We start from the raw sequence: 121,896 nt of genomic DNA on the forward strand, positions 1-121,896 counted from the left end.
AAGGCTATTATACGTATCTGTACTATCTACATAATAATATTAACATAAGACCTCGAACTTAGTCACCCATGTGGCAAATAGCAATTTAGTTTGCATAAAATCAGACTAATTAAAAGTATTGCACAATCATATTAAATATCTTCATAACAAGACATGTTTTATAACTCGTATTTCATCAAGAGGTGGCCATATCATAGAGGTGCCATAATTATGTGTTATTTATTTTAGTAATTACATATTTATTAAAATTAAATATAACTTTTCACTCCATGTAGCTACGGACTACCTAGGGGGTTTACAGGGGCTCCGGTTCGAAAAGCAGGAGTAGGAACGGGGTGGTTTTTAGTCAGTAAGAGTCTGACACTCCTTCCCGCCTCGCCCAAGGCGGGAGAAGTCATTGGATGATTTCCCCCCTCAAAAAAAGGGACATAAAATAGATACAAAACCTTTACACATTGCTTCTGCCTACTCGAGAATCAAATCAGAGTACCATGTGGAAAAACACGAGCAACTATTAGACTTACAAGTTATATTTTCGAATACAAGTTAGATATACAATACTTCTAGGCTGCAGCAACCTTATCTGGCAATAAATTAGCAAATAATAAATGTATCTTACGACTTTTAACCCGCGTGGGAAAAAACAACGGATATTTTATATAGCAACAAAGATTAGCATAGAATTCATAAATTATAATGAGCTATTAATACCAAAAACGACACTAAACTATAATAAACATCGACAAAAATGACGACAAATTATATTTACGATTTTTAATAATTATAAATATGATATATTCTCGTCTGGTTTGTTCAATGCAGTCGTTTTCGCATCCGCTGTGTGCACACACGACCTAACCTTGTCATAACGGCTTCCAAAAGTGATTTTTATATCATATTACTCAATCGTAACATTAATTTACAATCCAGCTACCGTACCGGCCTTCTCAGAGAAAAATATAAGCAGACTAATTAGATGTAATGAAAGAAACCGAGATGCTTTCGGAAGCGATCGTTATCTCAGTTGCCTTGTTGGGTAAGGATTACATCGCCATAAAATATTAAAATTAATCATTCATATAGAGACTTATGTTTTATACCGGGGGACTAATTAGGAGAATTTTGTCATAAAATAATAGACACGTAATTGAGGTTTTAGAACCCGTTTTCGTTAGAGCCGACGGAATTAGTGGATTTAATGGACATTGCTGCATGTTATAATGTCTATAGGAACTGTTGTTATCGTAAGATGGTCATGTTATAGGTGATTTTCTGTAATAATCTTGTATTTGGTTTGATAATTGACTTGTTTCTGTTTGAGTATTGAATAGGCCGTGTATGTAGTTGGTACGATCAAAGTTGGCTGGTTAATTACCGCCGTTAATTAGGAGTCATTTAATGGTTGCTTAACCCAGTCCTTAGCAATTGTTTTCGATACAAAATCGTTACTAAGGAATATTTTAAGAAATCATTAGATTTCTTTGAGTGTGATAGTTAGTGTGGCTTGTCTTACAGTAGCTTAAGCTAATCTAGACACACGGCAGTGTGTCCGCCAAGTTCGAGCAAATAAACCGACACACCGGCCGTGGGTTATATTACACGAACCATTTGGGCGATACTCAAATGTATTGTACTCTTTTACGTACTTATGCAATAGTTCATTTTTTATCACTGAATAACTATCGTGGTATGTACTAAATTAACTAAAAATCACTGTTTAGAGAAGAGCTCTACTAGTTTCATAGTCACAGAGGGACTTATCATCATGAGCAGCGTGCGCACGACGTTCACGCAGCCTACTAGTAGTCTATCTACTAGAAGTTTATAACAAAGCTTTTCTCCATTAATTTAAATGACTATTACCGGACTTTTTAGTTATTGACATACAGTTGTTAGCATAATTACCTTTTATTTTAATTATGAACCGCATGTAACAAGATGGCAATCGAACGCATCATCACATACAATCTTGCCAATCAAATACATCATTAGGTATGTTTCATTTTAAAGCACTGATCGAGTATTTTAAGTTAAAATTATATAAAAAAAACTTTCCATATCCCGAGCATCGTATCCAAGACCGTTTACTCTGCATTCATGCTTACGGAAACTCGACCATCGAGGCACTAAAGTGTGCTTGACCTTAACCATTGTCTAAAACCTGTTTATCGAAAAAAATACGTCTATTTATAACAACAACGCTAAAATATTGAACTAAATCAAGGCTTCTATATTCTAAATACCAAACGTGTAAAAACTATATCTAATCATAACCAATCTAACGTACCATAAATGATAGCACCATCCAAAAAAAAGCGTGAATACGTCCAAGTTGGATACTATTGGAGCTTCCTAAAGCGAAGTAGTAAATCTGTTCCATACACAGACCTCTAGTTTAAAATATGTCTTGTTTGGTGAGTTTTGACTGATTATCTATACACTTGAATAAATTGTTTACGAAAAAATAAACATGGCGTTGAATATGCTTTGACAAACTTGTTATATTTTTTTAAAGGTTGTGTATGGACTCGTTATTTGATCTCAGTGTTTTTAGGTGAAGCATTCCAACAATTATCGTAAATTACAGTTTTTTTTAATTTATTTTGCAAGTGTTATACATCAAAATAAACTAGAAGATTTGTGCTTCAAACGATGATGTACTAAATTTCACAGTTTTAGCTGATAATATTTAGTCTTATTTTAACTTAAACCGATGTTTAAAAAGATGGCAATCGAATGGTGTTGGCCACATTTAGTCTTGCCAATACATATTTTACATCATTAGGCATTACAATTATATAAAGCACTGATCGAATACATTTCGTTAAAATAAGCAAAATAATACTTTCCATTCCCGAGAAATATACCAAATTTATTGAAGATTCCATAATACGGAAATGTCGACAATGAGGTTAAAGTGTTTTTTGATGTGTAAAATTACGAGTAAAAAATTTCTTTCGATTATAATTACAATACTTAGAACTAAATTAACCGAATATATTCATATATACGTCAAAAGAAAGGGTAATGAGTACTAGTTTGGGGTAAAACCCAATTTTATTGCATAAAATATGCACTCAATAAGTTGTGCCGTATATTCTAAGGTTTTCAAATAATTCTGTTTTCCACACTGTATAAATAAATGTTTAACCCGTATTTTTTGGTATTATTAAAGAAAAACTAAAGATTTAAAAAATTGATCGTTAAGATTTGTACAAGTATTTTTCTATGCTTTTTTTTTCTGTATTCTTTTCTTTGATCGCCGTCTAGGTATTACGGTTTACATTTTATAGCTATATAGGTTTTTTACAAATTTAATATTGACGAACTTGCGAGTCGCGCGCGGTTCTGATATGTGCGCGGCTGGACGTTAGAGAGATAAACGGATGCGCGGGCCGAAGACGTTAGAGTGGATATGAGATATTATATTATGTAAATTAGTATCGGTGCACTGATGTCGATCTTTGATTATATAGTTGCAGTCATTCACAGTGAAGTAGTTGAGTGTATTGTGTTACTGTTCAAAAATTGTGAAATAAAATTTAGTTTTTTATAAAGTACGTACAAACTGTTTACCGGCAAAGAATTTATTTTCTTTGTAAAAATTTATACGGCATTATTTTCTCAAATTTTAAATTTTAATTGGACTTCTACAAATAATTCATGCTGATAAATTAGTTTCCCAAATCAGTCTATTCATCAATCTTCTTATTTAGCGAGACTAACGAAGAGCTATTTATTTTTAAATACTCGTATTATTTTTTGTTTTATTAGAGATTATTAGCAGAGATTTTGTAAAGTGTGAAACAAGCTAGAAAGTGAAGATAACTATGAAATATTGGATTGTGGTAATGTGTTTCTTGGAAGGCAAGAAGTGTTCATTTCACATAGAAGGATTTTGACGGAGTTGTTCATACTTATTTTGCAGTAAGTACGTATACTTATGCTTATACACATTATAAAAGCTTAAAATACAGATTGTAATACAAATTGAAATACAGCACACTCCCGCGCACGATATACTACCTTACACGGTACGGTATGTTGCCTATAGATATGAGTTCCGATGTGACTTGAAATTAGTAGAGATTTTCTTCAACAGTTCAAGTGAGTTGCGCAGTATATTTCAATTCAATGTATAATACAGATAATTATTATACAAAATTTTAAAGGTATTACACACACATTTATCTATTACTAGCGATCCGCCCCAGCTTCGCATGGTGCTATATTATGCATGTATTATATACTTATAAACGTTCCTATTGAATCATTTTATCTATTAAAAAAACCGCATCAAAATCCGTTGCGTAGTTTTAAAGATTTAAGCATACATAGAGACATAGGGACAGAAAAAGCGATCCCATCAAAAACATCCTGTAAAAAACCCAAGTCTCGCAGCTCAGTCTTTCTACCGTCAAAAGTTGTGAGATCCATGTAATACCAAGTCGGTTAATCTATTTAGTGTCTACTTGAAGGACCTTCTGTCTTAAGTTATTACATAAGTTATTATCATGCCAATATTAAAAATATTTAACGTTTTAAACAAATAGATCGACTTGGACATCGCTTGATTTGATTATTAGTATGTATCACACTACACAGCACGACGGGCCAGCGACCAACAGGAGAGTTTCAATCGCGTGAGGCGCGAGAGACTAAAGAATCTAATATAATATTGTAATATTCATTTTGTTTTTATGCGATGTCCAAGTCGATCTATTTGTTTAAAACGTTAAATATTTTTAATATTGGCATGATAATAACTTATGTAATAACTTAAGACAGAAGGTCCTTCAAGTAGACACTAAATAGATTAACCGACTTGGTATTACATGGATCTCACAACTTTTGACGGTAGAAAGATAGTGAGCTGCGAGACTTGGGTTTTTTACAGGATGTTTTTGATGGGATCTCACTTCTTTTTGTAGAGCCTTTCTTTTTGATACCATCTACTTCTAACGAATTTTGTTAAAGGTCTTATGATATTTTCTTATTTTTATATGTAGTCTTCCTCTTTTTCTTTTCCGGTACTACTTCTTGAGCTTCAGCCACAGTTTTTCTCAAAGCCCACTCCCTGTCTCTATGGGCTTTTCTCGGAGGCTTTGATGTCTCAATTTTTGACAAGTCTGGACGGTAAATACTTCTTAATCTGTTGTATTCACAAATTGATGATTCCTGCGCTTTAATACTTCCAAAGTCGACATTAATGAGATGTAAACCGCCCAGACTTGTAACTCTCGAAAGTGCCACGTAAGCTTGACCGGATGTGAACACTGCAGAACCTATATCCATCAGCGCATTACTTAGGCTTAGGCCCTGACTTTTATGTATAGTTATAGCATAGGCTATACATATGGGAAATTGTTCGCGATGAACATAACCAACTGCATCAATAACTTTGTAATCCCATATAAATATATGGGATTACAAAGTTATTTATGCAGTTGGTGTATTTGGAAAACTGGACCGAAATTACAAAATATTTAAGTTTTCCCATGATTAAGACACTAAACTCTATATGTATTCCAAATATGAAGCTTCTAAGTCTGCTAGAAGTACCTTGGACTTTTGATGATCGGTGAGTCAGTGAGTGACAAAATTTAGAAACTTTAACAAGTTGTCATTCTTAAACTACTGGTTCAAATTGACTGAAATTTTAAATATTCCGTGTTTATACAATGCCGGATTAGTTACTGAAGATTCAGGTTTCTTGCTTTATCCACAACCGAATTATAGGGGGTCGAAAAAGGCCCGAATTGCTTCGAGAAAAGGATGGTACGGCCGTGCCGTTTTTTTGCTCGACTTGGCGGGGGCACTGCCGTGCCCCCAGACTTTGTTTTATACTATGTAGTGATAAAGTTAAAGTCAAAACTAAATTGAATAAACCAACGACCGTTTATACCACACAAAATAGATATACAATAATATAATTTGCGTCCATGAACCGCCCCTAAGTTTATCACCCACCATGGCAAATCATTGATGGTCCGCGTCTAATCTCAGACCCTAAACACAGTCGTAATTCGCGTTTTATTGGCATTACGTAATTTATAACCAGAAATATGGCCGATTATGCAAAATTAAGTTGAGGAAACCGATTTTAAAGTGTGCTAGTTCGACCTTGCGTACGAAATTGTGGTAATTACTCCAAATAAACAGTTATAAGTGTCTATTAAGCTAGATTTATTATTTTATGTGCTTTTGTACGCTAGTGTTGGGTTAGAATTATATATTTTTGTTTCTAAGCTTTTTTTACTTTTGATGGGTCAATGTTTTGCTCCTATCTCGGCTGATGGTCAGTGATGATGTGAACTGCATGCAACACGTCTGCGCATAAGCAACCTATTCACTCGGGCTTTGAAGATACCCAGGTTACCCAGGTTTTACCTATCAGGAAAGGCAAGCACAGATTCCGGCAAAGAATACCACTCCCTAGCCGTTCGTACAAGGAAGCAATATAATAATAATATAGCTAGCTACCGATAATTAATTAGCACTCACACAACATCGTTAAAAGGAGTTCAAAATCTTCAATCAATACTTACAGGTAAACAAAGCCAGTCTGGTATCTTTATAGATTCGCATAAAATTAAGTTTATTCAGATTATCTGACTTTAACAAAACCGTATGATATTAAAATATCTGTAGGTAATCAGTGCTCTCTCATCAGTCAAAAATCATAGGTCAGGTCCGTCTTTACTATTCATGAGTTTTTAGACATAATAAATGACGAATAACAAAGTAAATTTTATTCTAATTCTTAAAAAAAGAATCCGTGTAACAACCTTAACTTTAATCAACGACCTCAATAACTGACCTCAGTCTGGTTTAACTAAAAAACAAATTAGTTAAAGCCACATTCATTAAAGAATCAAACAAACAAAGTAATATAAAAAGCTATAAATGATAAGTATGCAAAAATCTTTCTCATCTACATAGTAAGACAAGTCTATAAGAAATTCATGAAAATCAACGGTTTATGGCAAGGAGTGGAGATAAGTGTCGTAAAATGTATTTGGATCAAAGTACCCAGTGATAAAAAGATAGATAGAGTGACGGTAATAGTGTTAGGTTATGTTTTCATATATAGTTATTGTTTCTATGACCTTTAGGTATTCTTTTTTTCTAGTAGGGATTATACGTACTAGGAAAGAATCTTTGTATGATCTTGCATATAAGAAAATAACTGGCCATGCCTTTTTTATAGCGGCTAAAATTTACTTAAATTTGAGGCGTTTTTTTATGAGGGGGGAAAGACATCCAATGACTTGACCGTCTCACCCAAGGCGGGAAAAGTCATTGAATGATTTTCCTTGAATTGAATGATTGGCCTCAGGGAGTGTCAGATTCTTACTGACTAAAACTACCCCGTTCCTTGCCCTGCTTTGAGCCGGAGCCCTGTTACGTTGTCCGCAGCTCCGGATAAATCTGTGGCCTTGAAGATTGCACCTACGAGTTTTTTTTCAAAAATAAACATAAATAACGTCTATTTTAAACGAAAACAAATATCATAATTTATATCTATCTTTAATCTCCTAATTTTACCATTTATGTAAATTTTATCAGATAAAATACGATATCTAAAGATTTTGATGATAAATCTTATTATAATATAAATAATATTTGTACGCCTAGACGGCATAACATATAGCTCATGAGCTGCGGATTGCCTAGCGGGTTTACCGGGCCTTCGGATTGAAACGCATGAGTAGGAACGGGGTGGTTTTTAGGCAGTAAGAGTCTGACACTCCCTCTCGCATCGCCTAAGGCGAGAGAAGTCATTGGATGATTTTCATGTAGCTCATGTACCTATCTTAACACATGCAAAATAATTCATGTTAATTCAAATAAAAAATATCTTTCTATTTATCTTTATCTTAAATCATTGAACTCTGCCACGATACGAGTCCAAACAGTAAGTATCACATATTCTTCGCAAATTAATTTTACAGCAAAATAATTTGTAACTTTCTCACAATTAAACGACACATAAAATAGATATCGCGACGCGAGCAACACGCCCGAACGATTACAGAGTTGAGCAATCTTTGTCAGCGTATTAAAGTCTGACCGAATTATCTTCTTATTCAGGGGTAATGTTGTGTTGTTCACATCGTTAATTCTAATATTGCAATAAATATGTCTGTTTGGAAACAAGGCGGGCCATGGCGAATGCTATTAGGTCTAATAGAGCGTGCAATCGTGGGGTTTGAGGCGAGCCCAACCCGTGACGTGAATCGTCCCGGTGGTCGGTTTTTTTTTCTTTTTTTTATTTTTTTTCCAGCCAGTGTATATTGTTCCAAGTTCCTAGTTTACATTTTGATTTATTGCCGTCTTGTTTGAGTTTCAACTCGAGATAATGTTTCGTGCAAATATTTGGGATCGCTAACATAGTTGTCACTTTTCGCGTGCGAATGTTTTTGTTGTGCATTTGGTTCGTTGAGCAATTTTAATTACTTTGTACTAAGTAAAGTTTTGCGATGTTTTCGGTTGCAATTTATTTGTTGTTTTATAAATGAACTGTGTTTTTGTGATGAAGCTAGTTACAGCAGTGGGATTATTTGCATGATATTATTGATAATAATAAAAACATGGTATTCGACATATAATTTCGGGTTGTTCTCATTTAGCTAACGGAGAGTACTTGCACAGACACAATCTTGTAGCCAGGATTATTCATCAACAACTTGCTTTAAAATACAAACTTGTTGAATCTGAAGTGCCGTATTATAAGTATCTGCCTGACCCAGTTCTTGAAAATGGAGATGTCACACTGTATTGGGATCGAACTATCATCACAGACAGGACAATTGTTGCTAACAAACCTGACATTGTGGTGATAGATCGACCAAGCCGTCGCACAATGATAATTGATATAACAATCCCACATGACGAGAATCTTGTGAAAGCTGAAAAAGATAAAGCCAGTAAATATCTTGATTTAGCTCATGAGGTTGTCGACATGTGGGATGTAGATTCAGCAATCATTGTGCCGATAGTCGTATCTGCCAATGGCCTTATAGCCAAAAGCCTCGACCAACACCTGAGTAGGCTAACGTTAAATGGTTGGATCAAGAGCCTGATGCAGAAGGCAGTACTTCTGGACACGGCGCGTATTGTCCGGAAATTCCTCTCTCTTGAGCCCTGACCACCGGTAGCTTGGATTTATCCCGTTACTGGTGGGCTACTGCTTTTTATATTTTTAAATGTTTTATTTTTTTTTTAATTTAATATTTAAAAATGTAACAACCAAGTAAAAGAAATAAATGAATGATCGAAAACATGGTATTATGTTTGTTTTTTAGTAATCTACAAAAGAGTATAGTTAGAGTTATGTACACGAATAACACTCAGTTTTCTCTCGATTCGAATATTGTTCTCAAAAATCAAATCAATCAACGAGGCAGTATAAAATTAAATAAAGTCTTAATTATATTTTAATTATAAAAATATGAACAACTCGGTATGTAAACACGTATAATACGATAAAAAATATTTTTTCTACACAATAGGCAAACTGGCAAACATGCACAGATTATAACAATTTCACCTAAAAACTCATTTCAAAGTGCCATAAAGTAAAAACATAGCTAAGTATAATCTCCTCGAATCCTTTGTTATGTGATGGTTAACAGAGCATTTAACGGGTCTCGTCTGAGGTAGCGAAACAAAGGCATCAAACCAAGCGACAGATAAAGGCTAGCTGCCTGGCTGTATGGTTTTTGCACACTTGCATTAAAAAAAATAAGTGAGAGCTCTTTGGATTTGTGAAAAAAATGCGACGTAAGCATAGACGTAAATAGTTGTTGAGTAAAGAGGTTGATATGCTTAATAAATGTTTTTATTTAAAATAGATTATTGTGATTATTTAGTTTATTATAATGCATGCGAATATATGAATAAGTAGTTTATGAAACCAAAATAGGTGACCTCATATGGGTAGATGAACTTTATAGAGATAAGTAGATTTTAGTCAAAAATACATCTTTATGCAAATTAAGTGTTAAGTCACAGTTACCAAGTTAAATAATATTTAGAATAATTCCGTGATCTTATAATATAATCAAATGAGGGAAATCGGTCCGGATACATCAGCTAGTAAATATTGGTAATTGGATATCAAATTGTTATAAAACACTGCAACGCTGTATTTCGCAATCATCTATAACCGGACCTCAAACATATCTATTTTATAACTTACTATTAACATAATCACTCACATAATGTGTAAATTAAAAACATTTGGCTCATTTATTTAAATTCAGATAAGATAACTTGAATATATTTTCAATTATTTTTCGGTGTCACTGTCAATATCAATATTTTTTTATCTATGCCAGACCTATGTGGAAGGCTACTGGTTCTAACTTTTTGAATATGGAATCAATACTGGCATAAAAAGGTTAAGTGCGTGGCTTTCAACTTTTTTTTTAAACCATAGTGTAGTACGCTACTCTCTTAAGTGTTCACTACAGGAGCGAGGGAAATCATTTGTACAGCCATTGAACCGACAACAAAACATCAACATTGTATCGGAACAAAATAAATAAATAATCTTCTCTACACAAATAAATATCGGCATTATCGGGCTGTGTTGCCAACCGCGACCCACTGGGCTGGGTGTTGCTAACAAAAGAAAATAATAAATTCTAATACAATGCTGTGTCACCGCATTCGTTATGCAATTATTTAAAATTGGATAGTGTATGTGAATGGGCGTGATGATTGTGTGATTGAGTATCGATGTGTATTACAGAGTCGTTAAAATAAGCTTTATTGCTTTCAGGCTCGTTGCTTGATGTCTTGGGTTTGATTTCCAAGACGTGCAAAACAGTATTGAGATTATTTCGAACAGTATAGAATCTAGTTTTGGTTTAATAAATATTTTAACTCAAACTAACGACATTATAAGACAAACCACCCTACTCAGAATAATTTAATGGTTACTTAATCCAGTCCTAAGCGATTGTTTTCTATAATAAATTGTTACTATAGTAGAATAGTTTAAGTAAATGTCTCTGAGTGCGACAGATAGCATAGAGAAAAGATCTATCTATAGGTGACAACTAATTAAACATTACTTTGAAGTTATTGTTAGATGGCACAGAGGTTTAACACTAGAAGTACCGCAACTAAATGATATAAATCTAAAGTGACACTAACATAACAACAATATACGCATACACGTATACGTAGTACGTATCTATATATCTATGTAAATACATCTGTATTTCACTCCTGATAACTACAACACCCAAAAATACAATGATTAATAGCCACATTTATACAAGTAATTGCATTAAAAGTACGCTGTAATTACTAATTAGCTTCTGACATACTATGCACGCCTAAATATGAATCAAAGAAATTCGTGCCTATTAAATTTCTAACAGTCATCCCTTCTGTATCCATTAATATTAATTAATATAAACTTAGGAATTAACAAAACAAGTTTATGTACGCATTACGAATGTCAAGCACGAAAGTCCAATATAACTTGGTACACGGTAAAAACTAGAACTGAATTTTCAAGTGTATGTTTTGACAGTTTTGTTTACGTGTAGCGCCGTCGTAGCGGGTCAAGTTATATCGGTCCATTCCTGAGAGCGGTGTGTCGAGATTAAAATGCTCGATTTTTAAGATCGTATGAGATGATACGTAAAGGAATTTACTAACGAATGTAGCTGCTGTTATGTTATAATATATACTTAATACGTGGAATAATTAGGTTGTATATTCTTTGACTTAGATAGATACATAAAAACAATGGTTTTTGGACGAAAGAATGTTGCATAGCTATGTGTTTGGTGTATGAACAAGATAACTCTGAAATTACTTGAGAATTTTTAGCTTTTTATAAAGATATTTGTTTATAAAAACTCAGTTAGATATGTTCTTGGAATTTATTTGCATTTGTTTGTAGATATAAAGGGTATTGTGATAAGAAATGTACTAGAACTAAGCAATCCCTACATTAGAATTGTAAACCTGAATATTTTTTTATCTAGAGCTACCTAACTTGACCAAAATCAGCGAATCAGCGGTCAGAAAAAATGATTTGAATTTTATATTTTTATATAGTCTACTTATAAGGAATGCGAATGAAATCTTACACCTCGGAATCTAGGTATACCTATCATATATCAAATCAGATTCTAAAGCATTTTAATGCGATTCTAGAAATGGAAATCAAACGTCACTCTCAGTTTCATCTTGGCAACAACAGAAATATGCATCAATTTTTTTCCTTAACGTGGAATTTCGTCCACACTTAGATAACTATTAAGCGATCATTAGCCAGTCACCAGCCGATACCTGCTCATACATTATGTTGTCAAAATATTTCTTCCAAATTTTGAGAAGGTTATACATTTTTTTTCTCGATATTTCGTGAATTCGTTTGTTGTGGTACAATGCGCCGTGACAACTCAATTCGATACAAAGGGAATCATTTGTCATTGTCCATTAAACTATATTGTTGGGTAACTTTATAAAATATTAGCTTAAGTATTGCTTAGTTGGCTTAAGGGAGCCATTTTGAGTACTTATGTTTACACGAGTACAAACAAGCCCGTTTTACTTTCTATGAAAAGTATGCGAATGCCCTTTCCATTTTCAGTGACATTGTTATTGTTGGGTTATAAAAGTATTGAATGTTTCTTTCGTTTGTAGCGGTCATAAATATGATTGCCCAGTATGGGGTCAAAGGACGATGTAAAGTCAACAATGTAACTCCATTGTAGACTTTAGGGCACACATATAGCGTAGTTAGTTCTTTTTCAGATTAAACTTAGAAGCACTGATTCACTTGAAGTAAATCTAGGTATTGTTGTCAAGTGTAGAGAAAACAGCTTCTATAACAAAACATAAACGTTTTCAATAAACAATTTCAGCGGAAAATCTAAATCTTCACACCCTAAAAGATAACTAAAGTAAGATCTAAAAAAAATCCCGTCCAATATTTTCGTATCGCGAAAAACGAAAACAAATTCCACATAGGTAACATAAATAACTTACATAAAGACAACGTAAGTAGGTTGGAAGTACCAACGAATATAGCATGAAATAAAAATCACATTGTAATCCGGTATTGGCTATAGATAAGGAGAGCTTGTGACAAGGCAAGAATTATGTGCTCCAGAGGGCAATTTTTCTTTCCCGGGATTTATTCCCGTAATTTATAGAGGATCGGTCTGTATCTGGGCTAACCCGCCCGCCCCGGCGCGCGGCCCGCAATTAAGACTAACCTCCTCCCCTAATTAAGATGCTATAATCTATAATATTATAATTTATCAACAGTCTCTGCTAAGAAATGAACATGATGTTTGTTTTGGTTTAAGTGATTCTAATGTGTCATATTTTGATGGCCTTCGTACTTAAACTGTTTGCTTGAAACTGATCGTATAAAAAGTTCAGGTTAATGCGAATGCCACAGACGTAGTTTGCTATCATCGTTACGAGTCTAACAACAAAATTACTTAAGTAAACGTCAATTTATTTGGCACAAAAGAATCTTTTATGCCATCATTTACATAAGTAATAACCGTAAAATGAAGTACGTTTCATAACGACACTCGTATTGCCTAATCTCGTCATCAATCGACTGTTCGCTGCGTTGTAATTTGACACGCAAAATTTTTGCCGAACGTGCTTCAGCCATGAATTGTTGGTGACAAAAGTGTCTGTCGCAGCGAAGCGACGAGAGTCGGCTTAATACAGCCCCCACCCCTCGCCGCAGTCGTAAATTTAGGGTTTCATAAAACCAGATCCGAGATAAGACACAGTGTGGAGTGAGTCCCGGATCAAATGCGATCCTCCGAACCCGCAGCTCTCGCGCAGACAATAAAAATAACACGGCCACATCTGCGGCTACTATTTTACATCACGAAATTTGTCGTGTTTACATAAAATACGCCCCGTAGATAGTGATCGATTCGCTAGAAATCGTGAACGTCACTTTCGCGAGGCGCTGGCCGGCAATACGAAACCACTATTGAAAAAACCGAGCTGTCAAGAGCACAACAAAAGCGCATTATGAGTTTAACAGTTTCTGAATTGCTTCACTATTATGAGGCGTGTATTATGCTTTTCTTCCAGTGTAAGGGTATTTGGACGCCTTTGTGGCTCGGTATTGACAAATAAGTAAGATTTACTCGTGTAGTAAGAATGAAGGATTAGGACGGCGCATTGCTTTTTTTGAAGCATTCTCTTTTAAACGCATGGCGCCATTGGTCCAATATTGCATTATTGTACAGCCGGGCCGATGCTCCCATACAGTGTTAGCTGCAATATTCTAAACAAATCAAGTGGAAACTTCGCTGCAATTGAGACCTAAGGAAAGTGAAGCTTGCGTAACTATCCACTAGAATAAACAAAGTCGATACAAAGGAATGAATAGGCTTAATTCAAATAGATTTTGTACTTACGCAGCAATACATAGGGAGTGAGTAGTTTATTCAATTGTTCGCTTTCTTTTATTTATTTTCACATTTACTCGAATGTTTGGGTCCGTAATCGCACAAAGGCAATTCTTTATGTGGAACATCTTATAAAATTTACATCAAAGCATCGTATCCAGCGTAGGAACGGGTTGTAGGCATAACTACGTGTCGGGGACATATATTTAAAGCTTCAGTAGATAGGGGTGCAATAATTTTGACAATGACTAGCAGCCTTACCCTGGCGAGGCGTAGGCGCGGGGCGGGCGGGGCGCGGGGGGCAATCTGCGCACTAAATCACGCTACGAATAAAATTTATGGCGCCGAGATAAAAACTCGCAGCTTTTCTCTTTTACGTTCCTTCCCCCCTCCCCGCGCGCCGCCGGTCGCCCTCGTCACCCCGCGCGGAAAATCCATAGGGATTTTTCCAAGTGTTCGGGCGACGGCGTGTGTGGGGTCGAAACGATTTTGTTTTATGCTTATTGCCGGTTGCGATGTTTTGTTTGCTAAGTTGCACAGATAAGGGATAGGTACGGAGATTGTCTGCTCGACGGCCCGGCCGGACGACGTGTGCCGCCGTATTTTGTCAACTACCCACCGACGTACTCTTGTTTGTATATCCGTCGACATTGTTTTATTACGTGTTGCGGCGACGTAGCTTTGTGAGAAATGAAATTAATTATTCATTAACAAACAATCCATCACGTGTAAGTCTGCGGCACGTGAGGAAAGTCATGAAACCTTTAAATGACCAACCGTGGAACTGAACCTAGAATTACGTATAAGTCAGACGGTTATCGCACTTTCACTTAGCACTAGTTCATGCAATGCTCCTTTTTACGTTCATTTAAATACCGCTGGTTTTATATACGAGTCCGAGGTGGTATTAATTCTAATCCGAATGTCTTACGTTCAAACACATTAAATGCAACGCGACCAACAAAGAAAAACGAGTGGGTAATGTGAAATATTTGTGATACGGTCGCTTTAAATTCTGCTTACGTAGTCGTATTACCGAAAAATGTGAGTACAAAATATGTGAATAATAATAAAGAACGAAACTGTTTTAAAAAACACATGATTAAATTGACATAATTTCACCGAGCTAACGAACTTTGACGTGAAATTAAAACTTTATCAGATTTACACGAAGTGAATTTATAAATGAGTAACGAGTGCTGTCGACGTATCGAGTACCTACGTCTTTTTTGCGTCTATTTAGTCTTTAAAGTAAAAATATGGAAATTATTGTTGAACAATTGTATATAGGCAAATAGTACTTATTTAGAGAGTCATATCTATCTTTTGAAAATTTTATTTCCCTGAAGCTTTTTTAAACATAATATTACGAGCATGCTATACTATACCTACTTAGATTATTTAGACACCACGGTGAAGGAACAAACATCGTGACGAAACATAGGCTCATAATTTTCAATACATTTGAAATCGCGAACCTGTAACCAAGCGTGGTGATTAATGCACAAACCTTCTCCGTGTGAGAAGAAGCTTTGGTCAGCAGTGGCTATTAATAGGCTGTTGATGATGATGATGATATTATACATAGAGGCAGAAAGATACGAATATTTGGCAACAAATTACGCTAACCATTATCAAAACTATCTAACGTATCAATTGCTTCATAGTGAATCGAAGTTGACATCTTACACATTACAGTAGCATGATATGTACATTGTACACCAAGACAAAGAGACAGACAGTTTGAATAATAAAAACTTAGTAATTAATTGCTTAACACAAGCTGTGATGTTCTCAGTACGGGCTCTGCGAAGGAATTCAATTCATTAGCAAACTAGAGAACATTTTTAATTAAAATTGTGAGAGTACATTGATATATTAAACGTGTTTATGTTATGCTGTCTTCAATTAACTATCTCTTAAACAGTACTACACACGTACTACATGTAATTAGTAATTACTCGCGTAGGTACCTTGTTGTAAAGTATAATGATGCTCATATGTTTCGCGAACTCGTCTCATTAAGAAATGTTTTACAAATTGTCTGCATAATAACTTCTATCTGTTAAACTTAAAGCTACCAGCGAACAGCGGACATTGTGTTTCTGATTAAGATGGCCACGTTTTTTCCATACGGACCTAACAAGGACATCTCTTGTATCTACAGACATAAATGTTCTCCTCATTTTCCTGTTTGCTTCTACCCTAAGTTTGACCATAAAATCTCAAAATTCGGGCTCTAGCCCCAAGGTTGACAAACAAATAAAAACATACGTGTCTTATTACGATTCTAGTAAAGATAGTAGGTTTAATGTACTTAACACCGCACTTACTTATGTGTGCACATAGAAGGCATGGAGGCATGGTGTACACCGTACAGGTACAGCTGCTCAACATCAAACCATTTCAATCTAAGGCTTAAATTCGCGTCACCACAAAAACTCTACGAGCAAGGACAAAACATCCGATTGTCTTACTTATCTATACTCAATCAGTGTTTACAATATTACAGCGGCGTGCTTCACGTCAAAATAATGTCCCTATTAGAGCACAAAGCGAGATTTTCAAAGAATCACAAGCAAAAAAATGTCAAAAATATCTACGTCGGGAACAGAGATTACTCCAGCAAGGCCATCTGTGGATATTGAGACCGTCTCACACGAGATAGCTTATCGGCCGATCTCGACTGAGATTCTCTGAAGAAAAAGCGAGAGAAAAAGCTCCTATTTATAGATGAATAGCAATAGACTCACTCACGCCACAATCGCATTAGTGCGCCGCAGCCCGCTGCAACGATGATTTGAATTTCCATTGTTTATGGTGGCAGACATGTGTCAAAGTTCGATTGGAATTTAAATTCGGCTCCTTTGTTATTATTTTTTTTGTCGAGTTGTAAACACGGCGCAGTGATGTTCCAATTTGGTTACCAGTCTCCACTGATGGGTGGTTGTATCTATGACTCCTCGTGTATGTCGGATGATGTTTTTGACGTCGGTATGCGGTTTGAATAATTACGAATCATGTTCCGAATGATCCCAAACGTACCGACGACTTACCGAAAATATTTCTCAGAAACTGCTACGTGTATACTAACTACGTAGTCGAATAAACAAACGTTGAAAGTCCATTTTCTTTAGTCGAAGCTGCAGTCGACTTCAAAGGTAGTCGGGGCTCTCTGAACATCTGCTAAATTACCAAACTCGAGTCAGGAGCGGGGGCACTATACAAAGCGACTACCATTTTGTTCCGACACTTTTCAAAATTGGAACGTGACGGTTGCAAGCGCTCTCGGCCAGAGACAATGACATGAAAAGGAAAAATGTAAACGGACCTATTTTAAATAGGCGTATTGCGACGACTAATATTTTATATCATGTTTTTCGGGCATGCGATTATGGCGTGTAAGATAAGCTTGATGGTGACAATAAGGCTGAAAATTGGTTGTAGAACGTGTTTGATATACGTCGTTTCGGAATTCATGGTGGTTAATTTAAAAGTGCGTTCTTGAACCCTTTCAGAGGCATTGTATCTTTGTGCTCTTTGTACGGGAGATGGTTTATCTGAGTCGCGGGGTACATAAGTGCTGTTTTTTCATTCCGTAATGCTTTTACATTTCAAAGGGGTTAAATGTTATTCAGACTAGCTGCCCGCTTAGAAAATGTGTGGGTGTCGTGGGGCCTTCGTACCCGCACTGTTTTCGGTGAACCTAAGTACGTATTTGTTTTATTCTCGTCTTTGTTATAATCCTACATAAACATTTGGGAGGTTTATCTTGTTTTGTAAATAGTATTAAAAGGATTTGTTGTTACCGAGGTGTTTTTTGGAATACTTTATATTCGAGAAGACAGTGTAATAAGTCCTAGTGTAATAAGTCGAAGTGTGGTTTCAGATTCGATTTCTGGGTTATGAAAATTGTTATTGAGATTTTACCGGCATTCTGATCGGTACCAACTTTTAACGTAGTAACTTTCTACAATCGTAAAAAGTACCTACTTAACTAACATTCCTATTTGTACCTATTTTTAGGGAAAATCCAATGCAACCTTTATTAACATACATAGGTAGGTACTCGTCAATATCTTACTTAGAAGACACCTACTTATACATACGTATTTATACTATACTCCCATCAAATTAAGGTCGAATTCTCCTTCGAATATTGATTAGCCACCTCAGGCAGCTATCCAGCGCTAACTAGACACGTCTAAATAATAACCTTCATGACTCATGTACACACATGTACTAAGGTACATAGTATGTGTATAGATAGTACATTATGTTGCTCTGCGATCGACCGTCCGTCATTACCGAGATTGGTTATACCATGGCATTGTATTGTAGTTAGACAATACTTGGTTTGTGTGTTTGCTTGTGGAAAGCGATGTGTATGTGTAAGTACCTACGATATTAGAGGAGATGATTAGTGTATGGAGAAAAAATATTTAAAAAGACAGCGTTTGGGGAGCAAGTGTATGAATGGGCCAGCTCGACCGTAGTGGTATCACGGCCTCACAGAAAACCAACGTGAAACACTGCTTGCGTTGTATAAGTGAGGTTACTGGACGTGCCCCAATTTTCCCAATCCCCTGATTTCCCAACAACCCTTAAATTCCTAAAAGGCTGGCAACGCACTTGTAACGTCTCTGGTGTTTCGGGTGTCCATGAGCGGCGGCGATTGTTTACCATCAGGTGATCTGTCTGCTTGTTTACCAGCTTATACCACAAAAAAGAAAAAAGGTTTTTATGCATTTCTTGAAACTTGTCTTAAACAGTCTGATTGTATTGTATGTACTTATCTAGTTGTAATCAAGCTAAGATTCGATCATTTCAGGCTTAGATAACTAAGCACTAACTAATCCTGAATACACTAATGAGTACTAAATACATAAGAGATATATAAAGCTCATCAGTCGCAGTCATATAGGTACATATAGTAGGTATACCTACATTACATTAAACAGTATATACATAGGTAGTAGTTTCAGACTTGGCTAGTAATTCAGAGACGTGCTCTCACTGATTAACTGACACAAGTAGGTACCGACGTATGGTAGGGCCAAGTACGTCTCTACAGTTCTAATTGTCTATCTACATAATGTACATGTGTATTTACACAGATGTGGTGGTAAATGAGTAGGTAAGTACGATATAGTCACATTGTTATATGGTAAATGAGTAAGTAAGTACTATATACTCACATTGTTATAACTATAAGTTTCTTCAGTAATTATTATATGGTTATGATTCAGGTCCTGAAAAAAGCTCAGTATATACTTAATCTTACGTCAACGACCACGTCACGCCTTTTATCCCCGAAGGGGTTGGCAGAGGTGCACTTGAGCATTAATGAAATATAATCTAAATTGACGCATCTGTTTGATAGGCAGGCAAAAGTAAGGAAAATATTAATTGTGATTGTAAAGAAAATGTAGAAACCAAATAAATACTTATTTCTTAAAGATTTTCTAAATTAACTATTACTTGTATCACGAAGTTGGGATAAAGTGCTAATGCTTGTGAAAAGTATATTTCACATTATTTACCTTTGCGAAAATAAAAGCTCTGCCTTCCTTTTTCTATTAATTAAAAGCAAAAAAGCCTATATAAGACATAAAATTATTGAAATAACGTCATACGATTCTTATCACAAAGCATGTAGTTGAGTATAATTTGATGTGATATCATATAAATTGTTATGTGCAACAATATGTGTGAACCTCACACGTTGTGCGTAGGTTCCTACTAGCTTGTTGTTACCTATAGTTTGTGCGGAACTAGTTGGCTGCTCAGGTTATTTTTTTAAAAGTCAATAATGACACAATTATTTGCAACGTTACGCCTTTTATCCTCTAATGGTAGGCAGATGCACACATTACAGCACGTAACACCACTGTACAATGTACACCCACTGCTCACCAATTGTTTTATAAGTTCCATGTATTAGGGGGTAAGTCTATACTGGGCAGTAATAGGGGTGAGCCTATTGCCACATACTGAGCAGAAATCCAGACTCCATGCTTCTACTGAGAAATTTATGAAAAACCGCAAAAAGAATTATTATTCATGATACATATTTTGGGATTGGTCATCATTGTCACATCTCATATGGCTTGCAAGTAGTAGGTAAATCGTCGTAGCACCCCTGTCGCCATCTGAGGAACGGCCAACTAGTTCCGCGCGCACTATAGTAGCTGTCTAAGTAACAGTATCTAACTGTTATTTAATTTTATACCATGGGTAGGTAACAAGGAGTTAAACATCAGAAAAATGTCTGAGGTCGATTCTTTATAACATTTTTATTGTTGTAATTTTATGGTCTATAAATTAAAAACATACATAAATAGAAACATACAAATTACCGATACCGTAAATGTTAGTTCGATACAGTATTCTTATAATAAGAACATCTATTTCAATAATATATGTATTTGTATACCAAGATAAACAACCTTAACATCAATACAACCAATACTAGACATTAAAATACTCATACATAAAGCTACATAATATCAACCACGACATATTTCCACCGTTAAACATGCGAATAACACGATTAAGAAGCCATTTTTAGCGTGAACCCTGGCAAGAGGGTGTTATGTCATTAGCCATTACGGCGCACCACTACCGATAGTGTTGTGCTCGACAGATTTATAGCGAGGCTATGTAGAATAAATCACCGGTTAGAAGGCTAGTCTTAGATGTTCTAGAGGACCTATTGTCTACCTTTTTCTTTTGGATTTTTGATGGATTGTCAGTTTTTGGGAGTATAGGTAAGTATTTTGTGAGTCACGTTCTTCGTAGGTATCGACTTTTTAAATGAAACGTCGAGTATGTATTAAATGTTTATAACTAACTATCTAGCTACAATATTTTTTTTTATATTTATTACCGACTAATGGTAAAAGGTAAACCTAAGTATAAAAATGGTTAAAGGTAACATTAATAAGTAACCTAAATCGTATATTTCAAACTTAAGTAAATCCATTCAAACTGTGTTGTTCATGGTAGTGTTTTAGAAATGACCTATCCTAAACTTATCCTTAAATCAAACAACTTACTATTATTATCACAAAGCTTCCCAAACTATGGCTACTGACTAAAAACTGGGAACTTTCTAAAAACCAAACACCCATTCTTACAAAGCTATTTCTGTTCTATTTTTAAATACATATTAAATTTAAAAATAATATTTATGGAGCATTTAAAAATAGCGTAGGAATTTATGAACCGTTTACAACTTTAAATATTTATTAATTTTGCATTGTATCCTGTCCTTTTTCTATCAAATAACTAAATAAATATACCAACTACGTATCCAACCTACTTATAATTTTATACTACATTTTCAGTCACTGAAATCTATTTTCAGACTTTCAGAGCTTTGAAAACCTATAATGCAATCGTAAATATTTGTATGAAAACCGGGACCGACGGATTAACGAGATCTTCGCAGTACGGAGTAGTCTCGAAGGAAGAGTGATTACCCATCTGTAAATCAGCCTCGGTAAGTGTTGCTTTACACAATAGAAGTTTGTGTGGATGTAAATTAAATAAGAGATTCTGAGTTTAAACTAGTATTCAATGAATGTAAAATAGATTTAGGTAGAGATTATAACCTAGTACAAAATATAAGCCTTTAAGGAATTGTTTAATGCTTTTAGAACATATAGGACTTAATTAAGACAAGCAGATCTTATAGTTAACTTATAAAGTAGAAAGACTCCTAATGTTTTTGTTTTTATTACAGTAAATTTATTTACATTTAATATTGAATTTTAAAATGAAAAATGATAGGTATCTAGATACTAAAATGCCTCTTTACCTATATTTCCTATTCATATAATATATATATATCTAGTCAGGTATGTACATATTTTTATCTTCTTTTAAAGTTACTAGTCGTTAAGTTACAAATCTCCATCGTTAACAACTAAGACCTAATCTTCAAACTAAGATTAAGTTTTTATTATAGCGTGAGTACAATACTTATAATTACCATATTTTATTATTTAACTAAAAAAATTGGTTATCAATGAACAGAACCCATCAATAAAACGCAACCATAGTCTGGGCGCCAATTCCTAAATACATACTTCAGGAAAAAATACTGAATCTGTTGTATTTTATTGTTTAAATAAAAGTACAAAATATAGATAGTGGTCAAACGATTTCGTTTATTTACAGTCTAGCAACTGAAGTAATTAAAAATATATACAGTGAATGTTTTTATCAACAAACTCACAAATAAGGCTTAGTCATAGATTCTAATAAATAAATAACGTGACCGCTATTGTTTAAAGGGGTGTCGTTTCTCTGAAAATACCACTAATTTTGGGTAATTAATCTTTTTAGTCCGTCGGCCATCCGGCATAACAGAGTACAAGCGAACCGCGGCAAGCCATCCATTACCCGCGGCGCGCGCGCCTCGACTAACGCACACCACCACACTACCGCCCAAAAAGAGAAAAAAGAAAATTTTAAAAAGAGAACACTCCCATTGGCTTTAGCCCCGCCCACACCCACCGCCTGGGTTCAGAACAAGCCAATGAAAGTCGCGCGGCAGCCGAACAGCGGTCGGACGGGCCGAGCACAGCCGAGGGCGGCCGATTGCGCGCGTTCACAACAAAAAGTCTCACGACTGGTTTAGTGTCGGGTTGCGTCCCATCGACGCCGCATCACGTGTCGCACGCCTCCACGACGCACTTGCGCTTGCGCTCTTAATATGGACTGTTTTTGTAATCCTAAAACAATATAATACGCGATCTACTAAAACTTCTCTATTCTGTATAAATCTATTTCTATAGTAAATTCTGTGACCTGTGATATAAAGAATTTTTCCAATTTTCCAATGAAAATGAACACGCAAACGGAATGGAGCTCATGATTTCAGTGTGTTTTTGCATCTGCACAGTATTTACAGTGATACATAGTGATAGTGAACTATATTGTGATAAGCACCTGATAAGGACATTTGAGGTATTTAATCATTTTTATCATTTTACTTTCGTTATAAACAATGTAGACCAACAATTTCTTGTGTATGGAAATATAGAGCAAATGTTTTCATATTTTCTCGGTGAATATCGAGTGTTTTTATTTATTAACAAACAGTAACACAATTGAAAACATATACTGGAAGGTAGTGGTGTGAAAAAACAGTAGCCTGACTCCTGTGTTTTGATGCAAAACATTGATACAGTTTTTGCAAAATAACTGTAAACAAAAATGCTATAAAATGGAACAATTTACTTCTCATACATTTATAGTTGACTCTAGTCCACCATTTAATCATCACAACTATCTTAAAACTTTAAACAAAACTGTTGTTTATCACACAACAAATAACCGCGGACTCTCTTTCCGACGGACAACAGTGCAAATATGAAACAACGATTTGCTACATAAAAAAACAATAAATGCAACATAAAAAATGTTTTACAAGAAAAAATATTATCAAAAAAATTTATTGGACAATTTATTATTCATTCGTTTATCACAAATGTACCTACACGATTCTTATCAGTATGATGACAAATTATTTAAAATCAGACAAATTATGTCAAATCAAATGCAGTATTTATGTTCGATTTACATTTAAAATGACTTATTTTAAGGTATAAAATGTTTCATTTAAAATTTCGTTTTGCTCTAATAAAAGACATAAACGGGTTTCCTATAATTGTGTTACTGGAATCAATTTCATGAATCATGTTTTATTTCACAAAAATGTATTAATTATCTTTAAATATAAGGTGACTTTTTATTTTTATCTTTTTACAACATCTTTATGGGGAAGATTAGATATCTAGTATTTAATCTTTAAACAGAAAAACCTTATGTTTAGTTGCCATTAAGTTACTGCAAAATACTTTTTGACTTATAATGGGAATAATATTATATTTTATATTCAAATTTACACTTATAGGTATCTTATTTAGTTTGAATATAACTTTCTGTGTAATTCAACTATCTATTCAACCATCATTCGCCTAGCCATTCATCCATTATTTATATAACATCTTATTCTATTTATATTGTCATTTTAATAAATCAAAAAGAGGTATAGTTCATCAAATACCTACAGATATAAGTCACATTCCTAGATATGACATCACATGCAAACTAAACGGATTTAAATTGACATCATGGCGTGTGTGTGCAATATAATTTGAATTTAAAAATATTTATATGCCTGAGCGTACCTGGACTGAATCTATGTACCCTTTGTTTGAAGACTGAACAACCAATCAATGTCAATGCCACTTCGCTTCGTTTTCATATCGGTTGTTCGGCTGTTTTCGGCCAATCGAGCCGCCATGACAGTTCGCGATCGAAATTTGAATGCGCTCCGAGATGCGCAAACGCAAATCGATTAGCTGCCGATAAGCCGTCACATTTTGTGTGTGTGAGTGTGTATGAAGTAAGCGTTTCCGCTAATGTCTGTATGTAGTGTTATATCCTGCTTATTTGAGCTATAAATTACGAAATAAACTTTATTTAAATTATTTATGAGATTAATTTCAAATATAGAAGACAAGTAACGAATGAATTTTCCATTCATGAATATTATTCGGCACCCTGATGTTTGACAAAAAAAAAATTGCCGATGTATCCATTAGCATTTGATGTTGTACCAAATAAAGCCTAGATTTTCCAAGTAGATAGATGTATTAAGGCTGTAGATCATTATCTATGAATATATGTTATACAAGTAAATACATTTTATTGATATTCGCGGATTGTGTTACATGTTAACAAGGTTTTTGATTTTGAATTACAAATGTGATGATAAATTATAATATTTAAATATATTAGGCGACATAAATATGGTGAAACATTTGCTTTATGAAATATGCGTTTTCTTTAGATTTAAAACATTCATGCTACGACAGAAAACCTTAGCTATTAGTAAAGCAATTTTTCAACAAAGTTAAAGGTAAAATTATGTAAAGTAATTTACAAATATAATAAAGCTAGTGTTGAAATCAAACATCAAATTATGTATTTTATGTCGACAAGGTGTAAACATGCAAACACTTCTCATCGATTGACAGACTTAATCGATACAGCTATTTATTAGTCATTCAATTAGCACAATCATCTACAAATTGTTCAGCTAATCGATTCAAACACCTATCGACATTCGATTATTAAGTTTTCAATGAAAATTTTGTCTGATCAATAAATTATTCGATGTGGTTGTTTTAAAAACGCATCGATCAATCTGTGTGATCGAGCGCAGGTAATCGATTTGACTGTTGTACAGTTTGGTTTTATTCACAATTTGTTGGGTCTATAAATTGTGGTTTCGGCTGTAAATTAAAGGTACACGGACTGTCGTATTGTGTACAAATTATAGGTGCGGTACCTGTAATTTTGACGATTTAGTTTACAAAGCAGGTCGACTTAATACACAGTCCTTCAAATGCGACAGCTTACAATTTCTTGTCTATCGTTTGGGACGGACTTCCAACACTATTTATAGTGTGTTTACTTGATAGAACCTTTTTATATCAACGCCTTTGTATGAAGCTATTAAATCCGTTGACATGTCCCGGTTAATGTACAACCGTTTTGTTTGTTTTAAAATGATTGTTGGTTAGTTTTGTAAGCAGGCCAGACCTTTTTAACAGGTTTTCATCTTTTGTGCCGTAGAACTAAAGAGAATTAGACAATTTTGGGTATTAAAGGCTGTATATTGAGGCCGAATGTTTGATCAAATTCATTTACAAAATATAACTAAAAAAACAATTTGTAAATATGTAAATTTTAGTGGTTCAGAAGGAATGTTTTAATAGCAACAAACTGGGCCTAAAGCAAACAACGTTTAAAACTACAAACAACATTTTTAATGAGTGCTAAAAAGATCAGTATCTTACATCTGAGCCTAAAGCGACAAAACGCACGTGGGCAGGAGATTTCAACAGTGTGGTTTTCATCGAAATCTTCTATCATAATAATCTATAAATAAAAAGGTTTACTCTAAATGTTTTATAGTAAAAGTCTTGATCGATTTAGTATCGAAGCGAGTCGATAACGCTTGGAGATAATACTGGTTTTTTCTTTTTAAGTTTTAGGCCACGGACCTCGGCCGGGAGGTCCATAGGGGAATCAATTATCTTAATTGGACCTTCGCCTAATCTTAATAAGACTGATAGGAGTGTGTAAACGCTTGTACAAGTTCAGATGATGACTATTAAATTAATTTGTTTATCTTCAAATTGATTGGCATCTGTGTGTTTAGTTTTTGATAGTTTGAATGGAATTTTGCAGTGGTTTTGTATTTTATTTTGGGTTTTTAATGACTTGTCCTTCGTTTTTGATGTTTTGTCCTTTAGAGGACGTTGAACCTTTTTAATTGTATTTATTTGTTATAGTTGTTATGTGTTGTGTTGTAGTTACTTAAAAATCTGATAAGTTAATACCGATTAAATCTTACTAAACAAAGATACAGTGATGATTAAAATTTGTACCTTTTAGTCCATATAACTACTTTCAAAAGTGCAATAGCTAAACTGGAACAAAGAAGGTATAATGATTTGAAAAAATCTATGAATAATATTTATGTAGCTTTTTTAAAAACGGAATCAGTATATTAAATGGACTTTACCGATAACTCTCCACTTGATGATATTTTTATGATAATACTAACCTAAGTATCAAAAGTACTTACTTAGAGCCGTAGCAGTATTTTAGACATTTATTGAAAATACTATGGAACTTTAATGTTAGTGATGTTTACTTTTTATTTTCACTATACTACGGCACACACTGCAACTATGTTTCATGTTAATATGATTGCTAATTCCAAAATGGTCAAGTAATAATTGAATATAGTTCTGGGTTCTTTCCAGTTTTCAGAAGACTTTTGTTGTTATTCTTGTTGTAAACAGTACTTAGATAGCTATTAATGGTTCATTTTAAAGTATGTTATGTTCAGTAAATGGGTTAGTTTATTTCCAGTTATTAAACTGATGATTGTTTTTTGATATTTGTTTAAGAGCGGGAGCTATGATGAAAATAAAGAGATCTACCTACAAAAAGGTATCGTTTTTTAGATGTATTAAGTATTAACTTAAAACTATGGTTTATTCGCGGTAATATAGTGAGAAAAGCTCTACTAGTTTCAAGTCATAGAGGGACAGGGAAATAAAATAAAAGTATTTTGTATTATTATGTTGAGGGATAATGGATATTTTATTTTCATTTTTAAAGATAATGCTGTGTTAAATCCTTGTGTACACCAATTGGGTCTGTGAACAAAATACAATCACAAAACGTACTCATTTCACTCCAAACTTCACTCTAATTATACCAAATTGAAACTTTATTAACCACGAAATATAATTGAATTTTCAGCATCAACCGCACTGGACCCTAATAATATTCATGAAGTTATAATTTAAACCGTTGGACGGGTGTAAAATCACAATGTTTATCATTGGTACCGAGTTATAGGCAATCAGCGATGATTTATAACTCGAATGTGCTACCGCTCGCGATCGCTTCGATCCCAACCGCGATAGGCCTACGTATCGTATAGATAAGTAACTTGCGCGGGCGCATCGATCACTTGCGTTTGCCGGATCAATTGTGGGACCAGTTTATGCAGGGCTACGAGAATAAAACGAGAACAGCGCCATCCGATATATTTAATTAATATCCATACTATTTTAGGCTTAAACTACTTAATTACAATATATTAATATAAGTACAAAATTCTTGTAATAAAAAGTGTTATTCACAGGTATTTACTGTCTACATAGTTAAAAATGAGTCCGTTAATATTTTTTGATAAATATCAATATATAAATGTATGAGAGGCAATTTCACAGCAGGCGTTCTGTATGTCTGCTGCCTATCGAGACTTATGATTTGTGAAAAATATTGTCAAATATCAAATTATGATAATCTATTACTATTATGATGTCTGTATGAATAATGATTCAACAGTATTGGGTGTGAATTTATGTTTGTATTAACGATCATTTCTTTGGGCGTGTTCAACAGGACTGTTGAGAAATGTTAAGTTGGTCTAATCGTATTATTCATAAGTCCTCTTGGTTCTACTAATATACCAACGAATAATATTTTTTTTTATGTATTTCGGCACAGTATAACAGGCTTGTAATTAAGATATCTACTGAATACTTAAATCACTTCACCCAGATTAAGTCGACTTGACATGCGAATTTACTAATTGGCACTTACAATTTTAAGATAATTATAAATAAAAAAAAACATAATTAGCGTTCGTTAAATCAAATCGTTATATTATATTGATAAAAGTTTAAAATCGTTGAATTAGTGAAAAATAGTGATTACAGAGCAATGGTGCCGCCCGATAAGTTCCCTTATCACCTGATATTACGAGGAAATCACATAAAATCGACGTAATTTGCGATAAAAACGTGAGATTTCTTTTTTTTATCGGCAAATCCATTTTTCAGTCGATGCTCAGATAGCGGTCTCGTCGGTTGTGATAGATCATTACTTATATACCACCTATATCTTGTGTACTTATATTCTTTGGAAATTATCAAGACTCGCTGGAGATTTTCATCTTATCAAGTAAGAGATTTGGCTACTTAAACATTTGATTTATTATTTGTATATGTGAATGTCAAGTACATTTTTGGATCGTGTATTAATAAAGGCAATCGTTTTGAAATAGATATCCGTTTGCCCATATAAGTACCTAATACTTATGTACTATATTTATTTTACAAGGTCGTAAAACTGAAGGTATTTAAAAAGATCGTGTTGACCGTTTTAGTTTTTATGTTTAACATATTTTAAAGGCGAGATATGTATGTATGTATGTTAAAGACATAAAAGTCGGCCCATTTGAATACTTAGAAAAGATACAAAACATTCTACACATATTATAGGCTCGCTAATTTATTTAATTATAAATAAATGGCAATTTTATTTACTAGAAGAAAAAAAAACATAGAAAATAATTTTCCTAACACGCTATCGCCAATAAATTAAAGCGGATTTCGTGTTGATTTTCTAAACCGTAATTTGATACTTTTAGCACTAAAATGCGGGTATTAAATTTTATTAGTGGATTAAGAAAAAGTTGGAGGATATATAGGAAATCATAAATTTCTTTTGAGTTTACATTTAGTAATGAATTAATTTAATTTAGGATTAGATACTAGTTTCCTTGGCGGAAAAGACATACCTACCTATACATACATAGTTGTAAAATATAGCCACATAACACAGGTCTTATTAAAACTCCCATACATGGGCCGAGTCCACTGCCGATCTATGAATAGGAAGAATTTAGAATCTAAGTTATTTTCTGACACTATTTGGAATCTTGCTTAAATTTTTCTTCACTCGTTAATGATTTTAAGGCTTTATTTTTCCATGAGTTTTCCTGCTTATACATGTAGTATAAAGTTTTTTTAGTTCTCTACCACAGCCTTATTGAAACTTGTGAAGGGCTAAGAAATATTTGAAACAAATAATTATGACTTTGACAAATTAGCTATAAGAAATTAAATAACTGCTTTACACTCAAAGAATAATAAATGAGTATAGATAAAGTAGTTGCAAATGTAATTGTTTCCAAAATTAATTGTGTAAAAATAAGTAAAGTCGTTTTTTATGGTAGACGTAAGTTTTTAAATTGTAGACGCATGTTTATACATATTTTTTTTATTTTACATTGTCAGATAATATTATACGTACTTAAATAAAATAAAATTAATACTTACCCGAATAATGTTAAGTATACTTTAAATAGTTTTTTTTAAAACTCATTGTGTCGTTACAAGAGTTTAACCAGCTTTTTAGGCGGCAGACGATAAAATTCTAGTGTGGTTTGTTAAACTGAAAAATCAAGACTTACCGCATCATAGTTTACCTAAATATAATTAGAAAATAATTAATATTATTTTACGTTGCTTGTTTAAAATCATTATGCAAATATAAATATTTTAACTAATAACAGGTTGCATTAATAAAAACAATTTTAAAAATTCTTCAGTAGGTAAGTTTAGTACATCCTTGTAATGTAGAAAAAAGTGCACTAAACGTTACTATATAACCATTCAAAGTAGACCTCTAATCCTAAAAGAACTTTACATAATGCCAGGTCTTTTTATAATGGAAATATTCTATACATAGCATAGCAATGCTATGTTTTTATACATGAGAAGCAAAAACAAGTAGTACCTCATTCTTATCTTCGAGACAGCATCTGAGTAGAACCATTTGACTTTTACTCATTTTATCAGCCAAATACCCTTTTTTGTTTAACTGAATTTATTTTGTCTGTCATTGGAATTTTATATTATATGTCCTTTAAATTATGATTATATATTATGTCTGAAGCGACTGGTTCGTCCGTCTCTAGTTTAGATTTGTAACTATGAAGAAATGAGCAATCAACAATATTATTTTTATACAAATAATTAGATAGGTTAGATAGGTTCAAGTAAATTACTATATTTCTGGAAACTGAAACACCAGAGGCGTTACAAGTGCGTTGCCGGCCTTTTGGGGGTTAGGAATTTAAAGGTTGTTGGGGAATTGGGGATTAGGAAGGGGGATAATTGGGCCTCCGGTAACCTCACTCACACAACGAAACACAACGCGTTGTTTCACGTCGGTTTTCTGTGAGGCCGTGGTATCACTCCGGTCGAGCCGACCCATTCGTGCCGAAGCATGGCTCTCTCACACTTATTTATTACTTATTTAAAGAATGTAATGAATATCAATCTAATGTAATGTATAATAATATGTATAGATAATCTACTACTTTTTTGCAGACATCTAAGTACTAAATAAATTAAATGTCTTTTTCTATCTAACAATTAGATTTTAATCAGTCTCTACGAGGTAGGAAATTAGGTAAAAATATATAAAATAATTTTATCAAATAATAAGTTTGATAAGTGAAGCTAAGTGTTCGAATTTGCTTTTAATGAAATAATTCTATATGTTTGATGATAATAGAAATCGATTACTATCGTGACGTTCCTTATCACAATGATAATTGATTGCTCACAAACGATTTTTCTTTACCTAAGTATCAAGAACGTATATAAGTCCTTGTTGAAAGTAAAGCCTTGAGTTATTATAAAATGTTTAAAATAAAAGATTAGATTTGTTAGTCGATTTCTGTTTAGAAACTATTACATATGAAAGAAGTTAGAATATATAATGTTATACGGAACGTCTAGGTAGGTTGAAAATTAATTTTACTTTTTAATACATTAAATTCCATGGGGGGCAAAAGTGACCGGCGCTAGGGATATGCCTTCAACAGATTTTTATTGGCAGTCAAAGTCTTAAGGCAAAAAACTTTGAACCACATTAAGGGCTAACTTTATCCGTAATTCAACCAGGAAAAGCTCATGAAATGTTTATATACTGAAATCGTAATAAAAATGTAAGTAATGGTTTCTTGTTTAATTTGAAAAAGGCACTTCCCTAAGTATCCAAATGTTTAAGGTGTAGGTAAAGGTTTGTTATGTATTTTGAATACTTCGAACATAATTGTACTTACTTAACTAGTATGTAGGAATTACAACAATAGTTTTATGTTATATATAATATATAATTGTTGAATACAGAAATAGAGTATTTCACGTTGAATGCGAACATTAAAAAGTAGAAAAACAGAAGAAACACATTGCTTTAGCAATATGCTTTATCTATCAATTTATTCAATTGATCAGTATCTAATAAAAACATATTTTATTTTATAACTAAAATAAAAAAGTGAAAATTTTAATTAGAGCAAGCGTAGTTAATTTAATTAAAATAATTTATTATAGAATAAAAGTAACTAACTTGGCAAGCAGACTTTTATAAAAAAATATACAACTTTTTTTTTAAACTTGTAACGTTTTTGTAATTTTTGAGCTACAGTATTTAGAAGGCTTCATTATTTTGTACATTAGATCTAGTCAGTTAGGTACCTAGCATGTATGAGCCTAATTAGGTACAGAAAAAATTAACACACGCAGGTAATAAGCAAGTGCTTACAAACACTTTAAGCTGCTAATAATACATTTTATATGAAACTATAAATTTATTTTTGTAAATAAGCTACAAAAGAAGGCATTTACACGACAAAATTATTATATAAATTTTTTTTGATGAGGTCTGTATAATGCCGGCGGCCAGGACAGCAGAAAAGTATTATAGACTATGCTCAAATATAAGGCTTTTTAAGGTTTTAACACTTCTTGAACAGTTAGTTAAAGAGTATTACTATTTCTAGGTACTTTATCATTTGTAATACACAATATAATACATATTTGCATATAGTGACAATAAATTGAATTAAATTTTGTAATGAATCATTGAAATAGTATGTAGGCGGACAATTGTTATACATTGTTGACAGCTAAAAATTATGCTATTTTAATAAAATCTAGGCTCATTTAAACATTTTATTTAAGCTTACATAGGAACACTATGACATTAAACCTATTTTCTATTCCTAGTATTCAAAATGCCCATAAAGTTATTCAATTATTAACATTCAAAGTATGAAACTCTAATGTGATACTACGGGTGCGGCAGCTTATCAAGTATCATATTTGTTTGAATAGAATTAAATGTCAACAATTTCCATACTTTATGAGCTTGTGAAATGTCAGATGCGAAATGAGAGTTTGTGATGAGGATAGATAGGTTTGAATTGGTATTTGTCAATGTGTTTTAAACCCATAAAATAAATAATTCAATTTATTGGGTAGAATAAAGTTAATTTAAACAGCATAGATTTACCACTAATAACATAATGATTATAATATGTATTATGCATATTGCATATATTCAGTTAATAGTCCTAAATCCTAACCTATCCTAACAGAAAACCTTGTAATTATACTATGAATAGAAAATTAATTGATCTTTTTATTTCAACACTGCATATTGATTTATAATCTTGTAAATAAATGAATTAATGATACTGCATACAAATTGTTGACAATTTCTTGAATATTTACAAACACTCTCGTGTTTACATTGGCTAATGCAAGGTGGTGGACTACAGGAGTGTTAGGTAAACGTGCCAAAAGCAGATAAAGATATCGATGAGCAGGTTTTAGTAGTAATAAAAATCACAGTTCGGTTGGCCATAACAACGCTTAATACCCGGTCATCGCTTATCGTGGCGGTTCGAGTGTTGTTCGCACCTTATCAGTTAATCAAATTGGGAGCGTATCGGTATCGCAGACGTATTTGATAGCACACCACTACTATCTTAATTGATTGTCTATTTTTTGACAAAACACCAGGCCGGATTTATCGTTAGTGTTTCTTTGATGTCAAAAAATTCCCTCATGACATCCGTGTGTTCGTAACATGCTGCCTAATTGGTTTTCCCAGATTTGAACGCTTCAGTCATTTCAGTTTTATATTGTTTTTCTCTTTTATTTCACACAATTATTACATTTATCGCATTCTAAACATACTTCTATCTTCCACAGATACGTGCAATATGAACTGGTCGTCAACCGCTGCGTCAAGTTGAGGCATACAAATGCAAAGACTGAACCCGACCACACTCTAGTTCGGGTTCATCATACACCAAGCTGACTTTAGGAATGTTGATAGGGGAGTGGACTTTTAGTGCGTGTGTATAAAAGCGATGCATGGTGTGTGAGGTCGGATCGGCCATGGACATGAGTGGAGAGGGCGCGGGGTCGGGGGCGAGCGCGCTGCAGCAGCGGTGGTACGAGGGCCGCGTCAACGGCAGCCCCGCCGCCGGCGACGTCAACGCCGACGCCAATGGCGACGGCTTCTTCCACTCCCCGCTGGAAGGCGGCCATCACAGCCGCGCCCGCTACTACCATCAACAAATGCACGCCCCCTACTCCGCCGCTGTCGGCTCGCACGGTAAGTTCATTTATAATCTATATCATCAGTCATCATTTAAGTCATAGTCGGCAGATTAAAGTTACACTTCACTGTACAATCAGGTCGGTAGCAACTCTGATGTAATTCCAATTCGCACTACGTAGAATGGCGAGTCAGCCATCTAGATGGCTGTCGGGGCCAGGTTCACAGTAACTGTTTAATTGATAGCACCGCCTAATCTCTAAATCACTCGCATTACATACAATTTACGAACATTGGCTCTCAGAACTGGACGTCGTAACAATTAAGCACGTTAAGCGGACCTCTAATTCCGCGACCGAAACTGTCAGAATTAAGCAAATTGCTCCCACCGACAGTAGGCAGCTCGTCCATCGGACGTTATCGCACATCAGACGATATCTCTCCAAAACTCCACAATTAATTCAACGGACCCAACCAGTCAAAATCGCCATTCTGTAAGGTGACAGCTTAGGTAAACACGAACTAAAATGGGCCCCGCTCGTAAAAGAAAAAAATGAATCCATACTTTTTGTTTTTTCTTTTGAGGTTTAAATTTTATGGCGGCTATAAAGATTTTCGTGGGGACAGGTGGCTCTTCTTTATATTGTAACTACTCGGCTGGATGGTACAAAAGGTCACCTATAGCGTGGTGTTAGGGACTAGATTGGCATGTGGACGATATGGGGACGATTAGAATTTATTTAGCGGTCCGTCGGTAGTGATGCGACACTTAAGAAACTGTGTCACTTCTCGGAATCGGAACTGGGAATTGATTTCGTCGCGTTCACAGCAGTTATGTGTGTTAGTTTATGTGTGTCGCAGGCTGGACGCGGGCTGGGCCCGGCCACCCGCCGCCCGGCCACAGTCCTGTTTGTAAACCCACTCTGTTATCGTGTTAGTGTCGAGCTCCGATGCGGCTTCTTGTCGCTCTGATTACATCTGAATCTGGTAAATTCGTCCGTCGACACACACCGGCTCTCGATTAGGTTACTTACATTTAAAATTATGTGAAACATTGATATCCGCCGACAGATAAAGTAAATTGTAAAATATTAACAGTATGTCGCTGCTCACTTTTGTTATCTCTCGTATTAAAGTAACACAGGTTTCTTCTTTTATATTTTACATGCAAATAAATAGTCGGTTTTGAAATGTTTCTCTTTGTAGAATGGGTGCTTGGTTTCTGGAGTTATAAAAAGCGTATTTAACCGTGTTGGGGCGGATATAAAGTTAGTACGATGACAACTCGGATCGTATTCACTTGGTCACTAACTTTATTACCGAGTTTATGCTTCTCGCGTCACCGGCATATCTCGCATTATTATAGTTATTTTATTTACGAATTAAACTGCACAAACGTGTCTTGCATCTATATAAAAGTGTTTATGAACATTAAGTATCTTAGAGCCAGAATATCTGGAGTTGACGAAAACAATTTATGTTAATTTGTTGTGGAATTCGTTGGGACGTGGTGGTGAGCTAATGAAACGTTTTTTTAATGACAGCTCGGTTGCCATGGTGACGGGTGTGTCGCTGTAACGCGATACGGCCGCGTGTTTGACGCGCACTCCCAATTTATGGTTTAGTGAAGCGATTGATGACATAGTGGAAATTATTTATTCCACTGAGAGAGTTTCACTTTTATTGTTGTTTTTATTCGGTCTAACTTCTGAAATGTTACACCTATTGCGCGATGCCTACTTAACGGCCGGCCGGCCGGTTTATATTACATTTGATTTGTTGACTGACGACACATAAAAAATATAAAATGTCCGATTCTGAGTATTTTAGTTTGTAAATTAAATGGCTTTAGACGTCCTGTGTTTGCCGAAATACCTATTTAACATACAAATATTTACGGCTGCTTGAACTTAATTTTCTTAAGAAACTGTTTAAATATTTTTATTACGAAATAAATTGTAAAGTTATTATTGTGCATTGTATGTTAAACGTACCGAATTTTCTCAAAATTTTTCGGTAGGTAAAATTAGGCACCAATTAAATTTGGTTTTTATCTCAACGAAGTTTTTCTTTGCCAGTGGCCCGGGTAGTATAGAAACAGTAGGAAAGACAAGAACACAAACAGACAAACAAAACGAGCACATTATTCAATCCACCGTTCTGTATCGACTCATCGCCAATTTCACACCTATTGAACAATGACAAACATCGGACCACTCGTAATCTCTACGACGATAATCGAAACGTAGCCTTATCTTGACTACATAGAGTCTAATTTTAAATGTACTATTTCAATGAAAAAACAGTAATTGTTATGATACGTTGTTTTAAATTATTGGCTTGTGTGCACTTACGTAACTCCATACTCCATATGTAAGATAAGTGGATTGAAATTACTACTGAAGTGACCTGTTGTAATCATGGCTCCGTGAATAAACGAGGACGTCGGTACTCGGTCTGTTTCTTTTAAAAAGTCCATGAACTGGGGTATGTAAATGAATCCCATAAAATCCCCTGTAGTAAGTCCTAACACTTACAGTTTCGCTTCGCTGGATAATGTGGTTGAGTGAAAACGTTACCTATAGTAAAACATGAGCAAACAAGTAGCCGGCCGCACGCCGATGCCGGCAGGACCGACCGCCAGACGTTCATTTGTTTTTTATTATTCCTTTAACACAAGTTTACATCACTAGACGGGAGAAAATGAGATTTTTTCAATTACCGCGTTCTGTTGGTTAAATAAATGAACGTAGTAACGAGTGCGTCAGCCCCGGCCGCCTGTCTGTCGTCAGACCGGCCCCCTCAACATCTACCTACCCCACCTTTTAATTGATTAAACATTCTTTTTGCAATTTCGACTTGTCCACATGTATCATTTTTCATTGAAGCTCATTCTACATGTACGCAGTGTAAACCCTTGCAGCAAGTAATTGTGCGAGACCTGCTATAATTAAAAATAATTGAATGTCTCCGGCATAAAAATAAAACACGAACAATTCCCACTAAAATGATGGGTATACCTTTGTGTGAGCTGCGCAGTGCTCCCGTATAATGACTGCTGTTGTTTCCTCGTGCTCCTCACTACATTTTCATTTACATACACTAGTAACGTACATACATTTGGCGAATGCAGCGTTTGTCACCGCGTGGCCGGTGTGTGCGTGCGTCGCGCGTGTGTGCGTGCGGCTCGCCCCGCAGATTGGCGCAATTAGCGGCGCGGGGGTGGGGCCTGCGCCCGCGCACGCCGCGACATCTCCTCCCAGACGCACACTGCTACGTTCCCCGTAATCATGCCACAAAATAATGTTGCCATCAACGTTTAATTATTTTCCCCCTGTACTTTGCAACCAGACCCATGGATGGCGACATGCATAGTTAAGCCGCATGAATTAAATATTTGCTAGAAAAAACAACGGCGCGGACTTGAGAACCACACAGGCGTCTATATTAGCACTTTTTTGCATTCATTTTCACACCTAAGGTTTGTTTACCTATTATGCTATTAGCCTTGATGGCTAAACTATGCAGACCATGTCCTGGAAACTATTTTCGTAGTAGGTACAACTTTCTTCGCTCGTTGGAATGTTACGTGCAAGATCAAGAAGACATTTTAATTTTATATACCTAAATGTTTTTTGATCACCATGTTTTTGAGACTTAATCGCTCTTAAAAAACCTCGTAGAAAGTCTATAGAATCGATTTCGGCTTGTGAGCATTTGTTATTTTTTAATAAATTTACATTTAGAAACTAAGACATAAAATGTTATGTAGAACCTATTTCTATAAAAATCCGATTGATAAAATATTCATCAGGCAATTAAGTAATAAAAAAGATGTTTTGCGAAAAAACTTTTGTTATTGATTGTACTTTCTACATCTAGGGCTGCCACACAATAGGAACGCGTCGGATAGTCGACTGTGATAGGCGTAGAATGGAATAGCCATCAGTTAGTGGACATAGCCGACATAGAATAGACACACCATAGGTATACTTGTGATAATAAGATTTATTTCTTGATATAATTTTACGATTAAAAATATATATGACCGCCATTTTTGTAATATTCATTTTAATTTGAATTAAATCTCAACCTAATTTAATTATTAAACCCAAATTACTTTAATTATGAATCTTGTATACAAAAATTAACTGTTTGTTAGGTAAATTCTTATAGGTAGGTATAATAACCTTGCAAAATAATGTTTTTCTTAGCTGCCTTTGTTTGAAATGCATCGCTGAATTTAAACAAAAATATCTCTAAGTACAGTTCTGATGTGAAGATAAATAAAAATCGAAAGTCCAAGCACCCTGCGCAGACGCATATCACCATTAATTAAGTCAAACTGTCTGTTACTGGCCACTTATATTATTAGCCGTCACAATACATTTAACGGCAGCCATTTTGAGTTACGTTTGAATTAAGAAGCGTGGCGCAATCTACTTATGTACTGGCTGGAAGACAATTAGTAAATTCTACATATGTACAAACATGCTTATGTGTGCACGTGTCTAAATATCACCGCCTTACTGTTTTTGATTGCGAAGGAATGATAGCCATTGAATATAACAGTGTTTGGCAATAACTATAGACATATCTTATGAAAATAAGTTCTCTGGACGATTTTTCACCCAGAGAGTTCCAATGCGGTATATAAACAAAGATTAAGTATATTGTAACGAGATTAAAGACCAGTAGTAGCATTTTGGTAGGCATTCAAATGCATGTGCGGACATGCAACACAATTGATATTACATTAGAACATTACAAACATCAAATAGTCTATTATTTTACATAAAAGCTAACAAGAGTTTTTCTAACATCAATTTTATTAAAAACAAGAAAAACTAAACGTTCACAAAACCTGCTTCAAAAGGGTACTTAACACTGAAATAATCTTTAGTCAAGTGTAGAAGTTATATGGCCTTTTTTCCTACTATGCATACTTAATAACTTAATGGTGCTTAAAAGACAATAACAGCGTTTATTGGCGCAAACAATTAAGATAGTCATGTGCCATAGGGGAATTTATAGTGCAAAAAGAAGATTAAGCACCTGTGGTAAACAGTGTTACAGACTGATACAGGTGTTCGAAACTTAAATAGAATACTGGCTGGAAACAATGTAGTCTAATATGAAAGATTTTTTTTAAAGAATTTGGTTCGAAATTCAAATTGCAACATGGTTGGCGGTTAGTGCAGCTATAAGTAGCTTCCAATGTGTAAAAAGTATTTGTTCCTTTAAAAAATATCTACATTAGAACTCCATAGTTTATAATCTTACGTCGAGATCCGACGTCGCCCGACATCGCCTGATGTCTCTGGGGACACATGTCGCTTGACAAATGTTCCTAAAGGAGACGAGGCTTTGGTATTAAACTTTAACTTATACAATACCTACGAAATTATCAAATACTAAAGCTGTAAGCATTTCATCTACCAATGCATCAACAAATCCTTTCTCAGTCACTAGAAAATTCAAACTAATTTCTAATCAAATTCCACCCACTCGACAACCCTAAACGAGTAACATTAGCACAAAACTTAAACAAAAGTATTAAACAAGAAACAAATACGGCAATCTAGCGGCAACGCTCACAAATATCGATTGGCAGCGCTCCGGCCGGCAAACAACTAGAAAACACCGTTTTATTGACGTTTGCCGTAGTTAAAACTTTGGCGTGCTTCCACAACATCGATCGAACGCGGGACCAGTTGACCTAATTACTTAAGTTTTTAAATTACCACACATTTGTTCTTTGTCTAGAACTTTAGTTCTTAATGCCCGCTTTATTTAAGCTTCGTTGTTACGGAAACTAATAGTGCAGTCCGCGGACTTTTGTAATGTGCTGGCGAAATTGGCAGAGGAACAATTATGCTTGTTCGGGTTTTTGTTTCATTTTTGGTACTAATATTTTGTTAAAAGCATATACACCTTATGATTATACATGTGTTGGTCATTTATTTTATTAAAATTATGTCTCCCATGGGGTTAGGTAGAGACAATGGACCGCCAATTGCTACGAATATTACATACCTCTTTTTATTAAATTTTATTAAACTTAGTCTATTTTTAACTAACTTCATTAAACGTGTACGTACGTAACAAATGTATATAAATACAACACTTTAAATAGGTAGGTACAACAGCAATAAATTAACAGGTCAATGTACAAAAAGTCTAACCAGCCAATAAACATAAGCTTAGACTGTATATATATACGAAGTAATTTACATATAAAGGAGACGAGTCGGTTTGAGAACCACTGGAGCCATTTGATTACCTCTAGCTTACCATTCTAATCTAAGCTAATTAATATTTAAATGTGCTTACGTCATGACAATGTATTTAATACAATGGCCAATGTGTTCCCAGCGTATTTTTTTTCCTAATCGGTCATTATTAGGCCTCGGATAAAAAATAATGCCGGTAGAGCTCGCTCGAATGCACCCGACGCCGTTCTCTAAAGAACTTAATGTATTCATTTTGCTTTTATATCTTTCGCGTGATTAACTTTGATTGATTGCATCCAAATATTGATATTTGATATTAAATTCTGGCGACCGGCCCCGACAAGGATAGCAATACACGGTAACATGTAACAAAAAAGGACGGAATACTATTTTCCATGTCGTTCGCATGATAATGAATAATAATCGCGTATGGGACATGTTAGGAAGCGTTTTTCTGAAGCCGACAAAAAATGTACCCGCTGATGAAAATGATATCTGTCGTTTGAAATTAAAAGTAATTAGTTTTTTTATGTATAACGTTGTTTTAAGCTTTGTTTTTTATACTACCTATAAAGTGAATATCATAAATGCTCTTGAACATAAAATTTATGATAGCGCCAACTTCTATACGTTAATATCTAAATGTCATAGTCTCGTTATCAATCAAGTAGATTTACACCGGGCATGTGGCAAAAAGTGAACATGCTGCACTAAACTTTATAGGTACAATGTTCATTATAGTACAAAGAAAAACTATTATTAAAGTAGATAAGCGTCTCTCTTTGGACTTGGTATTTAATGGCAAGCCTTCGCATTAGGTAGAAAAGCTGTTTAATTACGTGGTCTGTCCAAGTCAGAGGCTGGCAGGGTATGTTTCCGGTCGATTGCCACGCTGAAGGTGATGCGCGCCGAGCTTGATGGATGAAGGCAGCGCAGGCGCAGGCATGCGGCTCAGCCACATGAATTCGTGTACACAAATGCCAAGTTTATTTTTCTCCTCGCAACGATACACTTCTAGCTTATCACTCTCTTATATCAAGTAGATAAGGTCGAGAATTGCTCGGCGTAATTATTAGATACCGTCGAAGCACTAACTAGGGTAGATGAGTCGGTGGTTTTGTCACTATTTGTCATACATCGATATGCGGTTACGGACGTCCCTAGGAATGGTTACAGCACAAAATTTAAGCAGAAGTTATGACAAAAATGTCGTGGGAACGGCCAACGAACTGTGGCTTGTACTCTTTTTAATTGATTGGGCTCGAATGTCCGACTAATGGCGATCGTGCCACAACAAAATAACTTGTTAACAGAGCGACTACAATAAACTGAGACTTAATTATTAATTCACGATTTATATATACTTTGTTTTATAGACAGTGTATCTAACAATAAAAGATAAGAGGATCGTTAGTTACAATGATGAGATAAGGAATATAAATAAAGTACAAAGCGGTTACCTCGGGAGTTGGGCCGTTCTGCTCTCCATCGTCGCGAACACAGTTAGCTGTGTCCGCTCAACTTTATTTTTGTTTTGGGCGAAGAGAATTACAAGTGTATCAGGTTCACGACCGAGTATAAATAGTAATCAATTGGTAGCCTTTCATTAAACTTTACCTTCTAAAGTAATATAGTATTTCTATTTAATTACTCCACTCAATGCGCTATTGTTCTTCTTGTTATTTTCTTTTATTGCAATCAAAATCGTTATCTACGAATGAGGATCAGGTGTTTTTATAGTAAATAATTAGAGCATTGGCGTGGGTTGTTCATGTTAAAAAAACGGCTGTAGTGTAAATTGCTCGAGAATTTTAGATTTATATTTTCATTTACGTCGTACGTTTTTACTTTATTTTATAAAACATTTAGGGCGCGGGGCGTGAGCGTCGCGGCGCCGTTTCGAGTGGAAGCCTATTTTCGCAGCACATTACCGAGGATGAATGATTTCCTGACTCGCCATGATTTATGCCCCTCTGTACTACACCGGCTACCAAGGGCCAGCGACATAGACTCATTACCGCAACGCCGGTAAAGAATGGACACTCCTTTGTGCAAGGAAAGTGTGGCATTTGTCTTTCTTTGTTACTTTTGAATGAAGATAGTGATCGCATGGATACACGAGCTTCATTTACTGATTTTTATCTGCCACTGAAAGTTGCTACATTGATTACAACTATCATGATGCTACCTTGGATTTATGAGCTCAAAGTGGTATTCAGACCTACTAAAATACATTTTACGAGTTTTTGTGAATGTTCATTCCAATCTGTTTTGTTTCGCTACGCGTTTTTACATAAGTTAAAAATTTTAATTACTTATAATAACAAAAAGAAGTGAACAATCAATGTTTGTAATCTCGTATTTAAATTCGGGTAATTGTAATGACGCGTCTGAATTATACGGTCGTTAATCTTTGTCAGAAATGCAAATGCTTAGGTTACCCAAAGATGTTTAATAAAATAAACTAATTCTAACTCCCTATTCTCTACACATATCTACACTTATTAAATAATTCCGTAAAAAGTAAATACCTATACCTAGTTTATATGGAACGTTTAATATAGGTAATTATTTCAATGAATGCAATTGAATTAATCTACATTTCTTATTGGTTATGCTCAATAATTGAATAAGAGCACCGTATTTATTTATGTTTAAGGAAACGAATGTTTTTCATTCGTTTACAGCTCATTACATATGTATCCACAATTAATGGTGAGTGCGTTTATTCTAATTTAATTAATTGAAGCGGCTACTTTAATTAATGGTTGTAGTGTGGACTGGACTGACGTACTAGTCAGCTTTAAAACTACCCTTTTAACGACTGTGCCACTTCTAGAAGCTAGTGCAAATTGTTGATAGATAATTAAACTTAAGAAAAACTTTTACACCCTAAGAAAAACTGTAAAAAAGGATTTGATTAAGTAGGATTTGGTCTGAAATCGGACTTTTGGCTTTTCCATTTTAATGAACATCTACTTATCTTTTACTTAAATCATACCTAATAACAGCTCTTGTGCACTATATAATATTTTTGTCAATTTCCCCTTACTGTATAAGAAAATGTATTCTAATCTCCCTTATCAACATTAGTTGCTCACTGCAACTAACTCAACACAACCTTAGTTGCACTGTAGTCATCAAACCATTGACCCCGCTGTGCCTGACAAGGCAACAATTCGCCAAGTCTGTGTGCACTGGTAATAGGAGCACAGTTTGCGCGCAATAACCGTCATCAGTGAACGGGCGCCTGCGCAGGTGTGCTGTTACGTGCTTATGGCAACTTGTCCAGACTTTGTTGCTGTATAGACCAGATTTTTTATATTATCATGTTTTTTATAAGTACTAAAATGGTAATGGTGTCTTTAAATTTGTTGAGGAGTTAATTACGACGTCTTTTGCGAGACATTTTTATATTTGGTGCCTAGTCCAGATGATGCTAGATATTTTAATAGGTACTGTAATATTTAAAACGAATCTAGTCAGACTTCAAAACACTTGGTACTTTGTAGTCTGATATGTAGACAATTAAGCACCCAATCTGCAATGAAATTGCAGGCATAGAGTTCTGAGCTAGAACAAAACACAAACACTAATTACAAAACCAAGGCCCTTTCTAAAATAGAATCCTATAGGTATCTACGCAAATGAAGACTTGTACTAAGGTAACTTCCAACGATTGTGACGTCATCACCCTATATATATATCTTATTAATATTGTTCAGTAAGTATGGCCAGTATTCGTGACTAGTTGAGGCTATATATTGATCAGGTTGGCTATACGTCCGATCGTAGCGATCTGTCATCGGAATAACATTGATTAAAATGTCCACTAAGTAAGTAATAATGTTTCTATTGATTTATTATATTTGATTGCAATGTAACGCCGATGTTGTGTATCGTGGTTGATGATAATAAATTAGTGTACGATGAAATTTGATCAGGTCACTTTTGAACTTTCGATTTTGTTGCGAAATTGTTTCGGAGAATAGTAATGCGTTCGAAGTTCTTTCATTGCTGCGTCTATTTAAGTTAGCTGATTGGTTTTTAATGGACTAATTATACTAGAGAACAATAATCTACATTAACCATTTCAATAAAGAGGTTTGATCATATGCATATCAATAAAAAATCCATTTGAAATGAACCCTAACAGTACCTAAGTACAGAAATAAAAGTAGAGTGCATTAAAAGTTATCTGTTTGATCGATTTGTAGCATAATATAGATAACTCTTATGGCCATTGGTCTTATTAACATTATGATCGATACTTCTATGAAATCGCCGCAAACTTATAATTGAACTCGTATAAACCTAGTGATAAGCTCTTGAAGGGTATCTTGAAAGTAAATTTATGAAAGGAGCAAATATAACTGTCTGACCTTATGAGTCAAAGATCAATAGAGGTGTCTTTCACGTTTTAAAGACAAATTAATTTTAAACTAACTGACGTGAAATGTGCTGACAGATTGCAGTAGAAATATTAATCAATTCAACTCACTGCCATTATAGTGTTAGTACTTATACTTATACTGAACTGTAGTTTGCTGTGACGTGTCATTAAAATTATTGTATGCATTTGCATTATCCAATTATTTCCCTATTAATGAATTGAGAGGCTATAAACTTTAATGACATTTTTTTCTGTAAAATAGTATTTTTTTTCTAAGTCCATATAAAGAAATTTATTAGAAATGACTTGCAGTGTTCATAGGGTAGGGGGAAAAAAGCAATTATTAAAAAAATAGATATACAGACTGAAGTAAATTATACGTACGTGTTGATGACTAAAATCATAAACCGCACGGCGTGATCATGAATCATACGAAAGGTCAATCGAACTTATCTAGTAGGATTAAGTTATAGCTCGTTGACGACCTACGAACGAGTTCCTGCGTCCACAGGGGCGGACTACGAACCATGATAAATAAAAACCTACAAAGAAACGTATTGACTCATTAATGCGCCGACCAATAAATTAGAACTCAATTTAACATTTTCTTGCTCACGATCAAAGTATTAGACCGATCGCGTGTTAGAAATTATTTTTACATACAGCTGGCTCTAATACTATCCCAGTAATTTATAGTTCGGTCATTATTTTAGAAACACACTATTTGCTGTGCCATTTAAATAGAAAAGTTCAAGCTTAATTAAAGTTAAATAAAATATTAAAAATAACTTTTACCTACGAGACGTTCTCGTAAAGATGCTTGATAACTATAGTAATAACTGTGGATGTTCAGTAGTGCGCCTCTGGCGACCGTAATGTTGTGGCAATTGTTAGGGGGTCCGTTAGCAACACTTAGCTAATGAATAGGAATAAAAGATGAACTTTAATGTTTAAAGAAATTGTTCATAGTGGTTGTGCAATGTGACATGTACGAGATTATTTACCGGATAATCGATGGAATATCGATAGTGTATCGACGTGAGATGCGTGCCTGTGTGCTGTGGACTCGTATTTTTCTCCCGATACCGTAATGCGCAAGTCACGAACGGTTATGTAAGCATGCTGCTGGCCGGCGCCGTCATTATAGGCATTATTACAGGAACACTCGGTCTCTCGCCCGGCCATTGTCAAGATTGTGGGGTCAGAGAGACCCCGGCCGATGTTAGCCAACTTGTAATTTCGCAACAATTCCTATAACCCAATAAATCGTAGCTTGTAAAACAATTTGTTCGTGTTCGCTGATGAAAATTCAGAGAAGCTGTTGCTTCTTAGATCACGCTCCGCGATAGACATCGTGACTTGTGTACGGTTATTAATTATGAAAATGATTATGACGACTCATATTGTTCTTGCGTCGTGTCTAGTCCTAGTGTGTGTTGTCATTATTCGCCATATTTTACGACTGTTGCCAACAACACAAGTTGCTAACTTAATTTATTTTTTACGTGATTGTTGATCCTTGTTTTGTTTTTCTCTATGTGTATTGAGATTTATAGTTAACAAACAAATACAAGTTTGCCACAATATTCATGAGAAAAAAAATTCAATACTAACCACTAAACTAGAGCAAACCGGATCAAAAGTTTGTATGAATGATAATATTGTACTCATTGTCACGAACATAAATCAGATAGTAAGACAATCAACTGACTGCCTATACTTATAGATAGATCACCTGCGTTTATTTACGTCTGTTTCGAATCACATGCTCAATGTTCCCTCTTTTCTTATATACACGACACTTTGTTCAAATACATGACTACTATGTGTAATCTAATCAGTTTTTACGTACATTTGTTCACATTTACGCACACATATATCAGGGATGCGCATGAGTTTCTTTGGTTGTTACTGTCAATGTTATCTTTGAAACGAAGGCTGTTTGTTATTGGTGACAGTTTTTGTTGGTTCGGTTCAGTAGTGTTCAAGGTACATGCTGTAAATGATATAACAAGTACTTATATCATACAGATATAGGTATGTGTACTAACTAACTTCTGCCAGTGGCTTCGCCTCGGTTACCGTGGAATAAAAACTCAGCTCCTTACTATACCAAATTTCATAGGTCAATAAGGTTTGACGTGATTCACGGACAAATAGCCAAACATCCAAATTTCATTTAGGTATAATAATAATTAGTGTGATATAATGAAGAACAAACATTAATTCAACAAAAGATACGCATACAAATACAAAGATTATATATATAAAAAAATACATAAATACTAACAAAAAACAATAATAAAAATCCATGAAGTATGTTTGTTCGTAAAATCTGAGTCAATTTCGAATTTTGAAGCAAGTTTGTTCTACTGTCTGTCCGTTCTACGTTTAAGTATCCTATGCTAGTACAAGTGAAATCAAGGGGCAAAGCTAGTGTTATAAGTAGGAAACGCTGACCTCATATTACGAAGGCTTTGCCTATTGTAGTTAGGTTATATACAAGTTGTATATGGAAATGAATAATGCTTGATGCACTATTGTCTGTCTGCATCTAGGTTTATTGAAGAAACAAAGCTCGTTAGATTTTAATGAAATTAATAATACAGTATTTATATTTAATAGGGATGATGACGGGATATAAAAATTAAGAATCTATTTAGTCCGTCAATTAGGTAATGAAAAATTATTATTCACGTATTTTTTGTTGTCATTTAAGATAACGATACTTAGATAAAACGATTCAAGGTTTAGGAGTGTTAGCAAATACTATACTCATTTCTACGTATAAAATGTACCGAGAAATGACAGCACTGCCTTTATTTTATGGTACGCTATGACTACAGTATGAGTAGAAGTGAAATATTACCTCGTTCTAATTAGTAAATCCAAATAGCTTTATTTCTGATTAAGTACACTCTATATTATATATAACATATAACATATATGAGTATATATGTGGCTGTATTAAAAGATTAAAAACCATTGTATCGTTACCAAATATTGTGCTCTTGCGCAAACCATAACGTGTTTTCGATAGCAATGGATTTAAACACTTGAGATAAGATACCGATTTCGTTGAGACGTGGATTATCAGATTATTTTTATATTGTCTTAGTGAAGTGCACTGATTTTTGTATAAATCCTATTTTTTTATATTTGGTTTAACAATCTTACATTTTGACAAAGAAATGTAATAATCGGGAATTTTTATTACGACATCGGAATTCAATTAATTATCTTTTAGATTAAAAAGATAATAAGAACTGTTTTGGTCGCAGTGAAAATTGAGTTCTCAGTGTGAAGAAATACAGTTGGTTTTGCATCATCATAGGAGAGATTCAAATTCTAGTACGAAAATCGAAGTGACATCAAAACATATATCGTTTCCATAGCAACGCAAAATTACAAAGAGGTTATAAAGACTTAGGAATATCCAGTCTTCTTAATGTATTAATATATGTTTACCTACTTAGGTATTGTCATAATATAAAATAAAGTAATGAACATACAAATGATAAATCGTTTTATGTTCTAACCGTGTCATTAAGTGCCTTCATATATAATTCATGGGTAAAGGCTCGGTTAATCTTATTGGATTTACTGAGCTATTAACTACCATATATATTATATGGTGTATGTGTAAACACACACACACACAAACACATTGTTATGTTTGATTCTCTTAGAAGAAAAGGGAGGTAATCGCCCAATAAGTAGATATGTACATGTCTAAACAGGTTCTATAGTACTATGTATAATATACTTTGATTGTATCTATAAACAGCAAACGTCACTATATAAAACGAAAAACAAAAACAATCTAATTTACCGCCACATTCTCAAAAAAAACAATTAAACCTTTCAACATAATATAACATATTTAATTTCGCAACAAATTCGAAAACAAAATCCCCACTTAAATCGGAATTCTTGACTTCACAGCACACTGGTTTAAAATGAAGATGTGTTTGAGAATTCGGCCGTTATTCGTGTGAGTACGTCAAGTGAAACGTAGCGGAAAGTGGTCAGTATGTGAGAGTACAGTACGGCACGTTTGATCATTTTATATTTGAAGCTGTGTGTACCGTGACATACTGTGCCGCCGGTGGCCCTGCGGTCAGCCTGCTTACGGATCTATGAACGCTTTTAAAAGTACCGACAATAAAGTTTAATGCAGAAGGTTTAGCTTAAATTGTGAAATAGTTAAGTGAAACTTTACTATTAGGATTAAAATAATCGCAATTTATTGAATATGACATCGCTAAAAATCACGTTGTAATACCATTAAGATATATTTAGATATGTTTAAACATTAATAAATAAATTAGTTGCAAAATATTCACATTTTTCTATTACATCGACTTTATTTTTGATCACATTGGCTACACAGTCGTAGCGTTTATACTACGCTAAACGACTACGCAAATTGTAGCTGATCGACTATGCCTTACGTAGGCGCCTACCTACTGCTACTTCGTAGCGTATTGACTACGCTAATCGACTACGCAAGTTGTAGCAGACGATCGACTACGCCGTTCGTAGCCGATGGGTATGTCTACGATACGTATTGCGCGTAGCCGCGCAGCGTAGGTCTTGATTGCAATTGGACTTCTGTATTTTTCTTTTTATATTATGTGGCTTGCATTGCAGTCAGCGTATTTCTTACGGATCCGTGAACGCTTTCAAGAGTACCGATGTCTCACTACTGGCATATCGATATCTGTCGGTTAGGTATCGAGTTGAATCGGATTCGGGTTTCTAACTCGTGATAGATTGGGCTCGGTTATTGCAATAACTGGCCGTAATGCGATTGACTTAAACATCCGTTTTGCGCAGCTTTTGATGTCGAATTACAAAAAAGAAATAATACTTAAAAGTCGTATAATGATACGGTAATATTGGCTTCAATATTTATATTGATTTATCTTGCTCTAGTGTCATAGAGTTACGTAATCCATTATTCAAATTCAATAAACGATTTTAAATCTCTTCAATAAACAATAACAAAGGTAGGTTTCCTTCCTAAATACTCGGAAACATATCAAGAGACCCATTGACAAGTTGGAACAATGAAAATTTATTAAAATGCAATAACAATAAAATTCGTGTCCGGACATTAGTGATGTTAAGTTATTCTCCAAACGCCACTTAATGAGAAGTGATGGGTTCGTAAGAAAATAAAATAAAAATACAATGTACCCACCCCGGTTTCCAACGAGGCGGGCGCATTCGGTATGCAGGGCGCATGCGCTTGAAATTACATGTCCTGTATGCAAGGCATTCCTTCTACCGTGTCTCTGCAACCGAGAAGAAATTCTACTATCATCTCGTAAGCTCAACTACCGTATTATGTCAAACCTATAAGTGTGCTTGAGTATGATTAATTGTAGGAACCTTCGTATTTACATTAACTTTAAAATCAACTCTAACTCTACCACATAGAGACTACAATCACAAGATGATACGCCTCTTAATCGATTAACAAGATCGAGAATCGATTGATGCAAGACCTAAACGAAGCGTTAAAGTACTTCTGACCAACAATTATTTGTAGTCTCCGATTTTATCTGGCGTAGATAATGTCTAGATGCCCAGATGTATGTTGAGAATCATAAGTTAGATTCCTAAGCGATGTTCATTTGTTTATTGCAATTGAATTCCCAGAGATTTGGCAACAAGTAAGAAACAGGCAGCTTTATGCTGGGTCAGTAATAAATATAAACCGTGAACTCTTAGGAATTTATAACGTATAAATAATACAGTTAAGGTTATACAAGAGTAAGTTACCGTTCGTTAATTAGTTATGTTTACCACGAGACAAGAGTATTTTAGTGGTATTTATTATATAGAAAGTCCATAACCGTCGCGTAGTGAGGAGTTATAAATCAGTGAGACACCCACGATGCGACGACATTCGACTACTCGAACTCTAATCCGAGTGGGCTTAACCGATCGTGTCGACGAATATCGACAGTAATGTAGCTAGCGAACATTTTGTTAACGCGATTGTTAAACTATGGAATAATTTCTGCTGTTTATATCATTTGTCTTAATCTTGAACTTAGTTTTGTAACATTTCAACGAAAATGTGACATTATGTATGTAAAGCTTACATATATCAATCTTTAAGATATTATTATAAATACCTACAGCAAAATATGAACACAAACATAGATTTTAATTTGCAAAATGTCAAGCCGGATATTAAACTACGATTGTTTCGAATCTGTCCAAGTTGCGTCGGTTGTCGGTTCGACAACTTCGACAAGACAGCTTTTCCGTCCGCCTTCGACACTAGTTGTTATTCCCTACGTCACTTGTCACACGCCACTCGGTAGCACCCATCCGTAATAATAAGAATTGTAATATAAAAGCATTATAATCCAATCAGGAGGTAACGTGAGGTGTGACCGCCCGTGAGCACGATTTACCATTCGGGACGCGGCTACGTCGATCATAAAATAATTTTGGACTGAGAATTAGAAGTAAATAGCTCGTACAAGACACACACAGCGCTATAGGAGTATATGAGCGTATGACAGCGAACACTCGCGTTGGAACACTTTCGACTTCAGCCGCGGATTGCGTTCCCCGAATTCTCGAATAAGTTCATTGACGTTCTCGAACTTGAAGTCAATCACTATTGCAAAAGCGAGCGACATTCATAACCGTTTGATCGATAAAGTCTCCGCCAAGGTATGTTATCTACTCGGTAGACGTAGTTATCGTACCACAGTATAACCACTGCATAAAATGCACAAAGAAATAAGCATAAACCAACGACACTTCGCAACTGGTTTTGTTTGGGTTTCACTTTTAAGTATAGAGTTACCGAGCATCGTAAAATAAAACATCGAACATATTTTGAAATAAAGGTACGTATTTTATTGCCCCAAATATAATTTGCATAGTTTCATAATAAGGGAAATCCGGCTAATTAGCGTGCGAATATTTTCCATCGGACCGTCAGCGGCAGCGTCACGGCTCGCTCGCAGACGGTCCTCACTTAGTCACAATAATCGTTTTATATTGGCACTGACAATTATAGAGTTCACTGCCGTACATTTCAGCAATATAACTTATTATAATGGCAATCGTAAAAAAGTCTATTTTTCCAATTGCATAATTGCGGAGTCAAAGGGGAGTCTATTTAAATAATGTGAATCCAAATCGGAAATAACATGTTATACATCAAGTCTATGTGAAGAATGCATAAGAAAGTACGCGGATATACGTTATATATTAATGCAAATAGTCGGTTAAGCTGTATAATTTGGACAAAACAAGGCGAGAGCAAAACAAAAGAATCATGAGAATTTGCTTGCCATACCAGCAATATATTAAATTGGTAAAAAGACAATGTTGTAAATAAATACTTTAAAAGCAAAGCAGCGTAGCGACGTTAGTAGGCACCTAAAATACTCGTCGTCGATACGACGATCAATAAATTAAAATTAATTCGGCGTGCGAACGGTGAGATCCGATACGCGATACCGACGCCTACATTTATCATTCGCTAACACGTCGGACATTTCACAGGGCGCGTTCATCGAGGGAATGTGTCCTTTATGACAACGTACATAGGGATTATCGATGTCGTGATGATCGGGCACGTAATGATCCGGCGCGGGAACAAAGGATAACACGTCTAAATACAATAAGTGGAAGGGATAAGATGGCGTGCGTATTGGTGGTTGTAAAGGCGTCAACACACGCACGAGGACGCAACTCGCATGCGGATGCGGCTGATGTCACGGCGTGCAAATATACCGCGGCAGACTGGACGACGCTGCCCGTGTGACCTTGGCGCGGCCCGGGAAACTTCTCACGAGGCCTGCCACTTCTCTTTATGAATCAATCCCAGTTCAAATACCCGGTGCAGCATTTCGTTCTTATTCAGAAAATACCAGTTATTACTAGCAAAACAATTCATACTAAAAAGAAAACACAATTTTATTTTCCGTTAACTTTTATATCATAATTTAATTCCATAGAAAACATGATTAGTTTTCATTAAAACGCATGTAGACGGTGCAATAAAATCACCTAACTCTAGGGCTATAATTATTACGAGTTGTAACTGTCACCGGAAGACGTCACGCCGGGCACAACACACATTATACTTTATTACGTACATATGCACCAGTTACGAGCCACTTTGAGCCGTAAGGGGCAATTTTCGCCGCAAGCGAGGAGCATAAAGGAGGGAGCTCGGTTTCAGTGTAACCACGCCTTAACGCTTGTGTGGATGCAAGACCAAGGGGCGGGTTAATGGACTCAATGAATTTTTACTGGTATCCAATATGAATGCGATAAATTTGGCGCTCACTCTTATATAAAGTGCAGAAAAATAATTTTCACTGCCACCCTTTATTATTTTTTACATTAACACCAATTTTAATCTCATCACCACCATTACAAATATGAAATAAATAAGCTGGTATGTAACATACTAGGAAAATGTTTATTATATAAGTACTACATCAAAGATGAGAAAAAGCAGTACATGTCAATAAATCTCAGTAACAAACCACAGCAATAAAATACTCAATAGTAATTCAATGTGCTCCAATTTTGAATTTAAAATTTCAAAAATAGAATTCGGATTGTTTTTGGCAGGGGACCAAATAGGTTACATACTACATATCTGCAACAGAAAAAGCCCGCGTAAAAGCGCAAACCAGCCAGTAGCTTAATTATTCTTAACCCGCTCGATGTGTATGTGAAAATTTCGCGAACCGAAAAAAATCCGAAGGGTTATAAAACCGTTACAGTAAATGCATAAGGCGGGTGTACATCGTCAATTTGAACACCAGTGTTAGTGCCCTGTGGCGCGGTGATAAGATCTCTCGCTGCATCTGCCGGGGGTAGTCACATGGCAAGGGCCGGGGTTCAATTCCGGTGTTTTGTTTCGGCGCCGTCTGTGGGAACTAACGGCTTAACTATGATTGGTTTATGATTTGATTTTCGTATTTACTTGCCTTTAATTACTGTGTGAGAAATGAGGGTTTTAACTAATGCTGATTTATTGACCCCTATGACTTTGGGAATTGATTGTTTTGTTTGCTTACATGTGTAGTAAATATTTGTTTGGATATTTTTTGGAACACCTACCTTCTGTAATATCAGCATCGAATAAAGACTTTTTGGAGACAAAAATCTGATATAATAAGCTAATTCAATAATGAGCATTTACCTAACAACTATTACAATTAAAATATTCCATTATTAATAATACAAGCTAGTTCCAAAATCCATACATTAAAACTTCACATTGTCCCATAGATCTAGAGATAATGACAAAAGCGGATCTCCTAATTCAATTTCCACTGTGCTTACGTACCTTATGTTTATACTTTTTTATTCTATAAGGCCCTCGAGCTTGTAAAACACGAAATCCCATAACAATCAAGGCTTAGTGGTATACAAACTGCGTATCTAGTACAATGGTCGAAACTTGCAGCCCTCTAATGAATAAAAAGCGCTGGTGGCCACCCGGTACCAAGTTACCGCTGGAAAACCACCTTTATTGTAATATTGTACGAAAATGGATTAAACTGTCGCGTTGGAACGGCTGTTTTGGAGGAGCTTGGTAGCGGCCAGGTAGGGCATGTGGCGAGATGGTGCGATAACAGGAATTATTCATACGCGCGTTATCGGTCCGCCATCGCAGGGGCTATTGTGAACGCGGCCTAACGCGCGAGGGGTGGCTCCCGGTTGTCGCGGACGCTGTCAAAACGTTGTTGTGTGTACTCGGCCTAATGTGACGCCGTACGGATTGATTATTGTTTTATTCCGTGTTGTTTGCTGTAATGACTCCGGCGCCCGATGTTCGATTATTTCACTGAAGCCCACTGCGATGTTATCGACAGTTTAACTCGTCCAACGCAATTCGGTTCAGGCTAACTGGCCCTCTAAAATAATTATGATAGCTGCAAGTTGAGGACCGATTGAAATCTATATGTTTCAATTGTCTCATGAATATGTCATGAATAACTCTTTTGTGCTTTTATTTTTAAAAACTTTTATCAGATTTCCAGTAATTACAATCTGTCATACGATTTGGGGACACTGCCTCCGGTTCGATCGAAGGTTTCAGGTGATATAAAATTATCAGATGTTACTAATTAAATAGGTAGTTTCAACATTCACTGCTGGTAAGGTTCATTCCCCCAGCGGGTCTAACCGTGACTAGGCCGCAATGTACGGGTGCCCTTGTGATAACAATCGTTGATAATCTCAAACTGCGATCGACACCTGGATCGACACGATGCGGGCTTGTGTAGATATATCTACAACATTGTTTGCGACGAATTCATTGACGCAACGATACCATTTTATAATCGGCCAGCTTTGTTTCGGAAGGTCAAGGTATTAATTTGTGCTGCATTATCTCATTCAAGCATCTGCGTAGGTATTGTGTGTGCACTGCAGCATAGCTCAATCGTATCTCATTGAAATCACATAGACATATGTTTGGCAGTAAGTTGAGTGTAACTAGTTGTTAAGTACCCGCAGTGCGCCGCGGGGATGCTCGACCTCTGTGCCTCCTGCCGGCTTACCGTAGGGAATAGCGTGAAGGGATGCGCCCCTAACTGAAATCAACCAATCGTCGAACGGTTCACAAACACAGATATCATTACCACCGCCACCCTCGGCCAACAAATGCATACGTACATATGTTTGCTTTCTCTTCTATAAATAATCATTGACGAATGTTGTTTCGGAAATTAAAATGGGGAGCGACAGTACATGAGCATTTTAAACCCCCAGTTATGATCCCGATTCAACTGCACAAGATCCAAATGATGGACTAAACATAATGATCAAAACATTTACGAAGCTTGTATGCAAACTAATGAACACAGCGTATAATCAAAACTAACACTACTACGTACATAATTAATGAAATTTCCAGCTGGCCTACAATTTTAATTGTTCGCTGTTGTGATACGCCGCTTTTGAAACGTTTCGGAAAAGTAAGGCCTTTTGTTCACGGACGCAGCCATCGAGACCCGCGTAATGCCTCCATTATTTGTTTATCAAATAGCCATTAGAGCCCGGAATATTCATGATTACAATTACAATATTTGAGAATGAAGATGTCGTGTGAAAGACCAGTTGTTAGATACAAATGATATTAATTTAGTTCAGCTCGCGGGGGTAACAAAACGCCTCCAAATTGTCCGCTTTAATGACAACAAGTTTTGATGTTCGGACTCGTGTTACAATGACTGTCTATCGCAGGATCTGAGCTACGATAATGGTTACTTAAACGCTCGTAAACATGAGAGGTTTACGAATCAAATTGCGGAGGCGTCATCACTATTACGATTGAGTCGATTTTGAATGGTTTGTTTTTATGTGCAGGTCGAACGCTGAGCGGCGGCAGCGGGCAGGTGTGCAGGCCGCACTTCCACACGCCGCTGCATCCCTGGCTAGAGTCCAAGGCGCTGAGCGGTGGCGCGTGGGGTAGTGGCTTCCAGCAAGATGCGGCGCAGGCAGACAAACCCTTGTCACCCGCGCAGCATCACCACCCACACCCCCTGTTCTCGTTTCCCCCGACGCCGCCGAAGGACTCGACGCCAGACTCCGTGGCGGCCGCAGCGCTCGGGCAGCAGGATTACCAGGCAGCCGTCGCGCACGCCACCGCCATGAGCGTCGCGTTCATGCAGCAGCAGCAGGAGCTGCCGCTGTGTGGCGACGTGAAGCCCATGATGGGCGCTCCGCCGTCGAAGCAGCGCGAAGGTGCGCAGCCAGACTCGTGCCCCCAGGAGTCGAGCCAGCCCTCCGGGGAATACAACGCGCAGTACAATGCCGCCGGCGGCGACTACTACAACTACCAGGGGAAGGGGTATAGTGGGCAGCAGCAGAGCAAGCCGCGACCGAACAAGACGCGAACTAGCGCCGGTGAGTCCGCGGTCCGCACCGCACTGCACCGCTCCCGCTGCGTGCACTCACACACACCACTTCGCCGCGCTTATCCGACGCTCTATTACCACGTCACTAACTGAAGATATCACTGTAAGCGATTCGGATGATCCGAATCTCTCGCTCACGATACCGACTCGCATTACGCCTAGGATAGCTTTCATTTAAATGGTCTCTAATCAGTTAATAAATCAAATACGCGACCATCCGCGGTCTAATAGAAGCCTTTACAGAATGGCAGCGGAGATATCCCGCGTAATTAGAATCTCTACAGATTGTCTCATCGACAATTGAGATATATTAATTCGATAAACGTAGCAAGATTAATATTTCATTTGGTTTCCAAATGGCATTGTCGAGTGATATCGTGATGTGTTCGGATAAGCGCGGCTCTTGCACCAGGGGTTGTGGCGCCTCACGAGTCTCTAACACGGTACTAGGGCTTGGGATCATGTCGGGAACTAACGCTTCTTCTTACTAACTACTCTGCGGTGGAGGTGTTGTACTAATAATTTATGTATTGGCTCTTTGCAGTTACTGAACGTGATAAATTCTCAGTTTGCGAGTAGCGGGAATCGTGGTTGCATTTAGTTGAAAGGTGTATAGTTTCGGAGCGAACTTAATCAATCTTCCGTCGGTGTATGAGAATAGGAATTCCCCAATTAACTTGTCTAATATATTTACGGTGTAAGCCGGAGCGGACGGGCGCACTTCATTGTTACCGCGGTACATGTGAACTGACGCGGCCTCGACTGATGTTGACCAAACAAACTAGACGTTTCTCATTATTTAATTGCGACCTGCCATTGTTTTCTAACTTGATAATTAAATAAATTCTCTTAAGTAGATTTCTATTAAGTGTCGTGACAGTCGTCTAAATTAGGAGAATTGCTTTTATTTACTTTCACAATCAAGTAAACGATGTTTCTCTGTTAATTCTTTTTGTAAAGTCCATGAATGTATGCGATGTATTCTAGTCCCACATAGAAGTCCTACATAATTACAGTCAAACTCAGCGGTGACCTTTAATTGTTAGATGCGTTTTCGTAACGAGAGCACTCCTAGCCATTAGCCACGCCACGTCATTGCCAACATAACACAAAGAGTTACACAACACTAATTGTATTAACACCACATAATGCAGCTTTATTTTATATTTGAAAATGTAATTATATCTCCCGTACTTGTTAAACTTTGACAATGGACGGGAACTAAAATGGCGGCTTATTGTCTCATATTAGAATAATGAATGCGCAGATTTATGTACAATGACTGTTAATATAGACAGACAATTAAATAGTTCCCGTTACAATTATGTTTGTTCAATATTTAGTGAAATTTCAAATGGATTAGCATGCTGGTTCACGAACGCGGCCGCATCTCGATTGTTATAATGGATTTCTCATGATATAATTAGAATCGTATTGAAAAAGTAGGCGCAGCGTTAATTGCGTCGGATAAAGCCATTAACTAAGTAGACACTTATTTATTCTCTTACACTTCCGTGTATTATGAAAATGTAAATCTCTCCTATGAATTCTTTTCGCGAATTCTCTTTTAAGTGTTATAAAACAAAGATTATCTGTTGGAGCTTAAATGTCGACAGTAATTATGTCTGAGTATTGTCTATTTTATTTCACATTTAATTTATGTTCAATTAAATATTAAATATTCATTGCGCAATGAATACAATCATTGTTAAGAGCGAGCGTAGATTAAAAATGTCACTTGACATTTAAGTCGACACAGACTATAAAATTCTCCCACAGATAATTTACATTCCATTTTCGAAATGCAGATTGCTAAAAAATACAGCCTATGAAAATTAAATACGTTATACATATTCTTAAGTATTTAATCTAATTTACCCAATGTTACGCGTCGTTAAGTTTTTGTTAAACTCGACGTGTTCTTGATAATTGTCGTAAAAAACTCAATACACGCTCGCTATATAATGTATGTTTGTAATTGGAAATAGTTTATTAGCTCACTTGTTTAATTGATAGTAACACGCTGCCCGAATGATTTGTTTTTAATACATTTTTTTCATAATTAATCATTATGAAACAACGGTATACGATGTTTTTTAAATTGCTATATAATAATTTATTTTTAGTGCGTTGTTTATATCGTTCGTGGTGATGGACTTTTCTTCAAGTATTTTTAGATACTTATTTTGTTTTTGAATGATAGATTTTAATCTCAGTACTTACCTATACTGAGTTGTCTGTAGGAGTACTGAGGGTATAGTACATATGTAGGTAGCTATGTCGGGCAGTAGGTGGCAGTTCCTTGGTGGAAGCGGTATTATGTTAATGTGCGGCGGCCGGATGTGGACCATTCCATTGTGCTAGCGATCGCCTGACCTCGAGCCTCCTGCCTATTACAATATACGGACTTTAGGACAAATTAATGCAGCATTTCATAGCTACGTACCAAGACTATAGTTCGCCATTTTTGGATCAAAGACAGTCACTCTGATAGTAAAGATTGACAGTGATTGCATTCATAGACTTCACAGTTCAAGTACGCATGCAAAAGTTTATCACAGTTGATCGTTAAGCGAACCAAGGTACTTAAGTACTGCAACCTTCATTCCAGAACATCGGATAATGTTGTAGTACCTATCAGTTCTTTGTGCATTACGAATTAATGATACCGGATTAAGTACAACGTAGCATTTAGATCGAACAATCGAAAAATCGTGACCTAAAACGTAGTTTGTATTTGAAGAATGTCATGGAAAGGGCAATTCGAATAATAAACGGTCAGTTCCAATAGTAACCTGTTATTATACAAGCTATTTCTTAAACAGTACCATTCAACACTTTCTAAAACAATGTTGCGTTCACTTAGACTATTCAAATTATTCAATGATTTTGTGTTCAATAACAATTCAAATGCAGCTGCTTTGTTCGACTGCTGGTTAATCTTGCGATTATTTTCTTAGCGTTCTAAGGTAATATGGAATTACACGTTGAAAGTAAGCTTTATAATAAATTACCTTCATTATACATAGGTCTGACACAATGATGAGACTTTCTGTCTACTTGTCCGTCCTGTCTCTTTGCAGTAAGAGTCGAAGCCGCATGAATATCGCGAGTAATCCGTGTGAAAATCTATAATTAATTAATTATAACATTCACGTTGACAGCGGAACAGAAAATTTCGCGTGTATCGTTCGGTTCGGGTTAAGATACACGTAGCGTGTTGCAGCAACGCGCTCGCGTCGCCGTTGCGCAACCAATTAGCGGTGGCCGTGCGCCCGCGCCACGGACCGCCACACAACAGGAATGAGGCTCCGACCAACTCTTAATGTGTTATTATTTTTGCCCGACGACGCAATACTTTTTGTCCAGTTTAATACTAACAGACAACACTAAACAGAAATCATAAATCTTTCTCTCACGTTTCGACTAACTTTGAAACTGATTCACCAATTCGTTTACAGAACGTACAGTCAAGTTATTGTATAAAGTTGGTGTTGTTAGGTATAGTAAATTCGTCACGGTCTGCCGACGCGTATTGTTGCCTACAGTTGCATCAACTTGAAATTTGCATTTTACGTTGGACATCCCCGGCTATTAATACAATTATAAAATCAAAAGACAGAGATGTTGTGCTATCTAACGTAGCTTGCAATCACGCGGCATTCGAGCAGCTTATAGCTACATGCAAATAGAAGAGCTAAGTGAGGTCTGGTTTTAGCAAAAAATCATAGCGCGGACCGGTCGTTAGATGTGTGCGGTGCTACTCGGACATCACATGACCGGTACATAATAATTACATCGGGTTCAGTGCAAGTTGCTACTGAGCGGCATCGCATCGCTCGTCACACGTAATTATCTCGCAATATGCTAATAACGAATGCAAATACGAGCGGCCGACCGCCGCACCACCGCGCACCGCGCCACCGTGCGTCGCGCCGACCGCCGCAGCGCCGGTCCACACAGGCGCCGTGAAAAATGGCTTCATTCCTGATCACCGTTGGTAATCATACTGTACCACCACCGGCTATCCACTGATACTAAATGACTAAACAAAAGTGAAATACAATTAGCCAGTCAATGACTTGTAACATCTCTTTTTTGCTTTTAACATATTTCCTGGCAACACAATGCTCAATAAAAATAAACCTCGAGCGAGACCATCAGCTTCCATTAAATTTTTCTATTTGCATACAGGCATATAATTAAAGCGTAATAACAGCCTCTGTGGCGCAACAAAGAATAAGTTTTGAGCAATAATTTAATGGTTTGTATGCAAAATAGCCTCACCGTTACGTGTTGATGGGCCGATGCGCCGAGAGAGCGCGTCACGCTACACGAGAGCGAATTAGTCCTTCATTTAAATTACATTACCCTGATACACATTAACGTTATACGTGACTATGTAGGAGTTTTTACTTTGTGGTTTCATCGAGCAGTAACGGGCCGGCTTCGTTTGTTTCAAACGCATCGATAGCTCTGAGGTCAACACCGCTCGAGTGGCGAGCTGCACTCTCAGCGAAACGCGCCGTGTGCACTGTTTTCCCTACGCGGCGGGACTCGGGAGCGTGTGAAAACTTTGCGACTTCTCGATGGGCCCGAGAGCCTGGAGACTCTCGAAAAATAAAAACCGCCCACTCGCCTACGTAAATATGGCAGATGAAAATCTTTTATCGCGGTCACGTAGCGCCGCCGCGTCACGAGCGCACGTCACTCCGGGCTATAAAGAGCGCGCCGCATTCTAATTTTGAATAAACACTGGAATTTTTCGCTTAGCCTCATATGTTTTGCAGTAGATCAGGATAGGCAGTCTCTGCGGACTCGTACCGTTACGGACAAATAAAATGATATCTTTATGTCGAGTCTAAATCACGCGTGCCGGGCGGAGCTGCGGCCGCGGCGAGATCGTCCGTCAGGGGAAATTAAGAAATAACTCTTCGGTGTGAATGTATTAAAATGTTACCATTGGAGCGGATCGAACAATTAAATCGTATAGTAATTAATCAGAAGAGTGTTCTCTTTAATAATACGTGTAATGTCGATGTATGAGGGGCAGGCCGCTGTAAATCTTGTGAAACGTCGCCGCCCGCGGCTCCACGGGCTTTCACAAATGTTTTTACCAATAGAGACGTTACTAATGAACTAAATCCGTCTCTAAGCTAGAGACACTATCATAAAACATCGCGGCCCGTGTAATATCCTGTTATTTTTTCCTAATAATCGTTATTGGTGTTTATTTATTACAAACTTGGATACAAATTACAGGTTTTATCGATGTAACAAAAAATATAAAGGGTTAGTCCAAAAAGTGAGTCGTTGGCCCGATCGCAATAAGTTTTCGATAAAGTCCGGGCGATTTAATTGCCGGTTTTGATCTGGTTTTACATAAAAAAGATGAATGGCTGCACTGCCTAAAGCTCGTAAAACATTTTCGGTTCGTTTAACATATTTTTTTCTATCAGATATTCGAGCACTTTCACCTTCGTCGCGATGTTTCCCGCGTATTATTATTATTTATTCAGCGCGGCCTGCTGCGTCTTGGGACTTGGATAATCAGATCTAGATACATAATAATTATGATAGCTATTGATATACTTCCGATCGATATGTTCGCCTCGAACCAGTTCTATACAAACACAGTAATAGATAAGTGCCGGCGGGTGTTTGTCACGCGTCCTCAGATTTCCCACACTGATTGTACTTAGTTTGTTATCGAACGCCTCTAAGGAGGATGCGAAGGTGTAACGAGCTTTTAAATTCGATCTCGGTAAATCATCGATCGTGTAATCGAGTTTAGAGAAAGATTGTGGGCGGCGCACGCGCATCCCATATGTGAACACATCCTCTCACTAACCATGTAAGCACTTTGGTAAAATTGCTTATTGTGATGTTTAAAAAATCGTTTAATCGAGTTTCCCGGAGGACGGCTCGGCCTGGGGTCAGATTTTGCATGAATTTCTAAAGTTAACGCATGACTAAAGTATCGACTTAGCGTTTTATTTGTTTCTGTATTTCATCGCTTGGCTAGTTTGATGAATTAGGTGTCAAACGTAGAATTTATGAAGCGTTCTTTTTTTTTGTTTCGATTCGTTTATGAAGATTTGCAATTCAACTCGGTTCATGGATGAGGTGCGATGGCTTGCGTTTGAAATTGTTTTAGACATCGGTGTACAATTACACACAGCGAAAATTAGCATGTGGGTAATAGTTTATAGCTCTGGTTCCGCTCTGTTTAACACTAGACGCTCACCAATGTTTTTGCAACAACTATTTATTTTTGTAGCAACTCGCTTTTGTTGTTGCAGTCGAATTATACGCCATTGATCTATCATGTTGGATGATTACATTTTTATTTAATTTCTGTATGAATGAGGACTGTTGTTAGCATGTTCTCGATTTTATATGAATGGATTTGTTGTTTCAACATTTCTTTCTAGTTTTCAATAGTTTAATTTTCTTTGCTGAGTAATAATGTTCTAAGGGCGTTCCACAGTCGTCTGTCAAACTTAACAACCGATGCAAGCGTTACTTTCTCTTAGTTTTCCTTCGCGTGTAAAAAATCTTGATATTTTTTCTTCAAAGTGAAACTCGTCGCGCTTTCCCTAGTTAATTGAATATTTTACTATTTTTTTCGTAGTAATTGCAATTATGTTGATGTTAAGATAAATGTGTTGTGAAGGATGATGTAGAACATTTATGTAAGTGCTTGGTACAGTTTAGCATGCATTGTTAGTTAGTGAAATTATATTTGTAATGTTTCTGAATGTGATTTTCTCTCATCTTTCCCAGCCTGCCAGGAAACAGGTAATTTCCACCCTTCCATATTCCATACAATGCTACGTTATCCATGGTTTTATACACACATACGTTTTATTTGGTCTTGTCTTTGGTTTTGGTGTCGTTTCGCTTTACTACTTACTTTTGCTGTTGCATAAACACATTAACTATAATTTTGGTCTGTAATGATCTCATTATTGCGCTATTTTATTCATTTAACGCTGTTAACATTTTGATTACCATACTTCTTTTGTAATGTATTTGCAAATGAAACTATTCCATTTTTGAATTTTATCTTGTCTGCCTTTTCACGCGAAACTTTTTCTTTGGTACCATATCTGACTATGTTGTCTGCGCACAGAGGGACGAGAGTGCGTGAACTGCGGGGCGACCAGCACTCCTCTGTGGCGACGTGATGGCACGGGACACTACCTCTGCAACGCATGCGGCCTCTACTACAAGATGAACGGACAGAATCGACCCCTGATCAAGCCCAAGCGAAGATTGGTGAGTGTAAGAATCCGACCAATTTTGTTGTTTTTGATTGTCTGGGTAAACTTATCGAAGAATCATGAAGATAGATATTTAAATGACAAGTATAACTTTAAATTCCTTTATTAGATCATTGTGTAAAACTACAAACGACGTCGCAGTAATACCTACTTATAATATGTATGATATAAATTCCGACGTTCAGCTTGTGTGAAGGCGTAATGGATTGGTCTACCCAGACAAGTTCTTAGACACTTTTTGGAATTCTAATAAATTATTAGTTTTACAACGGACACGTATCTGCTATCGTTCGTATATCATGAGTTAATTAACTTCCAGGCATTTGTTGTGTTTTTCGTCTCGTAAATCTTAATCTATTCCGTTTAGAACTTAACTGTGTGCATTGATTAACAGACTATTATTATAATTAGATTATCGCGCAACTGTGAAGTGTTGGCTCACTACACTAGTTTTTACACCGGACATTTACCGTTTCCGAGTACCCGTAAGCTCGTAATTCTAAGCTCTGCCGATTAAGTTTACGAGTGTAGATGTTCATCAAACGTCCGTTTTATTAACATTCGGGCGCATTGTTACACAGTGCACCTTGGTACAAGTGTCGTGTGTTCGAGATAACATTCCTTCATCTACAAATAGCGAGACAATCCCAAGAGAATGGGTGTTGTGTACAGTTAAGGGGCAGCAATAAAAAGGCGGAGCATGCGCGCCCGTGCACGACACCGCATTAAGCGCTCCCACAAATTGGGCTGTTATGAAAGTTGAACGTTTCGACGAAAGACCTCAGCGTCCACTAAACTAGCCTCCGCATGACCGCCATAAATCTCGGAGTTAACATTTAATCTAAGGTCGGGTACGCATAAAACTGAAACAATGCGACATACGGCCCGCTCGGTGTCACGTCAGCCCATGTCGGCTAACGAGTGGCCCGTGCGCGCAATTGTACGTACAATTTACCTTAATACCCGTCTCGCAGACATAAACTAGCGGAATGGCTCGGAATATTTGCCTTTTGTTGGCCAAATTACGTAATGCGAGCGTTATGATTTCATTGCAACCAGCGCTATGGCTGCGGGCCACATGCGTATAATGCCGTTCCTGTTTAACGATTACTTAAATTGATAAAGTAAGTTAAAGTAACGTTTTTGTTTCCACAATAGTATAATAGGAGCGATTTTGTAAAACAACTTATACGAGAGCCGAGTCATGGTTTTTAAACCCGGATGTTCGTAACGCGGTTTTAATATTTAGATTCACTGTAGTGTGGAGAGATACCGTTAATGTGCTGCGAGGAAAGATTGAATTCTCACTTTTATTTTCGTTGTGGGAAATGTGAGACAATGCGCGCCTCTAGTCGCTGTCCGCTCTTGGCTAATCCTGAGGAACGTCTGCTAGAGTGGCACAATGACTCTAATAACGTTATTTACGAATCAAGATAACGTTTATTTTTATGGCGTTACAATAGCGCTAACTGCCGCTAAGTACCCACTGGGCTTCCTCTAAGTACTCAAGAATGCCGAGTTCAGCTTGGAAATACCTCCGATATCGCAATATGAACGTATCGAGCACCTCACTGGCTGCGCACAGATTTATCGATTGCAAAACAAAGGCCCAACCTAGTCCTTAAGTTCGTGTCCTAGGCTAGTATTCAGAGTTTACAAACAATTTTAAACATCAATCTGCAAACATTCTTATTAGAATTAATTAAACTAAATTGTTTCACGGCAAAATGGCGGCAATTAAGGCATTAAGAAACAACGGCCTTGTTCTAACTAATTGGACAATACGTTGAATATTTAATGCAAGTGGAATAATGAATTAAAACAATAATTTCTATTCATAATAATTGGACCAGTCCAATTATGAGCTGCACTTGACACGATTCGAAATTAAGTGGGAAATTTTAGGACAATGCGTGAACTAAACACAATTATTTTTCTTAATATAATAATGATGGCAGCCTTGTGGGTATAAGACAATAGTGTTACACAAATATTACATTTGCGTAATCTGCTCCGAATATTGCACACATTAATTACTGAAATAGGATTTTTATTTTGACTATGATAGTACTTAAGTAGTTTGTAGACGCTTAAAAATGATTTGGCTTAATTCATTTCACATTAGTATTCTTGTAATAAAAAATAATCATCCAGTGGCACAACTGGACTGGAGTTGGCTTAGGTTTGAAAAGCTGGAGTAGGAACAGGGTGGATTTTAGTCAGCAAAAGTCTGACAGTCCTTGCCCAAGGCGTGAGAAGTCATTGGACGATTTTCTCCCCTCAAGAAAGAAAAAGCGACACAACCGTGTAAATAATTGAACAAAATATTTATAATAAGCATCCAAATGACTGCGGCTTCTTTAAGACAGAGCTTGTTTGGTACATTTCCTCATAAACGTACATTATTGTCAGCGGCTGTGGTACCATAAATTATATTTAATGACACGAACCATATACACTTAAACATTGAGAGTAAGATTAATTTCCTTACACAACTTCTGTCACTTAAATGTGAAATTAAAAATGCAAATAACGTTACAACTAGAAGCTGTTTTAAATGCATAAATATGTAAAAATCGAGATAAAGATCTGTGCTGACCAAAAAAGTGCATTTTTCAACATAATATAATTTTATTTATTTCTGTATTAACTTTTAGTTTAGTTACTGAGAAAGAGTTTGGTTAGGTTTTTTTAATTGAAAAATATTTCTTTTTTTATTTCACTGTCCCATTTAAGAAGTCTTATTATTTTTTGTCTTACTTTTTTTTAAATTATAATTTAATACAGTTTTTTATTGCAGTGCCAAATATTATATATTTTCCTTTTTATGTGCTTCTTGGTCTTAACAGGACTTTGGATATTAACCTTATTTTTAGTACATTTAACTTTAATACGTGACTTTCATTTTAAATTCAAACATGTTTAAAAATATTCATCATAAAAGAAGTCATATTTTCTTTATACAAATTGGGGTTTAAAAAGAAATAAATATATATATAAAAAAAACATTAAATAAATATATTTTATATTAAAACTGTGACCGTAATAAATGACAAAACAGACGTGATATGTTTTAAACGTTGGAAGTAATTCATAAAAAAAATATTTACTTTGCGCATACTAGTTATGTCGGCGGGCTTTGTCTGTCCGGACTGACAACGTGTACAATAAATTGTATAAGTATAAAATAGAATTATGGAAAATAAAAGACTCTTGCGCATGCACCTGTATTTCTGAACAAATAAAGGTTCGTATTCACTTGACGTAAAAAAAGGATTTGAGCATTTTTTACTTTTGATTGATATTTTAATAAGTGTCTTAGATAAGGGATGGGATTAGCTGACAGCTAATCCAAAATAATATATCTTCTAAATAAGTAATATAATAAATTTACAAAATGTCTATGCACAGTTGTCTATCTATTTCTTTCTATCACTCTGTACTAATAAGACTAAAAGTCTCAATAACTACTCAAGTTTCATTATACAAACATTTTATACTAACTATACATTTAATAACTTAATCGTCACTTACTATACATCAACTAAATTGTCAAATTAAAAATTATTTCCCTAAAAAAATAGTAACACACAATCCTTTTCATCCCACCAAGTGTACTCACACCTTAAGTTGAAAAGCAATAAAGCTGCGCAAACGCAGTATAAAGAGCTTCATACATTACGAGGGGTATCGCGCAATATATCGCCGGCTGGCTTACCGGGAGCCGACAGAAATATAAGTGGACACTAGTGTTAACGTTATACGCTTTTATTTGCATGTGCTATATGTGCATAGATTTATTTTAGTTCGTATTTTCTTGTAAAACTGTTTTGAAGTTTGTACCTAAAAAACATAGGGGCAATATATACATATCTACCGTTGCAATTTTGTGAAAATTCTCACGATCAGGTCCTGACTGAGAAATTTTATGGTGGGTATAATCTAAACATTTTGACTTAATCCAATTTTTAACCCGAAATCTCTTCTTTAGTAAATTGGCTTAAAAATATAACGTAGCACTTTTTTAAATTATTCTGTAAATCTGGCAAAATATTCACATTTTATTATGCAAAAAGTCCTGCTACCATTTCGTGTGATATATTTTTCTATCCTCTTAAAAGCAATAAACATTTCTCGTGCAATAGATGCGCAGGAGTGGAATAAAGTGCTACTGCAAATGGTGGTAATGTATTGAATGGTGGTGGTGATTTAATACACGTCACTAGGTAGTTATAAAGGTACATACAGAAGTAAGATATCTTTCATATTGTGTTACATATTGATCATTGGTCTATTTATTTTTGAATTAATTGTTACGTATCTTTTAAGCTGTGTAATTTTAAACTAGTGAAGTACTTATTTCTGTTTTTGTTATGGTATAAGCCGGTAAACTAGTAAACGGATTACCTGATAGTAAGCAATCGCTGCCGCCCATGGACACCCGAAACACCAGAGGCGTTACAAGTGCGTTGCCGACCTTTTGGGGGTTAGGAATTGAAGGGTTGATGGGGAATCGGGGTTTGGGAAGGGGGTTAATTTCTGCTAGTGAAAACATCTTTGTTAAGATTGACAAAATTATTGTGTTGTATACATATTTTTGTTAGTTCCAAACAAGTATAGAGCCTGCATAGAATACACATAAACACAACACACAAACAAACACATATAATTAGGGATTATGCACGGGTAATAAACTAAATATCGGGGATTATGTAAATTTTAATTACAATAATATAATTATGGCAGCGCGGTTTCCGTCCGTACTCGCTTTATACACATCAAGCTATGCAGACCCAGTGTAAGCTGAACTTTGAAAGTATGGAAAGGTCATATAAAGCGAGACCATAATAAACTGGTTATGTATAGCTCGATGTGTAAGCGTGTATTTTATAACAACGTTATATTATACTTACTGGCCGTAACGGAAAACTTTCTTTTTGATTGTTTCCTAAAATAGCAGAAGATAATGCGAGAGTTATGTAAATTAATAGGATTTATCTATTAATTAGGTACCATCTACTTAGTGGATCTTTAATCATCGTTACACTAACTTAAGATCTTTAGGATTCCATCTACTTATGATGTCTGTATTAAGTAAGATTCATTTTTATCGGTCCAGTGGTTTAGGAGTGAAAGCGTTACAAACATTTTTGTTCCATGAAAAGTAATTTGTAATGTTTATTTTGATTTATTTACTATAAAATACGGAAAAAGATATTAAACAGTGCCAACTTTTATAAAGAAATTACTGCAAAAATCTTTCCGTTTCCATTGAACTCCTAGTAGTTAAAACAAACAATAAAAGTAGTTAACAAGGATCCAATTACTCGAGCGCATTGTATATAAAAATAAAAGAAACTAAAATTATACACTTCAATTAATTTTTATTACCGTACATCTGTTCTTTGAATACATAATGCAACGGAGTACATGTAGTACATATTTAAATTTCAACCAAACCGCCGGTCATAGAACTATACTATTTGGCATTCAGAAGTAGCTCTGATGCCAAATAAACTATTACAATAAGAATTCTACGCCTTAAAAGTTGAGACAGGACTTGGTCCCACACTGTCTACCTGATCTATTAATCGGTATGATGTCATAAATTACGAATAATTTATTGTGATACTTGCCAAGTTTTCCGATAGTTAAATCAATGGACGGCGATTGATGAATGAAGAAGCTTTAAGTACTTGCGATATGACTCAGTAATCGACTCGAAATCTTGTATCAATCGATATAAATCGATTAGATTATTGTAATTCCAGCTTATATACTCTTACACCTTTAAATTTACATTGGTTACCTATTCTATTATTCAAACCAAAAAGCTCTTCAATCATTCATCGGCAAAAAGTTATCAATCAATTGAAGGACACAATTTAGACCTCTTTTCATATAAACAAAGAAAAAACAACTGGCAGTCTAAAATAAAATAAAGGAATAATTAAATTTTCGAATTTGGATCGTGGTAAAATATTTTTTGTAACATTAGGAACGGTAGTGGCCGTTGTCCGTGTCTCGGTGGCCGGACAAGTCTCGGCGGTCATCGATCACCGCGCGCCGTCGAATAAATTGTGGCCGGGAGCGTGGCCCAAGGTACAACTTACCAGCGATTCATTAATTATTTTTGGCAGCAACAATTATCAAATAAGAATCATAAACAAACAAAAGAATTAATCACAAAAACAAAACGTACGTAACTGAAAAGCCTACTCACTGCTACTACGATATGTATAAAACACATAGCAAAACCAAACAATCAGACTATCAATTTCATCAATAGAGTACATGAAAACCATGTGAACAGTACATTATGTACATTATATCAGCCTCACATCATGTCACTGGCAACTGTTCACAGTAGCTCACGTTTGTGGTCACCAGCCATTACGGATTACTGTGATAACAATACGATCAAATACCTCGATATGATTATGTTGATTCCTATTATTGTTTACGATTGAAATTGTAACATGCTGTTGAATTAATATTGCAGTTTAAGATCCGTATCGTGATCCTTGTAGACATGTATGCGTGTACTTTGAAATTTTAATTAATATAACGTTTGACAGATTCGGGGAACTAATTGTTACTGCAACAGTGGACACGCTTATATATTTTGTACAGCTTAATCATGCATTATGTTTCTACTTATAGATATTTGATCTAGAAAGTAAAGCTTATTTTAAAAGTACGGTCGATGGAAAGTTGCATGCTAAAATAAAATGATAGGTTGGCTAGGCCATTTAGTTGCGGTATAAAACGTAAGCGGAGCGTTTTTAAAACATTTTGATTTATTGTGATTTGATATAGTTTTGTTTGTTAGTTTAATATAGATAGGAACTTTATTTAGGTCGTGAGACTATACAAATATCACAAAAGTAAATTAAATTTGTGCAAGAATTTACAAAAACAGACGGTGATTTCATTTTGTGTTACCTTCCTAAGTTGCTCATATTAATGGCTTCCTTCGTCGGGTTTAATTGGGTGTGTGTGAATTTAAACGTACATTTTTAAGGTGCAATATGACATACAATTACTTATTTTAAAGTGCTTGTTTTGGAAATACGATAATAATGACGTGGTTAACGCCAAAGTATTTGAGTCCTGCAAAAAATGCCCGGTTGAGGCAACGTGAGTGACACACGGGACTATCCGCGCCACGGGGGTCACATCGCACCAACATTACTGTTCTCGCACTCCAACCTACCTGACTGTATGTCAGGTGGGTGAAATTGTTGGGAACATCGGAAGGATGAGGTTCGATTCTTTGCTAGTGTTTTTATACACATTCTTAAGATTAAACTTTTTGTCTCACAAGTTTGTTTGTCGTTTGTATGGTAATTTATTTGATGTAAATAATTTTTCAACTTTGTAGAATTTAGGAACTTTATAAAACACATTTAAATAATCGTCAATGCACAATGAAACGTTTTCTCCAATAAAAGAAATTAAAAATTTAACCAAATATCGAGTGACGCTACGGAGGGGTAAAGTTGGGCAGCGCCCGCGCAACGCTCGCTTCTCTTTTATTGCATTTCCATAAACACGGACCCTTTTTTCATCCCACGGCCAGAGTACGAGGAAAAAAATACACTTTTGTCAACGCCTTGATTGATATGGCAACCCTCCCTTGTTTTAGCAATAACCCGAAGTCTTTAGTTTTGTTTTTTCTACATCGCTTCGTACATTTTTATTTGCTACGTCGAACACGTTTGACATATCACTAAATTTTGTAAGAAAAATTACTATTCTCAGGGATTTTTATACCGGTGGCCTGGGTGTTATAAATTTTGGTGTTTTTTTTAGTTGACTCACACAGTTCATTGTGTGGGGAATTGAAGGTTTTTGTACGTAGTTTTATAGTTTTTTTTTTACCTGTGCTAGGCGCCAGTGGCCCTGACATTTATGGCCAGGATATTGGGACACAATTAATGTTGATATTAATAACAAGGAAACAGAAACATTGGTTGTGCGCCTCATAAATTTTGATGATCGAGTGCAATAGAAAGACAACAACAGCCTATTCCTTGTCAAAATATCTTTTGACATTTTTTTTGCTGTCCAATATTTTGTTTGTTTTATCTATCTGCAGGTTCTTTAACTATTAGTTTTTTGTTCCATCGAATTAGTATTATTATAAATGTGAATCTGATTAGACCATTCATTTAAATGACGTTAGAATCAAACAAATGTCCTATTCGTGGTTACATATTTAGGCTACCGGTAAAAACATGCAAAATTGTTTGAATGGACACTAATAATAAATCTAGTTTAGTTAGGAATTGACAAGAAATCAATTTGTTCATCTATTATGTTAGGGTTACTGTCTTCCATTCACCCCTTATAAACCGCCAACTACCCCACAAATGACCTAAACTTCTCAGTTCTCACCTACCTGCAACAACTACACACTTTCATTAGCGTAACTAATCATGTTTAGTCGGTATCGATTTATCGAATAAGGGTTTGTGTAATCGAATCAGGCGGTCGAGTAAATGGCGATCGATTGTAAATGAGAGCGCGCGCCCGATTTCACGCGGCGAAGCGGGGAGAATCGATTCTTCGGTTCGAACATGCCTCCATTCACGATGCATGGGAGCACCGTAACTAGGCCTGCACATGTCAACTTAATAGAATACACACTAATATCTATTCCCTTTTAATTAGACGATAGAATTCCTATACACTATCAATAATTACCATTAACATTCTTTTTCTTAATCAATGTGTATTCTCATAAAGATAATCACATGTTTAAAGTGTCTGCATAGAAAAGTATCACCACATAAAAATAGTGACGTGGAGCCCGTCATTAAAGCTCTTAGTTTTAAAGTAGTTGCCTTCTAGAAATGTGAAGAGAAAAAAACATTATAAAACCTCAATGCTCCTGCCACCTTTTATGTTCTGCAAGTTACCATTCGGCATTATTAATGTTCTGTGGCATAATAGCTTAATAAAAGCTGTATTGCAGTTAAAAATGAATGATTCTCTTGTTACACTAATCGTCTCGCGGCTCCGCAGTTATTTATCAGTAGCTGCTGGCAGACGCGGAACGTCCCCAATGATTTAGAGCCTCAAATTGCACGGCGCAGGATTACCGAGCAATCATCTCGATTTTACATCATGTGCAATCAACACTTCTATAACTTTAATATACCAAGTTCCAGGTATCTTGTACGATGCTAAACTTTAATTAAAATTACTTTTTTACAATTAAATTAAACGAGAATGAAAAACAACCAAAGCGAGCTGCTTCGTACATTAAAATCTAAACATGTATCTTTAGATCTTATCTCACACATTAATAATAAAAATCGCACCCGTGAACAAGTGTCTAATCGTTCGCGATTAATCGGAGAAAAAAATCTTATTCGTGAGTGTCAAAAATTCGTCACTAAGTTTTTGTTAGTGGACCAGCAATTAAATGCATTAAGCAATCGTTTGAATGGCACAACAGACAAGCAAACTACCGTATTACGTTATAATCTGGACTAAGCCTCGGGTAGACTGACAGACGGGTAAGTGCCTGCTACCGAACGTGACGCAAGAAAACAAAACCAAAACTCGATGTAATAAATAATGCGATGCGCCCGCGCCTATTGACTTCCTCCGCACAATTAACATAGCAGGAAGCTCGGGCTGTCATTAACCCGTCAGCGCACTACCACCAACTGTTCCAAAAAGCATTACTCGAATCACAGTTTACGCTCACCGCCAATATAATTAGGATCCGAATGCTTTATAAATACAAATAAATAAAAGTAGCGGTGCGAGGTGGCAACCCGCAATTTACTGGTGCGTCCAGCGAGTGCGCGCCGCGTTCAAATTGTCGGGTTCGAGCGCGGTGTCTCCTTGACTAATGACGCGACTCCCGAACAATGCCAACACTCTGTTATAAGCATATTTAATAAGTCCCTTTTTCAATTATTGACATCTGCAACATATGCCGCGGGACATTAAAACCTCTGTTTTGATTTTATACATTCACTTTGATTGTAAGTTTTATAATGTAATTTATCGTTGTGAAGAATCGATACGAATTAATCTTGTGGTCATATAGGAGCTGTGTTGTATATTTAGGTTTGTATAATTCCATTTAACTGTATTCGCGAAACGTTAATACTGGGTAAAGGCGAGTGTTTTGTCAACGTTGTAATGTCGTCCCACGCGGCCTGTGTACATGCCACCAGGACCTACTTGGGGCTCCGGTCACTTCCGTGTCTCGCTACTGCTCCGCTAAATGGAACAAACGAGACTCCCGCCGCCCGGTCAAATTAGAATCTGATAGTTCGCTCCCGCTCTTATTGCTGACAGGTATGTGTCGCATAAATTATAACAAGGTTCGAGTGCTTAGCAGAAAGCAAACGGTGGTCTATTCCATGTCATACTTAATTGTCTTCGTAAGTTATTCAAAGCTTTAAAAGCAATACTCATATCTAAGCAAATATGCCAATAATGCAGCGCACTAGGGTCATTAATGGGAACATCGCATTATACTGATAACGGGTAATCTTAATAAAATGTGAGCAACTCGGCAGTGTAGGTTAGAACAGGTATTTATGAAGAACACTACGCTTAGATCGTTTTATTATGTAAGATATTCTAACGGAACAGCTGTGGATGATTCACGCGGTACATAAAATGTAATAAATCTATGGAATCTCTGTTTCTCTGCAGAACACGAAATCCTCAATAAGAGTTACTATGAGGATTACAATACCTTTTATTTTATGATTCGTATTGTAAAGCGGTTGTACACAGGCTTCCAATCGTCTGCTAAATAAAGGTCGTTGCATACAATACATTTGTATGTATCGCGCGATCGAGGCGGATCGCGTAATTGACGCAATCCGATATTATCCGCGATGTAAGATCACGCATCGCGATGCGATAGCCTTATCGACTGTGACAGTATTTACCCACGTGAATTGTTTAATGAGCTTCGGATTAGCATAATTGTTTTTATTACCCGATCTACTGTTTCGGCCAGCATTTAGCATTCTTGCACCACATTTAAATAATAATTTTCACGCTACAAACAAATGCCATGTATTCACCGTCATCGTCGTTTGAATTAATGGGACATCGGTCAAAATAACAAAACACATTAACACTTCAACATTCGAATTGGCTCTATTTAAAAGCCACGCCCCAATACACATTTGAATTATGCGTAGCAGTGGGTCCCACAATTAAAACAGGTCGTTCAGCTAATATCTCTAATACGAGCTATGTTTTACCGTCTGGAAGATGAACGGCTACTATGTATAGAGTGATCATTGTCCGAGCGTGTTAAAGACCGGTTGGACGGCGTCGTAACGAGCGTTTCGTATACAATAGACCTTTTAGCGTCATGTGGTCGGACGTCAATCGCGCCAAGACGCGGCGTGTCGCGTCTGAGCGCTCGCCTTTATTGTCTTACCCTGATATTCTATCTCAGCTACAGTTACTTTTAATCAGTCTCGTGAAATTTCTTGTGATCTGATACACAATGACGAATAGCCGACCTATGCCATTGAAGTACTACTCACAGACGTTCTAAACTTGTTTCCTTGCACATCTCTTGCGTTTCATAATCTAGCTTAGGCACAAACACAAATAACTCATGTATATTAATTCCTGTTATCTAGACTCATCTGTAAAATATTTCTTGAAACTATGTTTACGTAATAGCAATAAATAAAACAAAGATTCCTAAAACATTATTTTGAAATGTTATCGGAATGTGAGCGACGACTTACGAATAAATTTAAAATCAAATGCTCACAATAAAATTAAAAGCCCAACAAAGGATCACACGATAAACAATTATAAAAATATCCGTATTAGGTACGAGACTCGGTTACAACAACTATGATAACAAAAAACAAGTCGAGTCAGTCCGATTCGTATGAAAATAAAACACATCCAGGGGACTGACGTGCGTCCGGCGTCACTTAGCAGCGCTGGAATGATGTGACAGCCCTTGCCGAACCGAATACCTTTTTTATATTTAAAATTAAAAATAAAACAAGAAAATCAACAAACTTTCTGAATCTGTTCCATTGTGTTCACGTTTTGGAAAAATTTAAATGACCGAGCGCTGGCCGCTTTTTTGAGAATCGGAATCTCGAATTCGGCGTTTAAATACATACGGATTCGCGGTTTAGCGCCATGTTTTTTCCATTTTCTGCACATTTTGGCGCGCCGAATGCGACGCGATGCGGTAGATTTTGCGCGATTAAACGCGGGAGGTCGATAGAATAAGTTGTTAGTGTTAACGATCTAAATCGTTCGCAAACACTTCACCTGATGGGATTTTATGTGGATAATAGTGGCTATGTGATACCGTTGTGGGGTGAATTATACCGAGACCCTAGTCGCTGTCTGGTCGTAGATGTTGGCAGCGCTGCTGTCGATTACTAAACAGCTTCTCTGTAATGAAATCAGGAACAAATAAAACGTAATAATGTGTTGTTTAATGGATGATCTTTTTTGTGGTGCGTCGGCATTTGAGAGGCGTACGGAGCATCGATCGCAGATATTTAGAGTGGCAATATGAATGTATTTATTCAGGGCTGAGGGCGGCCTCCGCCTAACAATGCTACGCTTGTCGCTGCCGCCACGCCGCTCGCACAGGGCTGGCTCAACAAGTTTCGCAATATGTGCAGTTTTATTGCAAATAATAGGACACCATACTAACTAAACAGGGATACCTAAAAACAAACATAATTTTAAACACATATTGAGTAGCAAAAATGAGCTACGTTCCCTATTTTTCACAAATAACCGTGATTTTATAATGTGGAGTCGTTGGCACACCCAAAACTTAGTGAACTGTTCACACACAGTTACCACGTCATCCCAAGACTGACATGTCCACACAACCGGGAACATACGTTATAATAACTACATTCACATAATTGCCAACCCTAAGTGGTATGTCAGTGAATCAAGGGCTGACACCGCAGCCTGGTGGTCCGCGCGTCACAGTACGCGCGTGCGCCGCGGCGTTCGCATGTATTTCAACCCTAAACATTTACATACAGAGCCCCACATGTAGATGGCACGAACAATTGTTTTCATACGAGATATCATTAGCTGAAAATATTAGTTTGGTAATGGAAAAAAATGTTTAAGATACAATTTTATTAAACGTAAATTATTTCATAAATAAGTGTATATAGTCGATATATTTAGGAAATGCATAGTCATCGTCCTGCCAGTAATAAAGTGCATTGAAGTAATTAATCGTTTGATACATTAAAGCTGGAGTCAGCATGTGTACGAGCATATCTCGCGGCGCGGGCGCTCCACTTTTGCTCATTTTGCACCCGTTTCCCATTGTGTTTACCGCTTTTACCATTGTTCGTGGGCCTGGGGCCCATATAAATTGGACCGCGACGTTCTACACTGGTGACAGGTATATTTGAGTCGTCGATTTCGGCCGATAATTAATCCGTATTGTTAACTGAAACGGGCCACCCTTGTTTACCAATCGAACATCCCGACTCTTTGTCCCGCTACCATACTTTTAATTTGTGCATCCTTTTTGTTCCTTCTTCTGAATTCATAATACATTGTGTTTCATAATAAATCTGGGTATTTTACGGCAATAAAACGCCAATACGGGAAATGATAATACGATTCTAATTAGACTTTAATTAAAATGTATATATTCCGGAGTTCGCACACTAAGTAAGTATGAAATTTTATGAATAAAATGCGCATGCGATGGCATGAAGTACAAAAGTACAACATAAATGGAATAACACACCATTATTTATAGTTGTTTGCGAAAAAAAGGTTGCACTAAACGAGGCCTAATGTTTCGTCCATTAATTGGATAGTGAAGTGCCTATGTGATGCGGACGACTCGAACAAAAACTGAAAATTATGTTTGTCTTGTTTTTATACGAAAAAAATATACATTGTATTATTCGAATGTCTTTTCACGGTCATTTAGGGCACGAAGAGGTGGATTTAATTAATTATAATTGTATTTATTTGTGAATTAATTTAGACATGGGTAGCTTTTTTAAGGGGGGAAAATTAATTGCAACTGAGTGGTGGCTAAATAGTTGAGTAATTGCTGCGCAGACGCATAATATAGGTCTATTTGTCTGCACATTGTTGCCTTGGATAGCGAAATAATTTATTAGTTAATTTCATGACGACCTTTACGGAGTTGCTGTTACATTTGTTATATAAATACCATTATGATAATCGGGAACACTTATTTTATTTAAGGAGGCACACGCGTCGTGTACTTATCATTTTAATGAACTGTTAATATCAATGAGTTTTTTTTATTTATTATTGCAATGTAAGAGACTCTCCTAAGGGACATAGTATACACAATCTGTGTAAAATACATATACCTATGTATAAGCATCTACAAAATATTTATAACATAACATATAAAATGTTATCTACTGAAGTTCTTAATTTGTAAAATAAAGAGTAAAACCTACAACAACATTCCTATAAGAATAACAACAAGCTGTATATAGAAAATGAATTTTAAAGTTTCAATTAACATTTCAAGTATAAAGTAAAATAATTTTCCGTTTTATTTCTTATATTAAGTTGTTGTTTTTAATGCAAGTAATTATAAGATCATTAGCAACGTTTAACCTATAAACATACCTATGTGAGTGAACACGACCATCCGCCATTACTTAGTGATTTTTAACTAACTTTATTCTTATTGAAAAATGCTTTATAAAGCTATCTGTGTATGTAAAACTAGCTTCTATCAGTGGATACTTCGCTCGTGGGATAAAAAGTCACCTAAATCAGTTCATACTTGTCTGTATACCCAATTTCATAAAAAATCGTTCAGTGATTGACGGACAACATCCATAGAATCCTTCTCATTAATTATAATATTAGTGTGAAGCGTTACCAAAATCTTAATCATAAGTCACTGAGATCTTAAGTGAAAGACTAAAATTTTTTGCAACTAAGTACACTATCTGTCTCACTTTCTTCATTTCTTGTCGCATTCTTGGACAGTCGTTGCCAATTATCGAATGTTAACTAGATAACTAGTTTTGATTCCTTCTACATTTTATTTTAAATAATTTATAGTATTGTTAGGTGTTTTATACAACATAACACAGTTCTCACAAATAATTTGAACTATAAGAAGATCGTTAGTTATTTCTAGGCTCATTGCTTGAGGCTCTGCGTTCATAGGTAAATCATTATACAGATTTATTTCGAAATAATTTATTACCAGCTACTGGCTGGCTTAAAGTTTTAACTATAATTCACTGATATTTATAATCAAAAAGGTTCCTTGTATTAAGGTTTTAATATGCCTTCTCTATATTGCTTCTAATCGACCTTTCTGGAAGTCATTGGGGGAGGCCTATGTTCTGCAGTCTTGTAGCTGATATGATGATGATGATATTGGACACTGTGAACTCTGATGATACTTAGAATCATTTATTTGTACAAAAATTAAAAGTGAGATCACTATAAACACTAGCATCGCTATCTATACGTATACAAAAGTGGCTAAGGCACCCCAAACGGCTACAAACGACCAGCAAAATGCGTAACTATTAAAAAAAACTACAGATTAAGTCAAAAGCACCTGTTTCAAACAAATACGCGTGCTATCGTCACCGCTATTCAACATTATTGGTTGTGAGCTAAGGGTGAACTAAGGATCAGTTCACAGTGGGACGCGACGCAACGCTGTTAGAGCGATTCAAAATAGAGCTTAATTTTTTACACAAAATGATACAAACACTGGCTCCATCCTGAAGGCCTAGGGCGTAGGTATTTGTTTTTATATTAACATTAACGAAAAGTCATGTATTTTTATCCCCGAAGAGGTAGGCAGAGGTGCACATTACGGCATGTAATGCTGCTATACAATGTACACGTTTCGATATCTAAAAGTAACTGCATTAATGCCTCTGATTGGCAGCTCCAAGCTAATCAACCAATCAGAGGACTAAACGTGCGTCAGTATCATAGCGTCGCGTCGCGTCTCACTGTGAATAGACCCTAAATGGGAGCGATAAACCAAAATGCCATCCACCTTGTACGACCTACATGCACCCACCTGCCCTCTACCTTTCTACAATATACGACTATACTAAATCAGCCGGTCTGCCTATGTACTATTGTGACGAATATAAAAAAAGGAATATCGATTTAAAAAAATAATTCTTGTAACCTTCTTTTAACCTCTTCTTAGTAGAGTGCCGCGTTGGTCGAGTGGTTGCCAGACAAGGGGTTTCGGGTTCGATTCTCGGCTCGGGCAAAGTATTACTGGGCTTTTTTCGGTTTTTCGAAAATTTCTCAGTAGTAGTACGGAGTCTGGAATTATGCCCAGCATATAGCAATAGCCTCACCCCCTATTACATAGGACTTATAACATAAATGGTGAAAAGTAAATGAAACACTAGTGTTTCTTAAAATCAGGAACACTGACCGTTGTTGGCCGTTTTCTGTACTTACGTGAAATTTATATTTACAAACGTGTCAACGACATAGGAAAAAATATTACAACTATATTTTGTACACACAGCTATCAACCTGCTCTGTTTGAATAATATAATACATGCAATTGTTGCATTTAAATATTGCAGGCCATTGATATACATTTACACCTAAAGCTATTGCTACCCCATCAATACTTGCTTTCACCTGCTTCCTAGAACTACAGGTGGCACAAATAAATAAAATGTATCTTTGATAATGAAAAATTAGGCCATCCAAATCCCGTTATACATTACATATATAAAATGCAGTAGCTTTCGAACATTACCATAAAACGGATCAATAAATTCAATTGCAATGTGTTTATTAAGTAAAAATTTTATGTTCAATTACATAACGTTTTGTTGGCCCGCAAAATAAAGCCGTTTTATTGAATTATTTATCAATTACACTAGTACAGCTATCAACTGATTCTGCTCTGTTTGAATAATATAATACATGCAATTGTTGCATTTAAATATTGTAGGCCATTGATATACATTTACACCTAAAGCTATTCTTGCAACCCCATCAATACTTGCTTTCACCTGCTTCCTAGAACTACAGGTGGTTCAAATAAATAAAATGTATCTTTGTACATACCATGAAAAATACTAGGCCATCCAAATCCCGTTCATACATCATACATATATAACAGGACATGCAGTAGCTTTCGAACATTACCATAAACTCCAGTTGGATCGGATCAATAAATTCAATTGCAATGTGTTTATTAAGTAAAATATTTTATGTTCAATGTTCATATTCGCGTTTTGTTGGCCCGCAAAATAAAGCCGTTTTATTGAATTATTTATCAATTAACACTAGTACAGATAAAATAGTGCGTAAATACTGATTCATGTCTAGTGCTAGCGTGTGGCTAAGAATGTTCAATTACATGTGTACTGTGTTGGTACTTCATTTACTAAGATTTATAGTTTATATTTGAATAGGAATATGGCAATCTATGTTGTAAGTAGTGATTTTTCATTGATCGTTGTAGCCTTCGCTTTCCGAGTCACTAAAATTGTGTATAATTCGATCAATTTAATATTCAGTTAATCGGCGACTCATTTTTCCTTTTATCAACACCAATTCTGAAAAGCAAACAAATAAAAAAATAACTAAGGTGAAAAAAGTAACTACGTTAAATCACGGGTGGGGTCCGCAGGTATCCCCACGTAAGCAAAAATGTAACTTACCTTAACACAAGAGCGATGTACGTCCACTCGCCGATAGGTTTCGCGTCGCACTGAGATTAGCCGGAAACACGCGATCGTAACTAGACAATTTCAAAAATTATCGTTAAAAAACAGCGCGTGGGGTCTCCTCAGACCCCGCCCGTGACGTTAAAGGTTAAATAAACATATAAATTAGACTATACCACAAACTATAGCACACATAACACAACCTATTTTTAAAACCAAACAAAAACACACTGGCCAGCAACGCAAACAGGCATTCCAAAATCAAATAATAAAAAAAAAGAACTCCACACTTACGCAGCCACAGTGCGCATCGGTAAAGAGTATGATTAAAAAAGTACTCATCAACATTATGTCTACCCGATGAGCTGTCAGGAGTGAAGGCTACCAACCGACGCACGACGGCAGCTCACTGGTGGATGTGACCCTCAGGTTAAGCTGCCAGCATGATTGGACTATTATTGATATGGGTAAATTAGTGCTGGGTGCTGATTTAAGAATACCAAATGTAAAAAGAAATATTTTATTCATAAATTACATAAAGGTCTAAGATGAAGGTTTTGTTTGTGATGGAAATTAAGTAGTTACTCTAGCCACCGCAGTTTATGACAGTGACTTCATTCCGATGGTAAACTAATCCTTATTTCGATTTATGCAATCTATTTCACCTTTCCTATTTTCCATAAGGGTCTTTTAATTTATTCCAAAAAGTTGTTATGAATTGATCTACTACATGTATTTGAATATAGAAATATACAGAACCAATTGCCTACCGCACTCAATGATGTAAACAAGACCACAATAAGTTTATTAGAAAACATTAGTAGGACTAGCATTTGACACGAGGAGAGACGTAACAGTGTGGGACCGAGTTTTATGCTTGTCTACTTTGATCGCCTCACATGTTACGCGTGACGTTTTATGTTCACATTCCAACTGTGAGAACCTTTTACAAAGTACCTCCCAAAGATTAGGAACTTAACTTACACACTCAAAAATCCTCATATGAAAATGTACCAACGCAATCTCAAAAACATTTTGCAATAAATTTGCGAGATCGATTGAACCACGTAATGATCTCGTCTCACCGTGATCGAATGTTATCATTTCTTGTTAAAAAATGATCCAATTAAAAGGTCCCGCAGCTTCAATAAGTTACCGAAAGCGAGTTTAAAATCCCTCGCACACCCATTGTAATAACGCATGCGCCCTCAATATTAAATTTTAACAAGGTATTAATTAAAAAAACTAAAGCGAAATATCTTTAAATTTTCTCAGGACGCGCTCGCCCCCTCGCGTTATTTTATTTTTAATTCATTTTATTCGGCGCTGGTCGAGCGGTTCGGTACGCCCACCGGTGATTTAAAATTTTGATTTATCGGCGCGGGAGAGTGCCTAGCGCGCATGCGCCCGCCTGCCGTAATTATAAATATGACGCGGTGCTAAACTGTGCGAACTGACCCGCCGACCCTGCGGGACCAGAGCGTTCGCACTCCTGCGCAGTGCTACGTGCGCCTGCGTACACATCTAGCGTGTGTTTTATCAAAACGACCCCTAACATCAGCTGTACAATCAGATAAACGGACGATTCAATCTTACACTGCCTTGAATTACCTTTAGTTCTGAGCATTGTAGTGTTTGTTCTGTTTTATTCTACGACATGTACAAGAACATGGCCTCTTGTTTCAATTTGAATTTCATTTGCACGTTTTCAAATAGTGCGTACAATTTCTATACAAATGTCAAATCATCAAGAAGGTAGAACTGTATATTAAGGGGATTGGCGAGGGGCAGCTGCCGTCGTATTTACGACTTCCACAGGCGCGGGCGCAGCTTTACAACACAACCCGGGGCACTCGCTCACTTGCACTGTTTTATGCACCTGTTTCACTTGATTAATTGCTACAACCAATCGGCCTGTCATATAATTGTATCATTATCTACACGTTAAGAAAGAATACTTTGATGTGAAGTGGTTTTTGAGAACTACCGCTGCTGCTCTACTAGTTTTTACGTCGACAGGTTGAATATATTCTCAGTGCAAAAAATATATCATTTCAAATCCTTGGCCACAACTGACCTTAAACTCATTTTTATAAATAAAACAAGTTAGAAATAATTTCAGACTGTTTTAATGTCATTGTTTCGTAAATTGTTCTAATGACTAGTAATATCAACGACTGTAAGCAGCAACTCTTCTCCTAACAATAGGCTATTACTGGCAACTGTTTTTCTATTGTAATATCACGTCTAAGCCATATTACTTCGTTAAAATATTCATCTCATTTCATATTCAACAAATATGAATTACGTCATTTCGAATAAAGTGTTTGTAGTAAGCTGAATCAAAGCTCGAACGGCAGTCGTGAAGCCTACATTTGGGTAATACATTCCCAAACTGTATTCCAGCTGCTTGAGTGAGAAGCACTGTGTTCGCGGATGAGATATGAGATACGAGGCGCGGTGGTACACGGAATTTTGTGTGTGTCACTTTTGAAAACGCCCGCAGTGTCCTTTGCCATTCAATGCAAATTCATACGTTTATAAGAAGCGTTTCGTGGTAGAATTACTAGCGTTTAGTCGCCTCCGGGACATAATTCCCGGACTACTTTGTAATTTCGCGGGACTCACGCCTGTTTGTGTAATTTAGAAGTTGCTTATTTATATTTTAAGTGTTACACCTGTCTTTTACAAAGAATTAACATTTAAGTTGTGCCTCGTTAAATGAATTATTGGATTAAGTAAATGTTTGTTCGGTTTTTATGTGAATTTTTAATAAAATGATGAATGGGACGTGTGATTATTGATGAAAGGTTGTTGTCAGCTAGGTGTTAAGTGAAGTAGTAAATTAATAATTGAATGTTTAAAGCGCTTTGTAGCCTTAAATTAGTAATTTATCATTTGAAGTGTAGTGTAGTATTAGCTGGTAACAAGGCTACGAGTGGGCCCATCACAATAGCTGGCTGGGAACGGATCTAAGCTCACGACCTATCGATTGGAAGTTCAAAACCTTGCCGCTGGGCTTCTAACATCACGTAATAGGTTACCTGGTGTTCGTTTGATAAATGTTTAAGCAGATACTTATTTATAATAATAGATAACATTTGTTAATAATAAATTATATCTTTATTGTGAGCTATAAAGGCTAAAGTATAAAAATATACACCTACTTTCGATTTCCAAGAAAAACTCATTAGGAATATTAGCGGTGTATAGTAGCAAAACTTTTATTTACAATGTCAATATTTAGCTAAATATCTTAGATCGTTACTGATACATCTACGATAATATCTCTACAAATTCCGCTTATTTCAATTTACGAACTCGGTGACACACACACGTATAGGCCCTCTCGCACACATACGCCACAATAAGCCGCTCTACACATTTGTGGGTGTGTGCTAATGTGCTTCTAAATTTAAACACACGCACACCTACAAACTACGTGTGTAGGTAAGGTAATTTGTAAAGAAACAAAACGAAAATTACTTATGTAAGATCCGTATCAGTATTGTTTTGTTAAGATCAGACTATAAATTTTACTGTGTATTAACAAGTATATCTGTCAAGTATCAAGATTGGTCCTTAACCCGGTGACACTGCGTATGATGCACCAACGCCTGCACAGCCGCCATCCATCTTGGCCGCGCCTGCGCACATCCTTCATTCATGTTCCGCGGATGATAGCGAATAGCTTATTTTGTTTGACGTTTGTCATTATCGTGGCTTGGAGGTGCAATGGATCGGTATGTTGGTAGATGAATGATTATGTTTGGTTTAGATAAGTATTTGTATGTGTTTGTTAAATGCTTTTAGTATTTCTATGGATATTTTGCTTTGTGCAGCCTTATGGAAATTCAACATAGTCGCTAATTGCTGACGATTTCCTTGCTAATGTGATACTAAATAAACGGAAACGATTTTTAATTTATATTCCTTACTTATATTAAATTAAAGTTCATCTGTAATTTATTCTATAGTATCTAAGGAATTATCAATGCCCGCTGTGTTAATGAGATTGTGGTGTGAGTCAGGCGGTAGGTAAAATGTAAAGTATCAATCAACGTCGGAACTAGATAATTATTGCGTATTATACTGGCCATCTATTGTAAATGACATAATCTTCGCATTGCTATTCTAAGCTATTATATTCATGAAGCTGTCCGATCTAGGTGTCAGAGATATAAAACATTTATCTCGATATCTTTACTAGGACGTTTCTATTATTGAGCTCGAATAAGGATGCACGGAGATATTTGGCAGCATCAATGAGGCGGGCCGTGACGTCGGCGTGTCGATTACGAGCCGAATGTATTTCGATGGTAATCTCAACGAGCGACTAGCGGTTTGATGTGTCAATCCGAGCGAGCGTCGATCGCTATCAGCCGATAGCTCCTATTGGGCAACCGCCACGCTTTGTTATCCTAACGGACTTATAAAATTCGACGGTCCATGAACAGGCACCGAGCAACGAGCGGACAATACCGACCGCCTTTCCAATAAATATTTCCGTGAAGCCTCAATTTACATAGACAACCGGCCGCGACAATTATAGGTTTCGAATGAGTTTCACGCGTCCTATTTCTGCTTGTAACACGGCAATCGAGTACGCGGCCGGTCGGCGCTACGATCCGCACACAAATAAATCGTTAAGCGAATTTCCCAACATGGCTTCCGCGGATACGGCCAATGGGAGGCGGGGGGCGGTGCGGGGCGGGGGCGGCCCGGCGCTGCATCTTCGTGTGAAAATTTAAAAAATTACGAGCACCGCTTTTATTTTTATGACCGCTTCGACGATGCTCGCAGGCGCCCGTCTACCGACGTGATAAACTTCCACCGAGACACGATCGGGAATCGAGGACTTATAAATTACTTTATAGCTGTACACAATATTTGTGCACTGAAATTACTTGCCTGTCAACTATATTCAGCGGTATGTATGGACGATTTACGATTAAGAAACTATTTAACCTGTTGCTGTTATTTTTAACTCTAGTCCAACATATCTTATTTATATGTAAGTATGAAATGTTTTCAAACTAGACGCCTCAAATCGTTAAAATTCACAAAAGTTATTGTATCGCAATATCAAACCGATATTTTGGCTTAATTACGGAGCAGGAGTTATTACAGGCGGACAGTATTGACAGTAGCATGTTTACTCGTGGTATCAGGCTATACAAATACTGTTACCGTATGTTCCTATCTATGGATAAGTAGAACTTAGTATTTCAAAAGACATCTAATCACCTAAAGCCGCCAGGAGTTTATGTACTTTATGAATAAATAGGTAGCGCCGTCAAAAGAACCTACAACATCAAAGTTTTGTCGACCCTCGCTCTATTCCGAGAGCCCTTCCGTCTATACGTACCCGTCCTTATGTGAACGACACACACAACGACACCGCTATTACATTTACATTACTACACGGCTGAAACTATCGTGGTGTGAGTGAACACGATGAAAATCTTTATTTTCACGCTCTATCTCTCTTTATCTAATCGCCCCGGTCAGATAAGGACGGAGCGCCGGAAAAACTGGCGCGGGGCGAGGGGTAAAGGCTACATCGATTCCGCGCTTTCACTGCTAGGGGCCGTGTAAACCTTTAAAAACATTGCTTTTGCCGCGCGATTGTCATCTCTAACTTTATATGGATAAGAGGAAATTTTCAGTGCGGTGTTGGGCCTGGTAAATGGATTGCCTCCCCCTTGGGGGTTCTCATAGTGGGATCTAGATGGTGTAGATATGCTGATAGGCGGCGGAGTGTGCGCGCGATGTGACTGTGTCTGTGTGAGTAGCGCATAGCTTTGTGTTTTCCGGCTACAAAATCGTGTAGGTATGTATTGTAAGAGGGCTGCTTCCGGGCTGGATAAATTTTGCTTGTGTTAGCAAATATATGAGGGGACGTAGGTATCCCTTTTTGCAATATAATTTTACGTTGTAGCGTAGATAGGTAGATAGATTAGGCAAGACGGAGGCTGTGATTTGATTTGATTAGGAGGTGTTTGCAGTAGGGTCGGGGGAGATAACGCTGATTGGATCGCCCGGGGGGCACGGCTTTATGGAAATATGTTTTTAATGTGGGTGGTTTATTGAATTAGCGGAAGTTAGTGTGAAGCGACGCGAGAGTAATCCGTTTGATGTGTCGCTGTTCATAATTAACTGGAGGTTCAATGGTTCGGTAATATGATTAAATATTTAATACGTGATGTTATCACTTAGCTACAGGAATTTGTTTTGGAATTTAAGGCAGCTGTTTCTGAAGTTCTGTAAAATTCGAATTATTCTTGAAATTAGGCAGATAAGTGCTATTGTGCAGTGTCCACTTGATACGGTCAGCGTGCTCCTTTATGCTGTAAAGCCGCTTGTAGGAGCACAAAAGCGATGTTTTTGTTCACGTCACGTTCACAATGTAGTCGTCAGTTGTCGCAGCTCTTAAGTTTACACTAGAGTGGAAATTAAAGTGGCCAACAACAGTACACTCTGTTTGTGATCGTATTTATCTTTGTCGGCGTTTGTTTGTTATTTTTTTGGCGTGTATGTAAGATATCGATCCGAGAGGAATGTCGTTGACAGTGAAATGGGTTCAACAATTAATAAACCTCTCTGAGATAGAGGACAAGTGCTCGAATGCTTGAGATTCTTTGTATTTTATACAGCCATCGTTTTTTAAACGAGTCCGAGAAACAATCCTTAGGTAACCGGTGATCAATAACGTACCGTCTAGGAGTTTGATAGACATTATTTTTATCAAAAAACAATACGTTTTATCGTCTACAATAAATAAAGGCACATTTTATACTCGGTCATCTGAATACGGCGTTAGACTGGCAAGGTCCGCGCAATAAAAAATGACCCAAATAAAAAATAATCCGGCTCGTAAAATTTACGAGTTTTTCCAGCCATTTCAGCGTTTGAGGAGAGAAAGTAATTCGTCCATAAAATTACGAGTAAACAGCCGTTTTTCCACTGAAATAAAATCAGGGGGTGGTGAAGTCGGTTGGCTATGGGTTGACTTCTGTAATCGGCTTACCAGTCAACCCCTCTGATTTAGCCCCTTCTCCCATGGGATCACGCATGATGCACCAACAGTTATAACTTGATGGGAACTCTTATCTCGCTTAATATAATCGGATTCTGGTAATTGAGTTGTAAACTAGTGCAGTTAATTTTGATATTAAGCGGATATGTGTTGCGGATTTATATCGCTAGACCTATATTCGCTTGGACATTAGAACGGGTAATGTTTATTTTAATTTATTGTACTACCTATACTTATCTGGGATTTTATGTTTCTATGTATGTATAACTTCAGTCTTTTTATCCTTCCCACTTGCAAGATATTTATTTACATTCATACCAGCATCCATCTTAGACAGCACATCTGTCACTCCGACATTTATATTTATTTAAAACATCTCTCAATACGACATAAATACATAAAAAAGGCACAAAAACAAAAAGACTGAAGCTCGTATGACACAAAATGGAAGTTGGATTCTACAATGAGAAGAAAAAGTGTGTGTTATAGGCTCGGCTAATATGGCCAACTCTAATCTCATGCAGGCACAAAGGAGCTGCCATGACGCAGCGAATATTGACGCGAACCATTTAATATTTAGGTATTCCAATATGCAGAAGTACTGGCGAGTCGAACGGTTGTTGCTGGTTGAATATGAATTTTGACATGTTTTATTTTTATTGTTTCAAAAATAGAATACTTACGTTCTTGATATTGTTGTCTATATTACTGATTGCGGATATGTTTGCAATGTTTTATATCTGTAACAAAAGGAAAATTGACATTGCAATAAAAATTCAAGGTTATTTAGATTAAAAAACGAAAATTTGACGCTATTTCTAAGAACACAAAGTTAAATTAAAAGACGGTCATGTTTTTAAATTGATATCGATCTAGAATGATAACAAATTTAATCACATACATTACATTTGTAAGTTGAACATGATTTACAAATAGGTTCTTTATGTTACAAGATTAAAATATAATATTTAAAATTCCATGAAGGCCAGTGCGAAGATAGTGGTATCATAAAATCAAAATTGTGTTGGAAGTTGATAAAATTACTTAATGTTTTATCTTTGAATTTGAATGATAATAGTAATATTTAATGGATTACAGTAAATGCGCTGCACTGATTTAGTATTGCGCAGTAGTAGTGTAGATTTTAATTCTATGGTAATGTATAAGACTGTTGTGTTCGACGATACCTCTGTTTGAGACCGACACAGTCACTTACGATATTAAATCGGACAATACGCCGGTGCGGTCACGATAATCTTTGGTAGTATTCGATTCTAGTTACCGAGAACTTGAGCCGGTGTCCCGAATAGTTCGCCTCTCGTAATGTTTTACGACCTCAATACTTTTTATTCGATAAATGACATGACAAATTAATGGATTTATTATGAGTGGGATTGCGCCGGCTCTTTTTATTTTGGTGTCGGTTTAGGACGAATGCATTTTTAATTGAGTGAGGCACTTTTGTGGACTGTATAAAACGGCCACCGCATGCCGTTGATATTTTTTGTCTGATTGACGGGTAGTAATGGGCAGGTGCGTAAGAGAGCTCGCCGATAGCTACCTCGCTTTTTCGTTTCGATATTCGAATATTCACTTTTTGTCGGTCGCTTCGTTTTGCGAGTCAACTGTTCGTATTTTATGTTGATTGTTTTAATGTACCCACATTAATAGGGTAGTAAATTTTGTCTCTATAATGTTTTCGGTAATAATATTTAGAGGCACGCGTTTTTTTATCACTTTAGCTTCAGTTATTGGCTTTGTGGTTTGATAATTAATTAATTTGTATGTGGACCTCCATGTTCGATTCAGTAAACATTGAAATGTCGTTTTGTATTGTGTCCTTTTATGATTTTGTCATAATCATAAATTGTTTACGTCTGTAGGAGTTTGAGTTTCGCAGTCAACTATTTCTTTTATTATCTTTATAACGAGATTGCCCTTTGAAAAAATTGTGCTTTTAATAATAAACGTATTACTGTCACTTTACTGCATAATAAGTTATTGAACGGGTACAATCAATAACAACAGTAATACAATAAAATTAAAATACTATTTGGTGTCCATGTTCATACAATAAAATAGACGTTTTGGGCTTTCAGCTGTCCTATACCACACACTTTGGAAATATCCATTGATGCAAAATACATCATTGTTTATGAAACCCGAAATATGTGATGAAGCATGTTGATGTTCTAGGTTTATTTCATGTCCTATATTATGATAATGTATATTATGGTTTATTGTGAATTATGTATCTTTATTCTAGCATAAATTTTCTAGGCCATCTTTAGACTTGTGTCGTTCACCTGTCGGAGCATAATCTGAGCAACCCTTTAATATTTCACTAATATCTATATATATATTATATATATATAATATTATATAGCTGAAGAGTTTGTTTGTTTGTCTGTTTGAACGCGCTAATCTCCGGAACTACTGGTCCGAATTGAATAATTATTTTTGTGTTGGATAGTCCATTTATCGAGGAAGGCTATAAGCTATAAAACATCACGCTATGACCAATAGCAGTCGAGCAGAGCGGGTGAAACCGCGCGGAAGTAGCTAATGTATTATAATATAAAATTAACCTGTATATATGTTTGTTGCAGTCGCTACAAAGTGCAGCGCGAAGGGCAGGCACCTCCTGTGCAAATTGCAAGACGACGACCACGACGCTATGGCGACGCAACCAGAATGGGGAACCAGTGTGCAACGCGTGCGGCCTTTATTACAAACTACATAATGTAAGTACTTCTTTATTAATTATTATGTTATCGGCTTACTCATGTAATGTTTTGACGAGGAACTCGACTAGTTTCGAGCCATGCTAGAGTCTCATATTCATGAGCAGCATTTCGCGACACACGATGCGGCGATTGTCGCGCTGCCACCCTTCTTTATTTCTATAATATAAAAATAAGTTGGGTTTTCCTTCCTAACGCTATAACTCCAGAACGCACGAACCGATTTCCACGGTTTTGCATTCGTAGTTGGAAAGGTCTCGGGCACAGTGAGGTTTATAGCAAAGCAAATTAAAAAAAAATCAAACGAAATGCAGGGAATTAGGGAAAATCATTGGTGGCGGAACGGAGTTCGTCGGGTTTGCTAGTAGTCACCAAAATATAGAATAATTATTATCTTTTTAGAACAAAAAGGTTAAAACACAAAATAACATTATTTATTTACCTACGCGATGCTAGCTTACTTAAATGAAACAAAGTTACTACTTCTCTCAAATAGTAAAGACATCATATTCATAATAGTAAAGACTTCTCTATTTAAACAACAATATGTGATATAAAAAACTAAAATTAAAATCCTCACGAATCGGTCACACGCGTATAGAATTAATTCTAAAATTAAAATAAACTTTAATAGGCTCGATTGATCGACTAGTTTTGAATGGCAAATATATCAGGTTCCATAAAAGGAAAGTGTTAAAAAACAAGTATTTTAAAAGTAATATCATTAAAATACAAGATTTATTGTTCCACCGACGGCAACTTATTGGTGGTAGTGGACAAAACTTGAACTAATAAAGCCTTGAACAAGTTATCAGTGAAATATTTTATTTGCAATTAAACTAGCGCCACTGTCAACTGTGTAGGTAAAATAGTTATTATTTGCTTGATTACTTGATTAATATAATAATTATATCGTGTCTGGTGCATTTAATAAACATACTTAATTTAGCTATAAAACGATCTTTGACTTGTTAGGTATTGTTGACAATACTTAAATAAAGCTTTAGAAGATTCAAATTCTTTATTTGCCTTCCTAATTGTGGTATACATAAGATCTTAAATAATTATATTGGTAACAATTAAGGACCCTGTCGGGTACGCAACTTAAAGTTTAACATATTATATATCTAATTTACACAAGTAGGTATTAATATTTATGTAGATTATATAGATTAGTCAACACACGTAAGATGCGAGACATTTCCCGACTAATAGCAAAAATACCCTTAACTAACACCCTCCCTTCTAAAATACCAAACCCTTAATCTGTAAACAACACCCCCGAAATATCAAATTAAAAATCAAATCGTCTATAACCATAATAAAATACCTCTAATAAACTCGAATAAATCGGTCCCCAGTCGGTTAATCTCGGGTGTCCCTTGCGTTACTCTCCCTTGGGACAAAACGATATCGCGATGGACATTTAGGGGGTTAAACCAGACTTGAATGCATGATTGGATGATTTTTTTACTATAGGCTTGTGTGATGATATGCTATCATCGTGATCATTAGAACTATAGGTAACATAGGGCATGTAGAGTTAAACATTTGGATGTAAATAGATCTGATAATCTTTATGTAAGGTAGCTACATTTTTTTTTAAATTATACGTTGCTCCATACTACAATTTTCTCCTGTGTCGTAGATGCGTTTACAAACAACTACAACAACAATTTCACATCCGTGACACCCAGATCCTAATCAATAATTTGTGGATCTCACAAAGAGTTGCTCTGTTGCGGGAATCGTACCCGATACACGTTGTATAATTGCACTATGAGATTTGATGACTTTTTGATCGTACAAGCATAGCCTCATTTTGGCATATATTTTTTTAAATACCTTTAGTCGAACATCTAAATCGGTCCCTAGCCAGTTAATCTGGGCTGTCCCTCGATAGTCTCCCCGGGATGTGACGGTATCTCGGTGACAGATATCTAGAGGGGCACCCCCACTTGTAATGCGTCATAAAACCCAATACGATTGTCTCAGATGAGTTACGATTGTGATACCGTCTCTAAACGGTTAAATAACGTTACATTAGCGTTGGGAAACGATTAATGTGATTTTGTTTATCGATTTTATTAATCGGTACTTTTTATAGTACTCTATATTTTTCTTTTAAGTTTTAATAATGAAACAAAATGTGCTTAGTGACAATTGGATGACATTCAAAATTATATTCATATTTTTAAAATTTTATCAACAGATGTTCAAATTAATTAATAAAAATGCATAATTATGTTATGATTGAAATGCCATTTTAATGTTAATGCAAATTAGTGTGATTTGTTAACTAAGTATTGTGTATATAGAATATAAAGCTAAATAAAAAGTAAATAGATTGTCAGTTAAGTACCTATCTGGAGGTTTCTTAATGGACCGCAATATTACAGGGAAAGTTATTAGATAAAATAACAAAAGAGAAGTAAGATTACGATTTGTAAGGTTATTCAATTAGCTACATTACATAAGTTAGCAGCAGACAGTGGCACAAAAATTAAATGTACCGAGATTTTGTATCAAGATTGGTGATAAAGTGTTACCTCACAGTTGAACAATGGTAGCGTTTCCAATATCCGGGTGTACCTGCAAAAATAGGAGCCGTTTTATCGCTGATTTAACAAGATGTAAAGTTTAAATGTCAAACATTACTAAGTAACAATTCTCACGACTCTCACAGCCCCGTCGAAAACAATAAAAGTAAACCCTCACGCGATCCCGGTCCGCGGTACATTCGCCATTCGTACGGCAAAAGTACAAACATCACGCGGAACGCAACAATGACAAAAATTAACTGTCAAAGGGACCCTTCGCTGAGGGCTCTCGACATTTTTTACATTGAAATGTATACTTTATTGCCGACGCTGAGCATCGGAGCAACAATGTTGTTTGCTCTAATTATTCGGAAGGAGCGACAAAAGAGCGAATGGGAGTGCCTGCTACTTCAGACGCTGAAGGTATAATGACGGGGGCACAATACGGGAATGGCGGTAGCATTGTCAAGGGTCTGCTCCCGCCTCTTCATACATATTTATACACGACTCACTTACACATTCGCTACAGATCCTATGCCCTTACAGATCAACATTCCACATGCAATAGATACTCCTAATTAATCTAAAACTCTAAAACATTCGTTAAATCATGTTTTAGTGAAACCATGAATAGAAAATGAAGATACATATTCAAATTTTGACATTAGTTGTTGACACATAAAATTGATACCCGGATTGTAAAGTCTCGCTGTTTAAACACTACAGTTTATTCAACGGACCAGAATAATTTAGCAATTATGTATGCGTATACATAAACATATGTATCTTATGAGTGTAAATCTAACATAATTTAATGTTGTAATAAATTAGGTGTTATGTTGTGCGAACGAGGGTCGAAAATGTCTTGGTCTTGTTTGTGACGATTTGCATTCTTAGTTTTTATAACTTCTAAACATTTTGTTTACCTAATAAAAGCTAAGAAAAAATAAGCATCTTATTCTCTTTCAAACTACTTAAACATTATTCGGTGCCTCTACCCATAAATCGGCTTTGGAGACCGACTGCATATGTATAGAGATTTCAAAAGCAATTTTAAAGTAACAATGTGTAAATAAATACAGTATAATATTAGCCAGCCCTCAAGGCGGACACGTCGTGATCGATTTCACTCAAAAAACGCAATTCATACAACAAAGCACGAGCGCATTGTGATTGTGAACGAACGTCACCCTCCCACGGGGGATCTAATCGTCTTGATACTTTTATGAATAAATCAAAATATTATTTTTTTTGTACTTTTTAGAAAGCAAATCATAAGGTAATAGGTACTTGAAAGTTTTAATACAATAAGGTTCAAGTATTTTGAGTAATAATAGGTAATAATTTTCGTTCATTTGCCACCACAATGTATTACAGTTTTTCTGGACTAAAAACATTATACAGACCGGGGCGAAGCTATTATTTTGTTTGTATATTTGTTTGGTTAGGTTATTTAATATGAGGTAAAATAAAACCGCCATGTGTCACTTGATTTGGAAATTCAAACAAAGAATCCTTTGCTAATACATAGAAAACCGATTATTTTTATCAGGTCAACGTTCTATTATTACTTTTTTGCATAACTAAGCAAGCGTAGAATGTGCTACAAATAATTTATAATGAATAAAGATTCTAAAATAAGTTATATTGTGAAACGTAATTATGCAGAATAATATAATTTTATGTTAATAAAGAGTTTAGGATTATTTTTATCCTAACATTCGATGTTATCTCTGAATAACCGAAAGTGTGAAATTTTATACACCAAATTTAGTTAGTAAAATGCAAAATTTTTGTATATTCTCACGGTACTAGAAACTCGATAGCTCTGATTTGTGGCTTCAGATAACAAAAATTAAAAAAAATAACAATTATAAAAACATGGTAACACACCTGAAACTATATACATAAAGATTTATGCTAAAGAGTAAAATAATACGAAATTCCAAAAAACATATTATATTAGTTACCAAGTCAACAGTTCTATTTCTTTTACGTATAAAGATATTATTCTTAAATGCGAAAATTACTGAAAAAGGCCAAATATCAACATCGTTCGAGCGGCGTATTGTTTAAACAATGCTCAAGTATGTTTACTCAAAATATATCCTTAGTGGCCCTATTTGGTTGTGTAACTTAACTATAAATGCCCATAACCGCTAAAATTGCCCTCATACAGGCCATATAGACCCAAGAAGCCGACAAGGGTCTTGTTATTTTGGCCTGAGAGCAATAACGCTTTGTATTATTGTTTTTAATAAGAACCTTTATAGGATTGTGATACTGTTTTCTTTGATTGATGTGGGAAACTCAATGAGGATTTGTTCTTGTTAATTTTTGAAGGACTTATTTATGCTACACTTTGAAATATTTTGTTTTGGGGCTTGTGGGAAAAGTCGTGCGGCCTAGAGGTTTAAGACGTGAGTAGCGACCTTCTCATGCAAGAGAGTGCAAGTTCGAAACATACTAACGGCAAGTACCAATGTGACATTTTCCGAGTCATGTGTACTTTCTAAGATTTTTTTGACACCACCTACAAACGGTGAAGGAAAACCTCGTGAAGAAACCTGGGCTTATAATTACTTATTATGAGATTGAAATCGCCAACTCCAATGTTCAAATCTTCGCCATGTCAGAAGAGGCATTTGGTCAGCAATGGTCTCTTATTTGCAGTTGAAGTGACGTGATGTTATGGGAATTAGTACCTACGACGATATATCGTGTAATACGAATGTAAAACAACATTGTAATGAAAAGTGTGACAATGAATTGCAGAATTTGCCAACACGCATGAGTTGACAATTCCCAAACTATTTGTACTCCCAAAGGGCCCGGACTAAAATCACTAAGTACCAAAATGTGTGATTGAAAATAAATTATTTATTTGGCGATTCACAATGACCGGTTAATAGGATTACTGTGTAGCGTGGGTTCGATTCCCGTACCTGCCCACCGCAACAAAACGAACCATCCGTATGTTCGGATCACTTTTTATAAATTTGTTTATTTAATTTATCACGCTCGTTTATACGTTACTTCCTTCGTGTTATAGCCGATTAGGTTTTTGTGGTTTGTATTCAATTTTTTTCGATCGACCTTTTATGCTCCCGATGAATTGGTATTAACTTTTTGCGGGTACTATTCGATTGTTTCTGATTTCTTGCTCGCTTAGACGACGGCCAAGGAAGTTCAAGCTTCTATTTCATACAAGTAGGCAATAGCCAATCAGATCCATTCTTCATACTTTATTGAACTAATAAAGAAGACGAGCTTGTAATATCTTTAATAACTATCATCTCGTACACTTTAAAACATTCGTAACGACGTGTAGGTAGTACAGTTTTAATACAATACGCCTCTTAAGTATTAGCCAATAAAACACTAAACAAATTAATATCCTATTACACATAGGACGTTTCGATCGTGGAGCGGTGCGTTAAGTGCCTGCCATACAAAAGTATTGGATTACCAGTTTGTATGGAGCTAGAGAGAGAGGCACCATAATAACAGCTCAAATGATACATTTGGAATACAATGGGGCGATCAATTCAATTTTTGAATCGAGAACGCTCTTCTAGTTTTCTTTTTTTATCATCTAAAGTGCTGTTTTGTTCAGCCAACATCCGAGGGAATTTGACAGTCACTGTTTTTTCACCCGTTTTTCTCTGACATTAGACTTAATGCTAGTCTATGGATACAATGTGTTTGAGATAAGGGTATCTTCACGAATTTGTCGGCTACTCTTTTTGTTTGCGAGATGTTTATTTGTCTAGACACAATACTGTACGCTTGTATAACAATATTAACACGAAAGCTCCATACTCGGTCGTAGAGAAATCTTAGTTAGCAGTTTGTACGGATACGTGTTCTATGATTTAGTTGCTACTGCACTACAAGTTTCGCAAAATGAAGTTTGCATTTCTAAGCTGACTTAAGTTAATCGCAGCGAACATGCGAAAGTTAGGCTTGTTAAAATTCTCGTCGTTACCGGTAAACGAGGTACACGGCCACCGGTGGTAGTGGCAGGCTTTAATTCGCGTGTGAGATAAAAAAACGAGGTAAGTTTAATTTACTCATTACGTTACATTACATATTCGTCGGTGCGGCTGGCTGGCGGCCAAACGGCCGACGCGTTTGGCCGAATGTTATAATGACATCAATTTGAATATTCAACATTGAACAGCTATCCCATTTACATAAGTTCGACCGTTGAATTTTGTGGCGATGCAAATGCTATTCGCTACACTAATTGTGATGTTCATTGTTCCAGTTAACATTTTCAATGTTAGTTCATTATTGCTGCTTTTTACTTGTTTACGGCTTTATTTGTAAAGTTTTCTTTGAGATATTTTGGATTCTAATAAAATACACTACATCAATTCCATAATCAGTTACGTATGTTACTCGTAGTACAAGTCTTTAAGGCTCTGAAAACTTAAGTTTCTAGTTTAAAATAGTAATACAAACTCGGGTATGCTTTCAATAAAAACAAATTGTTTCTTTTTTTAACAAATGTGTATAATTTTGCCAAAAAGTGATCACATAAAATAAAAGGAATAAAAGCGGGCGTTCGCGCAGTAGGCCGGAAAGATTTTATCTGTTGGCAATACAGAAAAAATGGCGCCCACCGGAAGTGTCCGAGCGGCGCGCGGCGCGTTACTATTTTTTTCTTTTTTTTTGTTTTAAATGGCTTTTTCCCGGCAGCGTTCGGCCGGAAATGCGTTTGCGTAGAACTACCTCGCATTGCCGAAAAGCGCTATGTCCGATAAAGTTTATAAGCAATTTTGATTCTTGTTTTGATATGTTTAGGGTAAGGTATTGCGTATCAGGTTCGCGGTCAGATGTTTCGGTATACTTGAGTACGTGGTGAGTGTAGCGCTAAATAGGATGTTTTTATTCATGAGGCCTTAAGTTCCCATTTTGTTTAGTGAGCGGGCCCCAGCTGATTTACTGTCTTGGATATAAATTTTGTGAAAATGTGAGAATTATTCACGAAACTGCGCAAAAGCAATTAAATTCTATTCCAAGTCGGTATTATAATAAACGAATGTGTTTGGAAACTAAATTGTGTTCCAGGGCTTTGAGTAGGAATTTAAATGAGAGTATTGAAAAAGTGGACTGTCTATGAGTGTGCGTTTTACATAATAAAAAAACATTAGGTAGACAATATACTATTTTATGATAGTCAAAACGTTTTCTACCTTCAAAAGAAAAATTACTCTTGGAATATGCCTAGAAGGCCCAAATTCTTTACTTTTTCCGAATATTGACAAAAATCATAAGTACCCACCTACCAATGTAACGGTTACTTTCCATTTCCACTAGTTCCACGGGGATATTTAAAAAAGGAACCGAAATGGCAGCTGCACGTCATTCGGCGATCGTACTCGCGATAACTCGTGTGTCCTTCTACAAAACAATTACTTGCGCCGGCGCAGTTTCGCAATAGTCATTGTACTCAAGCTTTTGTCGCGATATTTGTAACTATCGATATTTCGAGTACTACCATAGTAACCTTCGGTAGTTTTTATCTGATCCGATGTATCGATTACTTTGTTTTTACTTTGAATACTACCTACAAAATACATGGATTCTGAATTAATTTTCAGGTTAGATTAAACAAATTGCATAATACCGATGCAAGCTTGTGATAAAATTCAGTATGGTAATGTTTAAAGCATTGAGCGTGACCTTGGTTGAATTTGTTTACTAGACTTTGAAAACAAACATGGATATCTAACATTTAAATAATAGAATGCCAATCTAGTTGCCTCTATCCGGATCTAAACAGGTGATCTTTGAATCCAAAATATATAATATTAAAAAAAACTTTATTTATGAGATTGCAATCTGTGATTTACATGACGACATCCAACATAACTGTCACTTTGCAAAATTTTATAAAAATAGAAAATCTATTAGAAGTAAAGATGTATTCCCTGATAACTCAGTTTAGTAACGTGAACGTCTTGTAATTAGGCGATGAAACGGGAATGAGATGATCGCAGATCTGGCGCAGCGCCACCCTATCAGCGCCATCTAGCGTGATCTACGAGCACAAGAATAATCCGCACGTCGCTTTACATTACAATTTTATTTTCGTTATGATAATTTCATTAGTAAGTACACTATAAAAAGAGTGGTAAACGACAGCGATATGTAAAACAAAGCAGATAATTAACGGACAGTCTATCAAGCGTATTAGTGTTGCACGGTTGATTGCTTCCATGAGATGCCCGGGCCGTTACCCCTCCAGTACATCTGTAAACATCTTCCTGATAAACATCTGACGTTTGACACAAAGCGCGGTTGCGGGAGATACTATCTCAAAACTATCGTACCCCTCCGCCCGCGCGCCCCGCACCCCCGACTTCCTCTCCTCCGTCTAATTATTTATTTATGTCCTCCTATCACACCATCGATGCGCTTGAGTGCAAAACTGTGCGGGCACACGAATTCATATTTAGAACTCCGTCCCGTTATCATGTAGGTAATCTCGGTGACAGTTTAGCCTGAAATTAGCGCAATGTCTTACGTTTTTTTGGGTCGTTTTGTAAACCCCGGGATTTGGTCTCGACACTCGAGTGCTACTGTTTGTGACAAACGTTTGTGTTAATCTGTTTCTATTGTTCCGTATGTAAATACAAAGAAGTGCCTTTGTCAGTGTTCTGTGTTTGACAATACTTATCTTAATCCGAAAGTAGTCGTTCGCTTCAAGTTTTGTTTAGCATTTCTTATAAAGGAATATTTCTTCTAGACAAAAAATATTGAATGCATTAAGAATTTATGAAACACGAGGTGCATTTTTAAGTTAACCCCAAATATCTACTATTAAAATGAATAATAATTGATAATACTCCGTTTTACACAGGCACGCAACGGTCGGAATATAATTGGAGTTGAAAAAAAAACTTTATGACATCTCACTCGTACAAAGTGGCCAGGCCAAGGTGTAATTTGATTGAAAGCACCAAAAAAGTCTCGTAATCATATAATAAGTGGTGGAATAATTAGTGGGGGTTTAGGAGCAGGTGCCGTGCGCACGCGTCGGGCCCATGCCGCTTTTACAGCTCACCGAACGAAAGACAAATGACTATTACATGATGTAAGATATTCTTTTTTGTTCTTTAGTTCGTTATATGACAGTTATTATGCGGCTGTATAAAATGTGGGGGATTATGTATTGTTAAGTTGTAAACAAACTCCCATCGCCTTTGTGAAACCAACCTTTGTTTTACTACAGCGTATATTCACGTACTCTGTTATTAATTGGGAATCAATATTGCACTTGAGTATAACAGCACTTAAAGCTTCCGTGTTCAATAGCAACTTATTCAGCTGTACCGCAACATTAGTGTTGGGAAACAGGAGTTATCGATAATCGAGAAGCTGTTAAACTTTGTGTCGACGTGGACAGTTACGAGGTCTCGTTGGCGGGCTCGTATGAATTAGTGTAGCGTGGTAGCATCGTGAGATTTAGTGCGGACGCCGGCGGACTCTAATTGGACCGGGTTCAGTGCCACAGGCGCGAAACATTTAAATTTATTGGTTTCCATAATTGTTTTTGAGATGTGAAGTTGGTGCTCCTGCCACATATACCATCTTCATTGCAAATATAATCTTAAATTAAAGTACTGTTACGTCAATGCCTTAATCGAATAGTAGATATCGCATAAACTAGCTATTGTTAAATGAAATAACTTTATTGAAATATACCGCCATTCTAATTTGAACGGCATCGTGACAGTCTAATGCGGCACCTAACAACGTCTTGCACAATTGTCATAGTTATTTCTTAATCCTTATCTAAAGTGTTAATAAAACGAAAACACAACCACACTATCACTACTCACTAAATTGGAAATGTCGATATTTTTATCGATACCTGATTATTGACTTAATAATATTTGATAAATCCGTTCCACAAAATGTACAAGTGCGTTAAAAGATAAGGATAAATCATAATGATACTTTTGTTGGGAACGATTTAATTTCACTAGATATCAACGGTAACTAATCTACGACAATAATTGCATTTCACTGATTGTCTTGTTCAAATGATAATTACTAAGTGACATTTTAATTGCTTTGTTTAATTACATAAAGTTATTGAGAAACCGTATGCTTCACGTATTTATCTTTATTTGATCGCGTTATACTTAAAATGATCGAGAGCATAGCAAAAATGAAACGTTACAGTAATAACCGATGCATAAGGCCGTGCTCACACTATAAATCGTGGATGTCGATAAATTTGGCGGGTGTATAAATCGTCGTTTCAATTATCCCCCGAAGTAGCAGCTGTCGGCGCACTCCCGACTACTGCCCGGAGTATTTATTTTAATCACGTGCACATATCAAACACGACTGAGTTTTATCGACATGTCTTCCAACACATCCTTAATTATGAAAGTTTTCTTAATTCCATTTCTATTTGTGTTGCGCATAGAGGTTCGTGTAGAAATAAAAGTGTTTAGCTATAAAGGGAGTGATTGCAAAAAATGGCAGTAATTATTCTAGTGTAATGTTACGGTAGTTATTTTTCCTAATTAAATTGGTTGCGTGATCCGACAGGCGTTAGGTGGCGTTAAATAGTTGAGGCGCCACTTGATTAAACCCAGTCGCCCTATTTGATTCATTGCCACACTCGCATATAAACTATCAGAACCTACTAGTCCCAGGAATACTTAAAAGGAGTTTAGCTAACGTAGGTATGCTGCACCATGTATGTGGTTGCAAGTTAAAAAGGGGAATTTAAATAGAAAAAGCTTGGAATTTTCTAATGACTTACTCTTGTGTTTGTGAGGAATAAAAAATGATGGATCCTTTTGCTATTTGCAAACGAATATGGATGCGCTCTAGTTTATTTTTTGCTTTTATGAAATAGTTGATCTATATGACAGGATAAGGTATTAAAATATTGTATACTAGCGGACCCGACAGACGTTGTCCTGTCTACACGTCTTTGATTTGAAAATTTTAAACTTTTTTTAATAAGCTAAAACATTCTGGACCATTTTGATGAAAATTATTATTCAAATGTTATGACAATATCTAACGTCATTAATATTTGACACTGCGATGGTAGCGCCGTCTGTCGGATCCAATGTAAAACATTCCAAAATCAACAACTACTAATAAATTAAAAATTAATTAAAAAAGCATTGTCCAGCGGACAAAATTGTGAATCTAAACCATTCTCAGATCCCCTTGAACACACACAAAAAAAATCATCAAAATCGGTCCAGTCGCTTAAGAGAAGTTCAGTGACATACACACTTACAGAAGAATTATATATATAAAGATACTATGTAATTACAAAATATATTCTTAAAAAAATTCTAACTAATAAATAGTTCAGTGATATTTTTATATATATGGCTGGGCTGTAGTCAGTGGGTTTTCAGTAGCTTGCGCAGGCGCCGGGCACGGTTGATTGCGGCCCGGACTAACTATGCGGAACTAATTCACTGAAGACATTACCGCAGTCGCTTTTTATCATTAGCTCATTGCACACGTCAACGAAAATATACTTTTTTGACTTATGTCGCGACAAGGGAAGATCTATTTGGAGATTTTTAAAACCCTTTAAGTTTCACTAGGTTGAGAATTGTTGAAGCGTTTCTTTTAAAGCGGCCGATAATAAAGTTATCTTTCTGAATACAAATGTTGACTTAGAATAACTTTCTATTATATTTAGAGGGAAAAAAGGTAGTGTAATAAAAAATTTAGGCTGCTTTAAAAATGAAGCTAAATTACCTAGTTGGGTAGCAAAATGTACGAATATTTTTTAGATATCCGTTTTCTATACCTAAAACTCAGAAGTTATATCTAGGTTTTGCGATACTAATATAACCTTAAAAACACTATCAATATTATTAACCAACCTTTTCACAAAAAACCAATATCAGATTTGTAGTTTAATAAATATTTTTAATACCATTTCTCCCGCATACATAATTCCCCGTAACATCTGTGTGGCCGACGCTGGCGTCCGAGTCGGCCAATTGACATCGCCTTGTTTGTTTGTTTATGTTCCACGCTACATATCCACTGCGCTGCTCTTAATTGCGACTTTCGACACGATTGTCGAGACGATTTTTTTGAAATGTTTAAAATGTCGTACCGTTTCTTGTTATGATGTTTCGACTTCTGTTTTTGGTAGTTGAAACAAAATCGCATTTTATATATCGCTACAATTTTTCTAGCAGGTAATTTCATACTAACTAATATGCTAAAGTTTTCTTGTTTGGATGTTTTTCCGTCAATCATGCTGAAACTACTGACCGGATTTTAATTAAATTTGGATATACAGACAGGGTATGAGCTGAATTGGATGATAGGATACTTTTTATCTCATGAGAACGCGGTCAAAGTCGCTGGGAGAAGCCAATATTACATAGTTTTAAACTATAGGAAACCCAGAGTAAATAAATCATTAACATTGACCATCGTTAGGATAGAATCTGTACCTAGTTGTAGGTCTAACAGAAAGTTAGTCCTAAACAAATCTAGAACATTTGTCATTAGGTAGCCGAAGCTAGCTTTCCAATTTGATTTATTTTCAAAGTTCCCATCAGAAAACTTAAACTGTTTTCCATTTCCAAAGGTTTGAGTCGAGCGAGATTAAAGAAACATTTATCTAGATTCGAACTAAGAGTTATGGGCAACTGGTTAATATCCTATTGCGAGATGGAAATTATCAGTTTGGTGAACGTGTAGATGATGATATGTATGTTGGTGTCACAGTTGATGGCATCGGTGAGATCAGGCCACGATTATTAGTTAGTTGCCAATTCGTAAGAAGATTTGTAGGGCTTCAATTATGAAAACAATTAGCGAAATATTGATTTACATTGTTCAAAATATTGCTATAAAATATATCCCAAAACATTTGGCTTAAAGGAGGATGCGAGATTTTCCCTAAATTCTCCCACTTCCAATACCTATATATGTGTATTACACCATTGGATAGGTAATTTTAGCTGAATAAAAGTTATTATGCCGCTAAGTTCCAAGTCGTAGTCCGTTCAGAGTTATTCTTTATTAAACATGGTAGTTTTGGTAGTTTTATCAGTAGCCAAATAATACTATTTTTGCGTCATAATCAAATGAAAGTATATGTTTACGCCATATACCAGCTCTATTTCAAAAGCAAACTTGGCGTAATAAAACTAGGCGATAGATCGAATGTTAATGTATTTATCTACTGGTTTAATGCGTAAGAAAGGTGCAAAAATCAAAGGCAGGAGCACGTGACAAGTAATATAAGACGCCAATTAAATTATCCCTGACCGCAGGTTAACGATAATAAATTCCTACCACTTATGCCGTATATTAAAGGAATTCTTTCTTGCGTTCTTTCATTAGGATATCGTATGATACTGGGGTTTAATTATGGGTAGGAAACAATGTTTTTTTTAGTAGATATTGTATGAAAGAAATGGGGTTGGTACTTGTATAAATTATCAAGTATTTTCTCTTTAGGATTCAAAGTTATGATATATTTTTGTATTGCTATGACAATATGATCCACTTGAATCCTATTTAAAGTTAATAATTATATTTCTTTTAAACAATTCATAAGTTTCGCACATTTATTTAAATCATCCACTTTGCTGATCGTTAAAGTACCTCTTCACACTTTCTTATTTCTGAACTGTCAAACGTCTCTGAGATGTGCTCTCACAATTCACACGTCGCGACGCAAAAATGGACAGCAATCCGTGTTTCTTACAATAATGAGTTGAAATATAAAAACCCATTGAAAAACTCGCACGCGATACTTAAGGTGTCGCCAGTTTGCGGTAAATTAATAAGACAATACATTGGAATGGCATACAATTAATTTATAGTTTCACCTACGCCGCAAAAAACACAATAGCTTTTAATTCTTAATAAAAACTTTTTGCTGTATCACACATTCGCGCGCTAAATATCTGACGTTTTAAAAGAATAATGATTCGAATTACGAATGCTTTTTAAATTTCGAAGTTGAAAGCCCTTAGTAATGTAGCGATTGTCGCTGTAAAGCGAGTGGTGGTGATTTAAAAGGTAAAAAAATAAAGCGCTTTATTCTGTAGTGTTGTACGTTGTCGCCTTAACGATCTTAAGTGAAGTGTCACTAATAACTAAATGATACGGACAGATATGCGCTTAACTACTGAAACTTTTTTTATCACTTACGTTAGACTGACACCTGTCTTTTTGCTATCTATTGCGAAACTTCACGTTGAACGAATGCTAAATAAATGTCACTTTGATTTTATGCCTATTGGTATACGAGCATAACTTGCATGTTAACGACTTTGAATATTTATGGGCCTAGATTTCTACTAATAGCAATAAGTTGGCCTCCTAGTTTATTAGACTAAATTAGTGTAAACGGCTAAATAATGAAAAAATACACCTGCTTTTAGCAAGCACACGAGTGATGTTGTGTTTCTAGCCATTATTTATACTAGAAGCAAAACGTGAAAAAAACTTTTCTCACAAACCATTACTCTAGGAAAGTAAGACATAGCTTGCCACCTAATAAAACCATTTCGTTGTTAAAATACACACTTTTTTAGAACCAATTTATCATTATCATTACCTTCTACCAATAATAAATCACTTGTAAGCCTACTTATAGCAGCTACATTACAAAACAGAAAAAAATGCACACACAGCAACAGTTGAAAAAACGGTTAATCGTTGTAACAATTAACAACCGTTTACAGCAACTAGCTGTTATTTAGGTAAACGTTGACAAAGCGTTTTCGAGATAAAAAACGGGTCTCACAGAGCTGATCATCGATTTCAATACAGCAATTTACTGGTTTTTACCAGTTAATAGGTGTAAAGTGTAAAGTGCTTTTTTGTACAATAATTGGTGATTACTCTTAAAGTGTACAGTTTACTTGTTTTCATTCAATTCGCTTTGTTTCTCTCATTGTCTGTCAATTCATTTACGTCTTGTCGTATAAACGTGAGCTTTTTATCCGCGTTGTGGCGTTTATTGTTCGATATACTTATTACGTTCTGTTGAGAAGAATCAAAAGTACTAAAATAGGATTTCAATGTAAAGAAAGGATCAAAGTAAATAATGAAATCACGGTAGATATCAAATGATCTGTATGTACCACTTAACCCCCATCAACGTATCAGGTTAAGGTGGCAACATCTCGTTAACAGCGCTTTGTTTCGCTACAATAACGTGTCAAGTTTGTTTTATCGAACATTATGCCACAATTTTACTGCTCCGCGATTGGTTCGTACGTCCCTGTTCCGTTTCATTACAATATTTATGCCCAATAAAAGGCATGTTCGCCGTTTTCCAACAATTAACGACATAATAAAGCTTTCTACCGCTTGGAAAAAATTACAGCGAGGGGCCGTGAGCAACATTTTCCATGGCATTGTGGTATGAGCCTGTTATTTTCCCATTTGAGCGGTTTTATGGCAGTGTTTGTGCAGATGACTGCAGATAGTGTAATAAGCGCACTCTCCGTCCTAGAATCATAACGCAATTATTCGCACGCACTGCGAGACGCAATACGCGTTTGTTCCCCGCGAATATTTCGCCATGACACGCTACCATTGCTGTGTTTTTTGTTGTGTTCCACACCGCATTCGATGTCGGCAGTTAATGTAAAGCGTGTAGTGCGACAAAAACGGGATATTGTTACAGTTTCATTGCGCAAATTAGTGCATGTATGCGGTAGACGCACAGTAGTGTCGTATATAGATTTATGTGAAGTAATTATTCAATACTGAAATCGTTTTCTAAATATAATTAGTGCAGTTAAGTTGTAAAAATGACTGAGAGAGAAATCGACATAAATATTCTGTTTATGACTGGCAGCTTCGTTAGACGAGAAATCGCGAATGCAATTGGGCATGAAGTCCTGGTTTCATTTAGGTAAGGTTTATAATGAATTAATATTCTTAACAAAAAAACGTCGTTCTTAATTTACACTTGGAAGATTATTTCTCTATTTCATGACACTAAACAAACTTAAAGACCATACCTATCTCTTTATGGAAAGTAGGTAGTATAAGTAGAAACTATTTAAATTGGCACTCATTTAACTTAACTCTATTTATACATAGCTACATATGTACAGTCCATAGTTTATTCAACATGGCGTGTTCAGTTGATATTACATTGACAACTAGATGCATGTGCTGCATGCTAACCGTACCTGTTTTACTAACCCTGAATTGCACTGCACGAAACCCCATCAAATGACAAAAGTGCAATTTTAAAATCAAAATTACTGGTTAGATACTCCATATTTGTTTTGTCATTAGTTATATAGAATTCGTGTATTTATGTCATGAGGTATACCAACTATTGTTAGGAAAATTACGTGACTTTTTACCTAGTAAAATAGTAAGCTGACTTTGCACTAGTCTCATGGAATAATAATGTACTGTAAATGCCTAAATCTATTGTCATATATTTAATAACATAATTTCAGAAATTCTCATTAGTTACAATAAGGTTCTTTTTCCAGTGAAAGAAAATTGATGTCCACTATTAATCTATCATTGTGTGTTTACCAATACTGAACACTCTTTGCAGGCGGGTTAGCGAAAATTGTCTAAGTTTTCTTACATCCCCCATTCCTTTGAGAATTATACTAGCTTTGGCCAGCGACTTCACCAGCGGTTTCGTGGGATAAATCCCTTCAGCCATTTTGACGTGATTGAGTAACAATTACACACACACGACAAACATTCACATTTATAATATTACTAAGATTACTATGCTATGCTACGTTACATAATCACAATCCACAATCAACATACAACACAATATTTTGATTTCTACAAATCAAATTCATGTTAGTGGTAGGTATGTATGTTTGGTACAATTTACAAGAATGGGCGCATAGGTACCACAGGTAATGAGTATGGTGCACGCTACCCTAACCTCGTATAGATGTATATTGCTTTGAACTGTTTTAAACATGGCTCCGAACTAGGTTCTCTTGTTATTCTAAATTAATTTTGGAGTAAGACCCTTTTTGAAGTAATTTGTTTTGAATGTAATAAGTTTTGGTGTGAGAAAAATGGTTAGATTCGTTTATGGGTTATTATATGTTATTATTGGATTCAGTATAATATAGTAGCATTCAGATTAACTAACGCTTTCAAAGTTAATTTAATATTAGGTGGCATTATGTTGACTAAAGAACTACATTCTTTAACTAACTAACTTAATAACTAATTAACTGGAAAATCAAAGCCTTTTTCATTTCATATGACTGAAAACATACCTGCAGAATAGTTCTCTAAATTTTCCCATCCACGATAATTTTGAGAATTAAATTAATTTAGAGAAATCGCAAACATTTTGTACTGGAAAAACACCACCAACCTACATTAACAAAATTTAGGGCCGCATTTGATATCGTTACGTCTCGTGGCCGTGCCGTAGCCGTTGCATGCTAAGTCCATGTTCGGTCAGATTCATAGCTGTATGCCCGTTGTATTTCTGACCATAATTATGAGTCCGTGGAAACTTGACGCAGATAGCGTAAAGCGCATACTAAGTAACCAAGGAATATGGGACGCAAAAATTTAATGAGGAAATGTTGTAGTAAAAGATTTTCAACCTTTTTGTAATTAGGTTATAGTTCTATATCGTTTGTCTAAAGGTTTTGAACAGAATTGAATCGGCAAGGGATGAATGGTCTTAAAATTATCTAGGAAGATGTAAAAATTCGCGATATTATAGAAAATTGTGATTAAGTATATAGGTAATGCATGTATTACCTATATACTTAATCACTACCTAGTTATTTCCTTGTATAGTCTGACTATGAGTACACAAACAGCATATATAACATCAACGTACCTAACAGTACTGGGAATAGCAGATGTATAATAGTCAGTTATTGAACAATCTCTGCAGCAACAAGACGTCTTATTCGTTACTCTTCTACATTTTTTTGCACTACCACCAAACATCACATAAGCCTTCGATATATGTATTTTTCTGTATATTAAGCAACCAATACAACATACCATAAATATAGGTAGGTATTATATAAATACTTCACTAAGTATAGAAACCTCCACGTGCATCATTAAATACATAATAAAATATTCTCCTGAAACGAAATTAATTCGCGTATCGTATTACAGATAGCTTGGCATTTAATATTTATTCGTCCATATATTACGGCAGTAGGTATCATTAAAACTAGATCGTGAAGGAATTATGACCAACTCCTCGTCTTCACAGACATTCGCGTTTTGCATCTCACTCATATATTATTTTTCCAGTTTTCTAATACATACACAGTTTTATTATGAGCAATAAAAACAGCCACGTACTTTCTAACAAGGAACTAATTTGCAATAATTGATACGGAAAAATAAAAGCTACCAGACCGTTTTACGGGTGCGCGCTCCAGTGGGTAATTAAGAAAAAATATTGCCAGTAAAGGCTTCGCAATGACCTAATTTGGTTGCAGTCTAAATCTGCCGGCATGCAGTGATGTTAATGCATTTTATATTGGTTCAATTGAGAGGAGAGACGCGCGACGGCGCGGTATGCGCGATGTGTGGGCGATTCGCGGGAACGCATTAGGGACGCCGGGATCTGGCACGCACTGAACTACGCAGTACTTTACCAACAGATTAATGAAGCTTTATCACTGTCCGTCTGGAGAAATTGCACTTTGTCCTGTCTTTACTGTTAATTATTCTATGCTCTATTATACGCAAAATGCGTCTTGACGTTATAAATCAAATCATAACAGAAGTCCAGGCAAGATAATTGTTATTAAACTTAATTGGTCAACTTGAAACACCCACATACAATGTGTAATGATTCGGCTATAAATCATAACGAGACAACTAAACTCAAATTGCACATCACCAAAAACAAACACAAACAAGGGCAGGTCATGCGCTTGGGCTGCGTTCGCGCAGGCGCAATGCAATCGTGCGTTTAGGGCCCACATGCCGCCGCCAAGTTCCCTGGAAGGCGATGAATAACTCATTGTCCATCCGTCCGTCCGTCGTGACGCACGGTTCTAAGAAACAACACGATGCAAAGCAGAAGTGACCGACATAGTTGACCCGAGAATTTGGCAGAGAAATTGCACAATTATGGAAATGTATAAGAGCTTATCTGATGCACAGAGCACGCTCGCGAACTTTATCTTTACGTAATCATGTAAAAGACAGAGATGTCGTCCCTTATATTCTGTGCATGTAAACAAACATTCTCCTTGTTGGTATACCTTGATCGCATGGAAATAACCTCTTAGAATTGCGGATCTTTTGGAGGAGGTCGGGTCAGTTGTGGCTCATCTCCATGTTCATAGTACAGTAAATTTATGTGCCATATAGAGTGAGGACCTTAACCTCAAATCGCGCGTCACCGCAGTTTCCCACCAAGCGGACACGCAGCCAGGACAGTGCATCGCTGCACTAATTAGGATGCACAGTGTGACGCCGACGGCGGCGGCATCGGACACCAAACAGCTGAATATTCGCACACAACTATTGTGATACCATTTTATGGTTTCGGCCTGCCTTTATACTCCGTAGTTAGCATTCTAAATTGGTACCGCAGACGTTTTTTCATACCGCTAAATGTCGTGTCAGAGCAATAAAATGGAATACTGACGGTTAACAAAATTGTGTGATTCAACAAGGGACAATTACGACTTATTAGCTTCGTCCAGAATATTGCGACGGGTCAATTAAGCGAAATATTATATTCAGAGTGAATAATTTGGTCGATACGTGATTTGCTTGTTCAAGTAAATCCTAGTTGCTTTGTTTTATTTATGTAGATGGTGCTTCACGTCATAATGTCATTCTCATTCAGGACAATGAGAGTTGGCGTGCGTCTTTTGTTTAGCTATTATGATAATGTTTTTCCTTGTGATGTATCTTATTACTATTGCTCCGGGTAAATCTCGAGCTGCTATGATTAACGATATTCGTATTCAAGTCTTATAAGTCTGAACTTCAAACATGGCTTGTTTGAAGCTGGATAATATGCAAACTTTAGTGTCTTGATATCTTCATTAGTGAGCTGAATTCAAATTTCAACAAATTGATCGTAGTCACTAAGGAACATATCCAAAAAGACCTTTATATCCATATCACTAAATTCCAAAATTCTTTGTCAACAGGTAAACCGGCCCCTTACAATGAAGAAAGAGGGGATCCAGACGAGAAATCGCAAATTGAGTAGTAAGAGTAAGAAGAAGAAGGGTGGAATGGGCATGGGAGGGGGAGGAGCTTGTGCATTAGCCCTCGGAGGAGTCATGGGAGACATGATCAAGCCCCTAGGAGACGGCGCCAAGGGTTTCGGCGGATCCGCCTTCCCATCAGCCATGGACTTTGGTAAGAATCCCAAATTATTACATAGTGTTTTTCAAAAATGGTACTTAATTCCGAAAACTTTAATGTTGTGGTAATACTATGAAGGCTAAATAGTTCCATGTAAGAAAGTTTACTAAATACATTGATATTTTAAATAATACACTAAATAAGAAAGTCCATACATATTTTGATCTGTCAAATAGACATTTCCAATATCAATAATTTATCTATTTTAAATAAAATTCAATAATTTGTCGTTAAATTAAATCAAAAGCGTCAGAACCGTGTTATATGCGTTAAAGGGTGTTTGTATTGATTTAAAAACCTATATATTTACAAGCCACAGTTTTTAATGCAAGGTAACCCATTAAATGGTATCAAAATAAACAATAAAATTAAATAGTAGATATCAAACTGTTTAATTAGTTTGGTTATACGTTTATGTATTAACGAGTTTATTTTTGGCACATCCTATACAAATATAAATATTCATAATTTAGTTTTAATGATCTAAATCAAAATTATTGTTTTATTGTCTGACACAAAAATACAAAATAATCACGCAGTTTTATAGCCATTTAGCAATAAAATATAGTTTTTTTCAATGACGACAAAGAATTTCAAGTTTTCGATTAAGGTTGATATTTATGGAGTTATTGAAATCGTGCTGATTATCTTCCTATATTTGTCTATCCAATTAATTACTTATTTAAAACGTTACAATTTGCATTAGTTGTTAGATTAGTAGACCAATTAGTTTTTACTTAATATCTATCATCACTTTTATGGTTAATCTTTTTGGAAAATCAATGTCAATACGAGTATGTTATGTCCCAAAAAACATTGAAACCTCATTTGTTATTGGTGGCCGACATTACCGATATTATTATTTATGTCGATATTACTACAATAATTAACGGTATATAATATATAGTTTTCTATTCAAATACAGACTGTTTATACACATGCGAAGACCCGGGTATCTTTTAAAACACTAATAAGCCATTAAAACCTAAATAGAATAGAAGTAATAATAATAAAAAAATATAAACCTAATGTAATTAAAATGCATGCAGAATTACTGAGGTAAATACTACCGCATTCAGAGACATTTTACTTAAATGATTCCTTAGTAACGATTTTGTTCCGAAAACAATTGCTAAAGATTAGGTCAAGTAATAATTCAATATGACTCTAAGCACGGCGGTAGTATGTTATTAAATAATAGTAAATGCACATACCTAATCATATAATTAAAATAGTAAAAAATCGAAACGGAGCGATTTAATTACTTTCGTACCTAAACTGCTCATTTGTTGCAAGTTAAATTACTTCTCGGTTAAATAAAAACCTCAAGTATGGCTTAATTAAGACTTTAAAGTAATGAGTTAATGAAGGGAAAATATTAACTGTATCAGCGCGTTATCTGAGCGTGCAGTGGAGATGAATAGTTTCTAACTAAGAGACTGGTTTCCACAGCATTACTTGTAATCTCTGAATAAATACTAAAGACAGTATACGTGGATATTTAAATTGCTACTTACTTAAACAGTGCGAAGAAATCGGGAGTCACTTTAGTTATATTAATGTTCGCTGTCCTTGTGTTGAAAGTTGTAGGATAGTGTCTAGTTTAATTATGTGGTTAAATGAAGCAGATATAAGACTGGTAGTGTATTGAATAATTACTGTTTAAAACTCTTAAGAATCGATCTAAGAAACGGTCAATAAGGTTGAAAGTTGACTGTTTACAATGCTAACTTTCAAAACTACCTTTATTAAATTTGACTTAGAAGATCTTTGTGATTTGATACCGAAATTGTGTCTGAAAAACAGCACTTTTGACCTATATTACTTGTTCATGTACTATAACCTCTTTTCTTTTGTCGTCCAGGTCAGCACCAAGTTGGTCTCGTCCACCCAGCAGCGGCACACATGTCCCACTGGTACGGAGCACCCCACCAGGGTTTCGCCCCTCCACCTGCGTCACACAACCCTTACCACCACCATCACCTCGCGCAGCTCAATTCAATGGTATGTATATCGACTTGATCATCATCTTCATCACTTCACATCATCTTCATTTTCATCTTTAAATCAGCCACTAGAAGTCTACCTAATAAACAAGCATAACTTACAGTACCCGTCGATAAATACTGCACCTCGGCCTCTAGATAAAGACAATCAAATCGTCGCGTATTATGGTAATTATTATGAGCAGCTAAACCTGCGGGTTCAAAGAGGGAGAATTTTTGTTTAACAGTGGGCGTATTGGATAGCGGTCTCATAGTCGATTTGTTAGCAATAGGCATAAAAATTCAGGCTCTGTCAATACAATGATTTAATATAAATTACTGAAAAAGTTGTTATGTATTGTATCTATTTATCACTACCATATTCTAGACAACTTATGAACAGTACTTGTTTACTCTAGAATACGGAAAAATTTAGAAATCTAAAACCAACACGAGTTACGCGTGGAGCCTAAAAAAATCATTAATATTTCATCCAATAAAAACACAGTAGGTATTTATTACCTTGCAAATTACTTACGAATGCATATTAATATTCATAAATACAAACTAGTTAGAGTTAATTTTTTCCCATCAACACTGAAGGTTATATAAGATAAGAATATTTGAATTTAGCCTGCACTAATTATGTTGTGACGATTTAATGAAATGTTTACCCGGACCATACCAGTGTTATCTCTATTAAATTAATAAATTCATGTTAAAATGTACGTTAAGATCTGTTATCAGAGTTTAAATTACCTTTTTAACGTATTTTTTGCACAAAATTGCAATATTATAGGTGAACAATTTGTGTAAAATATAACCGTTTTGTTCAACGAATTTTAGTAGCTATGAATATTTATTTGAAATGACCTCGTAAACATAGTAATCTTTATATTATGCAGCTCCATATTGTATTGAAATACCATCTGATTTAATAAATAATTATTTTTATTACTCACATTCTTATTCCTAGGTCTTTACCGACGGCAAACATTAGAAGATTAAGCTGTTGTGCCTTTACAAATATCTAAATAATACATAAATAAATACATGAATATAAACAGAAATAAATATTAAATAGACAAATAATTTGTTGATTGTGAATAATGTTTAGCAAGACGGAATAGTAATTTGAATTGAAAACAAGATGGTGTATGGAAAATATTCTAACTTGAAAAATGTCGATGTTTATCGTAATTAACAAAACTTTCTTCTTTACAGACTGGCTGGAGGAGTGAGTACACGTGATAAGTCAACCAAACACAGGAGAATGCAGTTATTAAAGTAATGTCTTTCGTAAACAAGAGTCCTGTCCACTGGACGGACATTATGACCTTACAAACAAGTCAGAGGCTCACGCCCTGACTTCGTAAAGAGTGGATACTCCGCTCAGAGATAAATTCGACACATCAATCAATAAATAAGACTGTTGAACAGAATTGACGTTTACATCTTTACAAACTAGGCTGTGGTGGCAGTGAGAGCGGGAGCGACGGCCACGCTGTGATTGACGAGGCTTTAAAGCAGCGATTTAATCAATCTATGAGGCTCCCTGTACAAAACCGTCGCCCGCTCAACGCTCGCACCAACACCCCGCCTCACAGTTTGAATTGAACTGAACATATCCTGATTTTGAACACACGTAAATTTGTCCCAGTTTATCGTTCCCCAATGAAAGACTTTGATATACCACGATCAGTTTCCTACAAGTATTAAATTAAGAGTGTTTTACATGAAGTAACTAGCGAAATTGTACAGTATTATAATTTTAGGTAAGGTCGGTTACGAAGTCTTTATCGTATAAGTATAGTTCAAATAAAGATGAAATAATTTTGTGTATTTGTACATATCTCTATAAGTTATATTCCGTTCCTGTGTACATTGTTTTTTTTTATATTTAATTCGAACGTTTCGTTTCGCTATAGGAATTGTGATGTGTTCAGAAGAATAACGCGAAGAATTTTTTTGTACATTTTATTATTTGTGTAGATGTTATTTGAATGAAATGCAATAGTAATTTATGTAATAGTTTATACTTGCAATTTTGTAAATAAATAGCAGTTTTGAATAGTGACATTTCGCAGAACTGATTTTGTTAGCGCATTAATAACAATGATTTCGTCAAATAAATTATTCAAATGGTCACTAAATCGAATTAGCTATTGAATATTTATGTATAAAGAATAAATTTGTTTGTCACAAGGTGTATTATAAAGTTTTGTATCACATTACCGTGTAAAATTAAGGATATTGAGTGGCCATACATTTTAAATTGCGGGTCTGTGTGTGTGGTTGTAACATACCTACAATAATACAATATCATAAACAAATGAAAGTTATTTCGCGCAAGGTGGTCGTAATACTATGTTTCGATTCTTCCATGCACCTTGTTTTATACAATGGTTCGTTATTATTATTTAATCCGCGGGTCACTCCGCCGTAATCAAGTTTACCTGCATTCGCTGACTCACGGCCACTCCGTAATGGGCCAATGTTACAACTACAAACACGTTCCCGTACCCCAAAATATGTAAATATGAAATGTAAATGAAACATGTAGAAAATAAATGAAATCATTATAAGACTATCAGATTAAAAAGATGTAAATTAGAGATCACTGCAAAACAGCCTATAACGATATCCCGTACCTAAAGTTTTTAGTTTTTAAAACAAAACATTGTGAAGTTGTGTATTTTAAATGAAATTGTGAATAAATTATCAATATTGATATTAGACGTTCCTTTCATTTATCCTCCCCCAACAATGAACGAGTTCAAAAGCCCATTGAATAGATAAACACGCGCGTAATTCCCGCTGTCCCTTTGTAAGGAGCGAAGGTCCTTTTAAATTGGAAAGCAGATCAATTGACCATCCAATTACGTCGTCTTCTACGTCGTCCGCCATAAGTCACAGGATCAATTCCGCTATTCCGCAGAAAAAGTCATCCAAAAGTCGCGCTTATCTCGCGGCAAATTGAAAATGCAGCCGGCCGTGTGATTGTGACGCAACGGGCCCGATGCCGGCGACATATGGACCTATTCAATTTTAATCGCATTTCAGAAGAATGGACATTGGATAAAAGTACGTATAAAATGGTTCCCGGTCGACGATAGGCCTTACTTAATAACTTGGTTTTATTTGCGGTTCATTCCGACGGATTTTAAGGGTGCCATTGTTGGTACACAATTATTGTTTGCTTTTGATCTTTTTAAGTTGCACAGTTATTTTGCGGACGCTTAGCGGCCACGCCTCGGTGCATCCGTGATCGTTCGGCTTGACATTTGTAAAGATTTCTGTTGCAAACTTCCTTATATGAATTTTGATACATTTTTTGTTGATGTTTATGTGTTGTGGAAATCCGTTGAGGTTACCTGATATCAAAAGGTAAAGGACCTTTGATACGTAGACATACAAACGGTTTAAGCTTCTTCCAAACACAATTCTTTAAATAAAAGCTCGAAATATTATTAACTTCCCAAATTCTGTGCAACTTAAAGACAACTTGTAAGGATAAAATCAGAGTAGACCAAGAGACCGGAGTTATTTAAATAAAAATAAGACAACATCATTCCTTTACGTTTATACTTATAGCGTGGACTCCCAAAACAAAACGAGGAGTGGCTTGTTTGTAGTTTTAAAAATGAAACGGCATTTTGCTCGGGAGTGGAGCGGGCATAAGTCACCGAGCCGGCGCGGCCAGTCCACGGTGGTGATAAATGCACCGCTAGCGCGGGAAAAAATGTCGCCAGGCAAAAACCGCGGCATCACTCCCTGGGATTTATTGCACACGGCAACACCGTGGAATATTCGAAAGCCGACACTTGGACGAATATTCTTACACCTAAAGCGGTATGCGACGTACCCCCCGATGTGACGGAACTTCGCACTTGGCAAAATTACGAGCGCTAAAGTACGACGGTATGTTCACACACCTCGCACCGTACGATTTATTTGTTTAATTTTATTCGCTGACACGACATTTATCGTGTAATTGTCGAATGCGGACGTGGTCAGCTGTACACTTCAATAAAGTCGGCAGGGGAGCTGAAAAATGGAAGTATCTATCAACATAAAACTAAAAAAGGAATACCTTTCCTATACTTGTCAAAGACAATGTTTGGCATGATATTTCCCAAACATATATTTTAACTAACATTTAGAAATTACCTTTAAATAACCTTACAACCAAGACGTTAATATAATCAGACCTTCATTCGTTTTATAGGTGCATTCACAAAAGATAATTTTCATTTATTTGACCAAACGAGTGAAAGCCAAATTTTAACATACCGACAATACCCAAATAACAACACATACACCACTTAAAATTTTTGCAAGAAACCATTAACAAAACATGCGTAGCTACCTTAAAAATAGAGTAATTAATCGTAATTAAAAAGCAGGCTCACATTCACACGACTAAGGAGCGACATAAACGAAATAGGTTGCAAACGCGAACACAATTCATTTTAGACAAATTGCAAGAGCCTGTGAGATAAAATTGAAATGGCCCATTGTATCATTTCTGGTTTCCACAGAATGAGGAAGACGCATGGAGTAACTGTCTGAAAAAGCTTTTGACAATAGGTACGCAACTCCCAAACTATCACGATAGAAGTAATTGGTTTAGTTATTAGGGTTCGCCGTAGATCGCTTCGATTGATATTTATTTTATAGATCTCCTATGTTGACAAGATTTAAGTAGAAAGATTAGAAAGGAGAATTAGAAAAGATAATCAGGTTTTTCAAATAAATCGGGTAAATTATTCAGCTTATTCTATTTTCAGGTGTATTGTGGAATTTATGGAAAAATTTGATTGTCATATGGTAGGTTCGTGCACAATTTTTGAAAATATCACACACAAAATCTTAGGACATTCTCAAAGTACTTAGCATTGTTTTAATCTCAGTTGTAGCAACTATATAGTAAACTAACTAGAGTTTTCTACAAACAAAATCCTACATTTACTACCTGTAGCAAAGCAGCAACAGCATCGTAACTACACGTTCCACATCACACCAGGGAACAAGACAAAACAATGTAAGTATTAAAGCGACATAAACATAAAAGGCTGAATTTAAAGAAGTAAACGTAACTCCACAAATCCTTGGGGACGCCTCACCCGGTCGTGAGTAAGGGATCGTCCACACTTGAGTGCTTGCGACTATCCGACTGATCCGGGAATCAATCTGGGATTTAGACGGCGTTATCTTAGTGACCCCGCGTCGTGTCATGACGCGTTTGATTTGCTTTTCAATTTTGTACTGGCTATTCTTTCTGTCGCTTCATCGAACTTGAATTAGTACGCAAAGTGATTTTTATTATCGCAGTGACCGGTATGAAGGGTTAGTGGGGACGCTTTGTTCTTTTTTTATTAGAGAGTAGAGGAACAATATTGGGATGTGGACACAAAATAGAATGTATTCTTTATCATTTTGTCCATACGTAAGTTAATATTATTTAAGTATTCTAAGTTAAAGTTTACTCAAGTTTATAAAAGGACTTGAAATTTTAACTGATAAATAAAATTGAAGACTACTGCGTATAACTACTTCATTATTTCACAAGGCAATTTCCTAGTAGCTAAATTAGCTATTAATCTTTATGGTTTCACCTCATCTGCTCGTTTTCTTGCTTCCAGCACTATTACAAGCAATATTTTGATTAAACGATAGTAATCTTGTAAGTATAAGGTTTTTGTATTACTTTTATATTAGCAAAACGTTTACATTGTCATCAAGAAAGCTGCATTTACTTTGAACAAGTTGAATTAACTGCTCTTGTGCAAAAAAAAATTAAGTGCTACTTAAGGATGCATTCATCTTGTCTCGTCAGTTAGGCCATAGCAAAATCTTAAAATCAAATTAAAAATAAAAAGTGTCACCCCAATGTACACTAGAAACATGAGATTAAACCTTTGATATCACTTTACGGTTACTCAAAAACACTAAACATAAAAATGTAAAATATTGTAAAGTCAATCATTAAACTGTGAAACAAACGATGACGGAACCCGTTCCACGGCACGTTGGAATCAGAACAGTTCAGTTCCAGGAACTACTCCTATTAGATAACAGATCAAAGATCATTTAAATTAAACAGAAACGATTAACTCTCGGACGGAATTCAACAGTGAGTCGGAGGCGACATTACGAATAAAATACCTATTTCAAATAGCCGACCGTCGACGACAAACGCACCGTAGAACATACGTAAGTTATTACATATTATAATATGTTATTTACGTACGCGGCTCATAATAATAAACAAAGTGTGTGGGTATTGAGTATCAGTAACTTAATAACGTTGGATGCACCTGCCCGCTCCCTCCTCGCACATTAATATTATAATATATACAAGGAAAACGACCCTTTAATGCATTCGGCAGACGAACTGCTGTAATTATTATTTGGTGTAAACGTATTGAATATTAACTTCAGTATTGGGGGCGAGTAATAATCTTTTTTTGAGGCCAAAGTATGCTAATCGCAGCGTTCGTAACGGCCATTGTGCAGGGGCCTTAAGACAGGTGGAGGTGACACTGGCGACAAAAACTGACAGAATTTTGATGAAATGTTGTATTCATATTTTTGTATTTTTGAATTGTTTATTATTGCGATAATATGAATTGGTAAATACTGTTGGTGCAGTTTTGTGGTGGCAGGAAGTTTGGCCTAGTTTCCAGTTCGGATTGAATAAGATTTTTTATATGCAGTAAGTATTGTAAGTACGAGTACCTCAGATACAGAAGATTTGGAATAGTCTTACTGACTTCAGGATTCTCAAGCATGGACTCTAGCATTGTATTAAACGTCTATATATAATGTAACATCCAATTTCATGAGCATCATGTAATGGGAGACGAACCTATCACCATTTGCAAGTATATCATACACCAGCTTCTGCCAGCGGCATCGCCCGCGTTTCCATGGTATAAAATATATTCTATCACCCGAGTCACCGTATGTATACCGATCCGTTCAGTAGTTCCAATGTGATTGACTGCCAAATATCTAACCAAACAAACTTTCACAATGTGATAGTCTGAATTACCTAGTGTGCTTAATTGAAAACTATCAACAAAATAAAACAGTTACAGCTGGATTTCATGAACATCACGTACATGGTATATATATTTGCTATTCTAACAGTGTATGCCGTCAGTTTCACTAAACGTTTCATGCGGGTTCGTTTACAAACATGTTGCAATGGTTGAGTAAAATGAGCACTGAAACGTTTACAAAATCCTTTGTACTTTGTTACCTAGATAGTATCGAATTTGTCGTTTGTTTTAGAACAAAGTTTGTATAATAGAAAAATCGGCACATTTATCGAGAACATAGGCCAACAACACCTAGATGAAGCAGAAACGAAATGCAAGTTTAATATGTATCTATGTTTTACGCATTCCCGTGAGATAAAAAGTAGCCTATGTATTATTTCAGACCACA

At 35.9% G+C, this 121,896-nt stretch overlaps 1 protein-coding gene across 5 annotated transcripts; it reads left to right on the forward strand.

Annotated features, from left to right (window-relative positions):
• Positions 1–23,055: 23,055 nt before the first annotated feature.
• Positions 23,056–117,177, forward strand: LOC118261821 (GATA-binding factor C). Of its 5 annotated transcripts, none has more exons than XM_050701435.1 (8): positions 23,056–23,396; positions 33,884–34,292; positions 56,235–56,774; positions 63,921–64,072; positions 91,416–91,550; positions 112,237–112,450; positions 114,321–114,460; positions 115,666–117,177. In XM_050701435.1, exons 2-8 carry the CDS (start codon positions 34,049–34,051, stop codon positions 115,690–115,692), a joined length of 1,452 nt encoding a protein of 483 aa, XP_050557392.1. In that variant the 5' UTR covers positions 23,056–23,396; positions 33,884–34,048; the 3' UTR covers positions 115,693–117,177. The 5 variants fall into 5 exon arrangements, with proteins under 5 accessions (XP_050557392.1, XP_050557394.1, XP_050557391.1 ...); XM_050701437.1 differs by having other exon boundaries at positions 63,921–64,066; XM_050701434.1 differs by lacking the exon at positions 23,056–23,396 and adding an exon at positions 28,837–28,991.
• Positions 117,178–121,896: the final 4,719 nt, after the last annotated feature.

This window comes from Spodoptera frugiperda, chromosome 20 (assembly GCF_023101765.2).
Source record: "Spodoptera frugiperda isolate SF20-4 chromosome 20, AGI-APGP_CSIRO_Sfru_2.0, whole genome shotgun sequence".
In the NCBI taxonomy this organism is placed as follows: Eukaryota; Metazoa; Arthropoda; class Insecta; order Lepidoptera; family Noctuidae; genus Spodoptera; species Spodoptera frugiperda.

What these genes read in the sequence shown, in the direction of transcription:
- LOC118261821 (XM_050701435.1), top strand. Translation starts at nt 34,049, where the DNA reads ATGGTGTGTGAGGTCGGATCGGCCATGGACATGAGTGGAGAGGGCGCG. An exon ending in CGCCGCTGTCGGCTCGCACG is followed by an intron (nt 34,293 to 56,234) that starts GTAAGTTCATTT and finishes TTTTATGTGCAG; the next exon opens with GTCGAACGCTGAGCGGCGGC. An exon ending in TCGCGCAGCTCAATTCAATG is followed by an intron (nt 114,461 to 115,665) that starts GTATGTATATCG and finishes TCTTCTTTACAG; the next exon opens with ACTGGCTGGAGGAGTGAGTA.